We start from the raw sequence: 144,179 nt of genomic DNA, 5'->3' as shown, positions 1-144,179 counted from the left end.
TTCGTTTCCTTCAGATAAATACCCAGAAGTAGAATTGCTGGATCATATGGTAGTTCTATTTTTAATCTTTTGAGGAACCTCCATACTGTTTTGCATAGTGCCTGCACCAATTTACGTTCCCACCAACAGTGCACAGGGGTTCCCTTTTCTCCACACCTTCGCCACCATTTTTTATCTCTTGTCTTTCTGATGATAGCCATTCTAACAGGGGTGAGGTGATATCTCGTGGTTTTGATTTGCATTTCCCTGATAATTAGTGATGTCGAGCACTTTTTCAGGTACCTGTTGGCCATCTGTATGTCTTCTTTGCAAAAATGTCTATTCAGATTCTCTGCCCATTTTTAAACCAGATTGTTTAGGTTTTTGCCACTGAGTTGTATGAGTTCTTTATATATTTTGGATATTAACCCCTTATCAGATATATGATTTGCAAATATTTTCTCCCATTCTGGCAGGTTGCCTTTTCAGTTTGTTGATGGTTCCCTTTGCTGTGCAGAAACTTTACAGTTTGATGCAGTCCCTCTTGTTTATTTTTGTTTTCATTGACTTTGCTTTTGGTATCAAATCCAAAAAATCATCACCAAGACCAATGTCAAGGAGGTTATCACTCATGTTTTCTTCTAGGAGTTTTATGGTTTCAGCTCCTACGTGCAAGTCTTTGTTTCCTTTTTTTTTTTTTTTTTTACAAATCAAAATGTATAATGAGCAATTGGCTGTATAGTATCTAAAAAGAAAGTAACGTAGGGGAAGCAGACTACTATGTCCTTCCACCCACTGTGTGTGCAAGAATTTGGGAGAGAGAAGAAGGTCTGCAGATGTGTGACAGCATTAAGGAGTAGGCTGAGGGAAGCCAGATCCAGGCAGCTGAGAGCAATTAGCCTTTGGAGTCCCTGGAGCTGGAGGAGGGCTCCAGCTTCCTGTTTACCACCCCACCCCCCAGGGGGCACTGCCCCCATGCCCCCAAGCCAGGAGGTGGCTAAGGACAGGGGAGGGACCGGAGAAGGATGGGAGGTGGGGCCTCCTTTGCCCTCACCTGTTGGGGGAAGAGAGACCACAATGTACTTCTGGACACTACTAGGACCAGAGTGAGCAGTGCTGGGAGGTGCGGCTGTGGCGGTGGAGACCAGCTTGACAATGGGCTGCACACTGGGGCTGATGGTGGTGATGGGAGAGGTGGTAGAGCCTGAGCCAGGGGCTGAGGTGCTGAGGGACAGGACCTGTTGGGTGGATGAGTCGCTGGAGGATGATGACATTACAGTAAACTTGGGTGGAGGAGGGGAAAGCTGAGGTGGGGCAGCGGTTCATGCAGACACCAGTGTCTGGACCGGCAACACCACGGAGCCAGGAACCTTCAGCAAGCCAGGGGTCAGAGGGCCACGCTGAGGGGCCTGCAGGAGAGTCAACATGGGTCAATCCTGTTGACCTACTGAGCCTGCAGAGCAGCCTGGGCCGGCTTTGACCACATGGGAGCAGAGGTGGGGCCCGAGGGACCCAAATTCTGCCCCATAGTTATTCTGATTGTCAGGCGGTGGACGCAGCATTGCCAGAACCGGGGCACAGTGTTTCAGGAGCAGACTCTGCACGTGGTCAGCTCGGATGTGGTCGATATTGCTCAGCAGAGGGCCATCCAGGACACTGCAGATCCACTTCCCCTGCTCCTGTAGCCACAGCAGAATCAGAGTCTTAATTACGTTGTGTCCCAGCTCTTCCAGGCCTGTGATGGAGCCATAATGAGTTGTCCACAGAGTCTTCTCAGTCCACCCAGCTCTCCATGAAGGTCTTGGTGATCCAGGACTGCATGTTGTTTGTGGTTGTGCTAAAATGCTTGCAGATCTGGGCCACCAGGTAGGCGGCAAAGTCCTGGATGGCACAGTGATTGTCCATATTTGACATCAGGCACAGCTGCCTGCTATCGATGCAGGTCATCAGAGATGGAATCAATTCATGAATGTATTTTTCTAGCTACAGTGCAGGGTTATCCATCAGGGCCTTCACCATGTGCATCAGATAGATGAGCAGAGCCATGTTGTTCCACATCACGCTCATATTCCCTTTTTCCTTCTTCTGTGGCAGTTACAATTTTTACTTCAGTCCTGAGAAAAAGTTCAGGTTTTGAAAACAAGATTGTGCTCCTTTTCCAAACCCCATGCTTTGAAAAGCATTTATAAATCCCCGTCTCAAACTCTGTACTCTAAGACTGCTGTTGAGATATACATCTGTTTCCTAGTTCATATAACCTTGGGTTATATAGTGTGTGTATATATATACATATATAATATACCTGATGCCAGATTTTTCATAAATACTCCATCTGTAAATACTGGTTCCTCTGAGCTGTTTTCAATAATTAGTGCAATGTATTAAAATCAAGTGTTAGGAAATGTCATGGTCTCACCTACAACAACTTTTTACTTTGGAATTGAACTACTATTAAATTGTATCTAACTCTGGGGTACAGTTTAATTATACTCAGTGCTTCTTAAGCCTTCATAAAATAATCTTTCCAACCTTAAGGAAAAAAAAGCGCAGACAGGAGCAGGGGCACCGAGGTCACTAACTCTGACCATTCACTGACAAACACAATAACAACCTCCCCTTCCCTGCGACCCAGGCTTCCCCCGGGCCCGCCCCCGCCGCCCCAGCTCCCACCTTGGCAGGCGCCCTCTGTCCCCACACCCTGCCTTCTGCCCCAGGCTGGGAGCCACAACCACAGTACCCCCTTCTAGGCCACATTGGTGCCAAATCCTGAGATTCTATGATGATCTTGCTTCACCATGACTACAAATATGGAGAAGCTGGTTCAGCACAGAGTGGGGACCCAGCAGGTGGCTGAGGTACCACGTACACCTATCTCTCAGCCAGAATCTCCAGGGAGGACCAGCCCCTCTGCGCGCATCCAGATAATCTCCCTGACTCTGAGGTAGCCTCACGTCAGTGCATTTAGATGCGACAGACCAGCAGACAGGACAGAAGATCCAGATAGTCACCGCAGTGGACGCCTCTGTCTCCCCCAAGCAGCAGTTCACCCTGACCAGCCCAGATGGAGCTGGAACTGAGAAGGTGATCCTGGCTTTCCTGGAGCCATCCAGTGCCAAGCAGCTCATATTCACCCCTGGATAAAGCAAGTCATGGATCACATCTGGAAACTTAGGAGTTCTGTAACAGTCTGGCCAAGCTGGCTGTAGACACCTGTGAGTATGCACACCTTAAAGCTACAGTTCTCTTTAACCCCAGTCATCCAAGTGTGACCAACACAAACCAGATTGAAAAACTCCAAGAAAAGGCACAGATGGAGTTGCAATTTCAGAAAACCTACTTGGAAGACACCTACTGATTGGCCCAGATTCTTGTCTGCCTGCTGGCACTCAGGCTGATGAGCTCCAGCATAACAGAAGAACTTTTTTTACTGGTCTCATTGGCAATGTTTCCACAGACAGCATAATCCCCTATATCCTCAAAATGGAGACAGCAGAGTAGAATGGCCAGATCACCGGAGCCAGTCTATAGTGCACACCACATACCTGCTGAGGAGCAGAAGAATCCTCCCAGGACCACTCAGATATAGAAAAAATGAAGTAGTGGTATTTTGGTATGTGCAAATATTGCCAGTATGTTAGCCAATTCCTAACTGGTTTCTTCTTATCTGTTAATCCCAGACAATAGCAACTAAAAGACTAAGAGGATCCTTTCCTGCCATAAGAAATGTTTAAGGCCTTTTGATGAGGCAGCAGGTTTTGGAAAAAGCTTTTAACTCAGTTTGCATTTAAAAATTCTCAAAGGGCAAAAAACAGAAACGAAGTTTTATAATGTCAGAGACTAGTATTAAAAAAAACTAAAAGAAAATTCTTGAAAAACAAAAAAGGCTTAGATTCCATGGTAAATTCTAATTCACTAAAAAAAAAAAAAACTTAAGATAGACATTTACAAAGAATTTGTGTCATTAACATTCCATTTAATGCTCAGTTTAACTTGTCACCTAAGAAGTTTTATGAACAGTGTTTTTAAGAACACAGTAAAGTAAGTAGATAGGATGACAGAATTCAAGCCAATAGTCTCCCAACCTCTTCCAAAGAATAAAACCACAAAGGATTACTACGCCCTTTTGCCTTGTACTTATTACAATAATTTGCATTAATATGGTACGTGATGGTTTTTCTCATTATATTCAAGAAAGCAGCTAATTGCCTATTAACAACAGTTGTCCTTTAAAAAAAAATTAAAGCTTAGCAAAAATAAAACTGTTCAGAAAGATCTGATTCTTAAATTTCTAGAAGTAATTAGATAACCTGTGCTTTTATTTACTTATTATGTGTTAACTATAATATAGTCCAAAATGTAGATACTTTTTCAGAGGTGTTGGCCCACCTAAAATTATTTCTACTCACCAGATTTTCACTTACCTATGCCATTATGCTTAAGAATTTGGTGGAAATCAAAATCAGAACTACATGTTGAAATAGGAATGTATGTAAAATTAACACTAAAACTGTTACATGCCTACTGCTTAGTTTTCTGATTTTTTTTTTTTTTTTTTTGGTGAGGAAGATCAGCCCTGAGCTAACATCCATGCCAATCCTCCTCTTTTTGCTGAGGAAGACTGGCCCTGGGCTAACATCTATTGCCAATCCTCCTCCTTTTTTTCCGTTTTTCTCCCCAAAGCCCCAGTAGATAGTTGTATGTCATAGTTGCACATCCTTCTAGTTGCTGTATGTGGGACACCGCCTCAGCATGGCTGGACAAGCAGTGCTTCGGTGCGTGCCCGGGATCCAAACCCAGGCCACCAGTAGCGAAGCTCGAGCACTTAACCGCTAAGCCCTGGGGCCGGCCCCCCGCTTAGTTTTAAAGACAGGAATTACCTATACCCACATAATGCTCTTAATTCACCTGGCAATAATTGCTATTATGTTGCCCTTCTTTTATATGTAAAAAAAAAAAATCTAAAGTTGACTACCACTAATTGGGCAAGAAAAGGAAAATTTTAGCAATTTCTACAGATTATTATTTTTAATTGAAATTTTTATTGAGATAATTTTAAATTCACATGTGGTTGTAGGACATAATACAGAGATTCCTTATACACTTTGCTCAGTTTACCCCAGTGGTAACATTTTGCAAAACTATACTATAATATCACATTAAGGATATTGACACTGATAACAATCTACCAATCTTGATAAGATTTGCTCAGTTTTACTTGTACTTATCTGTTGTGTGTGTGTGTGTACTAAGTTCTATATTATTACCTGTATAGGATTATGTATCCACCACCACAGTCATGATAAACCACAAAGACCTAAACATAAGAGCTAACGCTATAAAACTCTTAGAGGAAAAGACAAGTGTAAATCTTTGTGACCTTGGACTAGGCAATGGTTTCTTAGATATGACACCAAAAGCACAAGCAACAGGAAAATAAAACAAGATAAATTGGACTTTATCAAAATTAAAAACTTTTTTCCTTCATTGTACACCATTAAGAAAGTGAAAAGACAACCCACAGAATGGGAGAAAATTTTTACAAATCATATATCTGATAAGAGATTTTTTTTTTTTTTGTGAGGAAGATCAGCCCTGAGCTAACATCCGTGCTAATCCTCCTCTTTTTGCTGAGGAAGACTGGCTCTGAGCTAACATCTATTGCCAATCCTCCTCCTTGTTTTCCCCAAAGCCCCAGTAGATAGTTGTATGTCATAGTTGCACATCCTTCTAGTTGCTGTATGTGGGACACGGCCTCAGCATGGCCGGAGAAGCAGTGCGTCAGTGCGCACCCGGGATCCGAACCCGGGCTGCCAGTAGTGAAGCGCATGCACTTAACCACTAAGCCATGGGGCCGGCCCCCGATAAGAGATTTTTATCTAAAACATATAAAGAACTTAGCTCTTAGAACTCAATAATAGAAACTAATAACCCAATTTTTTTAAATAGGCAAATTATCTCAACATTCTCCAAAAAAATATACAAATGGCCAATAAACACATGAAAAAATGATCGATATCACTAGCTTACCAGAGAAATGCAAGTCAAAATTACAATGAGATACCACTTCACACCCACTAGGACAGATAGAATCAAAAAGAAAGACAATAACAAGTGTTGGTGAGGACGGAGAGAAATTTGAACGCTCATGTTCTGCTAGTGGAGAGGTAAAATGGTGCAGCTACTTTGAAAAGCAGTCTGACAGTTTCTCAAATCCCTCAACGTAGAGCTACCATATGACCCAGCAGTTCTACTCTTAGGTATATATCCAAGAGAAATGAAAACATATGCCCACAGAAAAAATTTTACACAAAAATGTTCATGGCAGCATTATTTATAATAGCCAAAAAGCAGAAAGGATCTAAATATCTATCTAAATATCTATCAACACATGAATGGGTAAATAAAATGTGGCAGGGCCAGCCCCGTGGCTTAGCGGTTAAGTGCACCCACTCCGCTACTGGCGGCCTGGGTTCGGATCCCGGGCACGCACCGACGCACTGCTTCTCCAGCCATGCTGAGGCGGTGTCCCACATAAAGCAACTAGAAGGATGTGCAGCTATGACATACAACTATCTAATGGGGCTTTGGGGAAAAAAAGGAGGAGGATTGGCAATAGATGTTAGCTCAGAGCCAGTCTGCCTCAGCAAAAAGAGGAGGATTAGCACGGATGTTAGCTCAGGGCTGTTCCTCCTCACAAAAAAATAAATAAATAAAAAATAAAGGAGCTGAAGCAATTTAATGGAGAAAAAAAAAATCTTAAAAATAAATAAATAAATAAATAAATAAAAATAAAATGTGGCGTATCCATGTAATAGCATATTTTTTGGCAATAAAAAAAATGAAGTATGCATATGCACTATATCATAGATGAACCTTGAAATCATTATGCTAAGTGAAAGAAGCTAGTCACAAAAGACCACATATTGCATGATTCCGTTTATATGAAATATACAAAATAGGCAAATCTATAGAGACAGAAAATAGATTTGTAGTTGCCCAGAGCTGGGGGTGGTGGGCAGAAATGGAGAATGACTTCTAGTAATTATGGGATTTCTTTTTGGAGTGATGAAAATGCTCTAAAATTGATTGTGAGAATGGTTGCAAATATCTGTGAATATACTAAACACCATTTACCTACACACTTTAAATGGGTGAATTTATGGTATGTGAATTATAACTCAATAAAGCTGTTTTTTATTTTTTAAAGGTTAGAAAAAAATGTAAATCACAAGGATCCTTCATGTCACATTTTTATTACCATTGCCACCTTCTTCCCACCCCTCCCTATTCCCATTTCTATTCAGTGGTAATCACTAACCTGCCTTCCATTTCTAAAATTTTGTTATTTCAGAAATAATACACTATGTAACCTTTTGGGATTGACTTTTTTCACTCAACATAATTCCCTGGAGATTCATCCAAGTCGTTGCCTATAACAATAGTTCATTCCTTTTTATTTATTACCATTGGTATGGATGTACCATAATTTGTTTAACCATCTGGGATGTTTCATTCCAGTTCTTGGCTACTACAATAAAACTATGAACATTCATATACAAGTTTTTGTGTAAAGATAGGTTTTCATTTCTCTGGGGGAAAACATGCCCAAGAGAGCAATAGCTGGGTTAAATGGTAATCACATATTTAGTTTTTTAAGAAACTGCCTAACTGTTTTCCAGAGTGGTTATATCATTTTGCATTCCCACCAGCAATGTGTGAGTGGTCCAGTTTCCCCTCATTCTCACCAGAACTCGATGTTGTCATTATTTTTTATTTTAGTCATTCTGATAGGTGTGTAGTAAGATCTCATTGTGGTTTTAATTTGCGTTTTCTTGATGGCTAATCCTGTTAAACATCTTCTCGTGTGCTTCTCTGCTATCTGTTTATCCTCTTCAGTGAAATGTCTGTGCATGTCTTTTCTCATTTTGTATTCAAATTGTTTTTTACTGTTGAGTTTTGATGTTCTTTATATATTCGAGATACTAGTACTTTGTTAGATAGGTGTTGTATTAGTTTCCTGGGGCTGCTTTAACAAATTACCACAGAGTATCTTAAAACAGAGATTTATTCTTTCACAGTTCTAGTGGCTAGAAGTCCAAAATCAAAGTATTGGCAGGGTTGCATTCCCTCTGGAAGAAAAGTCATTTTTTGCCTCTTCCAGTTTCTAGTGGCTGTTAATGTTCCCAGGCTTGTGGCCACATCTCTCTCTCTCTGCTCAGGCGTCACGTCACCTTCTCTGTGTGTTTGTCTGGTGGCTGCATCACTTCACTCTCTGCCTCCCTCTTCCCATCACCTTCTCTTCTCTGTGTATTTGTCAAATCTCCCTCTGCCTTTCTCTTACAAGGATACTTGTGACAGCATTTAGAACCCACCTGGATAACCCAAAATAACCCCCTTATCTCAGAATTTTTAGCTTAATTACATCTACAAAGACTCCTTTTCCAAATAAAATAACATTTACAAGTTCCAGGGATCAAGACTTGATATTTTTAAACAGCCATTATTCAGCCTACTGCAGGTGGTTTGCAAACATTTTCTCCCAGTCAGTAGCTTGTCTTTTTATTCTCTTAACATGATCTTTCACAGAGCAAAAGTTTTTCATTTTGATGAGATACAACTTATCTGTTTTTTCTTTGATGGATCATGCTTTTGGTGTCCGGTGTATTACTTTTTTTAAGATGAGCTATTTGAGAAGCAAATAGGTGAGACCCATCTGTTTCAGCACGGGCTAAAGACACATGTCTGCAATCCAAGAGAGTTATTACAGGAGTAAATACAGGCTGGAATAGAAGTTAAAGCAAATTTATTTGTCGTCCTTTATGTGTGAAGGTGGCAAGTGGGCATAATAACACAGATAAAGCTGTATTTTAAAATGCAAAAGACACTTAACTAAAGGGATGTGAATACAGCCAATCTGCCTTAGTATTATAGTAGCAAAGGAGTTTAAGTCAAACTGAACCTTGAGGAACAAACTAACAGGGTACTTCTAGATCGGATCATGAACCTGAGAAAAAATATAGCTAAAAGAAACATTATTGCAACAATTGATGAAATTTTAATATAGTTTGTAGATTAGGTAATAGTGTTGTATCAATGTAAAATTTTCTGACTTGGATCATTGTGCTGAGGCTATGATAATAAGAGAATGTCCATTTATTTCAGTAGTAGGGGCATTGTGTCTCCAATTTACTTTTAAATGGAATAGATCTGTTCCCAGGTAGAGACAGAAAAGTCGATCACTCTCCAGAAGGTTTGACCTTGGTGGTCAAGGGGGTGGGTGGCCAAAGGACTAGAATTGGTCACTTACCGAAGTGGTTCTCAAACTTGGCTCTATGTTAGAATCACCTGGAAGCTTTTAAAAATCCCTAGTGCCTCTCAAGATATCTGGGGGTGGGTACTAAATAATAATTTTTAAACTCCCCAGGTGATTCCAACGTGCACCAAGTTTAAGAATCACTGTCTTAGAGTTTTGCTGCTCAAAATGTGCTCCATAGACCAGCAACATTGGCAACACCTGGGAGCTTGTTAGAAATGCAGAATCTCAGGCCCAACCTCAAATCTACTGAATCAGAATCTGCATTTTAGCAAGATCTCCAGGTGATTTACGTGCACATAAAGTCTGGTGCCTATCAGAATCACCTGGAGAACTAATAAAGACGAGACAGGCCCAGGCTCATTGAGGAAGGATAAGGCCTGTGCTTCTGTGTTTTTACCAAGTTCCCCAGTGAAAGAGTTTCAATATCTGACCATCCCAATCTGTCTCTTAGGTAAAGCAAAACTTACCTTCCCTCAGCACACATTTCCATTCTCCTTATCTGACAGAGTTAGCTAACCACTGTTAAAAGGAATAATCCACTATTTAATGTTATGCAACTGGAGCAATTTAATAGTATAATCTACAAGTGTCTGGAGTTAACCATATTTTACTTTTATTATAACTCCATACTAAATCATGACCAAAATCTGATGCTATTAATAAACACTGCATTTATATTTGAGCACAATAATATTTAAAATTAGTGTGTGGGCATCTCTCGACTATTCTAGAAACCATATTCTAGTTGTCCTACCTCCTTTGCCATTTGCCTCTTTCTCAATTGTCAGCCCCTCTCTTACTCTGGTACATAGCAACATCTTAAGGCAAAACTTACCTTCTCTCAGTGCACATTTCCATTCTGGTCTTTCAGCAGTTGTACGGCTAAGGAAGATCCTGTTTATTTGAAAAAAGTTGTCCAAAAAAGAAATTATAAAATAACATTAAATGGACTTAAGATTTCCAAGGATAAACCACAATGTAGATACTTGAGAATATTTTGTATAATAGAAACGAATGTTGAATAAACATGCATCTAATAAAAATGTATAGAATTGAGTGATTATGATTCAGGAAGTTAAAAAATGAAAAGAAAAACTGTATCAGAGTTTCAATGTTTGTGCACTTACTATTAATTTCACTTAACAAATATTGGAGTGAGACGGTATTGAAAGAAAAAAGCAACTGAAACTTCAGTTTCAGGACTTCTCATGAAGTTTCAAAATAATCTGACTCTCCATTGTCTCTATCTTTCCCTTGAACTAGAATAATTAGCCATATAGCTCTGTGACGGGTGGTTAAATTAGGTGAGGTAGGGTGGTTAATAAGGTGAGCCAGGAACATGTGGGGGAAAAGGACAAGAAATCACTCCAAGAAACTGTGAGACTTTCAATAAATCACTTAACCTCCAAAATCTCTAACTTGAAGGAGATTGAACCAAACAAACTGATTTTATTCCAACTTTAACCTTCTTATTATTCCTTTAATGTTTATAACTGATTTACTGATCTATAAATGCTTACTAGTTCATTATATCATCCCACAATACAAAATCAAACTTAGAAATAAAATAGCATAACATTAGTGATTTGTGTTTATAACATAAAGCTTTAATGAAAATGGCACATCTCTGATATGTGCGTATCCCCTCCTCTGTGGCATGCCAATGACAATCGTAACAAATTGACAATGACATTATTTCCTGAGTACAATACTAACTCAGAATCTTCCTCAACACAAAGTTCAGACAGCCATTGCTTCTTTCATTCATTCATACAACAAATATTTATTCTGTGTCTCATCTGGGATCCAATACAAAACAAGATAGACACAACCCCTGTCCTCATAGAACTTACAAATTTTAGGAAAGATAGACATTAAAACAAGTCGTTATGGCATGATTAAATGTGGCGTGAAAGATGAAATCATTTTTCTATACTTGGTTTAGGATTCAGACTCTTCTTAATCTAAAAGTGTAAGGAACTATGTCATGGAATTTACATAGTCCCCCATATAAGGACTTCCACTCACATTAGCCATTCCTGTGAAAGGGAGGTTTGAAATATTCATTATAGCTGAGCAGATTGCTGCTCCAACAATATAGAGATTCTATTATTAAGAGAGAAGAGAAGAAGGGATATCAGGTGGGTAAGAGCAGTCTCTGCCTTAGTGTTTAAAAATAACATTTGTTCTGTGAATGAATGAAATACTAAAGTCACTCCATTGCTTCAATTCCCTCAACTAATAACATTCATTTTCTAACTCTTGCTTGACAATACTCATTTCCTTATTATCTTAGGTCATTAGCTTTCTTAGTTATTAAATAATGGTTACATAACTTTCCACAGGTCTATACGTTGTTTTCCCAGCTAGATTAAGTCTTATGTGTACCTTTTCCTCTGTATTTATAGAATACTATAAATGTGCTATAAATTATTTCACTTAATAGGTGTGTCAGTCCATTCAGGCTGCCATAACAAAATACCACATTCTAGGTGGCTTATAAACAACAGAAATTTATTTCTCACAGTTCTAAAGCTGGGAAGTCCAGGATCACGGTGCTGGCAGATTTGGTGCTTAGTGAGGGCTTTTCGGTTCATAGATGGTGACTTTTCACTGTCACTGACTTTTCACTCCCTCACGTGGTGGAAGGAGCTAGGGAGCTGTGTGGGGTCTCTTTTATAAGAGCATAATCCCATTCATAAGGGCTCCACCTTCATGACCTAAGCACTTCCCAAAGGTCCCACCTCCTAATACCACCACATTGGGCATTAGGATTTCAAGATATTAATTTTGAGGAAACACAAACATTCAAGCCATAGCAGTAAGTAACTCCCAATATTTAAAGGAACAACATACTTCAGAAAAGAGATAAAGGGAATAACCACTTTCTATTGTGATGACTAATTACTACGTCTCAAATTATTTTAAGTGTGCTCCTACTATGGGTTTTTTAAAGTATATCAACAGTGAAAATAAGAATCAGAAAGCTCTAGATAAATCTAGCCAATCATAATCCCATTAAACATATTTTAAGAAAGTGAAATTTGCATACACAACAAAGTGAAGGGATGGAAAAAGATATTCCATGCTCACAGAAATCAAAAGAAAGTGAGGGTAGCTATACTTATATCAGACAAAATAGACTTTAAGCATAGACTGTAACAAGAGACAAAAAGGTCATTATATAATGATAAAGGGGTCAATTCATCAAGAGGATATAACAATTGTAAATACATGTGTACCCAACAATTGGAGCTCCTAAATATATGCAGCAAATACTAACAGATTGAAGGGAGTAATAGACAACAATACAATTACAGTAGGAGACTTCAATACCACACTTTCAACGATGGATAGATTATCCAGATGGAAAGTCAATAAGGAAACATAGGACTTGAACTGTACTTTAGACCAAATGGACCTAACTGACATATACAGAACATTCCACCCAACAGCAGCAGAACATACAGTTTTCTCAAATACACATGGAACATTCTCTAGCATAGATCATATCTTAGGTCACAAAACAAGTCTTAGAAAATTTACAAAGATTGAAGTCATACCAAGTACCTTTTCCAACCACAACAGTATGAAACTAGAAATCAATCATAGGAGGAAAACTAGAAAATTCACAAATATGTAAAAATTAAACAACACACTCCTGAACAACCAATGAATCAAAGATGAAATTAAAAGGGAAATCAAAAATATCTTGAAGCATATGAAAATGGAAACACAACATATGAAAACTTATGGGATGCAGCAAAAGCAGTGCTAAGAGGGAAATTTATAGCAATAAATGCCTACATTTTTTTAAAAAAAGAAAGATATCAAATAATTAACTTTATACCTCAAGGAACTAGAAAAAGAAGAACATACTAGCCCAAAGTCACTCTGAAATGTACAAAAGTTACTCATGCTTTGGCCCTGGTGATATTTTCCTTCTGTGGTGGATCAGAGCCCCCAAGCTCAGCCATGTCTATTCTTCAAGGACCTATAACAAAGACCTGATCTGAAGTCTGACCATTTTCAAAAGGAGAAGGGGCAAGGCATCTTCAAAAAAGTCAGAACCTTCAAGACCTTGCTCAACGCGAGCTACATAACTTGTATGGGCCAATGCAAAATGAAAATGTGAGGCTCCTTGTTCACAATGCAAGACAAACGTGCCATTAAATGTACTAAAATATAAAGCTTTTCCCTTTCTTCCATAGTATCTCTCTCATCTTGTCATTGTGTTTTTTCATATGACATTTAATGTTGTTCTAAGTAAAGGAAAATTTAAAATTTCAAGCATTAGCATGAATTTTACCATTCATCCTTATATTGTGCAATGCTAGTTTTAAATGCAAATATAAGAGCATTTAACTTGTATGTGCAGAATCACTGAAATCACATAATTCATATTTCATAGCTCTTAACATGCATATGTATTCTTATCAGAACAGTAGAAATGCCACATAAGGCTAACCGAACTGTTTTTATTTCATTTCTTTATATGCACACACTCTACCAACACTTTCTACCTTCAGCTTACTAATGAGTAGAGATGGACTGAAAAGAAAAGGAATTATGTGTTGTCCTATCTTTCTTTTTCCTTCTATGTCATCATTTTTAGTGTAAATGCTTAGAAAATACAGTTGGAAAACATAATAACTCTCCTCAATTGTTCACGTTTCATAGAACACCACTGCCATTCTACATTCAAAGCAAGTTCTGGTTCAAATGGGAAGCATGGCCTCTTGGCTGTTAGCATCCCTGTATACCCAATCATAGAGGTCCTGATATGGAACCTGAGCACAGAATTCCAGTAGACTCACAACGTATTGTCAAAAGAAAATTCAGAGAGCTTTACTTTATGTGAATGTTTTATTGAGAAACACAAATCAGGAGACTTCAAACTGAAAATGATTAGAAGTTCAGCTTTCAGCAGTTAGAGATCAGTTCATAAAGCATGAATGAAGGGGTTTATGTTTTTTATTGTGATTGATTACTAGAAACTTACATTTTCTAAGAGTAGTAAAACTGCTAGGCTTACTTGATTGCAGCTAATTGGCTAGGAAGCTGTGGGTCACGCTAAGATGAAGAAAGCTTAAGTTTTGCTTGAGGTCATAGTCAGCATTTTGGGGAAATCAGGACAGTTTTAAGTTTTGGTTATGAGACTACAAGTGTTTGGTCGAGGTATATTCAAACTGTGGCCTCCATTTTGGTTTTTCTTTAACAATTCTCCCCTTTTGTTCATTCTCTCAGTTGAACTGAGAGTGTAACCAACTATTTACTGTTACTCTTGGTCACCACGTTGTTTCTCTTTTCATGGTCCTTTGAAGATCAAAAACCAGGATTTCGGTGGATTCTTCTGATGATTCAACTTCATGTAGTTTTTGTTGTTCAGTTCTCATAGAGATCATCTTACGAGTCAGTGGCTGCTGAAAAGCATTTAAGACTCTTGAGAGAATACAGTGCATAATGGGTATTATCAACATGACTAATATGAGGATATACCAAGTGTTTGAAAAATACCCCCAAGCCGAGGTGCCAATTCACCCAAACTTAACCAATTAACCAGATTCAAGTTTTAATTTTCCAAGCCAATCCGCATTTTTCTGGAGAATATGTAATTGGGTTTCAATTTTTCCTAAGTTATTTACACAGGCACAACATAATGTATTGGTAATAACACATATTCCTTCTTGTTCAGCTAGTAAATAGTCTAAAACTATGTGATTGTCTAATATAACTCTGGCTAAAAAGTTTATAGATTTTCATTGTAATTGTAGAGATTTTGCAGTAGATAAGGTCTCTTCTAATGAGGTTTAAGTGCAGTCTTTCATTGGTGTCTTTTCCAATAAACTAAGTTTCTAGGTTTTAATATTTGGGACACATTGTCTTCTTTTGGAAATGGATCACAGAAAGCTTTTTGGACTTTGTGGAAATACACCTTGGATATTGCATTAGTGTCTTACAGTTTTGAACCATATCATGATTATTTAGGACAGGATAAATATGAGGATGTCTCATTTCAAGAGGCAGTATTGCACATGAGCTTCCATCTAAGTAGGCTTCCATATGGTCTGAGCAATCAGGTATTCAATAAGACGTATTTCTATAGAAACAAAAGAAAAGCAGAGGTTAATAGTTGGAGCAAATTATAAACATAGTTTCTGAGTCTAAAGAGCAGTCAGTAGAGAAAATTTCTAGACTTGGGCTCAAAGCATCTTTAGATGGTGGAATGAGGATGGCAGTTTCAATTTGATGGATTTTCCTCATTTGCAGCTTGAATGTCTGATGATGTCAGGGTGTTCTGCTGCACTCTCTGAGTGGCTTTCTGTTATGAGAGGTTCAGGGATTCGATCGGAGATGTAAAAGAAACTTTCCACTCCAAACAAATGGACCGAAGGTATATTTTATTATATACAGGAAGATAAAGGCGATAGTCCACAAACAGATCCAAATAGGTCAAATAATAAAAGGGAAAAACACCAGCTCGACTGGAAAGGGAAAACATCCACACCTGCTGAGATAGCAGCAGATTCAAATAGGCATATAATGAGAGGGAAAAACATCAGATCGACTAGAAAGGGAAAACATCCACGTCAACTGAAGGGAAATGACACACATCAACCAGAAAGAGAAACACCAGGTTGACCAAAAAGAGAACACATCAGATCAGTTACTCACAACATCCACGCCCCACTGGCGGAAGAGTCCCTTCAATTGACACGGCTGGGCAGGAATCACATGTCCTGGGCAAGGCGTCCCTTCCACAGGTGGAACTTTCACCAGGCCTCAGTTTCCAGCAGTTTTTATAGCATCAGTAATTTCCAGAGTAAGCAGTTACAGAGTTTGCAGAGCAAGCATTTAGTGTTCCCATGCACAAATGGTTATCAGTGGCATACGTGCACTGAGCCCCCTGGTTATCCTCCCAGCCCAGCAGCTGTGTATGTGCATTGTTCTTTCCGGTTATCATCCCAGCCTGGCACAGATGGCCAGTCCATCCCATGCTATGACGCCCAAAGAGCCTTGAAATGTTACAACTTGCAACTCTCTCCATGGGAGAATGGTCAGTTCCCACCACAGAGAAAGCAGCTTTATATTTCTTTGTGTGCTGGTGGCTACAGGTCAATGGTATGGCCAAACATGGCTGTACTCATGTCAAGACACCTTCATAGAAGCAGGCATGAAGATTGTGCATCTATTATCTGTTGTGGTGATATCGCTAAAGTTCATATCAAATTGTCCCCCTTTAGCTAGTTAGGGTGTGGGGATGATGAATAAATGAAAAGCAATAGGATATTTTGGAGTATATGTGGAAGCCATTTGGTATAAAACTAATTCAACCTGACCTTGTTTTTCCAAAAGGGCCTGACATGGCCAGCTGAGCATGCATTGTACATCTGTCCCAAAGACAAGAATGATGCCCTTAGAGATAGGGACATAACTTCCCCCCATATTGGCATTTCTTTAAGGATAAGCATCTCTTCTTGGAAACTAAGGATTAATTACCGACCTACTGTGCTCACCTTGTGACCACTTACCCGCTGACCACTAACCTCCTGTGCCAGCTAAGCATCTCGTCACAGTAGTAAGAGATATTCCTGTCATATGTGATGTATGCGCTTTGTTCCAAGATGGTATATAACCAGTCTATACACCCCACTTCTTTGGTGCCCTTCCTTCCCTGGGGAAGGAGGGCCCTGGGCTATAGTCCTCAAACTTGGCTCATAATGAACTCACCCCAATTTTGATTTATAGACTGATTATGCATTATTTGCTTTGACAAGGAAAAGGGCAGTTTTAGTTTTTAGTGATTCCAAGTCAGAAGGGTGGTAGAACATTGGAAATGTTACTTTGGAGAGTTGTAGCCAGATATTAGAGGAAACTAGAAGAATTCAGGATTCAGTCCAGTTTGCAAGTAGATAACAAAATCTCAAAGACAGTGAACAAGACTAGATTCTGATAATGGATACAATATAATTTTCTACTGAAATACAATTTTTCTCTCTATAACAACCCCATTTTCAACAAAGACAATCACAGTAATATTAATTTGTTTATAAAATAAGTCTAATCTCATTAAATGGTCCTGGTAATTTACATGAGTGCAGCAAGAATAGTGATTTATAGACATTTTAAAATATGATATTTCAATGGGCTTTACGGGCTCCATAAAGTTAACTTTAGTTTCTTAAAATTGTCTGGTGATAAAGAATCTCAGATTAGATTTTTAAAAGTCTCTTTAGGCTAAGAAGCATGAAAGTTCAGTGAGATTCAAAGTGAGTACACAAGTTCAAAGATAACATTGTTAAGAATTTCAAGATGGCAGCAGAGCATTAAACCAAGTGCGAAGCCCTTCTGAGCATGGGGCTCATAGCACAAAGTGAGCATGTCATGGAAGCCATTTAGTGAGCATCCTCAACACTATATGGCAATGGGGCAGCAAGAGACAGGGATGGACATACATATTGCATGTATCTTATCTGTTCATGTGTGTGCTCCATTGTCTCATCAGACTTCACTTACAAATCACAAGCTCAAACATAAATTATTAACCATTTTGATATGGCAACAGAGCATTAAACCAAGTGCAGGGCCATTCTGAGCACAGTTAGCATGCCCATGAAGCCAGCCCTGCTCTCACTTTCTATTTCATACCCTCTGGCCTTGAGCAATAAAAAAATCTCTCTGCTCCTTCCTTCTTGATGCTTCTGCACAAATGAGCCACACTACTCAGTGGTAGTAAACTGAGGACTAACAGAGGTGATCTGGTGGACAACACTTGGAGAACAAGTTGTTGGTTGGAGAAGGATGTTCTAATCTCTTCCCCTCAAGCCAAGAAGGCCTAAGGTGAGGCCTAGACTAGAGTGAGGATATAAATGTTAGTTACCTTAAGAAAAGAAATCTACATAATGAATTGAATGCTTAAATTCTAAGTAATTGTTTACGTTTCATTTACTCATTCTTTTATTGTCCCAGTGAATATGTACTGACTTACTTCAAATTGCTAAATAGATGCTGAAGATTTAACTATGAACACACACATATAGTTCTTACCCTTATGCAACTTGAATAAACAGGCAAAGAACGGCAAGTCAGTGCCACAACGAGTACCAAGGGTAAAGAGCACAGCACTAAGGAAGTACAAAGCAGGCTATTAGGTGGCTTTGGGGACAGATAAGGCCTTCTGGAAGAATTCGCCTCTACAATCAGACCTGCAGCGAGAATAAGAGTATGTCGGAACCAAGGAGAGGAAAGACCGTTCTTAACAAATAGAACAGCATGGGCAAAGCAGCAAGAAAGAAAAGAAGAGGAAAATTCAGAAGAGGTGGAACCAAGAACCATGGAGCTCTTTAAGGACCAAATCTTAAGGTGTTTGAACTTCATCTTAAATGCAGTGGGGATCCCTTTAAGAGTTTCATATTCAATCATATTTGCTTTGTCAAAACGTCACTCTACAAAGAATATAACAGAGAGCCAGCCCCGTGGCTTAGCGGTTAAGTGCGTGCGCTCCGCTACTGGCAGCCCGGTTTGGATCCTGGGGGCGCACCAACACACCGCTTCTCCGGCCATGCTGAGGCCGCGTCCCACATACAGCAACTAGAAGGATGTGCAACTATGACATACAACTATCTTCTCCGGCCATGCTGAGGCCGCGTCCCACATACAGCAACTAGAAGGATGTGCAACTATGACATACAACTATCTTCTGGGGCTTTGGGGGGAAAAAAGGAGGAGGATTGGCAATAGACGTTAGCGCAGAGCCAGTCTTCCTCAGCAAAAAGAGGAGGATTAGCATGGATGTTAGCTCAGGGCTGATCTTCCTCACAAAAAAAAATATAAGGGAGTGGAGCCTGCCATCAGAGTAGATACTGGAGCAGTTCATAGAAAGAGATTAAGTAGTTGACTGGATTAGGGGATCAGAAAATAGTGGGATTTGGACGTGAGAAATACTTCGAAAGTAGATTTGACAGGACTGGGTGAGTGAGTGCATGTGGAAAGGCTACCGGAGGAGAAAGATTCCATACGGAAGATTCCCCAGACTTCTCGGTGGGTAACTGGATGGATGCTGATGCCATTTCCTGAGGGTTAAAGAACCAGAGGTAGCTGGGCGAAAAGAACCTGAGGTTGAATATTTCAGATACCTGCAACTTCTCTGATACTATCCCGTTAACCCAAAATTTGCTCCCATTTTGGCTTTACTATCCCTAAAAGCTGCCTCCCTGCAGCAGGTTGACTGCTTGGGCAGGCAACCACCCAAGGAGAGTCTTCTCACAAGAGGGAGCCCCTGAGCACAACCTCGAAGATGAGAACCTGCAAGAGTAAAGAAACAGGAAGCTTTCGAACGCCCTAAAAGAAACCCCTCTTAAAGGTCTCGGAGCGGCTCCACCCCTAAAAGCCAACAACCCGGGGTAGAAAACCGCCGGCAGGTCCACAGGGGCTGACAACTGGCTCCGCCCTCTCAGCGAGGCGGGCGGTGGATGCCCGGATGCGGATCCTCGGAGAGAGAGCGTCACGTGACGCCGCCCGGCGGGGCGGGGCTCTACCTGCGTCGGCGGCTGCGCCGTCGCATCACGTGACCGCCTCCCATCCAGCCAATGGGTGAGCGCGGCGGAGCATTTCGAATGTGATCGCGGTAGTCGGCGGGCGACGGGAGACGGTGCCTGAGAGCTGCAGGGCACAGACGGCCGCACAGCCTCGCGGAGCCTTGGAATGTGAGGAGCAGCTGCGGCAGACGTGGAGGCCAAGGTACGGTTGTAGACGCATCTGTGGGAGGCGGGTCCCCGGGTCCTCTTCCGGCAGTCCCTCCCCCTCCCCGCATTCCCGGAGCCCCTTGGAGAAAGAGGAGGCCGCAGGTTTTTCCGGTCTGGAACAGCGGCGTCGTAACCCCGGTTCTTCTTCCCTCAGGGGTCTCTTTGTCGTCCCTAAGTTCGGTGGCCAAAAGCTCAGGCTGTGGAGTCGGACTGACCGGGTGCCTTTCTCTGCTCGGCCCCCCGACCTGCGCTTTCCGATGCTCCAGTTTCCTGTTCTGTTAAATAACTGGGGACCCAAACCTCCTGCCGTGCAGAATGGTGTGAGTTACGTGACGTGTAAGAGAGCATTTACAGTAGTTAGAAGCCAGGCTCAGCGTAAGGGCACGCGAAGCGGCAGCTAGTTTTTGTGCGGCGCGATCCCGTTGACGGCCTTCCCTTTGGCTTCCCCGGTTCCCCTGGAGCAGCCGGCACTGACCGGTGTCCAGCTGGCTGCCTCAGCCGCAGGAGTGATGAAAGAATCATGACAGAGAGCAAATATTCTAGGTTCTTTTGAATCCAGACCGCTTACCCCAGTACTATGGATTGAGACTGCCCTCCCGCGCTGTGACCTGTTTTCATTCGTTCTCTCCACCACACCCCCTGTTAACACCGTCGGCCTAGACAGGACTCAGAGCTTCCGATACTGCAAATTCCTTTTGTGATTTTAAGTTGATTAAATGAAAGTTTTTTAGCTAAGTCTTTGCTTTTAAAATATGTTAACTAAACTTCCCTAACTAAACTAACTTGATCAGTTACTTGATCTGTATGGCTCTCAAACATCTCGAGTTCGAACTTGAAAAACTCGGTTGTGGTACGTTGCTTTAGACAACCCACTTGACATTGGTGCTTTAAAAAAATTGTTGTGCTTGCTCTACTGGGAACATCCCAGTGTATATTGTATCTACATTGGCAGAAAGAAAATAATTTAAATGAGATCTACAATATCTATGTTTAAGATCCCAGACACTACATAGAGGAATGTGAGTAAGGCCTGGAGAAAATGCTCAAGAAAATGTAAGGTTCGGGAGGAGATGGAGGTATCCTTTGTAGTGAAAATTGTATACACAGATTGTTGTAGGAAACAAGAATTATTTTTTGCAATTTTAAGATCTGCCAAGTGCAATTTAGGGTAAAAGATGTTCATGAAAAGTAATTTGACATGCTTAGTAGCAGAATACTGAAGTGTATCTGATTTGCATCATTGAAAGATTTAGGTATACTTATATATTAATATATTCAATAGCATATACCACTGTCAAATGCATGTTTTGCTACTTTTAACTGTATGTATAACAGTCATTAATTAATGTCTTGTTTGCTGTATTCATGATTCACTGGGAGTTAGCAGACCTGAGTTTAAGAAATAACTTTGAGAAAACTGGCATGTTCTTTTGCCCCAGTACCTGCTTTTTCTAGCTCTATAATTGTTATAATAGACTATTAAAATTATATGTAGTGCTACATAATTTAACTAAACCACTGAAGATCACCTTGACTTTCTTAAGAGTGTGTGGATATCTTAAGTAATATTGGGTTAAAAGAGTGTGGGGGAGAGAGAGAGGTTAAAAGAGTGTGGGGGAGAGAGAGAGGTAATAAGTGACCTAATCTGATAAATTAATAATATAGAGAAGAACTGGAAAACAAAGCCCAGATATATGATTGCCTCTGAACTAATGCTGTGAGCCTAATAAACACTAAACGTTGGTCATAAACATTGTCTGTAGGAAATAAATAATAACATCAAAATATATTAAGCATTTCCCATAGTGCCTGGGATATAGTAAGTCCCAATGAGTATTTGTTAAAGAATAAATAAGTGCCATATTACAAGTCTTTGGGTTGAAAACCCATATTTATTACACCTTCCCTATAATGTACCTGAGGAGGCTAATATTATGCCAAAAATATTGAGATTTAAAATCTGCAAGATCTAGCTTATTACCAGATTAGCTATCTACTTTGAGCTAACTCAGCAGTTACTTAGTCTCTATTTAATCCATTCTTCATGAACATCCTGTGTTTTCAATCTTGTTTTATATTCGATGATATTCTCTCTTAGAAAGATTAAATATTTTTTTGTTGTTTTGAATTCCTAGGCAGAAAATGGCCAAGGAAAGGTGCCTGAAAAAGTCCTTTCAAGATAGTCTTGAAGACATCAAGAAACGAATGAAAGAGAAAAGGAATAAAAACTTGGCAGAGATTGGCAAACGAAAGTCTTTTATAGCTGCACCATGCCAACTAATCAGTAAGAGATTTTCTTGTTGTCCTTTGGCATCACTCTTTAAGTTTAGATTTAATAACTAATAAAATTTCTTTTCTCTTTTTTAGCCAACACTTCTACACTGCTAAAAAACTACCAAGACAACAACAGAATGTTAGTTTTAGCTTTGGAAAATGAAAAATCCAAAGTGAGAGAAGCCCAAGATATTATCCTACAGCTGAGAAAAGAATGTTACTACCTCACATGTCAGTTATATACATTGAAAGAAAAGCTTACTTCACAACAAACAGAAGAATTTGCTCAGGTATTTTCATTACAAAGGCTGAATTTCTTAGGAAAAAATATTAAAGCCATGAATTAGTAGTTTAGATCAATTATGTTATTTAAATTACTGATAGCTTGTTATTTGTGAATTAATCATAACATCTGTCCAGTGCTCTAGCACAGCTGTTGTGTGCGGCCAGTTAAGAAAGCTTCAAGCATATAGGTGATTGAGGCTTGTGCTTGTATAACTTGGTTCTGCAGGTAGCAAGACGAGGTACAGAAAAAATAGTTCAGCCTTTTGCACTGTATTCCACTTCCTTTGAATGTTCAACTAAGTGAGTCAAAGATGGGGCAACCAAACTAAAGGTCTAAAAGTGGTAGGGGAAGAGGACTAGTCCAGAAGGTTTTATCAGTGCTATAAATGTTAGCTTTTCTATGTAGTTTTGCTACATCCAGTGGGGTTTTATGAGAACTACCTTAATTTGGAGAGTGGGAAGTATTTGCATGCCTTTTGGAGAATCACTTTTACCTACTAGTTGGCTAAATAAGGAAGACTATATATTAACTCCCAAACGAGAAATATCCTGAACGTTTTGCTGTCAACATTTTTAATCTGATTCTGTTTATGTCCAAGGTTGTATAGAGGGCCAACGAAACTATAATAGACGTGGAGAAAGCTCGATTTACGATATTCTTTGTGTCTCATTGAACGTTAATCCTGAGAAGAGTAGTGATGAGCTAGTTTCTCCTTTCCTTTTCCCAGAAGCCACTGCCAGGCAAGCTACATGGGGCAGGGAAAGAGAAAAGCAGTAGTGAGTGTCAGGTGTTAACAGAACAGTTTACTTTCTTCCTGGGTGGCCATCTGTTTGCTGTGCCAGTGAACACAGTTGTGTTGGCACTTAGGCCAGGAGACCAGAGCAGAAAGCCAGACCATAGTAATTAGGGTAGGGGTATGGACTTGAGGAAGGGATTCAAGTCACCTCTCCATTGACAGGAGGGGTCAGTGAAAGAGTTCTTGCTTCCCTGCAACTAAGGTGATTCCATATTTTTTCTATGTATGCTATATAGAATGTATATTCATGTGTGTTTATATATATACACACATACATACATATATACACATAAATGCAATATATACATATACAGTGTAATAGAGAATTGTCTTTTTATAAAGATTGGATATGATTTCTTTACCTTTATGTGAGGGTTAGATTGCTTTTAAAAATTTTTTTCCTTCAGAATGTAATCTTTCCTAATTTTTTTCTTTTCCTTTTTTGGTCAACTGGTGAGGAAAAAAATCCCTCCAAAGACTTTTGAATCTTCCTCTTCCCTTTCCAAAGTTTTTGCTGAAATTACACATTGAATAGTGTGAAATGAGTACCCAATAAGATAATCACAAAAACGGTAGGGAAAAAATTCTCTTATTGCAGGCCTTTTGACATTTATCAATGATTTTTGAGTATTTATTAAAACATATTGTTAGTTGCTGGGCAAAAGTGTTCTTAGCATTTAAAACGTCAGAGTTGGTTTTCTGCCATATACTTGTTACATGTGTCACTCGTTCTCAGCCATCATTCTACACTCGTGCTTCCATGTTTATCAAGTCAATAGAGCATTGATGGAGAAGCTTAAAATGCTTTAAGAAGAAGATTTTTCTTGCCTACCAATAGTTAGTTTATAAGGATTAATCAGAATGTAATATCTAAAAGCTATTTGTTCCCTAAATTTTGTAACAGATCTTTTTAATAATTTGTTTTTGAATTACATCATTCTGTAGTTAAATATTCTCCTTTATTTACCTTTATTATTTCTTTAGTGATAATACTAGTTTTATAACATTAGCTATATTGATAATAAATTTAAAACTTCTAGTGGTTTTGTTTCTGATGAACAGTTTTAACCTATTCATTATAATGTCAGCAAATTATATGTGCATCACATTTCAAAAAACAACTGAACTGAGTTAGAATGACTTCTAAGGAATTAGGCTGGAACTCTCATCTTCCTAATACAGATCTACAGATCTGCCTGTGTCTCTACTTGTGTTCTCCCTCTTCCTCCTGTTGCAGTGGCAGAAGTGTCCCTGCTCCTGTCAAAGGCCAAGCCCTCCCCTTGTCCATCACATTCCCTTCTTCACCTCTCCTGCAGGATTTTGCTCCTGAAAGTTTTCACTCTCCTCCAACATGTATCTCCCTCTCTACTGAATCATTCTAGCTGTCATACAAATGTGCTTTAGTATCTCTTATCTTAAGAGGAAAAGAAAATGAATGACACCTCTCCTGATCTCACATCCCTCCATCTCCTCATTTCTCTGCTTCACAGCAGAACTTTTCCAGAGAGACCAGTGCACCTACCGTCTTCACTTCCTCAGCTTCCATGCACATTTTTGTTGTTGTTGTTGTTTATTGCAGTAACATTGGTTTATAACATTGTATAAATTTCAGGTGTACATCATTATACTTCTATTTCTGCATAGATTACATCATGTTCACCACCCAAATACTAACGACAACCCATCACCACACACATGTGCCGAATTACCCCTTTCGCCCTCCTCCCTCCCCCCTCCCCCATTCACATTTGAACTCACTCTTATCTGGCTTTTATCTCCACCATTCTATTGCCACTGTGCCAAGTTCCCCAAAACCTCTGTGTTACTGAATTCAGTATTCATATCTCTTTCTTCTTGGCCTTGAAGTAACATATAACACAGGAATTACTCCTTGTTTGAAATACTTTGATCTCTTAGCTTTCTTACCATCATACTCTCCTAGTTTTCTTTCTACCTTGCTGACTGTTCCATGTCAGTCTTTTTTGTTGGCTGCTTCTTTACTTGTCAGTGTCAATTGTCCTAGACCCAATCTCATCTTATCCCCGGCAATAGCTTTAAATTCTGTCTATCTGCTGGTGACTTCCAAATTTATAGCTCAGGATCTACACATACACACACACACCCACGGCTACTACTTGATATATCCTCTTAAACATTTGTAAAGGATCTCAACCATATTTTGTACAAAGCACAACTCTTTATTTTCCCCCTCCCAAAGGTATTGTGTACTTCTGCCTCCCTCTGTCTCACTCATCTCAATAAAACATCCTACCCATTTGCTCAAGTCAAAACCATAAGAGGTTTCCCTCTCCCTCATTGTCCCCACTTCCACCTGTGTTCAATCTGAGCACACTTTGTCATCTCAAGACCTTCCTCTGGGCTTCACCTCCATAGCCATAGGACTCCAGTCCGAGCTCATATGTCTTGCTTGATTTACTGTGATGACTGCCTACCTCCTTGGCCCCTTTCAATCCATGTTTCACACAGTGGCTGGAATGCTCTTTTTAAAACTTAGTCATTTTGCTTCCCTGGTTAATGTTTAAGTGACTTCCCATCACATGTAGACTAAAATCCAAATTCATGGCTCTCAAGGCCCTACATTATCTGGCCTCTGCATGCACATCTCCTGTTCTTCTCAGTGACTATGTTCCAGCCACAATGGCCTTTCTTTTCTGAACACAGCAAGGTTTTTCTTACATCATGACTTATGTGTTTGCTGTTTCCACTGCTTTCTCTTCCACCTGCTCTTTCAATGGCTGCTCCTTTGCATTCTTTAGATTTCAGATGAAAGTCACTCCATCTAAAAGAGCCCTCCAACCTCAGTTACTCTCTGGCACTTCACCCTGCGTATTTCCTCCATAGCACTTATCACTATCTGAAATTATTTATATCTCTCTTTCCTTTCTTTTTTAAATTTTCTCTCCCTACACTAGAATGTAAGCTCTTTTTTAAATTTTCTCTCCCTACACTAGAATGTAGAGCAGGACTTAATCTATTTTTTAGCCGCTATAGACCCAGTTCCCAGAACAGTGCCTGGCACCATAGTAGACTGTCAATATGTAAGTATTTATTGTTGAATAATGAATGCTTTGTCATGAAGGTTTCAGTTGTAACAGTGTTTTCTTTGTTTTAATACATTAACAGAACCAAGAAGTATGTCTCTCTGGAATGGATTCCAATAGTGACAACAACTCTGGGGATTTATTTGTGAAGGATTTACCGTTAGTATCAAACTCATTCTTCTGATTATTAATACCAAGAAAGATTTAATTATATGATCCATTTATGAAAGGAAAATTGCATCATATTGACTTTTGTATATTGACTCTGATGTTCTCTCTACTGAGAATATATTTAAGAAAATTTGATACGTTGAAATTCTGTTATATATAACCAAGCCAAAGATTTCTTATATTTAGTTACTTTTTGTGTGTGTGTGTGAGGAAGATCAGCCCTGAGCTAACATCCATGCTAATCCTCCTCTTTTTTTTTTTTTTTTTGCTGAGGAAGACCGGCTCTGAGCTAACATCCACTGCCAATCCTCCTCCATTTTTTCCCCAAAGCCCCAGTAGATAGTTCTGTGTCATAGTTGCACATCCTTCTAGTTGCTGTATGTGGGACGTGGCCTCAGCATGGCCAGAGAAGCGGTGCGTCAGTGCACACCCGGGATCCGAACCCGGGCCGCCAGTAGCGGAGCACGCACACTTAACTGCTAAGCCACGGGGCCGGCCCTATTTAGTTACTTTTTTGATGTCTAGGAATAAGAAGCTTCTCTGGAATTTTTAAACTATTCCCTTCAGTTATATTTTTCTTGCATCATGTTTTTATTCTAAGAAGGATTGGCTATTCAATGATAGTATTTTGCCAGTACTCAAATAGTCTGGTTTAGAAAAGGAATATAATAAAACATTATATTTAACACAGCTGTCACACTGTCTGTCTAATCCAATTCATTCTTAAATGCAATCAGACCCCATATACCCTCTTCCCCTTCTCTTGGATCAAGTGTACTTTATTTGTTTGCTTATGAATTACTGAGATATAATTACATAGAGTAAAATGCACAGATCTTAATTACACAGTTTGATGAGTTTGACCAACACTAGTCAAAACTATGGAACTGTTGTCCCTACCTGTGGAACCAAAATCTCCATTAAGATATAGAGCCTAGCCCTCACTCTGGCCCAGGGTTTCTCAGTCTTAGCACTATTGAAATTTTGGGCCAGATTATGCTTTGTTGTGGAGGGCTGTCCTAAGCATTGTGGGATATTTCACAGCATTCTTGGCCTCTACCTACTAAATGCCAGTAACACCCCCCCTCCCAGTTTTGAGAACCAAAAATGTCTCTAGACATTGCCAAATATCCCCTGCGGGGGGTGGGGAGGCATAATTGTCCCCAGGTAAGAACTACTCCCATAAACCATTCCCTCGTGTCTCCTCGCAAAAGTAATCACTAATATGATTTCTATCCCCATATTAATTTTAATCATGAGTAGTTTTAACACTGTTGAACTTTAAGATCTGACGGAATATTTTCGTAATTGGCAAAACGTAAGATGAGATAATTGAGTTTTTATACAATTTCTAAAATTGTTGTTACCTGGTTACCATAACACTGTTACCTAAACCTGTATTTAATTTTTGATGGCTAGAGGGGAAAATTCTCTATAGAAAATAAAGAATAAAATTATAATTAGAATGAAACAGCCAGTGATAGTATTAAAGCATAAAGAAAATTTCTTCTTCCATGAACCAAAAAGGGACAAGATTTTTAAAGAAAATGAACAGTGTTAACTTCAGAGGAGTCAGTAGTTAGGCACCATAAAAGCATGTACTACCAAAAAAATCACTGCTCAGCTAATGATAAAGCAGGCTCCTAATGGGTTGAGTGATCAAACTGCATTTCTTTAATATAGTTTATAAGTCAATTCTGATTGGCTGTTTCTCCAGTGAAATGAAATTATGTTATGGCATGTTTTCAGGAGGAACTGTCCAATTTGATATGTTAGTTCTTCCAGTGGGAGTTGAAATGTCTGTCGGTCATAACAAATCAGCCTCCACGTATTCAGCATGAATGTTTTTGGTTTCCTTTGGTTCAGAACAGATGTACTGATTTAGAATGGAATTATCAAATGATATAAAAGCAAAGGAAAAAACTTAATTTTAAGAAATCTTAAATTTGTTTTTATTACACAGTTGTTAAATAAATTTCTCTTTTTCATTGGTATTTTCTAAGGCAAGTTCCTCTTCAGGAAACTCACCTTCCAGGACAAGGAGAATCGTTCCAAATAGAAGGTAATTCAAGTGAAAATCTAAAAATATTATTAAGGGCAAGATGAGATCTTTGAGAACAAGTAACATAATTAAATTTCTCTAATTTTTTTTTTTTAATTTTTAAAATTTGCTCATCTGGTATTTTTCTGTTCAAAGCAAATCTGTTTATTTTACACAAAATAACGTTTTCAACTACATCCATTTATTTTGCCAAATTTGTAATCAGAAACCTATAACTGGCTGCAATTCACTGAGCCCTACTATGTGTCAAGCTCTGTATTATGCATTTTATGTACATTATCTTACGTACTCTCATAACAACCCTGGAATATAGGTACAATCAGTCCCATTTTATGTGGACTCAAAGAAGTAAAGTTATCTCACAAGAAGTAGCCCAGATGGTAAGAGCTAGCATTTAAACTCAAAGCTGACCTCTAAAGCCATGGCCTTCTTTCATTTTTAAATTGATATGTCCCTGTTCTCAAATACCAGTCCTCTCTTGAACTAAGCATTAAAGAAGGGATGGCATTTGCATAAGCAGAACAAAGTGTCCTCACTTTTCCTAATAATACAGATTATATTTCTTTTCTGAAAGGCTTTCCAGTTATCCCAGTCTTACTCATTTTTCAAAGAACAACTTAGCTCCCACTTTCTTGGTGTATTTGTCCTACTTTGGAATATGAGATTCTCTTCCTCTTAATCCTATACACACAGATACATGTAGACTACTAGTTTTTCTTTAAACCGTTAAACCAGGGGGCACATAAAACCCAAGGTGGAATATTTTTGAAGGTTATATAAGATTTTTTCACAGTCAGATATAAGCCATCAGTTGATCATTGCCAAATAATTAGATAATAATATTAAATTCCCCAGATTTTTATTTACTTACAGTAAATGTGGGGAAAATACAGAATGACTTTTCATTCATTGCATTTTTAACTTTGAATTCTAAGATTCTTGAAATTTAAATTTCCATAAAGTGAAACTGTTTTTCTCATTTATTTTTTGAATTCTCAGAGCAAATACCTACCATTCCTCCAGACAGACTGAGACTTGATTTGGATTCAGGTGAAGATAAGTCTACTGATAATGTCTTACCTAGAACTGTATCTCTCCGTCGCAGTTTAAAGAAACGTTTTAACAATCTGTGTCAATTCAATACCTTGGATGATTTTGAACTCAGTCATTTGTCAGAGCAGTCTTTTGAATTAGAAAGAATTAGATTTGTAGACCCACTAATAAGTATGCACATACCTGAAAATGTAGAACAAAATGTTTCTCAGTGGAACAAGGATCAAATTAACTTATCACCAAAGCTCACTCACCCAGGAAGATCTACTAAAACAAAAGAAGACGTTTTAGAGTATAAATCTGAACAAACTGAAAGTAAGCATAGAGATGCACAAGGAAGAAGAAGAAAAGAGAAAAGAAAAGCTAACAGAAGGAGAAAATCAAAATCTATATCAAAGTATAAATGGAGCAAAAGTGAAAATAAAAAAACTGTTTCCAAAAAAAAGTTGGATGAATCTTTCACTTCCAATGATGCTTACAATTTTAATTTGGAAGAGGGTGTTCATCTCACTCCTTTCCGACAAAAAATGAGCAGTGATTCTAAAAGAGAAGAAACCAAAAACAGTGAATCTGAAGTGAGCATTTGTGAATCAGCTGGTTCTGAATCAAGTGGTTCAGGAGATGATTCTGATGACCTCTATTTGCCCACTTGCAAGTCCAGTCAAGATCTCACCAACGAATCAGATAGGGGCCCAGTCACCAGGCCTCGATCTAAAAGAGCACCAAAATATACGGATGAAAAAGAGACGGAGGGTTCTAAGCCAACAGAAATTCCTCCTAGTAAGTGATCTCCTTGTTTGCCTACATTTTTAATGTTTATGATAAATGATCGCTCCTGATGCTTATGTACTATACTTAACCATCTGTTTCTCTGGGGGAGCTTAGAGACTTACCATCTGTCTCTTTAGGGGAAGTTGCAATCTGATTAAATAGTGGGGGGCTGGGGGTGGAAATCACAGTTGGGTTGCTCTGACCTGCTTTAAGCTAATTTAAATCCTCTTTTAAGAACAAATACTACTTGTTATGGAGAGAGCATTTTTACTTTCAGGAAATGAAGCCTTCCAAAGTGAGGAAAAGACATTTTTGTGGAGTTAGGTTGAATTAAAATATCTTTTCTACATTCACCTGAAAATCCTCTTGAAAATGAAATCAAACTTGAATCCAGTGACCTGTCATTTTAATGGCTTTGCTTTATATTCAATTTGGCAGGAACCATGATTTACAATAATTTTCTAGTTAGTGGAGGTGGCCTAATAAGACCAAAAACTTTTTCCTCAATTCATGGGCTTAGTATTCTTTTGTAAGACATTTGTAAGACATCTAAAACTGTGGCTTAGAAAATCTTGCTTTTATTAGTTAGATCAAAAGTAGGCATGATTCAAATATCAATGATACGGCCTGTACCTGCCCACCAAGATTCTCATCTGGGAATTGTAGTTAGTATAGTAAAAGTAACCTACACAGTCAGGTTGTATCATTCTCAAAATATTGTCATGCTGTTTCATTTGATCTTCAGAACAATTCTATGAGGTGTAGGTGTCATCATACTTGTTTTGTTTATAAGGAAACTAAAGCCTAAAAAAGTTAAATGACCTTTTCAAGGTCAACCAGTTAGGGGGTGGTAGCATGCAAATATCTTTTTAAAAAATATGCTGAAATGATGTTAGAGTAAATTAAACAAGATTGGCAAAATGTTGATAATTATTGAAGCTGGGAAACTGGGAGTTCATTATACTGTTATCTCCATCTTTGTGTACACTTGAAAATTTCTATAAGTTTTTAAAAGAAAGAAAATACACTCTAAAATGGCGTTACTCAGAGTTTGGTCCCCAGACCATCAGCAATACCTGGAAACTTCTTAGAAATGCAGAATCTCAGGCCGTACCCCACACCCTTGAATCAGAATCTGCATCTTTTTAACAAGTTCCTCCAGGGGATTTGTATGTACATTAAAGTTTGAGAAGCATTGTTCCAGAATATAGCAACTGATCTGATATTTTTGCTTAATCTTATTTTCCAAACTGAAAGTTGGAATAATTAGTATAGTATAATATGCTTATATGAGGACAGAATATTTGAAACCCAGATAACCCTGGACAATATGATTGCTAAATATGAAGTCATTTTACAATTACAATTTAGTTTTTCCTGGGAAACGATTTACTTTTTAAAGCTATTTGAAGAGATCATTTGTCTTGCAGTGTCCTTGCTATGTGCTGGCTACCTGTCTCCCAATATGGATGTAACCTCAATGTAGAGTAACTTGGATGCTTATGATATGCAAAACATTTTAGCCTACTAGCCTTACTAGAGGGAACCCCTTTTCTCCTGGTTTACACAGAGGCTATGATTTAGAATTCTCATTTATTTAATAGAATGAGTTTAAGTCAGTCTTGAGCTTTGTAAGACTACAGGAAGCCACTTGATGATAAACGTTGGTATTGAGAGAGATAGAGGCCTTGATGATTCTAAAGAGCAAGGTGTGACTAAAATGAAATTCCATAGTTTAAGTTAATTCATTATGCCCAAGCTATCCTAGAAGAATTTTAATTTTTTTTAATTTTTAAGAATTTTTTGTGTGTGTGTGAGGAAGATCAGCCCTGTGCTAACATCTGCCAATCCTCCTCTTTTTTTTCTGAGGAAGACTGGTCCTGGGCTAACATCCATGCCCATCTTCCTCCACTTTATATAGGACGCCGCCACAGCATGGCTTGACAAGCGGTGCATAGGTGCACGTCCAGGATCTGAACTGGCGAAGCCCGGGCCGCCGCAGTGGAGCACACGCACTTAACCACTTGCGCCACCAGGCTGGCCCCTAAGAATTTTAACTTTAGTCAACTGTTATGTCAGTTCTTCACATCTACAATAATTAATATTTCAATGTTATCTGCAATGAAAAAATGAACAGGTTACAAAATTTATATGATAAAATGCTGGATTTTGTATACATTTAGGATATGTAATTGCATACAGTTTTAGTTCCTGTGATTTTTTTTTTTTTTTTGGAACCATATTCAGTAAAAATTGTTTTTGTAGGTGTACTACCTGAACCTCACCAGTCACCTCATTGTGGCCTGAAGGATATCACCAATGTCCCCTTGGATCCTGTAGTGAAAATCAGAAAACTTTCTCTTTCCCCAAAAAAGAATAAAGAAAGCCCCGCAGTATCTCTGCCTAAGCGTAGGTGCACAGCCAGCGTGAACTACAAGGAACCCACACTCGCTTCGTAAGTATTTGATTTGTGGGAACTCACTTTTAATGATACATGTTGGGAGAGTAAGGTTATGGAGCTTTGTTCAAGAGTGAGTCTTATTTGAAATATAAAATTTTGATAAAAAACTGAAGTGGGAATATTAACACTGGCATATTTTACAATGAGTTTATACTAAGAGTAAGTTAGTATTGGGATGCTTATAATTATGCCTAAGAGCTCTTTTTACCCTTATAGGAAACTGAGAAGAGGGGACCCTTTTACAGATTTGTGCTTCTTGAATTCGCCTATTTTCAAGCAGAAAAAGGATGCCAGACACAGTTCTAAAAAAAGAAGTATGAAGAAAATACAATGAAGCGTTTGTTGGATGCTGTTTAAATTCATCTTACACCCCTTTCTGTTGCTCAAGCGAGAATCTGAAAGATAGTACACAAGTGGGTTGAACTATTGCCATGGAATATTCTCTTGACAGGACTCTAGATCATGAACATTTCTTCGAAACTAAACTTCAAATGTGATTTTTTTCTTAAACCTTTAATAAATTTGGTTTTTTCCTTTAAATATGGATAACTAGACTTAAGCACTATAATAGTTTAGATTTTTTAATACTGCATAAAACCCTTAATTTTAGTCAAAATGTATCTTATGCCAACATTGTGAAAATTAATAATGATTATTCAAATTAAGATGTTTTGATTATAAGCTTCTGGCATCTTTATTTTTCCCTTAAGTGGGGAATACTAGAATGAATGATTTTTGAAGACAGTCTGAGGATTTTTTGAAACTCCTTATATAATATTTGAATAAAACAAATTCTTGACATTCACAGTAGGGTATATCCTAAGTTGTTTGTGGATCCTTTATATCATTGTTAAATTTAATTTTTCTGGTGAAGTGTGTATGAGATCACGATTAGAGAATTGATGGCTGCTTTGGCTCAGGGACTAGGTAAGTGACTAGCTCTGAACCCCAAGCTCTAGGTGTATGTTCAACGTGATACTTAAGCAAAATCACAGATTATTATGTCATAGACTTTCAGGATAGTTCCTTATTTAGTCAAAAATCTCAAACGTTAAATGTGTGAATGCCAAGGGCTTTTTTGTATTTTTGATCGACCTATGAGAAGGAACTAGTTCAGTTCTAAAAGTTTGAAGCCTATACTTGTATATACTTCTTTAAACTTTAAAGCACTGTAGGTTATCCATTTTTAAAGAGCAATAAAGTTTGTATAAGACAGTGCTTGTGTTCTTCTTCTAGTCTTTAAATATTAAAGATAGAATATCTCTGATCATCTTACTTTCTATCCTTCACTATTCTCATCCTTGCACGTTTCTCTCCCTCCACCTTGGTTTCCCCAATAGTCATTGCCATGAAACTCTCAGCTCCCCTACCGTACTCTCAACCTAACACTTCTGTCTTTCAACTTTTCATTGTGGAATCTCCAGGTCCATGATCAACAAATTCTGTTTTACTGGGTGACCTCAATTTTCAATCCTGACCTCAAATTTTCTTGACTGCATCTCCATATCTTTCTGCATTCCATATCAATCACACCCAAAAACGTTTTCATCAGCCAAAATTTTCTATCCCTGATAGAATCACGGATTCATATGTCCTACTCTCCCATCACAGTCTCTTATTTTTCCAAGTTGTTTGTTCAACCATTTCCCTTACAGCTGTTCTTTAAATTCAAAGAAACTCTAGAATAGCTGTCGTAACTTAATTAAGATTAAATACAATTTACAATTTAATTTCTCAGTCACACTATCCACCTTTCAAGTGCTCGACAGCCACATGTGGCTAGTGGTTACCATATCGGGGACAATGCAGATATAGAGCATTTCCATGACCACAGAAAGTTCTGTTGGACAATGCTGCTTGAGGTTAACAGTGGGCAAACTAGCCCATGGGCAAAATTCAGCCCTCTGCCTGCTTTTGTGTGATCTGCAAGCTAAAAATGGTTTTTATGTTGTTAAATGGTTGAAAAAAACCAAACACTTGCTATCAATTTTGATGATAGAAAACACTAACTTTGAACCCCAATAAAGTACTTACATAATATCCTTGATTTTGCCTCTTTGGCCTGCAAAGCCTAAAATATTTATTCTCTGGCCCTTTACCGAAAAAGTTTGCCAACTCCTGCTCTAGACCATCGACTGCCTTTACTTTTACTTATAGATCTTTCTCTTCTGACATTTTCTGATCTAGCTTTGATCTTCACCTTCCCTTCATCTCTAAAATCAATCATTATTCTAAATTTGGTGTTTTGTACTTTTATAGTTTTTGTACTTTTAATATTTCTGTATTCCTGTAGCATTTATCCATGGACTGTTAAGAATTGTTTTGTATTTTAACCTTCTACATGAATGTTATGTTGTACATATCTTTTTGCAGCTGACTTTTAACACTGTTTTTGAGATTTATCTGTGTTGGCAGATGTAGATTATTTTCGTCGTTGTACAGTATTTTCTTATATAAATAAACCAGACTTAATCTTCTCTTCAGAGAAGTTGCTTCCACTTTTTCATTACTACAAATTAGTGCTACAGTGAATATTCTACATCCTTGTTCACATGTGAGTAAGTTTCCATGGAGTTGATACCAAGAAGGGGAGTTGCTTTCTAAAGTGGTTGTACCAGTTCTCCTGATGCAAGGGGTATATCACTCTCCTAACGGCAATTTGTAAGTTCCAGTTTCCACACACACTGTCACTTGGTGTTATTGGACATTAAAATTAGCTAAGCCAATGAGTGTGAAATGATTTCTCTTTGTTTTAATTACTTATGAGATTTTATCTCATTGAGTTAATTGTGAGAATTCAAATGTTTATTGGTCATTCTCATTCCTTCTATATGAATTGCTTATTGTATCTTTTGCTCACTTTTCTACTAGAGTGTTTTTTTCTTAATAAAGGGTATGGGTTCTTTATGTATTCTAGATACTATTTATTTACATGGATTATAACTATCTTCAGTTTCTTCCCTTTTTTTTTTTTTTAACCTTGTTTATGTCTTGATGTTCAGGAGTTTTAACTATTAGTGTCCTCCATCACCTTTTCCCTTAAGGTTTTTGTCTAAAATTTGTACAGTTTTGCTTTTCACTTAGGTCTTTAAACCATATGGCATTTTGAGAAGTAGGGATCTAATTTTATTTTTTTCCATGAGAATAGCCAGTTGTCCCAGCACTATTCATTGATTAACCTATCCTTTCCCCACTGATGAATACTGCCATCTTTATCTGTACCAAACTTCTTTCCATTGGTTTGTCTAGCTTCAGGCTAGGGACTGTATAGTCATAATTTTTTTTTTCTTTTGGTGGTAAAATATAATTAAAGCTTATCATTTTGGACATTTTTAAGTGTATAAATCATTAGCATCAAGTACATTCACATTGTTGTATAATCATCACCATTATCTATCTCTAGAACTTTTTCATCGTCCCAAACTGAATCTCTGTACCCATTAAACAATAACTCCCCCATTTAGGGGCCGGCCTGGTGGCATAGCGGTTAAGTGTGCACACACTGCTTCAGCAGCCCAGGGTGCGCAGGTTCGGTTCCTGGGCGCGCACCGACGCACTGCTTGTCAAGCCATGCTGTGGCGGCATCCCACGTATAAAGTAGAGGAAGATGGGCACAGATGTTAGCCCAGGGCCTATCTTCCTTAGCAAAAAGAGGAGGGTTGGCAATGGATGTTAGCTCAGGGCTGATCTTCCTCACAAAAAAAATAAATAACTCCCTATTTACCTCTCCCCTCCTCCCCCTCATAACCATTATTCTACTTTCTCTATGAATTTGACTATTCCAGGTACCTCATATAAATGGAATCATACAATATTTGTCCTTTTGTCTGGCTTATTTCAATTAACATAATGTCTTCAAGGTTCACCCATGTCATAGCATGTATCAGAATTTAATTCCTTTTTAAGGCTGAATAATATTCTGTTGTATACATACATATATGCCACATTCTGTTTATCCATTCATCAATCAATAGACATTTGGATTGTTTCTACCTTTTGGTTATTGGGAATAATACTGCAATGAATGTGGATGTACAAATATCTGTTTGAGTTCCTGCTTTTAATTCTTTTGGATATATACCCAGAAGTGGAATTGCTAGATCATATAGTAATTCTATGTCTAACATTTTGAGGAACCACCATACTGTTTTCCAGAGCAGCTGCACCATTTTCCATTTCCACCAGCAATGCACAAGTGTTCCAATTTCTCTACATCCTTGCTAACACTTGTTTTCTGTTTTTTGATAATAGCTATCCTAAGGAGTGTGCAGTGGTACCTCATTGTGGTATTGACTTGCATTTCCCTAATGATTAGTGACGTTGAGCATCTTTTCATGTACTTATTGTCCTTTTGTATACCTTCTTTGGAGAAATGTCTATTTAAGTCCTATGCCCATTTTCGAATTGGGTTGTTTTTCTTTTTGTTGAGTTTTAGTAATTCCTTATATATTCTGGATATTAATCCCTTATCAGATACGTGATTTGCAAACATTTTCCCCCATTATGTGGGTTGCCTTTTTACTCTGTTGGAGTGTCCTTTGATGCACAAAAGTTTTCAATTTTAAGTCCAATTTATCTATTTTTCCTTTTGTTGCCTATGCTTTTGATTGTCATATCCAAGAAATCATTGCCAAATCCAATGTCATGAAGCTTTTCTCCTATGTTTTCTTGGAAGTCACATTTTTTTAAAATACATAGATGCAATTGCTTTACTAATATTTTGTTTAGGATTTTTTATATGATCATAAGTAAAATTTGCCTATACCCTTTCCCATTTACATCTTTATTTTTGGTAGCAAGGCTATACGAGCCTCATAAAATTAGTTGAGAATCTTTTCTCTTTTTGCTCTATGGAACAAAATTTTACCTATTGAAGGTTTGGTAGAACATGCCATGAAAACCATTTTATCCTGTGCTTGTTGGGGGAAATTTTTGTCTTAGTTTTTTAATGATTATAAGTCTAACAGTTTTTCTAATTCTTCTTGATTCTCTTTAGTTAAATTATTTTTTTCTCGGGAACTGTATATTTCATGTTTTACTTAATGGCATAAGTTATTTATTGTATTTTTAAAAGTTTTTCAAATCCTGTACTATCTGCAGTTGTTATGTTTTTATTGCCTATTTGTGCCTGCTGTCTTTTGTACTTGATCCATTTTGCTAGGTCTTGTTAATCTTTGTTAATATTTTCAGAGGACCAGCTTTTCTTGATTCTCAATTTTTTCTTCATTTTCTACTTTTTAAATTTCTGCTGTTATGTTCTTTGTTCACATTCTTTGAGTTTACACTGTCATTTTTCTAACTTTTAACATAGCTCCTTGATGGTCTAGCCTTCCTTACTAATTTAATAAGTTTTTAAAGACATACATTTTTGCCTCTCTCTTTAGTTTCACTGCACTATTTCTTTAGTGATTTATATATATATATATGTTTCCTTAAGTTTAATTTCAAGTATTTTTTACCTTTCATTGTGTTTTTTGACCTATTAGTTATTTAAAATTATGTTTTTCATACCTAATTGGAGATTTCTGTTGTCAGTATTGTTATCGATTTTTGTAATATATCAAAAAATATGATTTGTATGATGTTGATTCTTTGGCATTTGTTAAGTCTTTTGTGACCTAGTAAGTACTTAAATTTTGCAAATGTTAAACAGTGAGTGCTTGAGAAAAATATAAATTCTCTAATTGTCAAGTGCAATGTTGTATACATTTTCAAATTTTTTATATTTTTACCAATTTTGCCTGATTGTTTTATCATTTACTAAAAGAAGTATAATAACATCTTCCACAATATTTCTGGATTTGTCAATTTTATTTTCCTAGTGAATTGTTCCTTTTATCACTGTTGTATTTACTCTATTTTTCCCTTATAATGCTTTTTGTCTTGAAGTCTTATATAGCTAAGGCGACTTATAGATGGTTATATATGGCTAATGTTTACCTGAATATAGTTAATGTTAGCCTGGTATATCATTTTTCTTTTAAAGTTTTTTAAACCTTCCTATGTTAATACGTTTTAGATGTATGTCTTCAAACAGCATATTCCTAGATTTTTTCAGTCCCAATTGAATTGACATCTTCTATCTAGCAAATTCAATCCATTTACATTTATTGTGATAACTGCTATAGTTTATTTCTATCAAATATTTTTGTGCTATCTACTCTGCCTTCTTCTTTCTTTTTTAGTGTTTACCACTAGATTGATGGTGTTGTTTTTATTTCTGTTTTTTAAGTGGTTATCCTTAAATGGCTTAACTTATATACTTAACTTTCCAAAGTCCAAGTTTCAGAAATATATCTTTTATAGTCATTTTGATGAAGGTCAAATTCTCAGTCTTTTTTCTAAAAATGAATTTAATTTTGCCCTCACTCTTAACGGTTGAGTATAGGTTGACAGTCACTTCCCCTAGCATTTAATTTGCTTATGGTCTTGATTTTGCTGTTGAGAAGTTCTGTCAGTCTAATTTTTGCTCATATTTTGTTAATTTATCCTAAGCATTTCATATTCTTATTGTAAATGTATTTTTAAAATTCATTTTCACTTGTTTGCTGCTAGTTTGTGGAAATGCAATTGATTTTCATATACAGAACTTGCTAAATGCACTCACTAGTTCTAGTGCCTTTCTTGTATATTTCTTAGAATTTTTTATGTACATGATCTTATAGTCTACAAATACAGTCACCTATGTCTTTCTAATTTGTATGCCTTTTCTTGCCTTATTGTGCTGACTAGAGCCTCCACTCTAACGTTGAGAAGTGATGAGAGCAGACAACCTTGCCTTGATCTCAACCTTGGAAGCCTGTGGTCTTTCAGCATTACTTTGATGCCGGCTATAGGTTTTCATTGATAACCTTTATCATACTGAGGAAGTTCCTTTTATTCTTTGTTTGCTGGAATTTTTTTTTCTTTTAAATTATGAATGGGTGTTGAATTTTGTCAAATGCTTTATCTGTATCTATTGACATGAATATATTTTTTCTCCTTTATTCTGTTCATATAGTTAATTACATTAATGGATTTCCAATTCTAAGCCAACCTTGAGTTAATGGGATAAATCCCACTTTGTTATGATCTATTCTCCTTTTTATATTTTGCTGAATTCCATTTGCTAATATTTTGTTAAAGATCTTTGCATCTATGTTTGTGAGTGTTATTGGTCTATAATTTTCTTATAATATTTTTTTCTGGCCTTGGTATTAGGGTAATAATATTGGCCTCATTAAATGAGTTCAGAAGTCTTCCCACCTCTGTTTTCTGGGAGTTCGTGTAGCATTGATATTACTTTTTTCTTAAATGTTTGACAGACTAGTGAAGCCATCCGTGCCTTGACTTTTCTTTGAAGAAAAGTTTTTCATTATGAATTCAGTTTCTTTAACTGATATAGGGATCTTTAGGTTTTATATTTCTTCTTTAGTCAGTTTTGCTAAGTTGTGTCACACAAAGTATTTGGTCATTTCATCTAAGTTATCACATACATTGGCAGGATGTTTGTTTACAAAATTCCCTTATCCTTTTAACATCTTGCACGTTAAGAGCTCTAGTTATGTCCTCTCTTTCATTCCTGATACTGATGATTTGTGCTTTCTCTTTTTTCTTGTGCAGTCTGGCTAGAAGTTTATCAGTTTTTCAAAGAATTGGTTATTAATTTCATTGATTTCTCTCTTTTTTGTTCATTCATTTGCTGTTTGGTTAATTTGTACTCTTTCGTATGCTTCCTTTTACTTTGGATTTAATTGGCTTTTTTTCTACCTTCTTAAGGTAGGCTGAAATAAGACCTTTTATTTTAATGTGTGTGTTTTAATGCTATAATTTTTCCCTCAAGCACTGTAATGGCTGCATCCCACAAATTTTGATATGTTGTGTTTTCACTTTCATTCAGTTCAAGGTATTTTCTAATTTTGCTTGTGACTTTTAGTCTTTTTTCCCTCTATGCTTCATTTTGGATAGCTTCTATTGCTGTATCTTCAAGTTTACTTATATTTTCTTCTGCTTTATCAAATTGTTTATTGATCCCAACCAGTGAATTTTTCAGGTTAGCTATTGTATTTTTTTCACCTCTAGAAACTCCATTTGATTCTTTTTTTTATATACATCTTCTACTTTTCTCATTGTACTCATGTTTTTTTTTTAATCCTTGAGCCTATTTATAATGTTTTCTAAAACTGTTCTAACATCCTTGTCTGCTAATTCCATTATCTCTGTCATTTCTGGATTGATTTTTATTGGTCAATTTTTCTTTTAGTTATGTATCACACTTTCCTGCTTTATCTTGTAATTTTTTTATTGGATACTGTACATTGGGAATTTAACATTTTTAAAAGCTATATTTTGTTGTATTCCTTTAAAGAGTTGTGAATTTTGTTTTGTTGGGCAATTAGGTTTCTTGGAGATCAGCTTGATCCTTTTTAGACTTGGTTTTGGGGTTAAGTCTAGGGTAGCTTTCACTCTTGGGCTCATTTAGCCCCCGTACTAAGATGTGAAGCATCTAAGGTCTCCACTGAATGTCCCATGTATTCAACAAGGTCTGTCCACTCTGGCTGCTGGGTGCATGAATGATTCCCAGCCCTGTGTAAGCTCTGAGAGTTTTTTGGCTTACTATTCCCTATAATTGTTCTTTACCCCACAGCTGTTCTTTCCCTGGCTTCATGAAGTGTCACCCAACCCATATGCAGATTAGTATCCAACTAAGTCTCAGCAACACCTCAGCAGAATTTTGGAGCTATTTCTCTACATAGCTCTTTCCTCTCCAATACTCAGCTAGCAAATTCTAGCTTCCCTGAAACTTCAATATCTGTCTGCTCAACTCAGCGATCATACTGGACTCTCTTTGGATCCCCTCTCCTTTGCTACAATTCTGAAACTGCCTACTGAAGAAATATGGGATGAACATAGGGCTCTCTCTGCTTGTTTTCCTTCTCTCTGGGAAGGGGGCTGTAATACCTATTGCCCAATTAAAACAGTTGATTAATATACTAAGTCCAATTTTCTCACTTACGGTGGGTTACACCACAGTAGTTATGCTTTCATGGGCAGAAGTGGAAATCAGTAATTTATCCTGCTTGGGATCCACTGATTACAAATATTCATGCCTTTTATTGATTCTAACAAAATTCTTAGTTCATTGAATATTGCCTTTTCCTCATTCTCTCCTTATGCAACTTCTAATAATTATTGGACTTTTATTTAAGTAATATTCAGCACCAACTGTGCCAGGCACTGTTCTAAGCATTGCAGATACCTCAGTGAGCAAAACAAATATTCTGCCCTAATGGAATTCACATTGTTTACAGCCTATCCTCTCACTCTTAACTCCTTTTTCATATTTCCCACCTCTTTAGCTGTGCTCTTTCTGTAGCATTTCATCAGTTCTATATTCCAGGTCACTCATTCTGTCCTTGGCTATATCATAGCCTATTTAACCTGTCACTTCATGTTTTGTTCTCTATTTTTAACAATGATAAGCACTCCTTTTCTCTCAGAGTATTGGTGTGTTTTCTCACATTAGGTGTCTAAACCTGATATTTGTTTGTTGTGTCTGCTGACTTTGACTATGGCTTGTTTGCTCACGTTTCCTAATTTTTTGTGAGCTCATCACGGAACTTACTTTTTCTTCCGAGGGAAATTTGTGGACTAGGTGGTGGGGACATCCATGCAGACTGATTTTGTGTTTGCTTCCACGAGGAGCCCTGGAGATACCATCTGCCTAAAAACCAGTTTTTATTTTATATTACACTTGGGGGTTTGTTTAGGGATTCCTTGATCAGGTAGGAAATGTGAACTTGAAGCCTAAACCTGGTTGAGGTACAGTCAAAGGGCTTCAAATTCTTAGGAAACCTTTTAGTCCATGTTTTCACTAATATGTGCAGACCTATATAGGTTCTGGCTTTATCTATCTATGTGTGTGTGTGTGTGGGGGTGGGTAACAGCCTGGTCCACTTGATCCACAGATATTCAAACCTAAGCCCCTTAAATACAGAGATAGCAACTTTCACAGACTAACCCAAGAATCAGACCTGGGGCCGGCCCCGTGGCTTAGCGGTTAAGTGCGCGCGCTCCGCTGTTGGCGGCCCGGGTTCGGATCCCGGGCGCGCACCAACGCACCGCTTCTCCAGCCACGCTGAGGCCGCGTCGCACATACAGCAACTAGAAGGATGCGCAGCTATGACATAAAACTATCTACTGGGGCTTTGGGGGGAAAATAAATAAATAAATAAAATTATAAAAAAAAAAAAAATCAGTACCTGTGTTGACTCCCCTGTTTTTTTAATTTCCTGTTGGTTATGTCACTTCAAGATTGCCTTTTCTCCCTTATAAACTCAGCTATGTCCTCAAATTTATTGCATTTTATCCAGCATTTCCAGGTGTTTTTAGGGGCCAAGGTTTTTAAGTTATCTTACTCTTTGACATTGTGTAACCAGAAGACTACAGTCCATTGCCAATTTTTTTTTAAACCACAAAATTTGATGTTTAACAGCCATTTCCTATTTCCCTTAAAATAATATCCAGTATTCTTAATATGGCCTATTAAGGCCCTATACCATCTCACACCATCCTATTTTCTCCCTACCACTCCCTTCCTTTTGGATTCTCTCAGGTCTTTGATTTCTTTAGTGCCTCAGAGGTTTCTCAGCCTGTACTGTTTCACCTGCCATCCTCCAAATTTTGCCCTAGTCAATGCCCATTCATCTTTCAGCACAGGTTAAAAGTCACTTCCTTGGGGAAGCTTTCCCTAAGCTCTCACTTACCAGATTGTGCCCTTTTATAGTCTCATAGCACTATACTAATGGAAGCTCCAGAATTTCCCTATAGACAGGGCCCTGTGGTGGTGATTTTTTGAGATTGGGGGAGGAAACAAGGGGGTGCCTAGGAAACTTATCTTGAAGCTACATTTGCTTAACAAGTATCTTTTTAATTTAACACGTATGTTAATTGAAGCCAACCTTAGTGCCACCACTGTAAGCTCTAACTTGTAGCTCTCTTGACATGTGATTACTTGTTCAATGTCTAACCTCTCCATGAAAATGTAGTTGCAACTTTGATCATTTTTTACCGACACACGCTCTAAGTTTCAGTAGCTGTCATGGGCCTACTATTAAAGCCCAGGCTAATATAGCATTGTACGTCCATTGTAATTCAATAAAAAAACAAAAACAAAAACAGCCTCCTTAGCAAGGTGTCTCATGACCCTACCCGATCTGATCCCCACAACCCATCATCAACCTTCACCCCAACCTCACATCAATCTCTCACCTCTGAACTCACAGATGTTACCTTGTCACATGGTTTACATTTCTCATCCAGTCACAGATTTTAGTCTTAAAAACTGGCAACTCATCTTTGTATCCTTGTCATTTTATAAATAGTCGATGCTCAATAAACGCAGAATGAGATAAGAATTCATAGTGAATAGCAAAGAACGTAAAAGAAATTGAAACTATAGTTATAGATCCAGACACTTCATGAGGCAACAAACTAGGACAACTACTCTTCAGATGTCGATGTAACACTGCACACTGGTTAAGAACACTGACTCTGGATCAAGAATCCCCGCATTTACTTCTTAGGAAAATTGCCCTTCTCCATCTCAGCGTTTTCATTAAGTTGTTGCCAGGATTCAATGAGTTAATACATGTAAAATGCTTAGAAGAGTGCCTGACACCTACTCAGTGCTCCACATGTGGTAGATTCCTGGGTAAGGAAATTACTTGATTATATGAATCCACGTAGCATGAGCAGATTCACTATCTGCACTGAGTTCTATCTGCTAGTTCAAACCCACTTAGTAGCAGTGTAGATAACAAAATTACATTATATTAACAATATCTGAAAACTGTTTTAGGTAAAAAGCCTAATTTGTAAATTTCTAGTATTAGCTTAAAACCTTTTACAATGTTTCACACTTATTTCAAAGGATCTTCCCATACATTATTTAAACACATCCTCACCACAGCTTTGAGTGAAAAGGTGTATGTCTAATGAGGGAATAGACACAGGATGAATTGGCATCCACAGAATGATACACTGTGTTTCATCCATGTAAAGTGTTGGAAAGTAGCATTTGTGCAAGAAGGTACATGTAATAAAATAAAAAACAAAACAGAGAGGTATCTAAAACTTATTCCAGTTTGGCATTTATTGAAAAGATGGAGAAATGTGGCCTGGATGGGGATTATTAAGTGAGTTCACACACAGCTGCATGATCACACCCAAGGGATTTTGATCTTTGGCATCTTGGAGGTTGGAGGTTCTATCTAGCATCCTAATGAAAAGTGTCATACTCTCCACCATTTTGTTTAATATTTTTATCAATAACAGGGAAATGAGAAAAATATTATCAAATTTATAAATGCAAAACCTAGAAGGAATAGATAACAGTGAATATTGGAACTGGAATCAAAGGAACTTCACAGGTTAACACAAATAAACACAGAAGGAATTTCCTGTAAAATTAAGCCCACATCTACTTTGTGACCTGACAATTCTACTCTTAGGTATTTATACAAGAGAAATGAAAGCATGTGTTCACAAAAAGACCTCTACAAGAACATTTATAGCAGCCTTATTGTAAAAGCCAAAAACTGGAAACTGCCCAAATGCCCACTAAAGATGAGTGGATAGGGCCGGCCCCGTGGCTTAGCGGTTAAGTGCGTGCGCTCCGCTGCCGGCGGCCCGGGTTCGGATCCCGGGTGCGCACTGAGGCACCACTCCTCCAGCCATGCTGAGGCCGCGTCCCACATACAGCAACTAGAAGGATGTGCAGCTATGACAGACAACTATGTACTGGGGCTTTGGGGGAAAAATAAATAAATAAATAAAACCTAAAAAAAAAAAAAAAAAAAAGATGAGTGGATAAACAAATGGTGGAGTAGTCCGACAATAGAATACTACTCAGCAATAAAAAGGAATGAACTACTGATACTGACTACAACACGGATGAACCAGACCCAAAAGAGTACATACTGTATGATTCCATTTCTACGAAATCAAAGAACAGACAAAACTATCTACAGTAATAGAAATCAGAAGCGGTTGCCTGGTGATGGGGCAGGAATTGACTGGAAAGGGGCATGAGAGAACTTTCCTTGGGTGATGGAAATGTTCTATCTTCTTTAGGGTAGTGATTATATTAGTGTATACAACTGTCAAAAGTCATCAAACTGAACATCTAAGAGCTGTGCATTTTATTGTACTGTTAATTATACTGCGAATTTTAAAAATGATTAAAAAATATGAGGGATGTTGAGTTGTACACAAAACTACAAACATACAACTGGGTTTGGGTGTGTTGAAGAGTAGGAGCAATGCTGGCACACTTAATAGCACTCAATGGAAAAAAGATTTGAATTAGAAACTGATCACAAACTTAGTATGAAACAAGTGTGTATGCTATTCAACTATTTAAAAAAACAGCCAACATCAACCAAACTAAGGACTTTTTACAACCCTTTGCCTATTCTGCTGTTGGACGGCCCTATTGCACAAAAAGGCAGATTCTCTGTTCTTAGATATTTTTAAGCATATATTAGATATTCATCTATTAACTGTTGGAAATGGAGGTTAATAGGGAGGAAAAAACAGAGACCAATGAATTTTAGGAAGAGTCCAAGAACCATGTGAACTTGTACCATCGTGAGATGGTACTTAGCTTCCAACAAATTCTCCAAGGGATTTCTTTTAAAGAACTTCACACCTACATAAAGTAAAACTGATACCTTTCCCTTCAGCTCAGAAAATTACACGCACACACACAAATTACACATGTTGTTTCTCATCTTTTGAAATTAATTCTGCCAAGGTTGTGTTGGACTTCCCAATAACAAGAGGGAGCAGGAAGGTTGACTTTTGTTTTCCTTGCTTTTCTCTGCTTGTTGAAATTATACTGCTTTTTAATAAACCCAAAGAAAATCTCCAGCTTTGTCACTGTTAGCTTCCTTTTTCCACAAAAAAGTAAAGATGCTCCCATAAATAAACCAAAGCATAAATATACATAAATTACCTTAGAGGGCTTTTCATGATGCTCAGGGGTGTTCTCTCACCTCCTCTCAGCACCTGCTGTTTACTTTGTTGAAGCTCTTCCTCCAAAGAATACCTGGAAACCTTCTTCGACTTGCTTTTTGTTTTTCTCCCTCTTTAAGTTCATTTTCATCTCATCGCCTAACCAGGACATTACTAACACTATTTTTGCCCTGCCAATCTCCATCAGCACTTATACCACTAGCACTGATGAGCCTGGAGGAGAAAGTAAATACTACCACGAAGAGCCTAAGACTCAAGTAGAGACACTGATTTCAGTCCCTGCCACCACTCTCCCTGCCCCCAAACACCACCCTCTACACACACCTTTCTTCTGCCAGGAAAAAACGTTTGAATAGCCAAGAAATCTAAACATGTTTCAAGATGGTGAAAAAAAGTCAACTTAATTACTACCTCTTAAATAAGAACTTGCGGCCATCATGACCTTCGATATTCCAGAATAGCTGGCCTCTTTTCTTTGGGGTTTTTACTTTGCCAAGAGGAAAATGCTAGTTAAGGGCCAGAGAACAGTTCAACTTAATATGGAAAAGGCCAAAAGCTGCCACCAGTAACCCTTCCTTGTGCAGCTCTTAGAATCTCTTCCAAATAAACACTGAGGGTTGGTCTGAAGAATATCAGCTTAAAGGAGTGACACATTATTAACCTGTCCACAGTACTTCTGTCTGATCCTGTTTCTACTTCTTAGGTTCCATAATTATAAATTTTACTTCCAAGTAATATGAAAATCTCAAAGTCTTCTTTTCACTATTTTCTTCTAATGAATACAACCAATTTTTAAATATGGTGAATAACCAAAAAAAATTTATAGTGATTTTTGACTACGGATATATACGGTGGGGTGGGACGGAGACTTATTTTCCATTCCAGATGTTTACTCTCCTGTAGAAGGTATCCATCACCCTCTGGCTTCCCTCTGCCCCCGCTCTCATTCCTCCCCTGGGAGAGACTGACCTAAATGATGAGTCAGAGTAAAGATCTGGCCTGAGTTGTTCTGCTCCTCCCTGCCCTGCACCTCTTCGGAATTGGCCTGCCTTCAGAAAGGACCTTGCTCTTGGCCGTGCACTACAAGCTCAATGGTAAAGGCCCTGCCCTTGGAGGGGGAAGTAAGCAGTTGTGCAGAGCTGCTGGTGACTGGCAAGCCCATCACATTCTGGGGTTCAGTGTTAGAAAGCCCATTTTCCACAGATACATAAGCCACACTCTCCAGTATCCATTTTATTATTAATAAAGATATTTTGGCCATCATAGGCTTCATTCTTTTGACTTCTCAGTTGGTTCAGAATTCAGAAAGGAAGAGGAGTGCCCTCTGGGGAGTCCCGTCATACCCCAAAAGGACTACAGTATTCTTCCCTACAGTCAGCATTCTGAGTAACAAGAGGCTTATATGAGAGATGTCTAAAAATCTGCTGTATTTTTATCTGTCTCTCTCCTCATTCATCTATTTCACAGACACAAAGTAGAAAAACTGGAAAAAAAAACGCTTTTAATTTCTAAACCAATAACTCTCTTGTTAGCTGGATTTTTTTTCTTTGTTTAATGAGTGACAGCAGGCAAGATGCGGTGGACTACTCAAGAGACACAGACACGATAAGAGTCTCTCCTCTTGAAAAATCTCTCACTGATGGACTGTGACTTTTTATAAAACTTCCCATGAATGCAATAATTCTAAAAATCTTCAACAAAATACTTAAGAGCTAAGAATTAAGGGTATAGTCGATGGTCATCCATCAGATTGTACGTTTGCCCTGTTAAACTTAATCTGCTAGAAGAAGAAAACACACCACCCAATTGAGAGCTTTTTAAAATATAATTTAAAACTATTTTTGTACCAGTACAATATATTAATTTTACAAATGTAAAATTTTATCAGCTGTTAAAGCATTTGCAAAAACCACACATCCTACTTCAGCTTTATTGCACAATATCTATAAGAAAATATTAATTTTTAAATTAGAAAACATAAAAATGCTTTCAATATAGAAGAGACAATCTGATTTTAAAGACAATACTCTATAAGAATGTCTACCCAGAAAATAACAAACTTTCACAGGATACCAGGCTGGACAGATGCTTCGGCAGATCCGGTACAAAGCACTGCTTAAAACCAGTCCAAGATACTTAATCCAAACTGTATCATCATTCTTCATTAGAAATCTAGATGCCACTCAAGGTGGTTTCTTATACTTACAAAAGTTGAGGCATTTTTCAGCGTGAGCATTCTGAATATTTCTTACATATTAAAAACAATACTTCCAACTTAATAGCCATTTGCAGGTGTTTTTCCTTCATGCAGATTATCTCTGGCAACTGTTTTTAATGACTATTAAATGATCATTTTAGTTCATTTACGCTGATAGAAAACATCAAGTTAAATACACTTTTAAAACCTAGTCCTTTACAAAAATCAGTTTATAAATTTGTATCATAAAAATTAGTGTCGAGACCACCAAGATGGTCTTCATTTGTTTTATATTAGTTGGTTCTCCCAGAGTTGGGATGGCAGATGTCCCACTTTTCTATGTAGTGTTAATCAGAAAATAAACCCAAGCACTAAGCTGGAATCCCAAGACAGGTCACTAAGGTTGTATGATGGATTTTAGTGGGATATTACCCTGGGTCTATATACCAAAGGAGATGTTAATACTGACAGCAAACCTTGGTGGTAATTTAATTCACCTCAAACAATGAATATAATCCGGAGATGCAAAAGGAAAAAATGTTCATATAAACATATCAGTGGGGTTGTGTGTATCATGGAACAAGAAAAAAAAAATCCTTATTTATCAGAACAAGGATTCACCAAATTGGATACACATACAGATTATACATCTTTTCCTGTTAAAGCATGTTGATTCAATCTCAAGTGTTTTCAAATTTATGCCTTTGTGGCCGGGAAATTGCCTTTTGTTGAACTTACGTCCTGCATAAGCAAAGTCAAATATAATATTACACATTTGTGTAGAGAAAATAATTATTAAAATAGTGGTTATGCACTCACAAGTTTGTTGTAGGTAGACAGAATTATCAAAAACCCAGATGCTTATAAAAAAGTTTGCATTATTTAGAATTTCTTCCTTAGGAATCAAAGCAGTTGCTTTTCTGGAACTGCATTTTTCAGAACTGCTCAAAGCACCTCATCTAGATGAGTGTTTTTTAAAAATATATAGAAAAAGTCTACAATGAGACTTCAAACATCACATATTTCACCTTTTACGGGCTTTTTATCATGTATTCCTTCCTTAAAGTCCTTCAGAATAAAATAAAAATAAACTCTCACATTCCATTAGAAAAAAATGGAAACATTCACGGTCTGAAAATTTTCTGCATTCCCCCAAATCTTGGTACTATGTGCAATTTCCTCATATACAGGCTTTGAGGAAACCCCTGATCATCTATTATTGAATATTCAGCTATTGGACATGCCATAGAAAATTTACATTAATAGTAGTAAATAGATTAAAATCTATTCCATAAAATAAAAATGTTCTATGACTTCAATTTAAATACATATCTGAAAAGCTAAAAGGAGGTTTTTTGTTTGTTTTTCAAAAGTGCTAATTATTACATTTACAATTATCTTCAATACATTACGTCCAATTCTTTGTAAAACTAAACCACCTTGCTGTAGGCACACTGCTTGATGAGTTTCTAAGAGGGAAAAAATCACTTGTCAATTAATCCAGCTTCCTTAATTTTACTGAAGAAGAACTTCTCCAGGATATTGGCACATTTGTAGTATTCACTCTCAGGGGGGTTGTACTCTTTGCAATTAGTAAAGACTCGCTGTAAGTCTGCCATGAATAATTTCTTAGACACGTAGTACCTATTCTTGAGGCGTTCGCTCATGGTTTTCAGATCTGCACAGGAAAAAAAAATATTAGCAATCTTTGACTCCTTTTAAACAGCAGCTGACAAAAGTGAGATTGGGAAAGAAATCTATGTCATCGGTTTGATTACATTTTCACCATCCCAATGCCTTTGTTTAAGAGGAATTCATATAATCAAGGAAAACGGTTCTTAAATCTTATGTTCTTTCTTTTGTGAGGGTTTCTTGTGTAAAATCACAGCATTTTAACATTGAAGGGATCATTATTAGTCATCTGGCTCAATCCCCTATTCAGCACAAGGGAGCTAAGTAGATTAGCGGCGATAAGTATGGTGAACTAAGTACTGTTAGCTATTCATTCAGAATTACACAGAAGAGCCTCTATCTACACAGAGTAGAGCAGGTGGAACACGTGTATTGAATCATTTCATTACTTAAATAAAAACAATCAGACTGAGTTTGTTTCACTAAATTCACAGTTGTTTTGGTGTTGTAGAGACAAAACTAAAGTAGAAAAACTGATCATAAATACATTTGCAAATACACCAGCGACCTTGCATGTAAAACAGTTCAAATAAATTTAGTTTCATGCTCCATCAATGAAATAAGAATGACAAACTTTACTTAATAATCTATTTTCTAAAGCAAGTAAGCCTTGTGAGACTATTGTAAAAAGAATATTTTCCCAATATATATCTACTTGCTTTAAATTGTGTTAGTTTACAAATGAAAATAGTACTTCATCTAAACTTATAAGAATACAATGTGGCTTCTTTAATCCTCACTCTCAGGACCATTTAAAGAATTCCATGCAGATTAGAAGATACTAACATTTGTCTACTTTTAGGTTCCTAGTTGTATCTAAATCTGGTTCTATCATTAAAAATTATATGCAACTACGCGTGGCAAAATAAGTCAAAACTGCTGAAGAAATACTTCTGACTACCAACAACCCAAATTCCCAGTATATTACCAACTTTTCCAGAATGAAAGAAACTTACAACCAAATACATTGGGATTATCATTTAATAAGATAAATAAATTTATGTGCAACGTCCCAAAATGGGGAGAAATTCATTTACATCAAAATCCTAAATCTACCGCAAAACACCAAAGAAAAAAATGAGCAATATCTACTTTTGCCTATTTCCTTTGATTAAAGCCTATCTTGGTTAGAGATATGTCATCACATCTGTGAATTCAACTTTCAATTTCTTTCTTCTCTAACTGAAACAGTTTCAAAGGAGAGAAAAATTGAAAAGTGTTAAGCTACACAAAGACTCAGCAAATACCCCACTAAATGTCTCACCTGAGCGTTACTGAACAGATGAAGATGTCCTCTCATTTAATGAAGAGAGTGCAGTGAAACTCTGCCTCCCTAGGTAAAATTAGATGTTTACCTTCCTCCCACCTAAATGCCTACCACTTAAGGTAATGCTGCCCAATATAATGTTTATAATGGTTTAGAAAGAAGAGACATGTAACTAAAAAAAGAAAAGGAAAGCAACAAAAAGAATGAAATGACACAAAAAATTTATCCAAAATTTTTCAAACTATTTTTTGGAAGGAGGGTGTAAGAAGAGATGGGGAGAGCCTGAAATATAGCAGAAACAAAACAAAAATCATAGAAGTATTTGGACCTCTCTGAATGATCACAATCAATTCTGCCTATTCCTTGCTATATTTCTTTTCTATTCTAAAGTTATAAATAACATCTTTCTTTCTTTAGCCTTCTTAGATTCTTTCAGTTGACCAAATGGCAGGGTTAAAAAAGAAGGTGATTAAACATCAGTGATACAATTATGGAAACACCATTAAATTATTCTCTTTTCATCCCTCCACCCCCCACCAACTTGAGAATTCCGGGTAAACAGGAAAACCCTGCCTAGCAATCCACATGTGGTAGGAAGACAAGCTTGGGCCCAACTACTCAGAAGATGTTCTGAATGTGAGTCCCTAAATGAAACAGGTTAGATCTCATTCACATGGGAGAAAAGAGTTTTTTAGGGCATGGGGGAAACAGAAGAAATGTTTTTAGAAAACGCCAAGAAGGCAATAATGGGGAAAAGTAAAATTATTGATTTGTCAGTCTTGTCCTCAAAAACATAACCATCTTAGGGGCAAGGCTACACATTTCACCCAGCGCCTGAAGGCATCCCAAGAAAAATATTATTGCTCCACTAAAGAGCACCCTTTACTGTTTTAACTAACTTTGTCTAGCACACACCTCAGCCTACCACTGGCCTTGCTCAGTGGGGTCAGTTTTCCCCTCATGAGCATTCAACTACGCACACAGGTGGTATCCAACTAGAGAGGCTCACACCCTTCTCAGGCTGGACCAAGCAAAAAAACTTCCAGAAAGCCCGCTATGAGCAGGCTATGACAGAGGGACCTGCTAGCCCTACCATTGCAGGTCTTCAGAGTGCATGTGGACAGGGGCTGAAAGAGGATTATTCTCCCCAAACTCATACAATCCGCATGAGGGTTTCACAAAAGGAGTTGAGATGGCACAGGAGATGAGGATGCAAAAGTCAGTTAACTTAATTTGGAAATGGACATAAAGGGTTTTAACATATTTTTCACATCATGAAAAATATTGATTCCCAAATCTCCCTTCCATTCAGAATTCTAGACTCAGTCAACCCTCACTTTGGTTTTCATGTACTGAAATACACAGAAGCCAGGCAGAGAGAAGAGGGAAAGAAAAGCATATGGATGGATGTCCACTTTAAGGAGTAATAGATTACTGAAATCATTACTACAACTGTATAAAACATTCGTGTGAAAATTAATGCCATAGAAAACATCTACAAATAACCCTGTGTATCAGGGAGCTAATGGATCCCTTTCATTCTTCCTTGCACATTTTAATACTTAGCACCAGGAATAGACTACAGGTAGAAAAGGGACAGAAGACATAGACTTTCTCCAAAACTACGGGTACTCTGATTAAAAAGAAAACATTTCAGCTAGTTTTATGTCATCTGCACTATTCCAAATTAGTTTAATTTGTGGCTTCTCCATTGATTCAATTAATCATTCATTTAATTGACTCAATTAATCATGGTGCAGATACAGCAGCAAATTCCACAGTTCTACATTTCTAAAGGCATTTTTTGTTTGTTTGGCTTTGCATGTGGGACAAAGCTTAAAATAGGACCATAAACAGTGACATTAACAGTATCCAACAAGGGCATGGAAAATCAAGAACTGCAGGAACTAGAATTTCTCCCTCTGAAAGTACAGCAGTCAAGCAGCTTACTCTAACTTCTCTTGTATCGCCTTCAAAAATTCTCAAACAGACTCAAAATATATCAAGAAGACAACCTGATGTTTTTCCATTTGCAACCAAACAGGTAGAACATAAGCAAGGTTATGTGCAAACAGCCAGCTTTCATATGTAGTGCTGTCTGCAGTTCCCGACCTGGGCCTTCTGCACCTAGTGTTGTTGGTGTGTGGGCTCTAAAAGACAGCTGCAGAATGTCTCCAATGAACACAGCCACCCACTTCTCCTTTATCATTCTGCTCTGACATCACTGGCCCTCCACGGGTGCACGGAATCCCACCGCCCATCATACACATCCTACCCTACAACAGAAGAGTACAAACCAACCTCAGCAACCCTTTGTCCCCCACACCACCATCCAGAGAGTTTTAAATCTATACTTAGAAAATGTTAATGGCATTACCCATGGGGAACCTTATAACTTCATAATATCCCGGAGCTTCAGTTCTCTTCACAGGTTCCATGAAGGGCCAAGCGCTTTGATGGCTCTTGGGTAAAGAAAAAAGTAAGGTATCTAATATGGAAATTCCACGTGGGAAATCATTTCAAAATATTTGCATGAGGTGAATGAAGAGAAACCACGCACCTTCACCTGCTGGAGGATGCTCTTGAGCGTGCTGTACAGCTGGTCAGGGTCTTTGGGCTCTTTACTTGAAAGGAAAAGAGTGAACAACAAGGAACAATGATTAGTTTTTTACTCTCTTGTCAGCTAATTCCTATTCAGCTCATTGTTACAAAAACCTAAAATTAGAACCATTCCAGAATTTTTAAGGAAAACTGAAACCCAACAAGTGTTGTATGGGTGCCCATTTTCTCTAAGTTGCTTGGAGGGAAAAAAAATCACTTCCATTAATATCTCTCGCCCATCACACTTACCTTTTCTCTTTTCCACTCGGTTTCCAGCCTGTCTCTCCTATACGTCAACGAAATTAAACACCAAATGAGAACTACTTTTGGTCAAGAGAATAACATAATTAATACTTATCAAAAATGCAATAAAAGACAACCATGCCTCAATAAAAGTCTATTTCTGGGAAGAGACTGAAATTAACTGCTTGTTAGTTATTTCCTTTTACAGCTAACAATATGCAACACTTCCAAGACTGACGACACTGTTTTATATGTTAGCGTTGGGAACTCCAACTGTTCAGAGAAATAAAAAGTAAATATATCCAGTACTGTGGGCATGTATATATTTTAAGCTCTAAGTCACATTTTTTGCTAATCACCATATGAAAGAGTTAAGCTGTTATTTTAGGTTAGAACAAACTCTGATCTAGTCTCTATTTAGTTTGGCGAAGACCCTGCTTGTAATGCGAGATGGTTTAGTGCAGTAGAAAGAAAACACAGCCTGGAGTCCAATAGACCTGGATTTGATTTCTTACTCTCTCCTTAAAAGTGAATTTACCCTAGATAAGTTACTTAACGTTTTGCCTCTATAGTTTATCCATCTATAAAACAGAACTCTAAAAATTAGGTGATGTTATCCCTTCTGAGATTAGTTGATGTATGTAAAAAAACCAGAAAAATGCCTGGTACAAGTAGGCATTCAATGATATGGCAGTTATTAAGCCATTAACAGGGATAATACAGGGAAGTAAAATTTCTGGGTCTGGCAGTGAAAGTCAGATCTGCTATAGAGTAGACTTTATAATGAAGAAATATACCTTGCCCAAATAATGTCTTAGTTTTTCTGGAGCATTTTAGCTCATTTGACTTTGTTTTGTTTATTAAATCTTCAGTATATCAGAAAATCCTGGATTTGAACTGAATGAAACTGCTGATATTCGATAGCTTCTGATCTACAAAAACAGCTATTTTCCATGTTTCATCCAATACAACTCACCTCTAACATACTTGCAGATAAGAACCCTTGGGAAAACTACTGTAACATAGGGAACCTGAAACAAATTATATGCTTTCCAATCATCTTTCTTAGAAGTTTGGGAAAACTAATTTAGCCAAGCACAGCTCTCTGCAGGTTACACCCATGACAGCAATAAGACACGGTGCAGACAGCAAGATGTTTACAGATCAGAACTGGGCTGCTTCCACTGCTGACAGTTACTGGATGTGTGCCAACTAAGGTTAACCTCTAAGGACTTAACCATTCTGAGACTCAATTTCTCCATTTGTAAAAGCAGAATTCCCCTACCTTCAAGGTCACATATGAGTGGTGCCTAACACTGTGCTACAAATAGCAGGCTCTCAATAAATGATGAATATTGATAACTAGAGCAAGGGGTCATCTAAGCTCTCTTTGGTTTGCATTGGGAAGTAGAGAAAAGATATAAAAGGAAAGCATTTGCTGCCTTCTTAAAAGACTAGAAACAACACAAACAGAGACAGGCAGGGCAAAAAGTTTTCCACAACACTGCACTCTGGTAATTGTTTCAAACACATCTCAGGGCATCATCAAAAGATTTTGCTTTTAAAAGAAGATCTATACATACTAATTCCAGGAATGCTTTCTATCGGAATCTGTCGAACTCCGTCTTTAAAACATGAAAGTCCAGGGTAGACTTTTCGAATCTGCGCCTGTTTTCTTTCTATCAGCTTTTTAATTATCTGTAAAGCACAGGAAGAAAGTGTGTTTAAGGACAGAAGTCTGTGGCTACAGTTTAAGTCAGTCAACCTAAGGAGTCGTTTTCCTAACAAAATAAAGTCTTTAGGAAATAAAAAGGGGAGAAAAGGGTGAATGTTGTTTGACAGGTAAGCCATGAGAACATACTATTACCCCATGCCCATGTAGCATCATTCACACAACCCTCTGAATACGTGTCCCCTGCCATCCAGAAAAGCCAATACTGAGAGTACACACTGCCCTAAGGGCCCACTGTCCTCTTGAGCATTAGAGCCAACTATTTTGTCCTGCTTTTCCGCCGAGCCTCTGCCAGAGCTACGGTAAAGCAGCCCCGAGCATCTGCTCCCAAGTCAGGCGTCAGAACCTCTTCACATCCCGGGACTAGGAACTGTTCCCATGGGACTGAGGGGCAGATGAACAGGCTCAGACAGTCCCCACAGCCTGGGAGGATGGCCTTACTATTATTGGAATTTTTCAAGGTTTGAGCCCCAACCTACATTGTTTGCATCAACCAAGCTGCTCTAAAGAGAGTTGTCTGTGAGGCCACACAACCACGATGTGAGGGAATTTTGAGAAGTGTTTGTTTTGTAAAATAATTCCTAATGTACTCAGGTTACTATCTCCAAAACAGTGTAGTTTTCTCTTTAAAAAAAAAAGAAGAAAAAAACTTAAAAATCACCATCCTGAAATTAACCATATCATAACTGAATTTTGGAAAAGAAAAACCAAAACAACAACAGTCATTAATTGAACTTAAAAAAGAAAACAAAAAATTCCAGTTCCTAACTGCTGGATCTCAAACATATTGCTGGTAACTGCTGCAGCATGAATTCATAACCCTAACAATTAAACAAAGAACTTCATAAAATGAATGGACTAGTGAAAGTATATTCCTGTAAATCTAGTTCAGTGCTGTCCAATAGAAATATAATGCAAACTACTCATGTAGTTTTAAATTTTCCAGTAGCTACATTTTTTAAAAAAGTACAACAGGTTACATTGACTTTAACAATATATTTTTATTTTAATCTAATATATCCCAAATACTATCATTGCAGCATAAAATCAACAGAAAAAATTACGAGATCTTTTACATTCTTTTATTCATACTGGTCTTCAAAATTAGAGTGTATTTTATATTTATAGCACATCTCAATTTCAACTAGTCACATATCAAGTGCTCAATAGCCACATGTCGCTAGTGGCTGCCACTCTGGACAGGGCAGATCTAGATGGATGCTCTCTCTCCGTTTATTTATAAGTCAAAGTCTTTTTTAAAAAGAATCCCAATGGCAATCTCTTAAATGGACACCTTCAGAAAATGTAATTTCAATTATAATTTGAAAAGTTTTTTCTCTTTACCAAGGATACTCTCAAATGTGATACCTGACCAGGTGGCTTCCATACTCCTCATGTAGCACCATGAAGGTGGTGGGCTCTGAGTGAGTGACTGGTAGTGAGAGTGGGAGGCTTCCTAACCTCTCTGTGCCCCAAGGATCACTTTGGGCAAAGAGGACATTTTACTTCTGTTCCAGTCTCTTATCTTCATCACCCTAGAAAATGTCTTCACTTCCCCACCAAGTCATCATCTTCCTCTCCTCAAATCCATCTCCCATTCACTGTCAGTTTCAGTCTTTCCAAACAGAAAATTTGGGGGGCCTACCCCATCTTTAATATGTTACCAAGTCTTAGCATGTCTTCCTACAAAAAATCACATTGCTTTGCTTCACCCTTACTTTGGCTCCTCCAAACCCAGGCCTTTGTAGTCTCACACGTGGATTAAGATTTAAGAATTATCCCTGCCTCCCAGCCCGCACACAAATGCACACACACACACACACACACTCAATTCTGCCTGCTACTTGCCTATTTACACTTTCTCAAATAGTAGCTTTCATCACCCATAGACCTATGGTCCTAGTTGTTCATGCGCACATGAATCTGTTTATGGTGGACTCTGAATCTTTACTCATGCTGATTCCATTACCAGGCTGTCCAGTTCAAAACACATCTCCCATAAAGCCACCTCAGATGATGCTAGGCCACTAGGGTTCCTAACTTTCCCTTGGAGTTAACACACACAAAGTACAACTCCCACTCTCTGCTCCACCTGGCCAACTGTACTAGGGTTCTCTCTCCATCTCTGCTAACCACAACTACAACTTACTCTGCTCTTGTATGCTTTTAGGGGCTAGGAAAGTCCTCCATATATTTACAGTTTGTTTGCTACCACCATTAGTCCCTACCTTCCTCAAGGGAGTTTTCAAAGTTGGAATAAATGATACTTGTGAAAATCATTTGAATTCTGTGGAAGCAGATACTATGTGAATCTAAATATATTATTATGGCGACTTCTGATCTTTTTTAAAAGAACTAGGTTAACAGCTCCAAGCCAGCATCATCCACTTTACGGTGTATGTTAGAGAAGGCTGGAGGCAAAGAGGGAAGGTGAGGAGAGATGGAGAAGAGAGCCAAGAGGAGGGGAGAAAGAGGAAGGGGGAGGGAGCACTGTTTTCCAAAAAGTTGACTGCTTTTGTTAGCTCTGTGCTTATGGCTTTCCCCTTTACGTGGGAAGAGCCAACAGATCTGGACTACGTGAATTTGCAGACCCTGCCAGGGGAATCCTTTTCTCAGCTTATACTGTGGAGATGAACTGGTGCTGCTGGAAGGAGGAATGAAAGAGCAGCTGACTGCACCGTGATGGCTTTAGTTGGCCAGCAGCCCCTAAGGCTGAACAATGAGCTGCTGAATTCAGACCTGCTCATTAAGCCCCAAAGAGAACAATGAAGAAAGCTAGCTCTTCAGGGAGAGACAGAGAGAGAGGAGCCTGCTGTGCTTTTATTAACTCTCCAAGTACCCTATTTGGAATTCTCTCTCAGGCTGACATCTTTGACCAAGAAACAACAAAGGTTGTTTTTATTTCCTAATTTAAAAAATGCCTTTTGCTCACATTCACGGGAAGCGTGAGAACAAGTCTGAGCCAATTTAAGTAAAAGGAAAATACTTATTGAGCACCTACTATGCACCAGACACTGTGTAAAGAGCTTTATGTCTGTTACGTTAGTGATGGCTGACAACTAAGAACTGGGAGTAAGAGACACTACTAGAAACCAGAAAACAAAGACGGGTTTAAGACAAATGGCTTTTTTAGTTACTTGCTAGAAAAAAGTGCACTAGCATTACTAACAGAAGTATAAAGTGGAATTGATGTGGGATGACACAGCCGCAAACTCCCAGTTCTTGAACTCCAGTAGGTTAGGAGAGCAAAGAGGTGATCCTGGGCTTAACACACAAAGTTCATTCATTCAATAAATGGCCTCTGTGCACTCCCCAATTGTGCTCTTTCTATGGGATTTTTTTCTTAGTGAAATGTAAAATTGCTATATAGTCAAATCTATCAACTTTTCCCTTTACTTCTTCTCTATTAGTTTATATAAATAAGACTACACCCCAAAATCAGATAACAAATCACTTCATACCTAGAAGTATAAGCCTTCAGAATTTGCAATGCAAAAGGAGAGATTAATACGCACTAAGATAAATGTCTACGTAAGATGATAAAATAATTTAAATTCAAATAGTTGGATCAAAATAATGCTAGAGAAGTTCAAAGGAGGAAGTAGAACAGAGCTGAAGTGGTTCAGATTGTGTGTGTGTTGAGAGAGGGAGGTAGGTCATGGAGGAAGACATCAAGCAAGAGGGTTAAGGCGTCAGGAATGGCCTTTGGAGAATAGTTTAAAAGGGAAAAAAAGAGGTAAGTTTGGTAAGGGCGATTGAGGCAGAATATAAAAGGTCTTGAAGATGAAGTTAAGATATGTCATCATACTTGACAAGTTTTGTATTTTACACCAATTTAACAAGTGTTGACCCTCTCAGGAATGGTGACCTAGAGTGGAGACAGATCAAGGACACTTTTGAAGAAGAAATCTATACAAACCATAGCAAATTGAGATTATGATACCCAGTAGACCCATACACACAATAACCCAGAGCCCAAAGATATGCAACTCACCCCAACTAAGACTGGCCTATATAGAAGTCTCATGCTTACCTCCTTCTGCTTCTTAATGATGACAGAAAATTCTGTGTATGGGATCCGTGGATTTAGCTCACATCCCATTAAAGTGGCTCCTTCATAATCCTTGATGTAGCCAACATATTTGGTTTTAGGTATTTTAATTTCTTTTGAGAAACCCTGCAAAGCAAATAAATTAATTCGTATGGGCATTGTGCATCAAATATCTATTGAGTGCTAACTATGTGCTAGGCACTGTGCTAGATACTAAGACATGCTTCTTTCAAGTTCTCATCACGTTATTATGGGAAACATTAGTGTGAAACCCTTCCATGAAGTTCAAAAACATCAAAAATAAAACAGTGAAAACAGGAAGGAAGACAACACAAAAAAATAATCCTAGTAACACAAATAACGCTAAAAAGTTTTTAACAGAAACAGCTATTAAGTAAAAGTAAGGTTCACTTTTGCCTTAAATTGCACAACTTTTCCCAAAGGAGGGAGGGGGCCCCAGGATTCTCAACAAATCAAAAGCTAATGTTGATCTAAATTCTGAAAGAAAAGCATAAAATCAAAAAATATAGCAATTAGAACCTTGATGCTGAGGAAATGAAACCCCTACTTTATAGACCATCACAGTGTGTGGTTGTTTCAGTGACATTCATGCTTTGCAGTATATTCATTCATACACTTTAAGCCGTAATAACACAGTGCTACAAGGTATATATTCGTATATTTATAACATAAACATAATTTTCCTTACAGTGCCTATTTCAGTTCTTTGTGGAAAATTACTTGGACTTCAGAACTATCACCAGCAGGTTCCTGCCTCCCCTTTCAGCAAAAACTTATTTTCCAAGCAATTATTGCCATCATCCTCAAAGAGGACTACAGACAAGTCATTTAAGAACCGCGGCTGAGATTTCACACTTTGCACTGTAGTTACGGCCCAGGAAAGCCGACGCTCGAGCCCTCAGTAAAACAATCCCACTGAGTTCTCCCAAGTGAGTTTTATTATGAAAGTCACAGAAACATCCCAAAGAATGAGAAGAAAATAAATATGAGATTAATTATCTGACCTCAGAGGAGGGAAAGTTTTCTAGTCATATATGACATATATAAAAAAAGAAATTCACAGATTTTATGTAATAAAATCTTTAAAATTCTGTACAATAAAAACAAAGCCATAAGCAATGTTGGAACAAATGACAAACAGGGGGTAAAAATTATAAAATGAAAGGTTAATATCCTTATATTCAAAGAGTTCTCGGGGCCGGCCCCATGACGTATCGGTTAAGTGCGTGCGCTCCGCTGCTGGCAGCCCGGGGTTCGGATCCCAGGCACACACCGATGCACCGCTTGTCAGGCCGTGCTGTGGCGCTGTCCCACATAAAGTGGAAGAAGATGGGCACGGATGTTAGCCCAGGGCCGGTCTTCCTTAGCAAAAAGAGAGGATTGGCACGGATGTTAGCTCAGGGCTGATCATCCTCACCAAAAAAAAAAAAAAAAAAAAGAGTTCTCATAAATCAATGTAAAAATGAATATTTTAATAGAAAAAGAGGCAAAATACAATGAATCGGCAATTCAAAAAAAGAAGAAGAAATACAAAGGATCAAAGAACAAGGAAAAACAGGTCAAACCTCACAATGATCAAATAAATGCAAACACACACAATGTGTCACCCAGGAAAGGAGTTAAAACATATTTTTCAATTATCAAACCCTTTCCAGAGCCCCTTTATATATTACTGACAAGAACAGAAATTATTAAAGCATTTGGCAACACATAACAAAAACCTTAACTATGTCTGGAAGCAACTCTACTTTTAGAGATTTATTCTAAGCAAATTACCATAGATGAGAGCAACACACATACTCACACACATACACTGACACATGTACACTTACATACAAGAAACTCCTAAGTGTCCCAAAATGTGGTATTGGTTTAATAAATTATTTTCTATTTATACAACAAAATTTCAGAGAACCATCAGAAATCATATGAAAAAATAATCAGAATACATTAAGTGAAAAAGGCAAGTAATTAAATTAGATACAACATAAGCCGATTTTTATATTTATACACACACACATGAACTCACACACAGAAAAAATATTAGAAGGGTATATATCAAAACATTATCGGTAAACTTTTTTGGGTGGTAGAATTACAAGCAACTTTTCTGTTCTTCTTTCTGCCTTACTACATTTTCCAAAATTTCTACCATAACTATACATTACTTTTGTAGTCAGAAAAGTAAATTTAAAATGTTTAGGAACTATAAAGCACTATTAAAAAAATATGCAGCCAAAAACTAATATTCAAAAAGCAGAGTTAAAAACTTCTGATAAGAAAGGACTAAGATGGCAGCCAAGCTCCCAGCCTGCTGTGTGCTGTAGAACCAGGATTGTCTGGAGCCCTTCGTAAACTTCAGAATTTCCTCTCTGCTGTTATCAATGGGGACCTTCCAGAGACTGAATCTATTTCTCCCATTCACAGAGAACTCTACTCACCCAGCACGGGGAATTTCTCCTTAGCCTGGGGATACCATATTTTAGAATGTCAGGATGCAATATTATACTTCACTTATAGATGATATTCATTCATTCACTCAACAAGTATTTATTTAGCACTTACAGTGTGCTGGTGATACCCTCTACTCCAATCTGAAGCTTACTTCTGGCTTAAAGCTTACAAATAAATGTGTGTCCTTATAAATATAAACACCAGGGGAAAAATTTACTTGGATGAAGAGTACCTGAGTGCATACTAAGGAAAGAAAAGACAGAACAGTGTCACACAGTGAAAAACCTACCTGTTTCTTGAAATATCCAATTGCATATTCATCTGCATATGTGAGGAAGTTCAGGATGTCATGTTTTATATGATATTCTTTCAAATGATTCATCAGGTGCGTTCCATAGCCCTATGTGGAAGTTAGTATACAGACAAATATATTAGCTTCCGGAGAAAAGAAATTCCTACAAATTCGCTGGGTAATGTTGGCAAATTTAGCAGTTGGTACTTTGATATATTTTACCAATATGATACTAACACCCTTACTTGCATTTCCGAACTTTGAAAATGAGCTACAAAACCAAAAAATTCAAAATCCTAGAATGGAGATACAATCGTCATCTGAAAATACAAGTTTCTGCTTCTTTGAGAATAACACACTGAGGCTACAAGCTGCTAGTTCAAGCCTAAAGATTACTCGCTGAATATTAACAGAGAAGTTTTGGGAGTAAATATTGATTATGAATTTCTGCTTATCTTTAAAGTATTCGAGAACCTGAGACGAGAAAAGCAATGTAAAGTGCTAATCTTCACGAGATTATTAACTAACCCAAGTGCTTCCCGTAAACTACAAATCAGCAATCCTTCTAAAGAACTGTATCATCACATACATAGGATTTTCAACTTGGTTGGAATAAATTCATGATTGAAATATGAAAAAAAAAAAATCCAAGTACCAGGTTTTTCAGTGATGTGCAAAGCTTAGAGAAAAATCTATAAATTTAAAGTGATTGTTTTAGAACCTCATAAAAAGAGGTAAAAGTAAATCCAAGCATCCAGAAACAAATATCTTCACATAAATATTTTAGAATTTGTTGACACACTTTTCTAAAGAACTCAAATGTGCTTACAGGTATGATCTCATGGAATTGTAGCACCTCAAGAAGAAAAGGATCTTTGAATGGTCTAACTTGGTCTAACTCTCTATTCCATGTGAGGGTAGAAGTCTTTTGCCATCTATCCTGAAAAGCTAAGCTGCTAGAACACCTCCAATACAGGTGATCACTTGGTCCTTAGATAGACCAATTCATTGTCAGGCATTGTTATGGGTGGGAAGCTCTACCCAATGTTCACCTGAGATCTGACCCCTTGTTATTTCTACTTACTGACCTTAATTCTACTCCTAGAGTAACAAAGACTCATTCCTGCTCTTTTTTTATTTTTTTTTTTGTGAGGAAGATCAGCCCTGAGCTAACATCCATGCCAATCCTCCTCTTTTCACTGAGGAAGACCAGCCCTGAGGTAACATCTATTGCCAATCCTCTTCCTTTTTTTTTTCCCTTTTTCTCTCCAAATCCCCAGTAGATAGTTGTATGTCATAGTTGCACATCCTTCTAGTTGCTGTATGTGGGACGACACCTCAGCATGGCGGACAAGTGGTGTGTTGGTGCACGCCCAGGATCCGAACCCGGGCCGCCAGTAGCGGAACCCATGCACTTAACTGCTAAGCCACAGGGCCAGCCCCCATTCCCACTCTTAACAACTCTTCAAGCCCTTAAAAATTACACATTCTCACTCACGCCCATCCCTACCTCCCAAGTCCCAAACCAAACATCAACGAGGCTTCAATCATTCCTCATAACGGCATGATCGGAAGACCCCTCATCAATCTAATCACTCCTTTCAGGACTTTCTCCCATATAACAATGCCCTTCTAAAGCATGGAGCCCAGGACCAAGTGTAATAATAATCAGGGGATGGTCTGTCTAGTAAATAGGAGAACAGTATTACCATCTCCCTCTTCTGGAAAGTACTCTTCCACTGATGTTCCCCAAGGACATTTTAGCTTTTCCCAAACTTATCACAATATTGACACATTGTGAGTTTGAATAAAACTCAGACAAAAAGACAAATGAAATATCTCTCTCCTTGAACAAAAGAGAGTAAAATGAGGATGATAAACATATCAACATATAATTAGAGTACAGAGCTGTGCTGTTCAATATTATAGCCACTAGTCACATGTGGCTTTTGAGCTACTGAAATGTCACTAGTACAAATTGAGGTGTACTAGAAGTGTAAAATACACAGCAGGAAAAAAATTTCTCATTAATAACATTTTATACGTATTACATGTTGAAATTATAATATTTTGAACATATTAGGTTTAATAAAAAAATCAAAATAATTTCACCTGTTTCTTTTTTACTTTTAATATGGCTATTAGAAATTTTTAAATTACATATGTGGCTTGCATTTGCGGCTCACAATGTATTTCTATTGCACAGCATTGGTACAGAGTGATGTATCTGTACTTATAATACAGAAAAAGGCTGTAGGATAATTAAGCGGGAGAAGGAGGAGGGTGTAGAAGAAAAAGAGAATGTTTAAGGTAGGCCTTAAAAGAGTTTGTCAAATGGAAAACAATGTAAGAATATGGATTGGAAATCTAAATGTGAGGAAAAATAAAACCTATCCATAAGTTTTATAAAAAGATATAGGAAAGAAGGTTTATAACCTAGGGGTACAAAAAGGCTTCTTAAAGAAAATATAAAATGCAAAAGCATACGGGCCGGCCCCGTGGCTTAGCGGTTAAGTGCGCGCACTCTGCTGTTGGGGGCCTGGGTTCGGATCCCGGGCGTGCACAGATGCACCGCTTCTCCGGCCATGCTGAGGCCGTGTCCCACATACAGCAACTAGAAAGATGTGCAGTTATGACATACAACTATCTACTGGGGCTTTGGGGGAAAAATAAATAAATAAAATTATAAAAAAAAAAAAAGAAATGAGTTGTTTAAAAAAAAAATGCAAAAGCATAAAGCAAAGGACTGATTACTAAGTAGACTACTTCAAATTTTAAAACTTCTTAAAGATATCATAAGCAATTTAAGATACCATAAACAAAAGACAAATGACAAATTGGGAGGGTAGAGTTGTAACATATATTATAAAGATTTAATATCAAGAACCATAAATATCTTCTAAAGGATCAATACAAAAAAAGAGAGACAGCCTAAAAAAAATTGTCAAAGGATAGGAATAAGCAATAAATATAACCAATAAAAAAGATGTTTGACCTCAATAGTAATCAGAACACTCCATCAGGAGATGCAATATTTCACTCAACAGTATGCAAATATGTTTAAGGTTGATAGTACACAGTGCCAGTAAGGATAGGGGAAATGGTTCTCTTCAACACTACTGGTGAAAATGTAAATGGTAAACCCACTGAAAAGGGCAATCTGGAAATAATTTTTTAAATTTAGACTGGTCGTATTCATTCATGCAGCAATTCCACTTCTCAGTGTTTAGAAAAATATTTCCAAATAGAGCACTGTTTGTGATAGAAAATAACTGGAATTAAACATAAACGTCTTCAATGGGGAATGATTATATAAATTATAATGCATCTACATTATGAAATACTATATAAAAAGAAAAAAATACCTCTGTATCAGCACTGTCTAATGGAAGTTTCTGCAGTGATGGAAATGTTCTTTACCTACGCTATCCAATATGGCAGCCATTAGTCACATGTGGCCATTGAGTACTTGAGTGACTAAGGAACTGAATTTTAAATTTTATTTAATTTTAATTGATCTAAATATAAATTTAAATAACCATATATATGCACTGAAGTTGAAAGATCCCTAAGACATAACTGATGGTTTTTTTTAAAATTAGGTACAGTATGAATTCTATTTACGTAAACAACAATAAAACACACAGTCACCTCTTACATACAGGTATATTTCTATGTACGTAAATCAGTAGAGAAGCACCTGGAAGGATCTGTGTATGACCTATTAATTAAAAATTATTTTTAAAGAAAAATGAAAAAAACTGCAAAAAAAAGAAGAGTTGGCTAGTTGGAGGGAACTGCATGTACGGAATAGAAATGTCTGGGAATTAGTAAGAAATGCATTTTCTGATGAACCTCACTTTAACATAGATTTGGTTGATAGAAGCAAGCTAGGCTTTTGTTGTCTACACCATCTTGTAAGGAGTTAATAGAACTATAAATTTTCTCCCCTTCACCCACAATCCAATGATTTTACTCAAGAAGAACAATAACGGTTCTTTTGTAAATAGCTTCTCAAAACCTGCATAAGATATTTTTCACCAGTGGCCACTAATTTGTCACCTCTCCAAAGAAATTTTCCAGATTCCAATTGCTTGTGAGTAGGGGCTGTGACTTTTAACTTGGATCCTCTCTGTGTCTAGCACTGCCAATGGCCACAGTGATAGCTTAAATATTTCCTTGGTTAAAGAGACATTAACAATGTTAAGCTATTATATGCAAATGTTTAGATTTTCACCCCAGAACTATTTCCATTGTTTGTATGCCTTTATTTTTAACCGTCACCAAAAGGATTCTTTTCCAAATCCATCTGGTAACTTCAGTGTTTGTTTAAATATTTCTTATGGTAAATAAATATTAACTATGTAACTTCAAAGTTGCATACGACATCAAATCTAAATAGTTCTTAGACGACACGATATTCTAAAACCAGGTCAGGAGCTTCAAGTAAATTCTCAAATGTTACCTTGTTATGTGCTTTGAGCAAGATAAATTCACACACAAACCTTATTTAAAGCATTCACGGGAATTTGTATGTAAGCTTAATTCTCCAAAATAAGTCGATGCAAATTTTAAAAAGTATCATTTAACCAAGATTTTTAACATATTAAATAAAAATTTAAAACCTCCACTTATGAACTTGCTGTTTTCACAAATAAGCACCAGCACTGGCTGCCATGAAATTCATTCATTCTATTTAGTTTTGAAAGACTAATCTTCATATTCTAAGACTACAGTTTCAAGTCACTTACAAAAAGCAGCTTTTTTCTAGTTCCTCCTACTGAGTTTGTAATGTTTGGCCACCTTTCTTCAAGTTTTTAGAAAATTACATGGTTTGGGAAAAAAATAAATCGCCCTTCTGGGAAGTAATAAGACAAAGCATCCAATTCATATTAAATACCTTTAGTTTCCCTCTGGTATCCCTAAAAATGTCCAAGTCAACCTTAACCAACCTTTCCAAACAAGGTGCTTGGTGTAGCTTTCTTTGAAAACAAAAATTACGCAATCTTTTTCTGAAATTATAAACCAAGGACATATTTTCCAGCTCCTCTCCCCATGAAAAGCCAAATAAAATTTTCCTTTTAAATCAGTTCCTAAACTCTGGACACTTGGAATTGTTTCTCACTTTGGCTAGGGGGAAATTAAAAAGTGATAAGCAAAGCAACAGCACCATCTAAAGACACACAGTCAGAATTCCTTGAAAAAGAGCCAGAGATCAGTTTCAAGCAAATTTGGGCTCTCACCTTCCCCAGTCAGAATGATGAATGCAAGACTGATGAATTTTGTTTGCCCTTTAATGCTCAGCACTATGAGTCGAAGACAAAAAGCCCCATTTGTGCTTTGTGGGAATGAACTGCAGTGGCTATAATTGGCACTGTGACCAGAGCTAAGCTCGTCATGAAAGCAGAAGTACCCACAGCACTGGCTACAAGCCCTCGGGCACAGAACGATTCCTTCCAGTGACTTATTTTTGGTTTTTGTAAATGGCGTTGCTTCTTTGTAGCTGAAGAAAGCAACAATGTCCTTAGGTGTGCACTGTCCAATACAGGAGCCTCTGGCCACATGTGCCCAGCGAGCACTTGATATGTGGCTAATCCAAATGGAGATGCGCTATAAGTGTAAAATATACACTTGATTTCAGCGACTTAGTACAAAACAAAGAAGGTAAAATGTCCCGTTAGTAATTTTTCGTGACGTTGAGTACCTGTTGCAATGACAATACTTTAGATAGACTGAGTAAAATAAAATGTATATTTAAAATTAATTTAACCTGTTTCCTTTTTTTTAACGTAGCTACTAGAAAATTTAAAATCACATACGGTGCTCACATTTGTACGTCACATTATATTTCATTGGACAACGTTGCCTTAGACCTTCCAATAATTTTTCTCAGCAGCCATCTAATCCTGAGTGGCTTATCTTTCCACCATTTGCCATATTTTTGCATGATATTCTTTAGGGCTCCCAGAATACCAAATGAATAATAGTCTAAAGACACATTTCCTGGTTCCATTTTCCTAAAAGCAACAGAGTAGAACACAACATAATCTAGATCAGAGGTCTTTCTGCCAATTGAGAGTCTAGTTTATTCCAGCCAGGCTAAGTTGTCAATAACACAGCCTAGTTCCTGGGAAGGAAGGGACCTATGCCAAGGACAATTGGGAAGGTAAGTTAGCCACACACACACAAATACACACACACCAAAAAACTCACATTCCAAACCCTGCATGAATTCTTCTGAAACTTAGTCAAAAATTTATTCAAATGTTTCAGACTACTCTTATAGAATTTCCTTAGTTCTTGTCTCCCTTTAGGGACAAGGTCCTAAGAAATCTTTCTGAAGTGTAAGCCACCTAAATCATCTTCCTAATCCACATCACACCACATCCTTTCTCGTGGTTCAGTGTTACCAGTTGTGTGTGTGTGTATGTGTGCAGGTGTAAATTAACAACAAACACTGAGATTTATTCTCAAACATCCCTTCACTTGCCATATATAATGACTATCCTTGAGTTGCATTTGGGGCTGTGTGGTGTCCCTGTACCTTGCCCCAAGGCCCAACAAAGCCTTGGTAGAACTTGACCTGTTGGCATGTGGAACCATTTACTCTCCTCGCACACATACACATACACTCTAAGTGAGAGGATTCTTCTCAGAAAGTCTTGAACTCCACTTTGAACCTTCTCTGGACAGGGCACAGAGAGACTTTCCCCAGCTATGCAGCTTTAGTGAGAAGCACCACATTCTGCTTATCTTCTATGACCTTGGGTTACCCTTACCTTGACTTGCTCATTTGAGGTTACAGCACAGAAAACAATCTCTGTGAATCCTTGGGATGGGAACATACGGAAACAGATACCACCAATAACACGGCCATCTTTAATTAAAGCAAGAGTTTTGTGTTTCCTGAAACAATAAGATTATGTCAAAGTTTTACCTATCTTAGTTACATAAATATACTTTTTGGGGTGTTCCTTATTAACCAAACAGGAGAGGGGAGGTGTTTTTCTTGAGTTTCTATGGAAACCTCTTTTATCTAGCCACTACCTCGCTAGACCATTCCTTAGTGTGGTCTTTTTAGAGCAAGCTTGCCTGGACAAGACTTCATCAGAGCTTGCATCAGAACAAAATGCCAGCCACCTAAGAAGGGTCTGAGGGTTACAAATAAAGAACAGGGTATGTGTGGGGGTGCTCACTGGTACTGGAACAGGGGTATACCCAATGCCAAGGGACCCAGAATGGGGGGTCAGAGGGATACATAAAGTCAGGGACAAACGTGGCATATGCTTCTAAAGAGTTTAGTCTTACTCAAAAATATTATACAAACATTATGGAAAAGAATACAAAATCCACATGTACAATTTTGCCAAAACCCGCATTATACAGTCCTGTTAGACTTTTTCTCTGCCTAAAATGTCACTCTAAATTGTCACATGTGTGGGTCATAGTCCATACAGGCTCTTGGGCTATAAATGTTAAAATACATTCAATTACAGAAGTTTAATTTTTTGGTTTGGGATTTTTTCTTTTTCAAAGCAATGATTTTCAAAGTTAACCTGTCTGGTATCCCAATAATTTTCTCAGTGCTTACAGACACGGGCAGCAAGGATACCAAGTTAAGATACCAAAATCAAGAATGTCTTGACTATCAAAAAAGTGGGACATCTTCTAAATGTTTATGTTCTTTCATTGCTGTAATGAATGAAGCAGAGGATAGTCACAAGCAACTTAAAATATAAAGCTTCATTATTATTAACAAAAAATTTATGAATTGTTGAAAAATTAATTTTAATGTTTTAGCCATGGCAATTATCTTGACGTAGCTCTGGAGCCACAGTGTGACAAGAGGCAGCAGGATCCGGTGGGTGACCATGGCTGACTTTCACTCTCTGAGTATAGTTCCTCTTTCATTTAAAAAGGAATAAGAAGAAGAAAGAGCAAAGCACCACTTACGGGTCAAAGACAAGCCGTGTGATGTACTCTTTGGGCATCCGGGGCAGCTGATGGGAGAACACGTTCTGTAGACCGACCAGCCACATCAGAATCTTCTTGTTGGGTTTCTGGTTCAGGGAATTGCCAACCACGTGAAATTCAATCACACCCCTGCGCTCTTCCAGCCTCGCTGCCTCGTCCCTGGCTGAATGTGCTGACAGAAAATTGGTCTGGGATGCAAGAGACAAAAAAATTACACAGAGCTCTTTTCTTGAGACGGTGGGGACAGGATATATGAACGCGTCTCTTCTGTACTCTAATAAAATACACATTTGGGGATTTTCAGGGTCTCAAACAACACACACAAATTATGAAAATAAAACAGAAGAGGCAGGTAAAGCATTTTGAGAGATCAGAGTATCATACATATACACGGATATCTGGTGTAGATTAGGAGTCACCTAACTTTTCTGTAAAGGGCCAGATAGTAAACATTTTAGACTTTGCAAGTCATAAGCTCTCTGTGGCAACTAGTCAATGCTGTTGTGGTGTGAAAGAAGCCACACACCATATATAATTGAAAGGGTGTAGTAGTGTTCTGATAAAACTTTATTTAAAAAAGGGGAGGGGAGACTGGATTTGGCCTGTGGGCTATAGTTTGCCAACCCTTGGTTTAGAGGAAGCCCATCTGGCTGAGCTTTATAGGACCCTCGGGATGATAGATCCCAAATTCTCCTTATAGGCCCAATAATGGCAGTCACACTTATATTGTTAGCACCTCTTTTGGAGGGCAGGTTTCTTTCCAGAGGAATATCTGTTGACCTACTCTCAATCATAACTGGCAGCACAACCTTGTGCCAGCACTTCATGCTCCCCATCCTCTTTAATCCACCCAGTGGTGTGCAGGTAAATGTTCAACAAACAGCTCCCTGAAGAAGAAAAGCCCTAATTGGTAGTACCTGCTCCATTTCATTAGTCTACAGCCAGCTGCCCAGGTGACCAGGTGCCATTGTGGTCAATTTCAAGCTACTTTTTAACAACCAGCTCACAGAATTCTTTAAAATTTAACAATCACCTTGTGCATGCCAGTATAAGTCAACTCAAGCACACTACTAAATCAATCCAACAAATTTTGAAATGTGTGACTGCATCCACATTTTGTAGCTGAACAAACTGAGCTAAACTAATCTATAAAGTTACTAAATCCCTGAAAGACAAGGATACAAAAGGTACTACAGTCTTAAGTCCCCAGGACTGGACATCTAGAAGGAAATGGAAAGGACAATTTTATAATGAGATCTTTCTCTTACAACATTCCAGTTCTCTGAGTTATCCTCAATATCATAAAATAAATATCTAAGGAAACATGACAAATTAAAAATTGATACTTTTGTCTAGCAGGGCCACACTAAAAAAATTTAAAAATATGTTTTGCAAAATAAACTCCAAGCCATTTCTTCATTTCCTGAAAGCTGTCAAAAATGTCTAAAACTGCCCTGCCCCTGGATGCGATGCAATGAGATGACAGCAGTACTTTTACCAAAAACACTTTAGCTGAATCTAATCATGACTAAACAGGCAGATCCAAATAGAGGGACGTGATGCAAAACTAGCGACCAGGACTCTTCAACAATGGTACTGCCAGGAAAGACCAAAAAAGAACTGGGGAACTGTTCTAGATTAAAGGAGACTAAGGAGATGAAGAGATAAGAACTAAACGCCAAGCATGATCCCTGACTGATCCTTTCACCAGAAGAACACATGCTATAAAGGACATAATTTGGATATATGGGGAATTTGGATATGGGCTGTATATTAGACCAGGGGTCAGCAAACTTTTCTATAAAGGGCCAATTAACAAATATTTTAGGCTGTGAGGGCCATACAGCCCTGTCTTAATTATTCAAATCTGCTCTTACAGTACAAGGGAGACATAGACAATATGTTTCAATAAAACTTTATCTGTAAAAACCGCCATTGGGCCGGATTTGGCCTGCTGGCTGTAGCTTGGCAACACATATATTAGACAATATTGTAACCTAGCTAAATTTTCCGACAATGATAACAACATTGTGGGAATGTAAAAGAATAGTCTTACTCTTAGGAGATACAGGCAAAAATAGTGTTTTGACATCTGTATTTAATTTTGAAATGGTTCCAAATGGTTCATAGGAGAGAGAGACAGACAGAGGGAAAGTGAATGTAGCATAACATTAACAATTTGTGAATCTAAATAAAGAATCTATGGATCTTTATCATGGAATTTTTGCAACATTTACGAGGATGTAAATTTTTAAGATAAAAAGTTGAGGAAGGAGGAATGCCTTCAACTGTGAGATTATTAGTATGTTTCCTTGTGATGTGATATTCATCAAAGGGAATCACCTCTCCATCAGCTTTTCTTGCCCTCCCCACCCTGACCATCAGTTTAAATGCAAACCAGGGTAGTATAACACGCTATCTCTCAGCAATACCATCTCCATTTCTGACAGCTGGAGTGCCGAGGAGAGCAGAAGGGGTCTACCAGCTGGCTGCCCTGGTGTACCCTGCTGACCTCTGGTCCGAGCATCGCTGCAGGGTCCGTGATGGTAGACATGACCTCGTTGATTAATTCCATTGGAATATCACCCATAACTCGGGGTTTCTTGGCCTCCTCCAGAACATGAGAGTCATTCATTTTCCTCTTTTCTCCTGTGATAATCAAAATAAAAGGGAAAACAATGGGTGATTTAAAACACAAAGCTAATAGATAACACATTCCAACTACTTTTCTAATAACACTGATGGGTCTGGAAGTCAACTCTCCATTTACCAGGGGAAGAGGTGGCAGTGGAAGATGGGAAAGAGAAGGGAGGAGGTCACAATAACTTCCAACCACAGATCTGTTCTGAATGTTTTCTATTTTCTATGATAATTTTTTACTTTGATATATGAGTTATTAATGCATGTGTTTCTTCACTTGCAAATACAAGAGGTAATTCTAATTATCATTGCTTATAAATCTCTAATTTAGTTCCCTTGTGGTCATAAAACATGGTCCATATGATAGCACAATGTCAAAATTGTTTGAAACTTGCTTTGTGGCCTAAAATGTGACCCACTATTTGTAAACGTGTAGCGTCTTCTTGGAAAGAATGTGTATTTTCTGATTTTTAGGAGTAATGATCTCTATAAATCCATTAGATTAAGCTTGTTGATCATGTTTTCAGGGCTTCCATATGTTTACTGATAGTTTTGTCCGCCTGATCTATGAATTACTCAGAGATGTTTCTTCAAGCCTTCAACTGTTGGTTGATTTGATGATTTCTCCTTGTAGTTCTGTTCTCTCTCTTTCATATATATGTACGTATGCGTATATATATATGTGTGTGTGTGTGTGTATATATGTGTGTATGTACATTATGTATATATGTCTATTTATATTTGAAATATACTAGTGAACTGTTTTATTTTGCAAGTTAATTTAATTTTTTCATTATAAAATGACCCTCTTTACTTCTCACAATGTTTTTCTGCCTTAAAATGATGCCTCACAAGTAAGCAGGGCCACCGGCCTACGAAGTAGAAGCATTCTCAACATGTCACATACTGGAAGAGGCCAGGCAAAGGCAGAGAACTTTCTCCCACTTTCCTCATTAGATTACATTGTGGTTTCTCCTTTCTACTATCATTTGGTTTTTCTGTCATAACGTATTGTATTTATCTTAACAATTAAAATTTTAAAAATTTTTAGATGTTCAAATCTAAGTTATTCCTTAGGTGTGAATCCCACTAAGCATATTTCCATATAGCATACTCACTATCTTTAGTTAAAAAGGAGCAGAGCAATGTAAAGTATCTTGTCCATACGAGATGCTGCCATAAATATTATTTGTTACTTACTAAATGGCATTTGTTGGGTTCTTGTTTTTATAACTCTTTTTTAGTTGTTGTTAGTGGAGGTGAGTTAGAACATTTTCAGTCATTTGACCAAGAAGCCTTCAGATTCCATGATTCCCCAAGAGTAATGCTGTGAACTATTTACTCTGTAGCTGAGGTTTATACTTAATATGCCCCAAATTTGACAGACTGCTAATAAATGTTATGATAAGAAAGCATCTGAGGCTGCATCCAAGCTCACTGCTAAAGAGTTTCTGGATTGATTAGTGAAGTCTCCCTTGGAAGAGGGAGAGAAAATGGTGGCACACATGCTAAATATTTGGTACTCATATAAAATCCTCTTCCCTCCTTCTTTCATGCCACTTCTTTAATGTCAAACTTTGGTCATATCCAAGATTTGTTTGGTCAAGCCCGTGGACCTTCAAAACATTTTATAACTGTGAAATGCTCCTAGGATTAAGAGATGTTTTTGCCCATATGACAGATTACATTAATGGCCAAATTCTTTACCCTCCTGGTATCCATATTCTTTGCCACGTCACTTTGCAATTCTTCCTACAAAAGGAGTAGAGTACATTTCTCCATCCTTTGACTCTGAGTTTGACCACATGATTTTCTTTGGATGACAAAATGAGGCAGAAGTGCTGGTATAACAGTTCTGAGCCTAGGCTTCAAGAAACTGTACATTTCTGCTCGCTCTCTGGTGCTTCTGCCATCCTCATATGAACATGCTCTGTCCCAGGAAAAGGAAAAGAAGCCCACTGGTCCCAGGAGGGGGATGAGAAATATATGGAGCAGAGATGCTGCAGCTTAAGTGTTCTGGCCAAGCCAAACCCAGAACAGAGCTCCCAGTCAATGGGCAGATGCATGAGCAAGCCCAGCCAAGATTGAGTGAGGCTGATTGAGGTCAGCAAACTGCGAGGCAATACACAGGATGAGGAGCTATGATCATAAATGATCACAGTTTTGTCTTAAGACTTTGCATTTCGGGTTGGTTTGTTACACAGCAATAACTAAGCAGTACAGCTCAAAGTAATTTCCAGCCATTAAAGTCCTGGACATGTACATTCTATAGTTGGTCTAAGTCTATCTTTGGTACTCCTCAGATAATGGAGCTCCTAGGGCAAGTCACAGCCCTCTATTATGCCCCCTTAAGAGCTTACCTGGGTTTGCCTCAAGCCCAGAAGAGGCTTTGCAAGAAGGACTGGTGCTCCCTCCATTTGGCTGCTCAAGGGAAGATGAGTTTGAATTGTATGAAATCGTCCCAGCCACAGGAGGTGGATTGATAACTGCCCCAAGAAAAGGAAAAGAAGGTATAAGATGACTTCCTTCTCAGACAATAAGAAACCAAGAGCACGAGACCATCCCGTTCCATCTTTTAAAAAGATGAGATATTTTATTTACTTAATAAAATAAATAAATGTGAGACCATCTTTAAAATAAATGCCACAAGGCGAATGTAAGCATCAAGATAATAAAGACAGTAATGGATTATAACCCACTGAATAGCATAAGGATATCTGAGTCCATATTGATAAAATAATAAATGAACAAGTAAATAAGTAAGTGGGGATAAGGTAAAGCTCTTCCTTACAGGAGAATGCCACCAGATAAATAAGGAAGGAATGATAGAAGTTAGGAAAAAAAAAAACATTTGGCAGCCAGCCTATAATAATTGCTTCAGGGAAGAATCATCTGTACAGGCTAAACCTTGTGAGTATAATTTTGATGAAGACAGGATAGTCTCAAAGTGTCTCCCCACAAAAGTACTTTTTTATTACACAAGGAAAAATGGTAACACTGTAGTGGAGAAACCTTGTAAACAACACCTTAAACTAAGTAATCAAATTTAATACCAACAATAAAGGGAGAGGCCAACATTATGTGCCTCCTGATGTGATGCAAAAATTGCTACAAACCACATGATTGAGATAAGAGGTAAAAATGGAAAACAGCCTATAGATTAGATAATAATATTGCATGGAGGTTAAAATTCCTTCCTTTGATAACCATACTGTTGTTAAGTAAGAGAACGTCCTTGTTCTTGCAAGACACCCACTTAAGTCAGTAAAGGGGCATGATGTTTGCAACTTTCAAACAGTTTAGGAAGAAGAATATAAAGAGAGAAAGAGAAAGAGAGAGAGAGGGGGATGATAAAGCAAGTATGGCAAAATGTGAACAACTGGGGAATCCGGGTAAAGAATATACAGTATGTAGGATTCCTTTGTCCTATTCTTGTAACTTTTCTGTAAGTTTATTTCCAAGCAAAAAGCTGTTTTCTTTTAGAGCCACTTTTAGAAAATAGGATGTTGCTCTGCTAGTTGTGCTGCTTTATAGCTGCTGAGGTGAGAGTTGATGACGGATACAAACATTCTCAGTGACACTGGTCACATAGAGAACATATGGCAGTGCAGACACATGCCCAAGGAGAATGTCGTCTAAGTTTCAAGGCAGCCACAATCCAGTCTGCAGCGGGCATTCCCAGCAGCCAAGAAAGTGATGGAAAAAGTAAACTGAGCAACAGAGAGATATCAATTCATAGCACTCCTAACTGAATGGCAATTGGTATGTAAAGAATCAGGATATACTAAAGCGCCAGGCTATAGGGTTTTCATTCCAGCAAACGGCTTCCAAATTTCAAAGGACACTAGAGAGATTCTCCACAAAGAGGAAGCTCTGGTGATTCCGAAGACATCTGAGTATCTTGCAAAACTTCAGAGCCATCATTATGAATGTCATTTATCACAGTTGCATAGACGTGCAGACATGCCAATTAAGTAGATGATTACATTCTTCTTCTCCCCCAGAGAACACACTGCAATTATAGTAGAACAGAAAACAGCCCGCTTCTGATGGCTTCAGGTTAATACTGAAGAGCACAGTCCAGTTTAACTGGGTTGCAACCTTAGCAACAGAAATAAACATGAAATTCCCAGAGGCTCAGAGACAACCTCTGCCTTCTCTAGCCTGTGCTACTACAGATAATGAGCCGGAAGTTGAACAGACTGGAAAGCATTCTGAGCAGGTGAGAGTCAAGGGGAGTTTTCACATAGAGAGAAATCCTCTCCAGAAGACCCTCCAGCAAAGAACTAAGTTGACCCTGTTGAATAGCTTTGGTGTCCCCTTCTCTGAAAGAGGAAACCATATTCTTCACTCATTCCTTCCACAAGCATTTGCTTGCACCTCTGCAAGCACACAGAAGCAGTGCAACGTAGTGGTTAGAACTCTGGCTCTTAACGTAGTATCGTAGCTAGGAATTAGACCCGGGTATGAAACCCAGTTCCGTTATTTATAAGCTCTGATCTTGGATACCTTGTTGCTCCTCTCTGAGTTTCTATTTCTCATCTATATAAAGGAGATAACAATTTCAACTTCTCAGGGTTCTCACTAAGGCTTAAAAATATGAAGCAAACTTCACAGGCAAGCACTTATTGGAAGTATCAGCTACTGTTATTGTGCAAAACTGGGTCTCTGACCATCCAGGAGTCATACTCATAGGAGAGAGAAGACATACAGAAAAAATGGGGCTAGGAGAGCCTTAGGTAGGTGTTGTAGGACACAGTAGTTCTCAAATATTGCTGCACATCAGAATCACTTTTAGAAGTCTCGATGTCCAGGCCACACCTTAGGCCAATTACATCACACTCTCTTGGGAAGGGACTCAGAAATCAGTACTATTTTAAATCACCGTGCAGCCAAGTTTAAGAACCAAGGATAGGATATATTCAAGGTTCTGTAAAAGTCTGGAAGGAAGGAGATCCAGTCCTTGCTGGAGGGCATGGGAGGAATTAGGAAAAAGCCTGTGGGAAAGATGTCATTTGAAAGCAAGGTAAGACAACAATATGGTGAACAGCACAGGGAGAGGGAGAGCAATACAGAGGATATGCCCAGTCACCACAGAGAACATGTCCAGTGTATTCTGACAGCTCAAGTCTCGAGAGAGCATGTAATATGCACAGAAAAGCCCCAAAGCACTACAGGTGTTGGATGAGAGAAATATGAAATTATATTCTACGACTTGCGGTCAAAAAAAAAAAAAAAAGGCACACACAGATGTTTTGACACGTTTTTAGTAATAAGAATTCAAACAAAAAGGGTTTGAACCAAACCAAAATACCTCATTCCCTAAGAACTCTGTTTTGTAAGGATTTAATTATATTTACATCCAAACTGGGGCTCTAGATGAAAAAAAAATTTTTAATCACCTTCTCAAATATATTGTGCTGAGTGAAAGAAGCCAGACTCAAAAGCCAGGTACTATGATTCCATTTATATGATGTTCTAGAAAAGGCAAAACTATAGGAACAAAAAACAAATCAGTGGTTGCCAGGGCTGGGGGTATGGCGATGAATAGACTACAAAGGGATACAAAGGAATTTTCTGGAGTGATGCAACTGTTGTATATGTTGATAGTAGTGGTGGTTACACAACTGTATGTGTTTGTCAGAACTCACAGAACCATATACTAAAAAGGATGACTTTTACTGTACGTAAAATTTTTTTTGGAAAAAATAGCAAGAATGAACTTACCTTTGCTGGCGGTGATACTCATGAGCCTCCATATTACACACTGAGCTAGAGCCCTACTAAAAACTCTGACATCAAAATTCTGCATTCTGTCTTTCTCCAGGGCACATATAAATTACCATCTGGCATCTCTTACCAAACTTCTCCGGGTCTTCCTAGTGTCAAAGGCAGGAATTCAGATCCTCTCTCTGACATCAGTGTTATTCTTCCTTCCTCACAAAATGCCAGTTAATGCCACTGGTGACTCAGGCAATGGCAAGGATGCCCTGGCCCCACTGGGAAGTACTTCACATCCTGAGACTCAAGACTGCTCTCTTCCACTCACATCCTACCATTACCCATGATAACGACTTGATGCACAGAACAGACATCATAGATTAAGAAACCAGACTGAGACTAGATGCTTGGGCATATCTGGCCATTGACCGAGATGGCTCTTTAAAAAGAGCAAGCATTGGACTCCAGAGCTGAGCTGCCTGTTATCTTACACTTCCCATAAAACTGTAATGTGCAAGCCAAGTAAATCCAACAGTAGGCACAATCGTTGTTCTTTTAACTGTTTGATTTGCACCCGCTCTCCTCATTGATAGAGATGCAGATGCAAGATTTGCCAACGTGTTTACCTTTTTTGCTGGCTCTGGTCTTCAATTTCTCGATGAAACACACAAATAAATGCAGAGTGAGCTGCAACTAACATTTTCTGGTTGTTCTCTGATTCATGCAAAAAGAAATTTACCTGTTTGGATTCCTAGCTGGCTGCTTCTGGAAGAGGCTGAGAGAAAATCCTGATCCCAGATGGGAGAGTTTTGACTATAAACTTCTTCTTCTAACATAGACAGAAACCTAGACACAAGAAAAAAAGCAAAAGTAGGCTCAAACACTGATGTATAACTAGAGGGACAAAAGCCCTGACCATCTATGGCAATCACCTGGACATCAGCATCTCAGCTCCAACTCAGACATATGCTAGTGGATTATGACTCAAAGGATGATGTAGTTGGGCAGCCCTGGTATATTCAAATACAGAAATGCATTTCTACAAATTTATTCTCTTTTGCCTCTGCAGAGATTAACACAACATAGACACAGATTATCACATCAGTGGCAATGCATCCCAGAGCAAGATTTCAGTCCTCCATGTAGCTGTCAATGTTACTGTCATTACCATCACAAAAGTTGCTAATATTTATGGTGTGCTTGCTATGTGCCTGCACTGTTCTAAGAACTGCTGACTGAATCCTCACATCAACCTAATGAGTTACATATTTTATTTTTATTTATCACACATATATAGCTTTTACTATAATAGACATTGGTGTAGGTGGTTGATGTATATCTTCATAATAACCCTATGAGATAGGATCCATTATTATACCAATTTTACAGATGAAAAAACTTAAGACACAGAGAGGTTAAATAACTGGTACAAATTTCCACAACTAGTAAATTGCAGGGCCAAGATTAGAACCAGTGATTAATTACTATACTTCCTGTCATATTATAAACCAAATAGATCTCAAGTTTGGGGGTCCATAGAAATCACCCGATACCCTAACCCCACCTAGGCTTACTGAATCAGTCTATGAGAATGGGCCCGGGGTAACCCAATTTTGATAAGTCCCTTAGATGATTCTTATGTACAAGAAAATTGAAGAACTATGATTAAATACCAACACAAATCTATACTTCTGGTACTAGAATATCTTCCTGCAAGCTTCTTTTTAAGGCACATTAATTCTAGTGGAGGGGTATAGAATAACAGCTAAGAGCTTGGGCTCCAGAATCCATTTGCCAAGCTCACCACTTATTATTTGTGTGGCTTTGGAACAAATTCTTAACTTTCCTCTTCCTCAGTTTCTTCTTTTACAAGAAACTGTTCCTGCATAAGGTGGTAGTGAGGAATAAGCTAATGTGATGCTTAAAATGGTGCCTTACCCCTAGTAAGTGCTCCATTCATTCATTCGACAAATACTGATTGAATGCCTACCTTGTGCCAGGCACTGTGTTAGGTGCCGGAAGGACAGAGTGAACAAAACAACCACCTTGCCCTCATGAAGTAATGATGCAATAAAGGATAGCTATGATAAGTCCGCTAGCCCTTCTCTGAAATTTTGAAACCCAAAAGCCCTTAAAGAAAGATTTTCCATAACCCATTTGACAACAAAATCTGACCTGAACATACATAAGGCTATTTATTGTCTTTATAATTACAAATGTATTTGATTTGGGGGAATTGCTCCCACACCCAGAGCTATGGTATATAGCACATGTGTAATATTACGCTTATACAATTTTTTAAATTTTGAATTGTGAAACATATCTAGTACCAAGGTTTTGCATAAGTGATCAAGGATCTGTATCACCATCATCCTCACTATTACTGAAAGTACCACTATTCTTCTCATTTATCAAATCCTGCAAGATTTTAGGTGGTTTCAGTGGAGGGAGAGCTTGGTTTTTTGGAAGTGAAAACAGGTGGGAAAAGGTCCTGGAGGTCTTCTGACTTGCTGCTCATAGTCAGAAGATTTAAGAACAAGGTACTATTTGAGTGTATACTTACCCGCACTCGATAGTTAATTCATGGTTTATAGAAATGGCATGAGTCACTTCTTCTTGCTAAAAAGCCATCAACTTATGTTTTAAAACACTTTCGTATGTTTCTCACCAAACACAGAAAGACTGACAGCAACAGGAGGTAAAACCTCCACAATCACATTCTGATCGTGCTGATGAGAGAGGTTTGTGATGCATTTCCCCTCTTCCTAAGCAGACCCTGCCTGACCCTTACACAGCCCTCAAGATTTCCCCAACTGCCCTTCATCATGGAAGTAAAACTTCCTTTTCTAGGCTCCTTCTTTATCAGTAATTATATGATCAGAACACTCTTCACAAAGCCCTGCAGAGACTCACCAAAGAATGCCATTAATAATTTAGGAAAAGAATTACTTGTGTGTGTGTGTGTGTGTGTATTACATATGCTTATACATATATACAGTTATTTCATTATAATAAAGAACAGTCTCATATAACGACATGAGAAAGTGCTTGTTTATATATATAGGATACAAAATTGCATGTTGAATAAAAGAACACAATACATGGAGAAAAACAGAAATATCTAAAAACACTAAAGGCAGTTCAGAGTGGCAGGGCTATGGGTGGTCTTTTGCTTCTTTGTTCTCTCTCAACCGTATTTTCATCGACATGTGCATTTATAACTTTTAGAATGAAATATAGATACTAAACCTTTTTAAAAACAACCTTGTAAGTAGGTGGATGAAGGAGAAGGCACAAGTTAAAGCCAAGTGGAAGAAAGGACAACACACGAAGAGCAGGCAGACAAGGATGTAAGCCACGAAAACGCATCTGAGCATCACGGCGACCTCACCAGGTGGTGTGAGGCGGGCTGCAGCTCTCCCGTTGAGACAGCGCCCAAGACTCAAACAGCACCTCAGGCCTCGGCAGATGTGATTCTGCTGCCAAATCTGTTAAGTATAAATCCCTAAGAGCCTCAAATGTTGTCATAGTCAATGAAAAGGGACTTAACAGGAGAAGTGGGTGGTAGTTTTACCCTACCATTAGTAATACAGTAGAAAAGAAAGCAGCATTGATTCTTCAGCTCAACAGCATAAGCATGCCAGAACTACGGGTTGAAGGAACAAAACACACTATAATTAGCAAATATCTGCAAGCAGTAAAATGAATTTGCTATGGAAAAAAATTGTTACTATGCAAGGTAATTAAAATTTCTCTTTTAGCACCATAAAAGGTGTGTGTGTATGAGGGAGGAGGGTCCTCTTTGTCCCCTGGCTTAGAGACAGAATGACAACTATAATCTGGAAACATAGAATGCTGCTTATGTGGCAAATGTAATAGAGAAATAAGTGAGAAAATTGCTTTAGTCTCTAAGGAAAAGAGCTTAGACCAGTTAAAAGGCAGCTACTGAAATAATGAGCCTGCCTGGAGTTCACAACCCATTTAGGAGCAACACTCAAACTGCAGTTTAAGTGCTTCTGAATCTTCTTCCCTGGAATACCAAAATGTTCACGTCACACCTCAGTCTCATGTGCTGACTGCCTTAAGAAAATACTGAAAATCAGGACGCTAGGATTTATGTGCCAATATTGGGTGTTTAGCTAAAGCTCATTAGAATTATCCATGACATCCTCTACCTAAGGTTTAAGATTTGTGTTAAACTGCAAAGAAATTTTCTGTCAATTTCTTTCAGAAAAGAATTTTTGTTGTTGTTTTGGACCAAACTTATTTTTAAAAATTAAAATTATCTTTCCTGAGACACAAATTGGGTAATCCAGTAATAGTAATAAGAATAAAAATCTAGTTTCTCAAAACAGGTTTTCATCAATCTTTGGTCAAAGAATATAACACCTGCTCTCTTAAACTCTATTCTCTATATCAGCAGTTCTCAACGGCATGGGGAAGGAAGGTTCTGTCACACCTAGACAGCCTTTTCAAATTTTAACGTCTACCTCCCTCACCAAGCGCTCCTCTAGGCAGCATGCCTACTACAAAATGAACTGTCTCATTCAAGTCTTGCTGTCATTGCTCCATGGTAAGTCATCAACTGCATCCTCAGCCCCTCTTACCAGCAGCCAGCCTCTTAGGTTAAATTTTTGGTTCTTGGCATTGAAAATGCACTTCCAAGGCCAATGGTGCAGCCCTGCAACTTCCTATTTCTTTGATACATTTCCTTCATTTGAAAAATATTTAAATGGTTATGTGTTGGCGGTCTGGCAGGTGCAAGCAGCAAAGTGCACAAGAATATGTATATTCCACAAGAAACTGAGTATAGAGGTACAAAGATCATTCTGAAGGAGGCCTCCCTCTCTATTCCTGTCCAGCCCAGTTCTTGGGGTCGAGCGTACAAGAGTGAGGGGGCAGGCCTACTACAGCTGAGGCAGGAGGGATTCACCAGTCTTAGAAAAGGTTGGAGATCTAGGATGGAAAACACCAGCCACTTGAGTTCTCTTGTCCCACTTCTGGGTAGATGGAAACTGCTTCTACACACTCTCCCCCATCCTCCTCTGGCTTCCTGGCAGCTGAAGACACAAAACAAAGCACTACCCCATTCTGTGAGACTCAGAGACAATGACCCCGGTGCGATGAGGTGGTGCTAAGGGAGCCATGAGTGCAGTCAACACAAAGTCAAGCTAACAATAGATGGCTTGGAAAATACCCAAGAAAACTCCCAAAGGGAGCTGAGAAGGAGGCAGTCCCTTCTCCCTCCTCTATCATTCCTGATCTTGTTACTGATGCTGGCTTTGGCATGGATCTATTAACCTCAAGCCTTGGCATCAAACAAAGACCCTCAGGAGCGCTCCCTTACTTTGGGAAATGGGTGAGGATTAGAGTTCGTTTCTCGAGTGGTAGTTTGTCTTTTTCCTGTCTTGCTTGTTCCAGGAGTTGTCGCCTCATAACGGTGAAGACGGAGCGAAGCAGTGTTCTCCCAAACACCTTGGTGGTTTCATACCGAGGTAGACTGTCACAGAACTGTGGCACGTTGCAATAACACAGCCACCTGCAACAAGAGGAGACAAGCACCATCAATATCCCTTAAACCCCCAGATCATCTGGAACATCTAATTACGGTTACTCTCATACTATTAACCACAGCAGAAGAAACTGGGTCTGCAATGACAAGCAACAGTATCCCTACCAGCTAGCACAACTTGAGAATTAGATTAGCTCACCCTTACACAACCACTTGGGTCCAATTCTAGTAAAATCATTCCATTCTGCGGCATCAGGCCATGAGTCCTGCAGTCAGAAAGCCCTGGGATCAGATTCCTGCTTTGCCACTTAACTGGCTGCAGGACAATGGAAATTTAATTATGTTCTTAAGTCTACATTTCCCCACCTGCAAAATGGGGGCAACAACAAGACCTACTTCATTGGATTGTTATAAGCATTATATGAGATACTGCGTGGACAGGGCATAGTGCGATTCGAGTTTCTGGCACATAAACAGTAGTTTAAAGAAAAGGAGAAATTAAAAGGGCAGCTGAGGAAGTCCCTTTTGCGAAAGAATCAGATTTCCACCATCTAGTCCTCTGAGTAAAATCTAAGGTTTCTTTAAAATGCCTACGCAGCACTCACATACCCCCGAAGCTTTGGTGGGAAGATAAAGATCTTCAAGACTGTTCAAAACTCAGTCAAAACGCAGGAAGTAATAAGCTTCCACCATCTGTCGCTTAGGTACGTTTCTCAATGACTCACACTCAAAGTCAAAAATGTGCTTTGGCATTGCACGAGGTTGGAAGAGTGCCCAGGCCCAGAGGGAAACCAGGGGATTTCTTGAGATCTGACCACAGCTCTGGGGCACGCTGCCTATGTAGGGCATATAATTGAGAAAGCTCTTCCAGCCAAGAGAACCTAGAAAATGAAAGTCTATTCAAAATCAACCCGTTTTCTTTCTGGTCTCCCAGAGATGCAAGGTCTGAAATTCCCAGGCTCCGACAACACGAATTTACAGTGGGGTCACAGAGGGCGGCACCAGACCAGGGAAGCGTCAGAGGCTTCAGTGCACAGATCCTTATTCCTTGGGAGCAGATCCAAAATCATCCTCTTCCAGGACACGAGTGCTTTCCAAAAATAAAACCTCTCCTCCCTGTGTGCCTTCCTCGTCTCCTTTAAGGCGGGGAAAGTGCTCTCATGTGCCCATACTGCTAGAGGAAGCTCCTGAGGAACTTTCAACCCCTTAATAAACAGTGGAATAATGCTAATTTACTCATGCTTATTTTTTTTTTTTTTTTTTTTTTTTTTGCTGAGGAAGACTCGTCCTGAGCTAACATCTGTTGCTAACCTTCTTCTCCCTTTGCTGGAAGAAGATTAGCCCTGAGCTAACATGCGTGCCAGTCTTCCTCTATTTTGCACGTAGGTCGCCGCTATAGCATGGCTGACCAGTGATAGATGTCTGTGCCTGGGATCCGAACCCGCGAACCCGGGCCGCCAAAGCGGAGTGCGCCAAACTTAACTACTACCCACAGGCCGGCCCCTTATTGACTTATTTTTTATCTTTTTTTGTATTACTGCATATATCCCCTCTGTGTGTGGTGGTGGTGGTGCTATTTCATCTTTTGGGAAGTAAACCTTCATTAGTGTTAGTTCATCTGCCTAGATTCAAAATTAACCTGAAAACCCTGCTACTATTTCTATTCTTCTCTCAACTTTTCTGTCCTAATAATTTACACCCAAATGCCATTTTATGATTACAGTACCCAAACGGGCATCTTAAGTGCTGTGTTGTATCTTGTCAAGTCAGAAACAGTGATCTTGGTAGCAGAAAAAGCTAGGTAGTGCATTTATTTTGTAATTCATAAGGCACTTCATATAGAAATTCATCATCATCAAGGCCAGTCTTTACTGGATGTTAGTCTGCGGCTACTTAATGAAGTTAAAAGAATATGTGGAGCCGAAGGGAGGCCAGCTCCTAAGTGACTAATTATTAATATTTTTAATTATAGTAAGGTTTTATTCACAGTAGTAGTCTTTTAGTATTTATAGAGACTATAACACCTCCCCAAATAACAGAAGGTGTCATTACAAAGACGGAATAGTGAAATTGTTTTGTGGAATGAAACACTGTGAAGTTTATTTTGCATTAACTTAAAATGAACATAAGTTCATGCAAAAATTTTCTTTGTTGTTTATGACAGCAAATTTTTACTTCTTTCTTCTAATGAAGTTTCTTTTTTTAAATTAATTACTTATTTTTCCCAAGTAATTATGAAATTACAAATGTAAGAGTTAAATAGTCACAAACCTTAATAATCAGTTCTATTTCATGAGACTTAGGCTATCACAAGACAATTTGTAAGTCTTAATATTAAAAATATGTCCTGGGCCTGGCCCGGTGGTGTAGCAGTTAAGTTAGCATGCTCCGCTTCGCGGCCCGGGGTTCACGGGTTCAGATCCCCAGCGCAGATCAATGCACTGCTGTCAAGCCATGCTGTGGCGGCATCCCATATAGAGGAAGATGAGCACGGATGTTAGCCCAGGGCCAGTCTTCCTCAGCAAAAAGAGGAAGATTGGCAACGGATGTTAGCTCAGGGTTAATTTTCCTCACAAAAAAAAATGTCCAATCTTTTGCAATGGAAGATTTAAGGATTTAAGGATTTAGACCAGTATTGTCTATGATGATGGGAATATTCTATTTTCTGTGCTGATATAGTAGCCACCAGCCACATGTAACTACTGAACACTTGAAATGTGGCTAGTACAACTGACAAGCTTAATTTGTAATGTTATTTAATTTTAATCAATTTAAAATTTATTCTTAAATGGAAACAGTGTGAAATATTTTTCCACTAAATACAATGTTATTGTTTTGATAGGACTCCATTTAGCTTTAACTATTTAAAATTTAGGGACTGAATTGAGATGTGCCATAAGTATAAAATACACACTGGATTTGGATGACTTACTACAATAAAAAGAACGTAAAAATACATCATTAATAATTTTTCATATTGATTCCACAGTGAAATGATAATATTTTTATATATTAGGTCAAATAAAACATTATAAATGTCCTGTGTCTATTTACTTTTTTAAATGTAGCTACTATTAGAGTCCAGACTAGAAGATGGGTCTCCTGTCCCCTAGTTCACTGTTCTTTCCAGGCTTCCTGAAAAATATCGTCCTAGACCCATGCCTAATTATGAATGCTCAGTAAGCACGGTCACAGGCTATACTTCATAGAACAATGGTTACATAAAACTGTTTCACCAAAATCAACTTAGTTTTATCTAACTTGCCCTGTGTTCTTACAAAACATCTTCCCATTACAAGGGTGACCTCTAACTTTCAGAAGTTCTGCATGACTCAGAATCTAAGACTAATTATTTGCCACTTTCCTTTAGCAGATTCTGTTGGTCAGATGTATTTTAAGAAGTCATATTCTTCTCACACTTTATTTTCAAGTTATTTCTCTGTGGAATTATATTAGGGCACCATCACGAAATTCAAGGAACTTTAAAAAATTTGTCCAGATTTTTTTTCTAAAATCACAGTGACTTCTGGGGGACATATATAATGTATACTTAATATATACTTACATTAATTATTAAGTACATATGTTAACATTAATATGTTTTCAATATATAAAATATTTACATTTTCCTTTACTCAACAGAGACTATAAGTAATTTAAGCAGTTCTACTGTTCAATCTGTGTTTAATTTTTTTTGGGTAAATTTTCACAGGTTAGCTCTGTAATGAACACAATGATTTTCTGAGTCCAGTCTTTTCCACAGAGAATGCTATTTCACCCCATTTTCATGCTGATGTGTGCCCTAGAAGTTTTCGGCCCCTTTGTTCTAATTGCTACAACTGCTGTAAATTATATGCTGAACCGGTATTACAGGTCCTGAGGTTCACTTACATATCAAGATATAAGCCTAGTGGTGCCTGCAGCCTGTAATATTACCCATCTTTGAGAAGATTAGTATCAGCGAGACACCATGTTGTAGTGTTGTGTGGTTTTTATAAACTCCAAAGTGCTCATGACAGTGAGGTTTTACTCTGAAACAATGATTGATTCTCATCATTTTCAAGGTTGTTTCTCTCTACTTCCCTTTCTTTGTCAACATGGTGTCATGAGGGGAAGGCGGGGGAGGTGAGTGTTGTCTACCTTCATTTCCTTATTTATTATTAACAGAGGCTCTTGGTCTCTGTTCCACCTAGAAATCAGCAGGTTTCAGAACTCATCGGGGCGTATTCATTTCAGTCTCTCAGCCGGTTTCTCTCCACCATTGTCAGACACCCCTCTTCCACCTGCAGCTGCTGCCTCAGGATGCTGAGCCAGAAAGAACTCTGCTGCTATCTTTCTATTCCCTGTTATCTTAATTTCTAAACGGATATTCAAGTAATTACACTCTCGTTCCATTGTACATGCTCTAGCTTAAGAGTCCTACGTTGGCAGTGACTGAGTTTTAGAGAACGTGTGTGGGAGGAAAACGATGACTAGCATCTTCCCCAGCGCTTGTTCTGTGTGCCAGACACTACGCACAAACCACCTCATGGAACACTCACAACACTCATGAGACTTGGACAGAGGCAAAAACTGAAGGTCAAGGAGGTGAGGCGACTGGTCTAAAGTGCACAGAACTAGGGAGGGATAGAGCCATGATTCAAACGCATCGCCCTTACCAAAGCTCAATTTCTATTTTTATTACTCCTTAAGTATTTGTAAGTGCTACCCATTTCTCGGTAATTCCCAAGTGCTACATGGTATTTTTATTCTGTTTTCTAAAATATAGTAATACCTCTCACGCTGCTTCACATTTAATTCTTCTCCTTGATGAAACAATTTTTCCTCTGCTAAGACTGGCAAATACTTTAAGGGGTTTGGTTCTGACAAATATTCAGCTTCGTCAATTGTTCACAGATGGGGCAAAAAGATATATATTTTTGAGAGATTTATTATCTCAACTCATTATAAACAACAATTACAATAATATAGGAACTACTGTTAATGTAAAACTCTGACATGAAGGTGTAGAAATGAAAATACAATTTAAAAAATGGATTTTGAAGAATTCTGCATTTCTATATAAGTTGATTATTAAGGGAAAATACTTTATCTCAAATTGTGTATATTGTAAAATGGGGGAGGAGACGGAAAGGGGCTATTTCTCATGAAATCAGGTCAGTGATCAGAGAGGAAAGCTTATCTTAAACTATACCCATTCCTATACGTCATCTGCTGTTACAGAAAATAACCTGGGTACAACTGGTCTTTATAGCCTATCAACAAAACACTGCCTACTTTAAATCAGGATATTATATACATATATTAAAGCTCCGTAATGCCCCCTGAAACAAGCTTGATGTGCCTATCAAATATAAATGTGGAAAAGTTATAAAAAAGGTGAATAGAATGGATAATCCAAGTTGCTCTCTTACTTAAATGAAGATAAATGTAGGTCATTCTATTTTGTATGGCCCATGTTTAAGATTTTTAAAGTTAATTCCATTATTCTGCAGTTCATAAGCAATAAAAGTAAAGTCCCACTTTAGAAAAAAATATATCTGCAATCTAATAATATCTGCAGAGTTCGATGTCCACCAATAGGGAAATGGTTAAGTAAATTACGGTACAACAACTCAATGGGCTATAATGTAACCAGTAAAATGTTTGATATGATGTTAAGTAGGGAGACAAAAAGGATGCAAATTCTGTATTTTCTTTCATTCTAACTAATGCAAAATATTTATTTGAAGAAGCCAAGACCTTATAGAAGGTCTTATGTATAACGATATTAGTTCCATCATGGTGCTGGGACTAGGGTAACCTTTCCTTCTTTAAAAAAATTCTTTAACATTACTATATTCATGGTCATTGCATTTTTTTTTAATGAGTGAGGTCTCTATATAATAATTACAAAGGCATAGTATAGTTATCTAGATCAGCAATCCTTAACAGAGCTATAACGCAAGCTACATATGTAATTTAAAATTTTCCTGTAGTCACATTTAAAAGGTAAAAAGAAACAGGTGAAATTAACTTGAATATATTTTTTATCATTTCAACATGTAATCAATATAAAAACTATTAATGAAATATTTCACATTCTTTTTTTTTGTACAGTCTTAGAAATCTGAATTCATACTAGCTACATTTCAAGTGCTCAAAAGCCACATGTGGCTAGCAACTACTGTATTGGATAGTACAGGTCTAGATAGTTTGGATCCTTCACCCCCAAAACATCATAATATTAACGAAAAGTAGAAGTCTGGGGAGTTAAATTATAGAGACTTTCTCTCTGAATTGATGGAGTCACAATGATAACTGGGCAACCCTCTGCTTCCAGAGACAAGTAGCAATTTTATGTCTGCAACTGTGCTCTAGGGGACCAAAGGGAAAGAACGGGTCATCTGATTACCTTGTGTAGTTCTCTTTGTATCCAGAAATATCGTCATTGGGAGATCGCAGTCGTCGTTGAGATGGTGCCTCCAGATGCCAATAGTTGATGCGGTTTAAGAACATCTTTGCCAACTCAACTATTGTTTGCTGTTCTTTGGATGGCAGGTGACTAAACTTGTACTGTACAAAGTTATTCACACCCTTAAAAGGAGGAAAAGCGATTTATTCATGCAGCTACGTGATCACACTAATTCTGAACACCCACACCGTCAGCACCATTGTTGGTTTTTAGCAAAAGAACAGACATTTCTCTATTCACAAAAATCTCTTCCTTGTCCCTATTTGAAAACAAGAATGCCCAGAGGGAATCATGCCTTAGATCACAATGGATGAAAAGTGACAAGACAGAGAGGCTGTGAGTTGCAATTCTATGCCTGCTGCAATCCTGAAGCATTAAAGAGACAAATCAAAATCATGGACTGAAAAGGTCAAAACCCCTTAAACAATAAAATATGACTATTTTGCAGAATAATTCTTGCTGTAGTATCAACACAGTAGGTCATGTATAATGAAGTTCTTGGATAAATATTATGTTTTTACATTACCAAAATTTTAATCAAAAGGCAGCTGGCGTGCCTTCCATTGAACTTAAACCATTAGAATTTAAACTCTTTACTATCACTCTATCAATTCAGCAAGTTTACCAAAAAGAAAAAATTTCTTATTCAAAATTATGAGCTTTTAAAAGAAATCTGTGAATTAATTTAATCTTTCTGCAGAACACTCTCATCTAATCTAATTTCAAATAATAGAACAATGAATTCTTATTTAACAGGGTTTGGAGACAAACTAAAATTTCTTCTACTGAAAACTGACTGATAAAAATACATTTATTTGTATTTGTAAAGACTCTGATATCATGTCTTCCGTAATCATTCTCATCAAGAAATTTAGTCAAGAGTATCAGAGATTTATTTAGCCAAACAATGATAAGCTAAAAAGTGATGCTGATGAGAGATACTGACAACACCTACCAGAAAAAGTCTATATGTGTCAACAGATTCCCGTGTAAATTGGTTTCTTTCCAGGAATCATAATGTAGCAGGAAGTCAATTTCTGGATACAAAATCTCATTTCTTTTTTGTGTTTTTTTGCTTGACTTACAATGTTTTTCACATTGCTACTGAATTCCCTCACCTCAATAGGCTTTTTCAGACAGTGCCAAACAAAAGGACAAAGACTTTATTTTAAAACATCAACACCAAGAAAAAGCACATTTCATGTGTTCTTACGAACTACATGCTCTACTTAATTTTTTTCTTCCTCAAACACACAGTGAATTCTGAATATACAGCAACCCTAAAAGACAAAACAGCTAAATCACTTATTAAACTAAGTATTCACTTCTGATCTGAAACAATTTCTACAAACTTGTGACCATCTCTAAGCCAGGGATGGAGGAAGGAAGGAAGATTAGAAGGTTTGTTCAGCCTTAAAGCAATAACAAAGGGCTTCTCTTTTTACCTGTTCAATACTAGGCTTTTCAAATGGGGGTTTCTTCTCCAAAGAGCCTTCAACCACAGGTTTTCCTCTTTGTAAAATAGACTTTCTCAAGAGCTACAAAGAAATCATTAAAAGAAAAAAAAATCAATCATTGTCTCTCTCTCTCTCTCTCTTTCTCTCTCTCTCACACACACACACACAGCCTTTGAAGAGAAGTCACCATATTCTATTTATCTCTACTACATGTAAATAAATCCTTAAATCAATAAAATGGGTGACTACCAGGTAACCCAAGTTTGCCTTCATACCCATGACCAGAGCTCTGAGAACTAGACACCTTTCTGCTCTGGGCAGCCTGGAGCACCCAGAGTGGCTACCAGACACCTCTATGCAACTCACTTTCCCTTCTCCCTCCTGTTTCTGGCTTCCACTGACCCAGAGGCTTAGTATGCATCATGCACACTTTGCACATGCCCATCTAGGCCACTGCAGGTGTGCTGATGCTCTGGAGGGTCTTATTTAAACCCCTAAAAGGCCGAGGTCCATTCTGCACAAATGAGGCCGGGCAGAGGGACTGTCTGTAGCAGCTGTAAGTCATATGCATAATCAAGGGCCCAGGCTCTTTGGGAAGGAATTCTGCAGGGCTCTCAATTGGCAACTTTCACTGTTACGGTCTTTTTTCATTTCCTCTCCATCTGCAGAATGCAGGCCAAGTGTTCTGGCATCTCAATGCCCACAAAACAAAACACTGCTCTTAATCCCTGCCACTGGAATTTAAAGCCCTCAAAGAGCAAATATGAGAGAGAAAAGTGAACACAGAGCCACTAATCCAGACAATTTGAAAATAAATCTGACATTGAAATTCTTTACCTTCAACATTTGCTTGGATCTTCTTTACATGTGGGCCAGTTATGATACACGACCACGTATTTATTTAAGTTACATCTTCCCTCCTTTCTCCACTTATTGCCTCTTCAATAGAAACAAAATATGGCATCCATCCTCCGAGGAGTTAATGGAAATGGAAGAACCCCCAAGACTGAAGATCGTCATGTGTCCCCACTGGGCTGCGTCTTACAAGGGCCTCAATTCCCTCTAGGTGCGCCACATACATTATTAACACGTGGCGTTGGCTGACCTTTCAATGTATTACGCCCATCTTTACAAAAATAAATGCTGAAGTCACCGTATGCATTTCTAAGGATATATAAAGATTGATCATAAAATTTAAATACAAATAATTCTGGCTGCCTACTTTTTTTGCCCAGTTAAAATTAGACCATTTGGCAACTGGACCCATTGGGGGTTTCAATTTGGACATAAACTGCTGGACTGGGGAGATGTTGAATCTCAGTTTCTTCATCTACAAAAGGATGGAGCTGGGATAAGAGGGCATATAAAAAACTTTTAATAACAGCAGCAAGCATTTGCATCCTTACCTTTGCCAGGCACTCTTTATAGTTCTTTATACGTATTACCTCATTTAATACTCAACAACCTTTTGAGGTAGGTAATGTTATTGTCTGTATCGTACAGAGAAGGAAATCCGGGGGGGGTCACATTTAGTAAGGATTTAAACTCATATAACCGGGCTCCAGGGTCACATTAACAGGATAAAATGAGCTTTAGGAAACAGCTTTTCATTGAGTTTATTTTCAACATCTAAGACTGAAGTTTTTTAAATGCTACTAAAGTGTATAATATATTTTAATTTAATTATTGACACATGAGACACAGGAACTGCCTTTCAAAAGCTAAGGAAAGGATGATTTATAACCCACTTGCCCAAGGAATAATTTTGACGGGGAGGGAGTGGGGAGAAGGCTGAATATTTTGGATTTTGTTCCCACAAGGAAATATATTAGCACTGTTAAAGATGAGGAAGGTAAGAAACAGAGAGAGAAAATGTACCTCAAAGCAGAGCAATGCTTTCTGGCCTGTTTGGTTGGTTATAAACAGAATCAAGAGGAGGCTGACAGGATGGAAACCTTGACACCACCTTCACATCCAACAGGGTGGTGGGGGACTGCCAGGGAACTTAGTTCCCAGACAAATAATAGCTGCAGTCATGCAGACGTTGTTTTTCTTCAGCTAAGATCTTTTTCCAGAGAAGATCTAAACAGTATGAACCAGCCAGGGTTCAATTGAGATGACTCAGGCCTCACAGCCATGTCAACAAGTTGTCACCTGGAGTAGCCTAGTGCCTGCTAACGGTTGTTCGTAATTCAGTCGTTCGTTCTCTCTCTCTTTCTCTCTCTCTCTCCTCACTCCTCTCTCTCCTCACTCCTCTCTCTCTTTCTCCCCCCCACCATTAACCTTTTTAGAGTTAATATCCTCACATGACCCCGAAATTTAAAAATATAATTCTCCCTCCCAGTCCTGTCTCCTACATACCCAGAACCCCCATTAGTACAATAAAAGACAAAAGTTAATAAAAGAGGAGAAGAGAAAATTATGTAGCAAATAAATTCAGACCAAAAAAAAAAAAAATCTATAGGAATTGGGCGCAAAATTTGCACTGAGATTCCTATTAGCCAAAGCAAAAGAGGAAACTCAATGGAAAAGCTGATCCGCCCTCGTCATGTAAAACAGAGGCAAACTTTTCCTGGCTGTAAGCTCTGAGCTTTCTGTTTTGAGTTTGTTTTTTGTGTTTGTTTTTAAAGATCCTTCTAAGGGTTACACAATACATCATCAATAGCGCCCTCAAGTAGCAGGTCTATTTATTTTTTTGTGTGTATGAGGAAAATCAGCCCTCAGCTAACATCTGCCAATCCTCCTCTTTTTGCTGAGGAAGACTGGCCCTGGGCTAACATCCGTGCCCATCTTCCTCTACTTTATATGGGACGCCGCCACAGCATGGCTTGCCAAGCCGTGCATCGGTGCGCGCCTGGGATCCGAACCGGTGAACCCCGGGCCGCTGCAGCGGAGCACGTGCACTTAACCGCTTGAGCCACCAGGCCGGCCCCAGCAAGTTTATTTTTTTGTAAAATTATTCCTTCAGTCAGCCTCCTTTATGAATCTATTTTTGGCAACCTGAAGTTTTCTATCGGTTCCACCACCAGTTTCCCTCTCACATCTGTCAGTCCTGACTGCAATCAGAAGCTCGGGGAGACGTGTATCCATGGAAAGGGAATGGATACGACCCAAACGGAGCTGAGGAGAGCCAGAAAGAGGCAGCTATGGGAAGCAGTAACAACAATCAGTGCCTGGTGTCAATGAGGCACAGAGAGCAGCAGCAAGATGGCAAGACAAACCTGGAAATTCCTGATCCCTCCCCCTGAAGCCTAAGACTCAAGGCCTTAGCGCCACCCCTTCAACCAATTCCCCTCCCACCTCCCTTTGCTCATTGGGCTCCACCACGCTGGCCTCCTAGCTGTTCCCACATCACACTGAGCTCACTCAGTGCACAGCCTAGATGCCTGTTCTTTCCACTGTCTGGAAGGCTCTTCCCCCAGCCCTTTTCAGGGATGGCTCCTCTCCTCGCACTCGGGTTTCTGCTCAACTGTCATCTCTTCAGAGAGGCCTTTCCTACCTGCCCTTCCTTATGATCCTGTCCCCTACCCACCACCATCCCTGCCATTCTGATTCCACTTACCCTACTTAGTTCTCTTCACAGCACTTATCACCACCTGCAAATATATTATTTACTCGTTGATTGTCCGCCTCTTCTACTGAATCGTAAACTCCACGAGGGCAAGGACTTTGTTTTGCCCACTAATCTAAGCCTCATGCCTACATGAGTGCCATGCACAGAGCAGGTGTGCAATAAGTATTTGCTGGATGAATGAATGGTTGGGTGGATGGAAAGACATCTATTAGCGTAAGCAAATAAAGATATTAAACTTTGCACACAAGTATGAAGGCTCTCAAGGAGAGTGATGTGTTCAACATTATGGTGGATCATTTTAGAGAATCCTTCATGAAGAAACGCATGCTTCAGCAAACCCTGAGGGCCAAACATATCATGAGCTGAGAGCCTTCCCACCCACGACCTGGTGTACAGAAACTGAGCACATTTGAACAAGGAGAGAAAGAAGAAAAGCCTTTAAAATGTTAAAATCTCACCTTGAATAGGTAGAAATAAACTTGTTTGGTATCTGCATCTTCTTCCTTGTGGACACAGGTAAAGAGATATTCCACATCCAACACTATTCCCAAGAGTCTGTTCATTTCCTCCTCTGACACATTCTCCAGATGGGAAACATGGGCAGCTTAAGACAAAGATCGAAGGAACATATGAGAGAGGTTAGTTGGAAACCGCAAACATTCTTAATTTTCTAATGGAAGGTTCTCTCTCATCAACCTTCCGGAACACCAATCCGGAATTTATAATGGACTGCATTATAAATAGAGGAAATTTCTGAACCCCTATAAGATCTAAGTCTTCTCACAAAATTGACTTATAATTAAGAGACTGCTACCTCGTTGAGCCTTAGTCTCCCCATCCAACACCAAAAATGGGCCAGCAACTAATGTATTCTAATAAAATATAGTTTAAAATCTGGAACTTATTAGCACTAAGTCTGGTCATGTTAGTGTTAAATTCTTATATGTTTCCACTTAAGCAAACTCTCCACCATGCCAAGAGGGTTATGTGGTCCTAGATGTGGATCTAGAATTTGTGGGTCTGTGGTTCAAGAGAGCACAAAACCAAGCTCCCTAAAGGTTTAGTTCTAAGTCCTGTGAATAGCTCAATTGGCCAAGAGTACAACAATTAGGGTAAAGACTAAATGAAGCTCTTTCCCTCAGCCTTTCTGACGGAGATACACTGAAACCTCACTGTCTCTGCAGCAAATACCAAGGACTACTGGAGCTTGAGATTCAACGTCCTCCATGATCAAGCCCCCAAATCCACTTTTCCTACCTTTGTCTATCGTCTTACTCTAGTTAAGTGACCTATCCATTGACCTCCTCCTCTCCCATGCCCCTGTCCTCTCTTCTACCCAAATCCAGTCCATTTCTCAAGGCTATTGCATTTAATTCTCAAAGAATCCCATGAAGTAGGTATTAGCTACCCCATTTTACAGTTGAGGAAACTGAGGCTCAGAGAGATTGAATGCTGTTTCATCTGATGTCACTCAGGCCAACAAGGCAGAGTCATGGTCTGAAAGTGAAGAATGTTTGACCCAAATTCTAAAGCACCCACAAACATATTATTTTGATGATGAGCTGATTCACTTCAAGTCCTTCCTCACTTAAAAGGGCTCTCTAGGTAGGCCATGCAATAACTACCCACTAGCCCAAGAGCTCCCCTGGGCTGGGACCATGCATCTCATTTCCGTATCCCTAGCACTTATCACTATGCTTGCTGCATAATGGGTGCCAGCACTTCAAGAATGATCCTTTTAGCTGTAGCTCTTGGTGTGCTGGCTTAAAAATACTTGGACACAGAAGTGCTGGAGGTGGTCTTTAAAGAAAGACTACAATATGTAGAAGAGCGATTGGCTTTTCCTTGCCTTTTTGAAGGGAGATAGAATGAAAGATTACTGAGGAATACTTGCTAAGGTGTCGGGCAGGGGTCAGTCTGCCCCAGAGACCACGCTGCTCTTGTCTTTAAGTCATGAAGCTCCATCAGGAGCCTGGGGTAGAGAATGCTACTGGTACCCTACCCATTTCTCCTTCCCTTGCCACTTCAGGGCACACCTCCTGGCTTTCAACTTCCAGTAGCTCCATTTCCCTACCTAAGGCCTTCTGCAGTCACTATAATCTGCTCTGCCACCAACATGTGCCTCAAGAGCAGCCTTTAAGCAAAGACTAAAGAAGTCAGCATGTAAATACCCCAGTTCCCTAACCCCTCAGGTGGCATAACTCTAAGGTAAGTGTTCTGCACTGGTTCCCACATCTTCCCCCACAGAATGAAGCACCAGTTGCCCACAGTGGGAGCTGGCTAGTAACTCACCCTTCATTGGTCACCTTTTCCTCCTTGTCTCACTTTTCCACTCCACTACCTTCATCCCAAATAAACTACTTGCATTCAAATCCTTGTCTTGAAGTTTGCTTCTGAGATATCTGATCAAAAGCAAACTAAGATATCTGGATCAAAAGCATTTTCAGAGGGTGAATACCAAGAGGGTAGGCCTTCCAAATGGCCACGCATAAGCCATATTAAATGGGTTAAAATTAGAGGGGCAGAGGTACCCACCTTTCACTTCTTTCTAATGCAGAAAAGTAATGGAAAGGCAGAGTGATGGGCCCAAGGTCGTGGGCCATTGGTGATGAGTGTGCATGTACACACACCTACAAGTGCATGCGTGTGCACCCCTATAGACCCTTTTCAAAAGGTAAGAGGGGAGGAAGGAAATCTGGTGATCAGTCTGCCTTAGGCATTGTGGAATAAATCTAGTGGATACATCTAAACTTGACAACACTAAAACTGTATTATTACATTATCAAATAGAAAAGGAGTAACTGACTGAACTATTTTCAAGAACATAACTTACATCATAAAAAAATTACAAATACATGTGTCTGTGTGTAAACACAAAAATTAATATTCAGATCTATTACTTTCTCCTTGGCTACACAATATATGGCTTCATCACTTTCTAAAAGATGCCCGAAATCAGCCTTCCTTTCAAGCAGAATGTTTGCCAGGTCATCTTTTTTTCTGAAGACTGCAAAATTTTCCTCGAGGTCAGCCTGAAGCCTTTGGGAGACAGGCCTCATTCTGGAGACAACTAGGTCAAAATTTTTATGTCAGTTATTTACAGAAACAATTTTATTTAAGACTATTTTTACTTTGTAATGTTTTAACCTCTTTCCAGTGATGAGCTATGAAAGCAATCCACCCACAATATAATATAGATTCCTTTAGATTCTCCATTATATGAAACAGTCTAAGGTGCTAACATAGAGTGGGTTTAACTCATGGAAGTACATGCCATGATTTATTTCTTAAACCAATGGTTCACTTTCTTTAAACCACAAAACACTTTACCCAAATGAATTCTTAATCAGAATTAGAAAGAGCAGCTCTAGTTGAAACAGAGGCAGAATCTCCTATTTTCAGAAGGGTGGTGACGTATCCCTTCCCCTTGTTGGGGCTCCACAGTTTGAAAACCACTGTTTGGAACCATCTTCTAGCATATTCTGAAGAGTAGACTAGATAAAAATTAAAATGCTTAAGAAGTAAGACCTGAGGAGGTTCATTTCCTTCTAATTCATTTCTGCCCATAATGAAATCCATGATCTCTCCTGAAAACTCTGTGTGTAACTCGAAGTACAAAAGGACTGAGGAGCTGGAGATGGAGGGAAATGTCAATGAAGCAGCACATTTCCCAGAAGGCAGGAAGAGAGAGGCTCTTCTGGACAAATGGAGGTAACTTTTACAGCAGAAGAGGGCATAGCTCTTCCTTTAAGAATGAAGAAAAGGTAGGTCTGGGGTAGAAGGGGGTATACTGAGGCAGAAGGATGATTTTGTAGGAAAAAGCGTTAAGCTTCGTAGAATGAATGACGGAGTGCGGGAAGATCAGATGAAAGTAGAGGGAGTGGACCATCTGCTTGAGGAGGGAAAAGAGAAGGTACAGGCAAGTTGCTGTGAAAGAGAAGCTTCCTTGTAATAAGAAAGCTAGACAAGGACAGTTATGACTACACTATAAATACTAGTCGTCTGGACCCGCCATGTTCTCAGACTCTCCCACTAGGGGCCCCTTTTGACCAAAACTTCTTTTCCGTCTCTGAGCAACTAGCGCTCAGCTCTTCCCTCTCACTAAATCCACCTCACCAGCTAACCCTTCCTCGGGCTAAAATGTTCCCCACACCCCACCTCACAGCCTCCCCATCCCAGCAACAAGGCTGCACCACCATCACAGCAAACTTGACTATAGGATTAAAATCCTCATGGCCCTCCTCAAAATGGCGAATCCCTCTTGCCAGCCCTGTTTCTGCCAATGAGCCCATCATTCATTCCTTCATGGTTCTTCACCTCCCGCCAGATTCAGCTGAGCTTCCTCACTTTCTCTCAGAGTTATAAGTTTCCCCCATTCCTACCTTTGTGGTCATTGTGATCTCAAGCCCAAAGTACCAAAATAGCAGCCCCCAGACTGTTCTCTCTGCTCCCAGGATAGTCTTCCTAAAACACCACTTTCCTCAAACAACCCCATCTCTACCAAAACCAAAGACTGCTCCTGACTCTTGGGGCTGTTGACCAGAATTAGATAGGACTTACTCAGGAGCCCACAATCAACCCCAACCCATGCCAACACCCAGGTGCACTTCACTCTAACTGTAAAGCTAAACTATTTACTATACTGATAATCAACTCATATTTAACCAAAAAGGGTCACTCAATATTGAAAGAAACCCCTCTGTTAATCTTTTCTAAAGAAGCCTTTTTGAGGCAAATGGATTCCCTTCGATTACCTAAAAATATGTTTTCTTAAAGAGATGTGCCTCTGTTATTTACAAGTCTGGAAGCTTATTATTAAAAACTGAACTAAAATAAAAATCTGTAAACTACAATGCACAAATCTATAGCAATTAATCTCTCACAGAACTCATAATAACACTGAGTCATTGTTATTTAAAGCTCTGTTATTTAAAGTTCCCTAATTCCCACCCCCCCATAAAGTCTGCATCAATGTACACTATATCAGTAGTGGGAGAGAATACCCTCTTCCCCCACTCTTGCCTACAGTGAAGAATCATTCTCAATAGTTCAATCAATCTTTCAAAAAATTAATCAGGGTCACCCACCGTTCTGATTTGCACTCACTGGAATGCCCTTGGAGTTGTTTATTTTTCATGTTACGGGCCATTTGCATTTGTTGAATAGGACAGCCTATTCATGTCCTCCGCCTACTTTTTTAGGATGTTGGTCTTCTTCTTCTTGCCTTGAAAGAGCTTTATGTTTGTCATATTCACTGCAAATGCTCCTGGATATCGTTGGGGGTTTTTGGTTGGTTGGTTGGTTGGTTTGGTTTGGTTGTATAGAAATTTTAAATTTTTTAGGAAGTCAAATCTACGTTTAGCATTTCTTTACGGTCTTCCTTGCAAAAGTCTTTCCCACATAACCCAAAGATGACAAAATGTATTTTCTTCCAGCTCTTTAACAGGATTGTTTTTAAAATTTAAAACATCTCTCTAGGGCTGGCCCCGTGGCTTGGTGGTTAAGTGAGCGCGCTCCACTGCTGGCGACCCGGGTTTGGATCCCGGGCTCGCACCGGCGCGCTGCTTCTCCGGCCATGCTGAGGCCGCGTCCCACATACAGCAACTAGAAGGATGTGCAGCTGTGACACACAACTATCTACTGGGGCTTTGGGGGAAAAAAATAAATAAATAAAATCTTTAAAAAAAAAAATAAATAAAAAATAAAACATCTCTCTACCAAAATGTCAACATCATACAAGACCAAAAAAGGGCCGGCCCCATGGTGTAGCTGTTAAGTGAGCGCGCTCCGCTGCTGGCGGCCCGGGGTTCAGATCCCAGGCGAGCACCGACGCACCGCTTGTCAAGCCATGCTGTGGCGGCATCCCATATAAAGTTGAGGAACATGGGCACAGATGTTAGCCCAGGGCCAGTCCTCCCCAGCAAAAAGAGGAGGATTGGCATGGATGTTAGCTCAGGGCTGATCTTCCTCACACACACACAAAAAAAAGACCAAAAAAAAAGGCTGAGGAACTGTTCCAGATGAAAGGAGGATAAAGAGACTTGCTGTGATATTGTGACTTATAATAAGAAATATATATTTGGTCTTCTTCCCCTTTCCTGGCACAGTGCTCCTCTGGAATTTCTTAGGTAACAAGAGCAATAAAGGTGAAAGGAGTGTTTTTTGTTATTCATAATAAGTCCCTTTCAACCACACCTGAGTTTAGGTTAATAAGGTGACTTTTGGAAAGCCTCTAAGGATGGGGGCTGGTTGCCAGGGAAACCCAATAAGTAATTAGAGGGTTGGAATTTTCAGTCCCACCTCCTCTACCTAAGGGAGGAGAGAGGGTCTAGAGATTGAGCTAATCACTAATAGCCAATGATTTAATCAATCATGCTTACGTAATGAAGCCTCTGTAAAAACACTAACTGAAGGAGTTCAGAGAGCTTCTGGGTTGGTGACCATATAGAAGCGCTGGAAGGGCGACACGCTTGGAGAGGGCATAGCAGCTCCGTGCTCTTTCCCCCATACCCTGCCACATGCATCTCTTCCATCTGGCTGTTCCTGAGTTGCATCCTTTTATAATAAACAAGTCATCTAGTAAGTAAAATGTTTTCCTGAGGTCCGTGGGAACCTCCAATTTATAGCTGGTCAGTCAGAAGCACAGGTAATAAATCAGACTTGCGATTGGCATCTGAAGTGGAGGGAAGGAGGAGGACTGAGCCTTTAACCCGTGGAGTCTGCACTAACTACAGGCAGTTAATGTCAGAATTGAGTTAAATTGTAGGCCACCCTGTCGGTGTCCACTGCAGAGCTGGAGAATTGCTTGGTGTGGAAAAACCCACACACATTTGGTGTCAGCAGTATTCTGGAAATGTTGACTGTGAGTAGAGTAGACAAACTGTTTTCCTTTCACATGACAGCTAAATACATATGTGATGCTACACTGGATGCTTAACAAGAGGAAAATATGCTATAAAGGACATTTTTGGGCTAAGTGATACAACTGGAATACAAACAGTAGATTGGATAAAAATATTACATTAATGTTAAAATGTATTGAAGTTGGTAACTGAACTGAGGTTATGTAAAAGAATATGCTTATTTTTAGAAAATATATACTTAAGTATTTAGGGGCAAAAGGCTATGATGTATGTGCAACTTATTCTCATATGGTCCAGGAAAAAAAAGTATACAAACACACACACACACACACACACACACACACATATGAATCTGTCTGTCTGTATATATATGAGAGCAATCACAAAGCAGATACGGCAAAATGTTACCAATAGGTAAATCTGGGCAAAAGATAGATGGGAAGTTCTTCGTTACTATTCGCATGACTTTTCTGTAAGTTTGAAATTATTTCCAAATAAAAAGTTTTTAATAAATCTTTCCTCCACCTGGAATTTGATAATCAAATGCAATGGACCCTGCTTTCATTTCAAATAGTCTCCTAGGAGCCTGGTACAAAGCATTGATATAATTATCCAAGAACGGCCAACGCCTGACTTGTGGGAAAAGCTCACCCCTCCTGGTCGCCCACAGCTTCCTCTAATGTCCATTGTGTGTGGAGGGCAGAGGGAAGCTGAGGGAAGGTGTGAGTCAGGACAGGGGGAGGGTCTGCTGTCTTTACATCTCTCCAGGAGGGTGTACCCTGGCACCTCTCAGTGCTGTGTCAGACTTGCAAATACCCAGGGTGCCACAGCGCAACCCGCCAAATGCCTGCTGCCAAGAATCATGGTGCAGCTGTTGCCTGGCTGGGAACAGGAAGTGCACTGTCACCATGTGCTGTGACCCTCGCTAAGCCCTGGCTCCATGTATCACTGGCCTGAACTTCTCTTGAGGACAGTCTGCCAGTCCTCACATGCCCCGCAGTGGGAACAGGCAGCAGCTGGGCAGGCAGCTAACATGTCTCTGCTCCTTTGGACTGGAAAGAAAGCAAATGGCTCAGCATCCGGAGGATTTGTAAGCTGTTCAAATACATTTTTTGTTCATGGGAATTTGAGGTCAAGGCTAGAAGAGGTAAAACGAATTCCCTCACTGAAACCTTTTGAATTGACTATGTGCAAAAGGCTTCTAATTTAAAAGTGGTTTCATCTTTTGTAATCTCAGATCTGGAATGGAGAAAAGGAAAAGCTTAAGATTAAGAGCCCGTCAGATGAGTTCAGTCCAATAGAAACAGAATGCGAGCCACATAGGTACACTTAAATATTCTAGTAGACACTTTAAAAGAGGTAAAAAAAAGTGAAATTAATTTTAATAATACATTTTATTTAACATAACATATACCAGATTATTCATTTCAACATGTACACAATACAAAAAATTATTAATATTTTACATTCTTTTATCATACTAAGTCTTCAAAACCAGTGTGCCTGTTACACTTGCAGCACACTTCAATTCAAGCTGGCCACATTTCAAGTGCTCAGTAGCCACATGTGGCTAGTGCCTACTGTGTTGGACAGAGCAAGCACAAATTATAAACTTTGAAAGCTCCCCTGCAAATAAATGCAACCAGCCATCTTTTGAGTATTACTGAATTCAATGAATATTTACCAATAAAGGAATAAACCCAATTATGCCCAAGGAACTAAATATATTAGGAACTAGAGAAAAAGTCAGTCCTTAATCTCAGTCTAGAACAGAAAACCAACAAGGGTACAGAAAATTATAGTTATACAACAAGGAACATTGCAATAGAGCTCCAAAAAGGCTTTTATTCTCTCTACCGAGTTCTAGAGGTGAGCAGGGTTCCTCTGGCAGAAAATGAAGAAAAGACATTGCAGGTGGTGTGAGCCTCTGTACCTAAGGTGGGAGAGTGTGTGAAGGACCTTCAGAGAACATGGAACAGCCTCGTGGCCAAAAGGCAACACAGGCGCTTGGGAGAAAGGCTAGATGGTGGAGGCCTGACTGATCCCGCAGCTCAGCTCAAGTCAGGCTGCATTTTGAGAAATGGGAAGTTCAGAGGGTTAAGCAGGAGAATGTGATGAGATTAGATCACTACTTTCCTGGGAAGCCATACGCAAGAATGGAGAGGGACTCCAGGTGCTGGTGCAGATACAACCAAACAAAAGACAATAAGCCCGAATTCGGGCAGTGCTAGAGGGAGGCACATGGAGAGAAAATCACCAGGACTTCATGACCAAAGGAAGGTGGGGAAAATAACTTCAGTCAAGTAAGCAGGAAAAATATTACCAGGTTCATCCCCTTAACCTCTACTGTACCAGACTCACAGCTCCAGACAACTCTGAAAGTTGTGTGTAAAAGGCAGCATCAGAAAAACAGAGGACACCCAGCCAAGAGGAATATGCTGACTTGACTCAAGTGGCTGTGCCAGTGTGCTGGCTGGGCCCCATATTTATGTCACTTGGCATCTGCACAGTACATGTGTAAATGGGAACAGGTGGGTGATTAAGTGTTAGAGGTCTACGTAAATGTGGTAAGGCCAGAGAAAATGAGTCAGCTCAGATGACTGCCTATGATTTAAATGTTTGAAAAAAGTCCATGAGAAAAATACCGTAGTCCCTTCACACTTCATACTATTCAAGAAACAAACTCTGGTATAATTGTTAATGCTAGCTTTTTACTTTCCTTGGAAAGTTTTTATTATAATTAAGCAGGTAAGCAGAGGTAACCAGAGTAATAAAGAATTGCCACTATTGTAACGTTTAAATATATATATGTGTGTGTGTACATATAATATATATACTAAATATACATATATCAGAAAAAGCCGATGGCATTGAAAAATAACCAAAAACTTTCTACATAACTGCAAAAAACTCTCACTAATCAAATCTAATAATCAGCATGTTCTGGCACAGTTCAGAAAAATGGACTGCAAAATGACAACAAAAATTCCAATTGTGTTTTGATAACAATAGTGTGTTTCCTCCTTTCCTGGTCATAGAAGCAGGTTTCTATTTAAACAAACAGTCCCCACATAAGGAATTTTTATTAATACTAAAATAAGGAGAAATGTTTGGGCCAAATGAAGTGCTTGGTTAGAACCCTTCCTCAAATTTTTGTAAACTAAATTTGATTGTACCAATCTCAAATATCAAATAATTTCAGAGAATAGACTAAAATGTTCTAAGCCAGCACTATGCGATAGAAATATAACATGAGCCACATGTGCATTTTATGTCTAAAAATCAGGGGAAATTAATTGTAATAATAGTACATTTTATCACAATATATCTAAACTATTTCAGCATGTAATCAATATGAATGAGATATCTCACTCTTTTTTCATACTTAGCTTTCAAAATCTAGCAAGTACTTTACACTTACAGCACATCTCAATTTGGAGTAGCTACATTTCAAGTGCTCATTAGCCACATGTAGTGAGTGGCTATAATATTGGACAGCAGGTCTAGAGTAAACATTTCATTTGGTGGATGAAGATACTGACCTGCAGAGGTTAAGGAACTTGGTAAACTGTTGAGCCAGGCCTAGAATTCGTATTTCCTAACTCCCAATTGAATGCTCTTTACACTTGATCAGGCCATCAGCCCTGTGTTTTATACCCAGGAGACACAGAAGAGTATCAAATTACGGCAGGCTAAGGATGCATGGGATGGAAGTTAACTGTCAGGAGACCACATGAAACCAGAGCTCACTGTCAAAAGAACACGGATGGCTGAGCCAAAAGATGCCCAACAGTAAATCAATAGAATAGATATCATCTCAATCGATAAGCCTGAATGTTTTATTTTGACAAGCCCAGGACCATTACATATTGACACGTATGATTACTGGTGACTACATTAACCATGCTCAGAACAGTGACTTGTGAAAATAGAACAACATACACAAACTGAAACGTATTTGAGAATCCAGGCTTGACAGAATTCCTTAGACCCCAACCTCTACTTCGTTGTTAATAATTAAGAAGGAATCTGCATGGATAAGAAAAGATATCTGGAACTTGCTTAAAATATGCTGACAAGGGGCCGGCCCCGTGGCTTAGCGGTTAAGTGCGCAGCGCTCCACTACTGGCAGCCTGGGGTTCGGATCCCGGGCACACACCGAGGCACCGCTTCTCCGGCCATGCTGAGGCCGCATCCCATGTACAGCAACTAGAAGGATGTGCAACTATGACATACAACTATCTACTGGGGCTTTGGGGAAAACAAGGAGGAGGATTGGCAATAGATGTTAGCTCAGAACCAGTCTTCCTCAGCAAAAAGAGGAGGATTAGCATGGATGTTAGCTCAGGGCTGATCTTCCTCACAAAAAAAAAATTTTTTAAAAATATGCTGACAAAAGGGGAGGGGGGGAATTGGAAAATGTTAATAATTTTTAAAGGCAGGTGATGGGCACAAGGAGGTTTATTAAAATATTCTTTCTGCCTTTACATATGTCTAAAATTTTCCATTAAAAAAAGTTTTTAAAAAGTTGGGGTTGGGGGAGGGAGGAAGTGTAATCTTGGAAGAAGGTTTTCTAGATCCCTGATACTAAGACCAATAAATAAACTAGGGCATTCTGGCAATAATTCCAAGAATACTTGAAAAGCTGCAGACAGTTCAGTTTTAAGAAAGTAGAGGGAAGAGGGATAGATAGTAAAGAGGGAGAAAGGAAGGAGAAGGGTAAAAATATTTTTAACACACCTATAACCCCAATACTCTGAGAAAATCACTGTCAGCAATTCAATATACATTTTTCCAGATTTTTTCCTGTTCATATATATTAAAATATACGTCATATTTTCTAAACGAATACAATGAGATAATACTCCTGATGCTGCACTTGAGTCAGCATCCACGCATTTGAGAATGACCACCTTCCATGCAGTTCTCTGAGGGTGAAATGCTGATGGTGGGGCACATGACAGGCACTTTGCCAATGAGGTTCCCTCCTCTGGGGATTTAAATCCTGAACCAATACTCACAAGGACCAAGGTAGCTGAAACTGAATCATCCAGTGGCAGTGTCCAGACAGAAGGTCCACAAACTCCAGCAGCTGAAATCCCCAGACCAAACCGAAACTGGGTTTCCCTTTGTTCCCAACTTCTGGGAGCTACCACTACCCTTCCTACCAACACTGTTTTCTTATTTAAATTAGACAGAATTCATGTCTGTTGTTTGACATGAAAGAACTCTGAGAGTATTGTAATACGACCACTAACAACAAGAAGAGCTAATAATAATGCATTAATTTGCCAGGCACTGTTCTAAAATTGTACATGCACTATCTCATTTAATCTTCACAACAATCCTAGGAGGTAGATACCATTATTTTAGATACTCCGTTTTAGAACTGAGAAAACCGAGGTCCGGGCAGATTAAATAATATGCTCCAACTCACAGCTACTGGGTGTAGAGCCAGGATTTGACCTCGAGCTGGCAGATCCTGTCATTTAGTCCTAAGCTATAAAACTTCCAATTAAGCTCCTTTATGACTGCTTTTTTCATTAATAATATGTTAAAATATCTTTCCATGTTAGAAAATATATCTTTATTTAATAGCCAGATTGAATTTTATAATACAGATTTTCATAATTCAATCAATTATCTCCTACCTCGGGATATTTAGGTTTAGTTTTTTAATATCATGAATCAGACTATAATAACTGCCCTCTTGGTTTAATTTCAAGGCACATCTTAATCTATAGGTAGGTTAAATTTCTGGGATGGATTTGCCAGGTCAAAGGATATGTACTTTTTTTTCCCATTCTTGATTATGTATTCTCAAATAACAGTATTTGTTTTCAACTTGTTAAGAAACATAAAGGGAACAAAGTTGGCTTCTCTTTGTAAAAGGCTATTTCTGCCTTTGGGCATTCATGTGTGTTTACACGCTCAGAATGGAGACAATCTGCTCAGCTAAGAAAGAAGACTCTGTTTTTAAATGTTAATTGATGTACGATAATCGGATTTCTCCATCAATAGCAAATACAGTTCAAGTTCAGTGCTTACGGAGTTCTTGAGCCCAGCTTTTTATTGCATCCTATTTTCTGAGGCAATTCTAAAGGGCATTTGCTCAGGGATCAATTGTGAAAAAGTTACCAAGAAAGATGTTTCTGTAACTTTTGGAATCTTTCCTTTGCACTGGCTGCTTCAAAAATCAAGATTTACATTATCTTAGACACCAGTTAAATCAACACAATGACGAAATTATTAGTGTGTTTATTTCTTCTGTGAGATCAATGTTCTCTCTTTCCTTTTTCAGAAGGTTACTCCAGTGCAGTAACTTCCTGGGAAGATCACACTATCTACTTTTTTGCTCTGCAAGTAGTGAAATACTCCCCAACTGAGTATAAAATAGAACTTCAGACTCGACCTAATGCCATGCTAACCTTGAAGGCCAATGCTGCACCATTTGATATCAGCAGGAAGCTTGAGGGAAAGATGTCAAAAAGAAGCCACCCACTTATAAATGGTCAGGTGGAAAAAGCCACCTAGAGAGAATATTGCTACATCCTTGCAACACTGGACAGTAAACTGGACAGAGAGACATTCTTTGGAAGACTGGAAAACTGAAGGCTGAAAAGTAACTATAATATTCCAAGAACTTTTATGAACTGGAATTTTAATATCTAGGGAAAACTACCCATTAATTTTTATCTACTCAAACAAAATACAATTTAAAAAAATTTTTACCCTAAAACTAGTATCAGGACAAGAATATATTAACACAGTCCCGTTGAGTAACTCTGGCAGTGTCTATCCTGCCATACTGACAATGATTATCTTGTGGGGACAGATAAGCAAGTTGAAAGGGAAACACAAGTAAACATTTACCAAACACAACTCCAATGAAGAAAGAGCTACCAGATACAGGAAACGAAAGAATATGAAGATAAAATGAAGAACTTCCAGAAAGTTCAGGGAATCCGAAAATAAAATAACAATAATAATTCGAGGAAGAACCAGTTGGTTGAGGTTTCAACCCTGGGAGTCAGAGACCCTCAGCCCCACCATAACACATCAGAACATGCTATTCTAACGAGCTCCGTTGTCATGTTTCAGCTTATTCGGCAATCCCCTAGTTGAACCCAGCTCTTGGGAAAAGGGGGTAGAGACTGATAGGAGTCAGTGCAAACAGTGCAGGGTTCGTCTCTCACATGAAGCCCTCCCCAGTAAAGTCACGAGACTAAAGAGACTCTTTTGTTGTTGCCTCATATAGAGGTAAATAGTGTCCAAGTTTGGTTAACCCATGGAATTCAGTACGTTAGAACTTTCAGACAACAATGATGTTAAGAGTTTCCTGGAAGATTTAGGAACTTACCTAGGGCATGGCTACAACTCCGGCAGGACTCTGTTAGACTGACAATTATTTGCTGCAGATCGGCTCTCGGGGGAGTGGGAGAAGGGTTGGGGTTTTTCCAGCCATTACATTTACAAGACTCCTCAGCCTAAAAAAGGAATAGAGAGATAAAACTATGTAACAGGCAGCAATGGATTGAACGTTTTATGTGAGAACAATACATACTAGTTATATGACAGCTACCCTCCTTGCTCCTGACTTTATAATTTTCTATAAATGCACAAGAAACAAAAACAGAGAAAAGGCAAAGAGGGTGTTTGATTCTGGCATTTTGTTTTTTGTTGTTTTTTGGTTTGCTCCCTGCTGGCTGGAATCTCAGTACCGCAGCTCAAACAGGAGACCCATACACTTCGGTACCACTGTCCCAAGCAAATGTCCATGGAGTGACCAGATCCAAGGGAGTCCATCCAGAAAGTCTCTCAAAGGGACAAGCCAGACTCCTGAGGTCCCTGGAACCCAGCTGGGCCCCAGGCCACAGCTGAGACTGGCAGGCTCCAAGGCTCCACCTGCAACTCTGCCCTATGGACCAGAAGGGAAATCCGCGGACCTGAAGAAGTTAGCAATCTTAGGGACACGAGGAGGGGCACACCCAGCTGAAGCCACACTTGCAGGCTCCTCCAAGTCCTTTGTGGGCTCTCAGCTTTAGAAATGGACGGGGCCTTACCAGGTAGTCTGAGACTCCTACCTATGTATATTACTTCCCAGGTTTCTGGTACTAGAATACTGTTATTTTAGCAACACTTGATAGAAATCTTCCTTAACTTTTTCCACAAACTCTTCACACTTTCCTCCTTTCTTAGAGAACAGTGAATACAATTTAGCCTTTTTGCGGTGACTTGGGTTATGAGGTGGAGGACAAGCATGGAAAGATATCAATTATTTTCAATTACTCTGGCAAGCTACCACATTATGTACTTCAGGGGTCATAGGTGTAAAAGGCTAGCATAATTATAATTCTACTGCCCATTCCCTGCCATCCTTTACTACTCCGTCGCTCTTGTCATTTATTTACTATTTCATCTGTTGTGGCTGGGAAACCAGAAAATTAATTGTCAGAATAACATGTAACACAAGCTGATTCATTCTGGATCAGAGCCTTCTATGTACACTGTACAATATGGTAGCCACCAGCCACATGTGGCTGTGAGTACTTGAAATGTGGCTAGTCCAAACTGAAATGTACTATAGATGTAAAATATAGACCAGGGTTAGAAGACTAGTGAAAAAATAAAATATCTGATTAATAATTTTCACATTAATTACATGTTGAAACGTTAATATTTTAGATACATGGTGTTAAATAAAAGATATTAAAATTCATTTGACCTGTTTCTTTTTACTTTTTTAACGTGGCTACAGCTACATTTAAAATTACACATGTGGTTCACATTATACTTCTAGCGGACAACACTGGTCTATAAAACAAATTGCATAGATTTTTGTGCTTGGGCTTTGTGTTAGATCTTTGTTCCCTCAGAGGTCTTTTCTCCCTGCTTTGGATTTTTTCCCCACTGTATACCAGATGGCTAAAGTTAGTAGGACTCTGATTGGTAGAAAATTCCAGAATAGCTGTTGCCTGACCTCTTACATAAAATTCTCCAAGACAGGGATAGTTTCTGAAGTGTGTGTATGTGTAAGAGAGTAAGAAAAGAAAGAATAAATAATTGGCAAGGCAAGAGAGGTCAAGGTGGAAGAAGGAAAATCTGCTTTTGAAGATAAATCCTTTCAAGTGAGCCTGTGAATCTGGCAAGTCCAACCTGACCACTTCTCACATTTCTTCGCAATGAGAATGGAGAAGGCAGGACCAAAAGAAGGCCCTTACATCAGAACCCCAACAGCACAACCCCCAACAAGTAGCTCAAGTCACTTTCTTTTGTTTGGCCAGGCATCAGGCAGGACCTGACTGTTACCTCCACAGCTCTGTTACTAAGCTGAACTGGGCCCTGAAATTCTCTTCAATGAGCCATCCACCTCTGCAGAGATTGGAACCGTCTCAGAGGCCACGTTCTTGAGGGGGACTCGCATGAGAACTTGCACCCAAGAAAGCATCCCTACAATCTTTGTAGGGATGGAAGAAACCACCCCCATCGTGGACTACTCCTCTCCTAGTAGTGTTGGAGCCACTTCAAGGGACTCCCACAACCTCCGGCTTTTCTGAGCAGTTAGTCTGACCCAGCTGCCCTTTCTGAAAAGGCCTTTAGTTAGAAAAAGAAAAATGATGACAAAACAGTCCCAACAAATCAATTAAGTACGGCAGGCCAAACCAAAAAGGAAAAAACAGTAATGGCCAGAAACTTCTGAGTTTGGAGAACTGCATTCTAAGCCAAAGAACCACTATGCATATTGAGTCATTCATTCAACAGCGTGCACTGAGGGCCTACTATGTACCAGGTACTTTTGCTAGATATGTGAGCAACAAACAAAGATCCTGCCCTCGGGGAGCTGACATCAGGGTAGGAGGGGATGGGGCAAACAGGCAACATAAATAAGTAAATTATATGGTATATTTAAAGTGATAGTGCTACGGAAAGAAAGATGAAGAGATGAGTAAAGGGCAGTTGGGGGAAGGAGGGAGAGAATGTGCTATTTTAACTAGGCCTTTTTGGGAGGGTGGCATTAAATCAAAGACTTGAAGAAGCAGAGGGAATTGACCATTAGATATCTGGTAGAAGAGCATCCCAGGCAGAGGGAACAGCCAGTGCAAAGGCAAGAGAATGCCTGGCTTGCTCAACAAAGAGCAAAGGCCAGCATGGCTAGAGCACAGCGATAAAGGAAAGAGTTGCAGAAGTCGAGATAAGTTGGGAGTGGGAGGAATCCTATAAGGCCTTGCAGACAATTATAGGGACTTTAGCTTGGTTACTTGGATCTATTCTCTCCCTCTCAAACAGGATCCTCCGGGCTTGAAACAGGGATAGGGATAGAATGAAAGGACATGAGGCAGATAGTTTCCAAACTCATTTCTTCTCTCTTTCACTTTTTCCTTTCGTCATTAGGATAAAGCATCCTCACTTTCTTTTTTCTTAGCAGCAGTCTTTGAGGCTAAAAAAAAAAAAATCCATCCATTTTCCTGTCACTAATTTACATGAGCAAATCATCCTACTTCCTTTTTTTTTTTAACTTCTAGTCCAGGATCAACTATGCATTCTACACAAGGAAGCACAATAATTACTTAAACAATCCAGAATGTATAAATCTCTTTGATATCTGGATGGAACAGAACATTAACACCTTAACCAAAGCCCACCAAGAGAACACAGGATTCTCTTTGAAATGTCATAAAGATGCCAAGTTGTCTAGTCAAGGGTTTCATTACTTAAGGTGGAAGATTTACTTTAGGGTTAGAGGTCAGATAGGTAATGAGTGAAGGTCAAAACTCCACAGAATCATGTAATTTGGGAGTCTGTCCTCATTTGCCTTGGTAACCACTGTAGCTTTTGACAGACGTGACACATTTCTCATCTGGTGCATTAGCAACCAGAGCCTAAGTCTCCTCCTGTGGCAGGTTGTCTACGGCAGGAAGTAAAACTGGCAGGAACTCCGTGTGGAACAGAATTCAACCAACCATAGCCAGCATCTGTCACTCCAGATTCTCAGAGAGACAGTGACCCAGTTAAGCATGAAGTTCCTTCATTACAAGGAAGCTTGAGAAAGCAACTTGCTCTGAATCAGTCCAAAAGCATTGCTAGCCTGTACACTCCCCCTCTACAAGAAGAGCCATCAACCTTGACAAAACACCATTTTGTGGTTCAAAGGTATGAGTCCACAGGTAAGAGATCTCTCAGTACTGTGCTAGGGGTTGATGACCAGGGAACCACACATCGCTTCTCACACAAGACAGTGTTAGGACTGGATTATCTCAGAAGACAATGCTAATGGGGAATGTTTTCTCTGCATTTGGAGGGTGGGTGGGAAGAACGCATAGGGAGGACGGAGAAGAAGAGACAAACCCCGAATATTTCCTACTCTCTCATGCACTCTCTACTGATTTATTCTTCAGACACTGAGCACCTGCTACATGTCAATCACAGGACTGGAGACTGAGGACACAAGAAATTTCTGCAGAAATTAAGATCTGATCTAAAAGGGAGGGATACTTGTAATGGATTCATTAAAAAATAACATGCTAACAGGGGCATGTGAGGGAGATCCATACTCTCCAGGGAAGAGCAGTTCCTTTCAGAAGGAAATAGCATGTGCGTGCTTCTGAACACATCTCATACCACTTGCCTCACACACAGTTAAATATGTAGGTGCTTGCTTCCTCTAAACATTTGCATGCAGTATGAGACCAGTGATGCTCACCTAAAGCAGAGTGACAGAGGAGAAAAAAGGGGGGGTTAGCTCCTTCTCTGTGTCAGAATTTTCTAGAATTTTTGTGAGGGGGATAGAAGAACATATGTAGTTTAAAATTCTAAAATTATCACTATAAACAACTATATTACAAATAAAATTACCATTGCTTTTTTAAGTCATAGTATTTATCTTAAAAACTCAACCTAAATTAAAAACAAAATGTTGAGAACCATTGGCCTAGAACAGATAGTACTTTGGGATCGAATCAAATAGGTGATGCATACCTATTCCTTCTGAAGCTCTGCTTAGCAAATAGATTCCTGGAAATTTTCCCAGATAACCTTGTGGAAAGAGACTGGATCTTCCTGCAGCAAAGCCTAAGAACTAGAATGTTCTTTCAAGATATACTGCCTTCCTCAGACTCTGGAGCAGTAAAGTGGCCAGGGATAGAGAAAAGGGGCTGGAGGATAAGGGAGACATAAGGTTGAGGCCATCCTCCATCACAAAAGAGACTGGCGGGAGACTCTGGGAGCGGGGTCCTTTCTGAGCACTCCTGCAAGGGCTCGTTCCCTTCCTCCACTGTCCCTCAGCACTCTGCCCTCAACCAACCCGCAGAAGCAACGGGAGAAGAAATGGAGGCAGTCATAGCCAGCACAACGTTTCATCTTAGGCTGAAGCTGGCAGAAAGGCCAGAGGCGACAGGATACAGCATCAATGCTGTGGTCAAGTGGAAAGGACTTGCAGTTACATGAACACGGTTTCAAATTTTAGCTCTAGCATTTACGAACTGCGTGAAGCCTGGGCAAATCATTTAACCCCTCCAAGCTTCCCAATATATAAACTGGGTATAAAAATATCTGTCTCACAAGACTGTTGGGGGCATTAAGTAATTAATGCGGGTAGGTGCTGAATAAATAAAAGTGGTGATAAAGATGATGATGGCACTGATAACAATAATATGCCAGAACTGCCCTGTTAGGTGAAGGGTGAGCTGTGGACAAGGGCTTTATAAGTCATGATGAACTATGACAGTTAATACTTTAAAGCAAGGACTTGAAGAGGATACAACCACTGAAAGTAGCTTGAGGATACCCCTAGCCCCAATCACTATGAAATAGGCCACAGCACTTACTGAACAAATGATTGGACAATTTGCAAATGAAAAGTTACGCTCCTTACAGAATAAATTGGCTCCGTTTCCACTATTGGTGATAGAAATGGGAAGTCACTCAAAAGGCTAAGTGATCTTGGTGCAGATTTTTATAACAAAGCAGAAGTGAAGAGAAAGACATAGCCAGGTTATATATACACAATCACCCAGTGAGAACAAAATATATCAAAATTTATGGGATATGGTCAAGGCAACACTTAAAGGAAAACATATACCCTTAAATGCATTTATGGGAAAAACAGCAAGATTAAAATTAAATGAACCGATCATTCAACTCAATAATTTAGGAAAAGAGTAACAAACTTAAGGAAAATAGAAAAAAGCATTTAAGGTACAAAAAAAAAAATTAAAGAACTAGATGACAAAATCATATACCTAACCAGTATATTCAATGGTTGGTTTTTGAAAGATCATTAAAATAAAAAAAATCTTGGCAAGTCTAATCAAGGGGAAAAAAAATCACATGCAAAAAAAAAGAGTGAAAAGGAAACAAAACTACAGATTTACATTATAACTATAAATAAGTACTCTGTAGACCTTATACCAATAAATTTGAAAAATTAGATGGAACAGATGACTTCCTAGGAAAATTATCAAAACCGATTTAATAAGTAGTAAAGTTTTCTAACAACCCTAGAAGAAATGAAAAGGTCGTCAAAGATCTCCTAAAAAGAGGAGGTCCAGGTCCAGAGGCTTTTATAGGAAAGTTCTAGTTAACTCTCAAGGATTGGATCAGCACGGTCCAACATAAATATATTGTGAACTACATATAAAATTTTTAAAATTCTTATAGCCAAATTTTTAAAAGTAAAAGAAATAGGTGAAATTAACTTTAATAATATATTTATTTAATACATGTCCAAAATATTATTATTTCAACATGTAATCAGTAGAGAAAATTATTAAGGCATTTTACATAGTTTTTACACTGTCTTCAAAATCCAAGGGATATATCACACTTTACAGCACATTTCAGTTCAGACTAGCCATGTTTCAGATATTCCACAGCCATTTGTGGCTAGTGGCTACCATATCAGACAGCAGGAGACCAGATCATTCCTTTGTATTGCAAATTGTTCCAGAGCATTAGAAAAAAATGAAAAACTCACATGTCATCTTATGAATCCAGTATAACCCTGACACTAAAACAGAATACACAGAGCAAAACACACCAAAAAAGTCATTAGCCCCAATCTCACAAAAACAAAAGCAAAAATTGAAATAAAATATTGGTAAATCAAATCCAACAGTACACAATTAAAATCATGCATCTTGACTGGTACATAATAACTAAGTAAAGTTTATTACAGGAATGCAAAGGTAGATAATTTTTAAAAATTATTTAATTACATTAACAAATTAACGGAAGAAAAAATAATTATAATTGATGCCAAAAGCTTTTCATAAAATTCAACATTAATTTCTAATTTAAAAAAAGTAGCGGGCCGGCCCGGTGGCTTAGCGGTTAAGTGCATGCGCTCCGCTGCTGGCGGCCCGGGTTCGGATCCCGGGCGTGCACCGACGCACCGCTTCTCCGGCCATGCTGAGGCCGCGTCCCACATACAGCAACTAGAAGGATGTGCAGCTATGACATACAACTATCTGCTGGGGCTTTGGGGGAAAAAATAAATAAATAAAATCTTTAAAAAAAAAAAAAAGTAGCAAATTTGGTATAGAAGGAAATTTTTTTTAACTTGAAAAAAAACATTACACTACATAGAGAGACACAAAAATCATGCCTATTAAACTTACAAAAAAAAAGGAAGCCCTCAATATGTCCACTGTTCAACATTGTACTAGAAGTACACAAAAAGTATAAAAATTGGCAATTCTTAGACATTATCAAAACTAACAAAGAAATCAATAAATTGGCTGGATATAAGATCAACATATATAACTCAGAAGCTTTTCTCTATATCAGCAATAACCACTTAGAAAATGTAATAGGAAAAAAACATTCTAACAGCAAGAGTCATAAAATACTTAAAACAAATTTTCAAGGAGGTAAGTAAGACCTATAAACAGAAAACTACAGCTTTCTATTAAAGACTGAATAAATGAAGAAATATGCATTGTTCTTGATAGGAAGACTCAATATTGTAAAGACAGCAATTCTCAAATTAATCTATAAATTTTATAAATAACATCAGTTAAGAGTACACTTAGAACACACACATCAAAGTATTAATATCCAGACTACATAAAAATCATCTATAAAACAAGAAAATGGTACCTTCTGATAGAAAAAAAATGGCAAATGCAGATGATTCCAAGAAAAATGAATGCTAATGGCAAATAAACCTATACAAAATGGTCAAAGTAACTAGTAATCGAGAAATGAAAAATTAAAAGCTCTTTTATATATATATATATATGAAAGGTTGACATTGATAATATCTAAAGTTGGCCAAGATGTGAGGAAACATGTGCCCTCCTCCATGGGAGGAGACACTAGTACAGCCTTTCAGAAGCCAAATTGAAATACTCATGCCCTTTGGCCTAACTGCACTACTTTCTAGAATGCTCTCCTATAGAAATACTCACGTGCTCAAGACACTTGTATACCATTTACTAGAGAAAAAGAAAAATATATGTCATCTAAAATTTGATCAATAAGAAAAGAATTTATTAAATTATGCACATTGGTACCACAGTCTATTATGCCACCCTTATCAAGAATAAGGCTAACTATTTGTACTGACATGAAACTTCTCTAGGTCCTAGTGAATGACAGAAAAAGCAAAGTATAGAACAATACATAGCATAATCTGGTGTATGTTTTTTAAAAACAAATGAATATGCAATTTAAATATATATGTATGCAATATATAGAGGAACTAGATAAGATACATCATTTTGGGGGTGATGTAGGGGAGGGGAAGGGACATTCACATTGTACTTTATATTCTTCTCTGTGCTATTCATATCCATAGGTTGCTTGCTAATTTTCTTTAACATTGATTCATGTGAGGGGAAAACATAATTCCAGAAAAATTCCAACGACAGTAACAGAGGCTCAGTATAAATAGTTGAGGGGAGGAAGGGTGGGACACCATATCCTTATGACCAACCACATTTAAGAACTGAAGGATCCAAAATTTTTCTCCCTGTGAGGCTGCTTATAAAAACCCCCTCCTCTCACTGAAGTTCAAGCTAAAAAGTAACAAGCTTGTAATTCTTGGAGAAGACAATACGGATTTTTAGAGATACAAATATTAACTTCATTATTGCAATAGCCTTAATCAGCCCCGAAAGACAAGTTTATGCCCCTTCTCGTCTTAATATGACAGAGAATAATGCCCGTGTTCAAGGGGCGCTAATGAATGGGTGGGTCACAAATCTCATAGAAGGGAGATTTGTAATTATTAAAGTCTTATATTCCCCCTACTCGACAAAAAATGTTACATCACAAATGTTAACCACACTTATTTAAGCCACTGTGACAAAAGTGCTTAATGAGTTCTGCCAACAATAAACACTGACGTTTAAAAATATCACTGACTAAAGGATCTTTCTTTCAAAACTGGTCAACTTTGCTTCCTTCACTGAGTCTTGGGATCCCAGTAGCTTTTACTGAGTAGATTTTTATTTCTTTTGTTCAGAACGACTGAGATATTTTCCAGATAAACAGGAAGTTCCCTGAAAACTAAGAGGACGATGAAGGGAGGGAGAAAGAAAGGAGAGCGGGAGGAAACATGGGACAAAACATTGAGAAATACAAGCTTTGTCAGCCACACAGCACTCCGACTGTACGGGCTAACACATGGCAGCCAGCCACAAGTCAGTGCCCAGGCTTCAAAAGGTGGCAGGTCCAAGTTGAGATGCTTAGTAAGTATAAAATACACACTGGATTTCTAAGACTTAGTATCAAAGACAGAAAAGAAGAATGTTAAAATATCTCACTAAGAATTATTTTATACTGATTATAATGATATTTTGGAATATTAAGTTAAAAAAACATTAAAATTAATAAAATTGAGTTGTTGGTTTTTCTCATTTTTTTTAACATCGTGCAATGGGTTGAATATTGTCCCCCAAAGTTCACGTCCATCAAGAACCTCAGAATGGGATCTTATTTGGAAATAGAGTTTTTGCAGATGAGATTACTTAAGGATCTTGAGATGAAATTATCCTGGACTTAGACTGGGCCCTAAAACCAGTAACTGGTGCTTTCATAGAGAAAAGAGAGGGAGATTTGGACACCGAGTCACCAACACACATGGAAGGCAGCCATGTGAAGACAGAGGCAGAGACTGCAGTGATGCATCAATAAACCAAGGAATGCCAAAGATTGCCAGGAGCCACCAGATGCCAGGAAGAGGCAAGGAAGGATTCTTTCCAGAGCCTTCAGAGAAAGTATGGCCCTGCCAATACCTTGATTTCAGACCTTTGGCCTCCAAAACTGTGAACAAAGGAACTTTCTGTTGCTTAACCCACCCTGTTTGTGATAATTTGTTATAGCAGCCCTAGAAAACTAATATATGTGGCTACTAGAAAAGGTTAAGTGACATATGTGGCTCACAATATATTTCTATTGGACATTGCTGCACTAAAGTTTAAAGGGGATTCACCCCCCAAAACCCAAGTCTTCATTATGGACCCTAACAGCTCACGCATAGAATAGTTGCAAAATTTCCTAAGTGGTTCTAAGCAGTTCAAGTTATGCCCCATTGAGATATCTGGAAATCCTTTGAGCTTTGTTCACTTGTTTCAGGATTTTTTTTTGGTAGGATATAAAAATTACTTCCTACATGTGTACATGCACCATGGGACACCTGGAAACCTAAGTGCACAAAAATTTTAATACCTGTGGGACTTATTGCCCAATTTACTAAAGAGGACACATTAAGTCCTTTAGAAAACATTCAATGCCATTATCCTTAACTGCCAGCAAAGCATTTTCTGCCAAGTTTTCCAAGCTGCTGCCACCATGCCCTCTGCCTTGGCCTTCATATCTCCCTCCCAGATGTTCAGGCCCAGCCACTGTTCTTCTAGATAAAAGGTCTCCCTTCAAAACACCTTTCTCGTATCTCTCTTTAATTAAGCAAGACAGCTGCTGTCTACAGGAACTCCCAAGGGGACTGGCCTTGCAGCTTTAACAAAGTACCCGCTGAAGGACAATCTTTTAGGAGTATGCTGCCAAGCCAATTACTGCAGCAGCTAGCAACCCAGGCCAAGGAGGGGAAGGCTACCCAGATGACTTCATCTCCCCCAAGAGAAGTCTCTGCAGACGTGGCAGAACTAGGAAAGAAGAAAAGGCCACTGCATTGGTTTCAACGGGCCTAGGAAAAAATGGTTTTGCCTCAATAGAATCCACGGTTACAGATCAAGAGAATGCAACCAACTTTTGTCATAGTATGCTGAAACGAGGATGGATGATGAGAAGGAAACTAAACTGGATAAACAAGAGATCATGACCCAGATGACAGATAGACAGGGGAGTAGGGCGCTTGCAGTTCACTGAGTGTTGATGAGCGAGGTGGGTGTGCAGATATTTGGGTCACAACCAGAGGAAAAAGAGAAAGACAGCCAAGCTATCTAGCAAGATTCAGTGATGCTTAAAATACTGGCAAGTCATATTTGCTGGATAACTTACATCAGTGACAGAGATGTCCCACAGCAAGAACACACTGAAGGGAAATTTATGGAGTAAAACTGTGAATACTTTTATTAAACACGTAAAATGAGAAAAGCACATGTATGCTTGTTCTTATCTCACCCTGTGTGAGGAAGCTATTAATTAATCTCATTATTCAGAAGAGAGCGCTGAGGCTCTAAGATGTTAAGAGACTTGCCTGAGAGTATTCAGTCTACCCTGTAGAAGCACTGGTGTGTTCAGGCAGATAACTGGTCCTGTGGTTGTGTGGGGACGTACTCACTCTATTTTACTACCTCTCTGTTCCAGGTTGGACAAAGGCAGAATGTTTAGAAGTCAAGGACCAAAATCACAAGGAGATACAACTTCATATTCACAACGATGGCTATAATCAAAAGAGCAGATAATAACAAATGTTGACAAGGATGTGGAGAAACGGGAAGCTGCACAGATTGCTGGAAGGAATGCAAAATGGTACAGCCACTTTAGAAAACAGTTTGGCAGTTTGTTAAAACGTTAAATATAGACCATTGGAATAGAATAGTGAGCCTCAAAATAAACCCTCACATATATGGTCAAATGACTTTTGACAAGGATGCCAAGACTATTCAATGGGGAAAGGACAGTCTTTTCAACAGATGATGCTGGAAAAACAGGATATTCACATGCAAAAGAATGAAGTTGCTGTAATTTACCTTACACTATATACAAAAATTAACTCCAAATAGATCAAAGACCTAAACATAAAACCTAAAACTATAAAACTCTTAAAGAAAACATAGGAGAAAAGCTTCATTATGTTGGATTTGGCAATGATTTCTTGGATATGACAACAAAAGCACAGGCAATAAAAGAAAAAATAGCTAAATTAGACAATCAAAATTTAAAACTTCTGTGCATCAAAGGACACAATCAACAGAGTGAAAAGGCAACCCATGGAATGGGAAAAAATATTTGCCACTCAAATATCTGATAAGAGGTTAATATCCAGAATATATAAAGAACTCCTACAACTCGACAACAACAAAAATAAACAACCCGTAAAAAAATGGGCAAAAGACTGGAACAGACATTTCTCCAAAGACATACAAACGGCCAGTAAGCACATGAAAAGATACACATCACTAATCATTATGGAAATGCAAATCAAAACCACAATGAGATACCACCTCACACCCACTAGGATGGCTATTATCAAAAATACAGAAAATAAGTGTTGACAAGGATGCAGAGCAGTGGGAATCTTTGTGCACTGCTGGTGGAAAGGTAAATTGGTGCAGCCACTATGGAGAACAGTATGACAGTTCTTCAAAAAATTAAAAATAGAATTACCATATGATCCAGCACTTTCTCTTTTTGGTATATACCCAAAAGAAATGAAAGCAGGAATTTAAGGAGATATTTGTATGCCCATGTTCACAGAAGCATTATTTATAATAGCCAAAAAGTGGAATAACTCAAGTGTCCATTGACAAGTGAATGAATAAACAAATTGTAGTATATGCAAACAATGGAATATCATTCAGCCTTAAAGAAAAGGAAATTCTGACACACTTCAACATGGATGAAACCTGAGGACATTGTGCTAATGAAATAATAACAAAAGGAGAAACAGTGTGTCATTCTACTCATATGAGGTACCTAGAGTAGTCAAATCAGAGACACAAAGTTGGATGGTGGCTGCCAGGAGTTGAGGGGAGGGAGGAATGGGAGTTACTGTTTAACAGGTATAAAGTTTCAGTTTTCCAAGATAAAAAGAGTTCTGTGGATAGACAGTGGTGATGATTACACAACAATATGAATTTCTTAACGCCACTGAACTGCACACTTTAAAATGATTAAGATGGTAAATTTTTTTGTGATGTGTATTTTACAACTTAAAAAAACAATTTTTTTAAAAGTTAAACATAAATTTCCCACATGATCTAGCAAACCCACTCCAAAGTATCTACCCAAGAGAAATGAAAATGTATCTACACAAAGACTTGCCCACAGATGTCCACGGCAACATTATTCATGTTAGCCAAAAGGAAGAAAGAATCCAAATGTCCATCAACTGGTGAATACATAAACAAAATGTGGCATATGCTTATACTGGAATATTATTTGGCAATAAAAAAGAATGAGATGCTGATATATGCTACAACATGGATGAACCTCAAAAACATTATGCTAAGAGTAAGAAGTTAATCAGAAAAGACTACATGTTGTATAATTCCATTTATATAATTGTCCATAAAAGGCAAATTTATAGAAATAGAAGGTAGATTCGTAGTCTGGGGCTGGGGGTGCTAATGAGATTGACTATAAATGGATGCAAGGATCTTTCTGCGGTGACGGAAACCTTCTAAAACTAGATTGTGATAACGATTATACAACTCAGTCAATTTCGTAAAAATCATTGAATTGTACACGTAAAACCAGAGAATTTTATGGTACACAAATTATACCTCAATAAGTTGTTTTTTAAAAAGGCAAGAACTGCTAGTAACTTTCACTTCAAACATAGGTCTTCTGCAAAGTTTCCCCAAAGAGCATCCCAAAATTGAGGCTTCTTTTCTCTTTACAAATTAAAGAGCTCAAGAAACTACATTTAAAATTTAAAAAAAAAAGAAGACCAGCACATGGGGATCTCCATCTCTGTCCTTTCCTGATCTACAAAAGTGAAAGAAGCTACAGTGCTTAGGTGACCAGACCTCCACTGTCAGAATTTGTCTCAGCAAAAGAGAAATAGCAAATGACAGGAATAAGTGAGTCATTAAGTAAGTTGCCCTGCTTTTAAAAGTAATGGCGAGTTTGAAACAATTAATACTTGCTAATAATAAGGCCGAGTTGCTGGTGTTCCGTTTGGGCTCCTTCACTCAACACCTTGGACTTGCTGACACCCAACTTTCTGGCATGTTCACAAATTCACTCGAGCCTAATTGGAATCTAAAGTGGATTTCTGTACAATGAATCTAATTCCCCTCCTTGACCGTGGTATAAAATGGAAGATACAGATCAGCAGAATGGGGGAGGGGGAACTACCAATTTCTGGGAATGATTACAAGGGAGTGAGGAGAGAGATGGGATGAGCAGGGTTGGGGTGAGAGGGTTTACATTGTCATCTGCTACCATTGTGAGGCTGTCTGAACTTTCCCCTTAATTGTGTGCATGTCTTTGAAAAACACTCTTTTAATCCTGTTTTAAAACACCACCACTACCACCTGGAGTCCGCTGTGATCAGCTGTGATCACAATAAGTTTTCTCTTTGGAAGTGACCTGCTTTAGAATCAGTTTGGATAATGCTCTTGTGATTTGGAGGAGTGCTTCTCAAACTTAATTCTGTTCATGAATCACCTGGATATCGTGGTAAAATGCAAATTGAGATTCAGCTGGTCTGGGGTGGGGCCTGAAGATTCTGCATTTGTAACAAGTTCCCAGGGGTCTGGCCTAGTGGCACAAGCGGTTAAGTGATCGAGCTCCACTTTGGCAGCCCGGGTTCGAGGGTTCGGATCCTGGGCATGCACAGACGCACCGCTTGTCAAGCCATGTTGTGGTGGCATCCCATATAAAGTAGAGGAAGATGCACACAGATGTTAGCTCAGGGCCAATCTTCCTAAGCAAAGAAAAAAAATGAGAAGGCCTTGGAGTCACCCTGCGGCCTGCTCTTAAAAAAATAAATAAATAAAAAGTTCCCAGGTGGGGACCACACTTTTTTTGTGTGTGTGTGTGGTGAGGAAGACTGGCCCTGAGCTAACATCTGTTGACAATCTTCCTCTTTTTGCTTGAGGAAGATTATCCCTCAGCTGAGATCTGTGCCAATCTTCCTCTACTTTGTATATGGGACAGCGCCACAGCATAGCTTGATGATCAGTGTGTAGGTCTGCGCCTGGGATCCGAACCCCGGGCCACTGAAGCAGAGCGGGCGAACTTAACCACTCCGCCACTGGGCCAGCCCCGGGACCACACTTTGAGTAGCAAAGATCTGAAGGGAAAAAAATGGTGTGATGGGAATGAGTGTCAATGCCTCTCTCTTCTCCCTGGGTTACCTTTAGCTTTCCACATACAGTTTAAATGTAAATGGATAAGTCATCCTTTCTGGGACATAAACTTTTTCTTTCTCCATTGTGTGACAAACCTTCCAGTTCACACAGTTGTACGGGGAAGGCCAGCAGACATCATTAAGCTATGACTTGAAACTGGGATTTTAAGAATCTGGGGACTTCCGGCACAAGTGGAAAAAAGAAAGCGCGAGTGCGGGAGAGAGCCTTCCCTCGGGGCATCAAATTTGCCTGGAATTGAATGTGAAAACAGAACTGGAAGGGGAGAAAAGATAACTGGTGAGGTAATTCAGCAGCAGAAGCATCTCTGAAGACCTTAATTAAGAGTGCCATTTTGGCCTGGAAAGCCACAAGGAACCACAAAAACAAATACTGAAGGAGCGGTCAAGAATACAGGAGGATGGAAATCACGTCATGAGGAGATAACCAGGGCAAAACAACCCAGGTATAAACACCCTCTTCAAATGCTTCTCTTCCAAGCTCCCCAAGATTATTCCAACATCAAATCACCAGAAAACCTCAGGGACATCCCTGTCTAGAAGAAATCCTTGTGCCTGTGCTGGAGACAAATACGGAACTGCCCTCTTCATGCTAAATAATCAGGTCTGACTGAATCAAAGGCCCAGGACCCTCCGGCATTGTCTCAGAAGGTGCTAAAATGACTCTAGTGCTACCAAATGGCCTAGGGGTGGGCCAAACCCTTCATTTCATCTGAGTCACCTCTCCAGGACTAAATCCAAAGATGCATCACCCTTGGAAGGGCCTAAAGAGATCCTGAGTGACACCAGGGCCAAGAAACTGGTGCCCCAGAACCCTAAATCCCAGACAATTCCTGAAATCTCTTTTAATACATGCTCACCCAATCTCAGACTTGATCAGTGAACTTGGCAAAGCAGTCAGCTCAGTCTTCAACACAGTGGAAAGATCTGTCAAACTGTCTGGCTGACATTGAGCAGCCCAGACAACCAGCTGACTGACAGAATTTTTCACTCTGAAGCATGTTGTTTTGGCACCAAGTCAACAGGGATGAGCAAAATAAACAGTGCCGTGTATGTTGCTTCCTTGGACAGCTCACATTCTCATGGTAGCAGTCATTATCTGGGCTGATGACTCGCAAATCCACATAACCAGCCCAACCTGCAAAGCAGAACTTCCAGCCCACATTCCCAACTGCCTACATCTGGCATCTCTGCCCAGTAAGTTTCACATTAAGGCTTGTCGTGAACTCCAACACCTCCTTTTCAACTATCCTATTCCCTTCATTGGTATTATCTTTCTCCCAGCTGCTGAGGCTCAGACATCTCCATTCAATGCCTTCTGATTCTTCTTTCAAAGTCTCTCCCAGATTTATACCTTCTCCATTCTCACTGCCAGGGCCCTAGGTCAGTCTCTTAAAAGCCAGTTAGAAGAAACAGCTTCCTCCCCACTTCCAATACAGTCCCACTCTCAACTCTCCATCTAACACCCACTAGGCACATCACTCTACTCTAAAATGCCATTTAATAATGTCAAGCACTTCTGTCTGATACTTTCCAAGGCAATGTTGGCCTACATCATCTTATTTTCCCCTCCCAATTACCCCGTAGGACAAGTAATTCAACGCTTCGAGAAGGCGTGTGGCTTGCCTGAGTTTCACCCTTGCTCCTGGCAAAGGAGCAAGGAGCCAAGATCAAAACCTAGAACTCCTCGCTGGCACTCTAAAATATCTTGTGTCTCCTCCTTCTTAAAGTTCAAAGACTCACTATTATTAAGTGGATTCAATTCAAAAGTTCCTACCTGAAATTCAAGACCTTCTATCAACTGATTTCTTCTTTGCCCAGCAGATCCTATTTCTACCATTTCTCTTTGTTTTTTCCTTTCTCCAATTTGGCTAGTCTCTTTACTGAGATCAGTAATTACTATTTAGCACTGCTTTTAACTGTAATAGTAGCTCCCATTTACTGAGCATTTAGAATGTTCCAGATACTATACCAAATCGCTAAATGGATTAACTCATTTTATCATCAAAACACTCGACTACTAAGAGACGTGCCTAATTTAACACATCCGAAAAAGAACTCTTGATCCTCCTCCACCCCAAACCTGCTTCTCCCACGGTCTTGCCTATCTTGATAAATGGAACTACCATCCTTTCAGTTGCTCAGGCCAACAACATAGACATGAGGTTCATTTCTGTCTTTTCTTCACATGCCAGCCCCCATAACAAATCAAGTCCTGTTGCCTCTACACTCATAATATATGCCTAAACCGTCTACTTCTCACCCCCTCCACTGCTACCAGACTTGTGCAAGTCCCCACCCACTTATCCATAGATTGCAGTAACTTCAACTGGTCCTCTTTTTCTACTCTTCCCCTTGTACACTTTATTCTCCTCAGAGCAGCCTAAGGGGATGCTTTAAAATGCAAATCTTATGTGAATCCACTGGAAATGGCCCAGATGTCCATCAACAGGCGATGGATAAACAAAATGTGGTACATCCACCCAGTGGCAATAAAAAGAAATTAATTACTGATACACACAACAACATGGATGAATCTTAAAAATACTATGATGAGTGAAAGAAGAACAGTACGTCCTTTGTGGCATCATTTAAACTAAATTCTAGAATAGCAAAACCAACTTACGGTGACACAAAGTAGATCAGCGGTTGCTTCTCGGGGAGAGGGATTTGAACGGCAAGGAGCAGGAGGGAACTTTCTGGGGTGATGAAAATGTTCTGTGTCTTGATATGCATTTGTCAAAAATGATCAGAACGGAGATCGGATCATCTCACCGTGTGAAAGTATACTTTGGCAATCTGGGTTCATTGTCTTCCATCTCATCTCCTACACTCGCCCCCCTGTCCACCCCCATCAGCCACAGTAGTGGCCCGGCCACCCCTGAACATGCCAAGCCATTTCTTGCCCCAGAGTCTTTGCACTCCCCACCTGGCACCCTCTTCCCTCACATCCCCCCATAGAGCAGGCTTCCTGTTATCATTCAGGCCCCAGACTCTGTACTCTCCGCACAGAGACCTTTCCGGGCACATATCTGAAGGAACTCCCCAGGCACTCTCATTTACTTCTCTGTTTTCATTCTCTGTGTGGCATTTACCAGTTTCTGTTCGTTTCTTGTTTACTGTCTGCTTCTGCTACCAGAAAGCAAACTCTGCCAGAGTAAGGACCCATCTGTCACTGGTACCCCCAGCATCTAAATCAACACCTGGCACTTTAAATAACAATTTGCTGAATGAATAGAAAAAGTTGACAACATCATTGTCTCCATTTTACAGCTATGAAATCTGAGGCTTGTAAAGGGTAAGTAATCTCCCCACAGTCACACAGCAAGAAAGCAGCACACCAGGATTTAAACCCAGGCTGTCTGTTGCCCAGGTCCATGTGCTAAATCACTCTGATGTCTTGCTCCCTTCAGTGTTGCTTCTCCGCTTTGTTTTATACTGTTCACTCCACCTGGGCTGGGCCTCTCTCCTACACTTCCACCTGCCCCCAGCTCATCACGGTTTCTCTCTGTCCTGACTTCACACTTGATTATTCACTTGAATTTTTCTTTCCCTCCATATCTGCCTCCCAGCAATCTGAGGGGCTCCTTGTGGCTTTCATTTCCTTCTGTCACTCACCACACACCTAGGACAGAGCCGGGCACAGGCACCTAACCAATCCTCATGGACGTGCTCCCTCTGAGGTGGGGTGAGTCAGGTAGTCCTGTGGGTAGGTGCAAATCCTGAGTTACATGGCTCACTTCGCTATTTCGAAGTATGCTGACCTTGGCTTCCTTGGCATTCTGCCATCCAGTTTCAACACCAGCTTGTTAGAGCTGATGCAAATTAGAGCTTCGGCCATCAGTCACCATGATCTTACTCAGGCCTCATCTCTGTACTTCTGGAATCTCCTCATACCACAGAAGCCTCATAGAAGGCTGCACAGGCCAAGAGCAAGCAATGAATGGGGACTGAATTAGGATGGTGTAGAATTAATGGAAGTATCCACACGTCTTGCCCTGAGGTCACTGAAGAGATTACTCAAAGCCTTCCCCTAAGGTTAGGTGGTGTATTATTCCAAGTGGATCATTAGAGGCATTATTTGCCCTTTTTCCCAAAATAAATGCACTCATTTCCTGATTAAAAAAATAATAAGCCCTGTGCCTGGGCCTCTGGATACAAACAGAAGAAAAAATTAAAGAAAGCCTACTGTAGCCTTTATTTTAAGTAGGCAGCAAAGCAACAAAAAATATAAACAGTAGTTAGAAAACATGCCTTTATAGGAGATTGATTTTTTTTTTCTAGTTGACTACATAATGTAGATTTTTAGAATATGTGGTAGGGCGTTTTTCTCACTTCATAGATTTTAACTTGTGGGTCTTACAATACTCACAATACCCTTGTGAGAATTTAATCCTAATTTGCAGGAGAGGAAACAGGTGTCAGAGAAACTCACATCATTCACTCAGAGAAAGATTAAAAGTGGGTGGACTTCTCCTTGCTCTGTCTTGGAACAGAAGTCCAGGCCATCAGACAAGAAATGTCATCAGGTCCGCCATGAGCCATGGGAACCGCACTTAGCTACGAGTCAGGAGATGCGATGCCAGCCCCGGCTCGGCGCTGCTCTGCTGCTGGCCACACGGCTTTGGGCAAGTTATTAAACCTCTCTGAGCCTCAGTTTCCTCATCTTTAAAAACATGATTTCCTTTCCTCCAATCTCACAAAGCCTGTGAATACGAAATTCACTGTGAACATGAAATTACCCACCTATTCAACAAATACGTACTGAGTACCTACTATGTGCAAGGCACGGTCCATGGACCTGGGATATGGAATGAACCAAAGTCTCTGCTTCATGGAGTTTCTATTGTCATAAAGGAAACAGACAGGAAATTATTATATATTTAATATACATTTATATATAATATATATTATATATATATACAATTTCCAAGTATTGACAAATGCAGTAAATGAAAGCAAAACAAGGTAAGATTATAGAGCAATGAGGTGCTGCTATTTTAGATGGGTGGCGGAGGGGGGTTGTCAGGAAGGCTCCTCTGAAAAGTTGGCATTTGAGAACAGACCAGAATGAAGTCTGCCAACTTGACAACAAGCTAAGCCAATACCTGGAGGAGAAAAGTGTACAATGCAGGGGGTAACAGCATGCCCAGTTAGATGCCAGAGATGAAAGCAATTCAAAATTATAGAGGATTCAATTCTATTTCAAGTATAACTAAGTGATGAACTGTCATAAGAAGTTTGGACAGGAGCAACCTGAGCAGAAATCTTCTAAGGCAGCCCATGGAAATAAACGTTAAATGAATAAGTAAACGGCAATAGGTCTAACATCCCTGTGTACAGGCATACACACACTCTTCCAGTAAAAAAGATGCAAATCCTATTGTGTTAAATATATCAATTATGGAAAAGATTAGAAATGGATGGTCCATATGATTCCATTAAATAATAAGCTTATCTTACATATTTAATTCGAGTTTTCAAGAACGAGTTCTTATGCAGAAACCGTGTGGGGCTGTGTAGTAATCTGTGTTCCTCACTCACTCCTGGGGAGAAGGTGGCCTTTAGTGGCCTCAGTACACAGTTCTGGAGAACATGGTAGATGAACTGGAACATTCTCTCTCCCACATCTCCATGGCCTAGGCCAATATCACAGAGGTGTCAATGCTCACTGAAGCTTTATGTATTGGGTTCTGGTCAGCCTTCTAGGAACCCTGCCACAGCTCTCAACATGTATGGTTCTGCATGGCTTGCAGAATACAATGTATAACTCTAGTCACCTTCCAGAACCAAGGATGGGTGACAAGAGGACTTCACATGGACATTTACCAGTAAGGACCCACCCATACAGACTCCAGGAGGGAAAGAACCGTCCAGGCTGGGCATTCCACCAGCTGTGACATCATAGGCCACCACCCTGCCCCCACCTCCCCATCATTCTGCCTCTCCTCCTCCATTCCAGCCCTTATCTACATCTGCTTGGCCTGGTACACCTCCCTGATTTCTTGTCCATATTCCCGCCCTCGTGGGCTCTTCCCAGTGTACCTGAATTTCAAATTCCCATCTTTTCTTTCAAAGGTCTAATTAAAATTCATTTTATGAAGTTGTCCACATCCAGAGACTTCCATCCTGAAAATGGTGGACAATTTTGAACTGGTTTTTTAGTTCAAAAACGTGTGTCTTTACAAGCTACTGCTGTATGCAACGACATGGATGCAGCTCACAGACATCATGTTGAGGGACAGAAGCCAGATGCAAAAGAGTTCATACCGTATGACTGAAGTTTAAGACAGGCAAAACTAATCTCTGGCAATAAAAGTCAGAATAAGGGTTACCAGGAGCGGGGAGGGGGCACATGGGAGCCCTCTGAGGTGCTGGAAACGCTCTACAGCTTTACCTGTGTGGCGGCTGCATGGATGCACACATACTAAAAATTCATCCAGCTATAAACTTACAATTTGAGCGCTTTACTGTCTGCATAATAAAATTGAAAGTTAAAAAAACTATTCTCCTCTGGATTGTGCTGAGATACTGTTATGTGCCCAGTCTTATATAGAGCTGTTTGGGGACTTTGAAACATCCAGGACAGTCAATTCCTTACCTCTCTGGCACATCTGGCACCTTCCTACAGCCTGCGTAAGCATCTCTTTCATCTTCCCTCAACAGGGAATTCTATTGGGGTAGCCCAGTGACCATTCTTGATTGTCAGCTTTAAAACAATCAAGGGCGTGCATCTGTCTACCCTGAGCCAGTAATAAAGAACGCTTATTTTGTTTGCTTTATGGCCCGCACAGTTTCAATGAACTAGAAAAGCCTTTGAACATACCTCTCAATAGGAGTACAATAAATGTCAAATGAGAGCAGTAGAATGCCCGAAACAAATGAAACCCTCTCTGTAAGCCATTTGGAAGAACAGCATCCCCTCCACCCCATGAGAAAGTTTGGGAAGAGGATGCAAAATGGTGTGCTAGAAAGAGAGTCTTCCTGGGCCAGCTCTTCCCTGAGCAACCACTGCAGCTTGAAGAAGTTGCTTAACCTCTTTGGGTCTCAGTTCCCTGCTAGTAAAATGATCTTCCCTACCTTCCTCTTACCCCAGGTAGAAGAATCAAATGACATGAGGCATAATACTTTGGCAAAACACAAACTGCTGACACCAATGGAAAGTTTTAAAAAATAAAATAAAATAGATGTCTGTGGAATGCCTGTGTTCCAAGAACTTTCACATACGCTAAGCTGTTTAATCTTCATTTAGTCAGTGAGGGGGCACCAAGACTCCCACTTCACCAATGGGGAAACTGAAACACAGGCAGTTAAGGGCGCCCAGTGTGGAGGGAGAAGGGGGAGGATTGAGTCTCCAGGTAGCCAGGTGCCTGCTATTCTGCCACAGGTGATTCTGTGTCTGAATCAGATTAGGAGTAGGAAACAAGTAAGAGTAGAAAACCATCAGGGCTGGCCCAGTGGTGTAGCAGTTAAGTTTGTGTTCTCCACTTCGGCGGCCCAGGGTTCGCATGTTTGGATCACAGGCGCGGACCCAAGCACCGCCTACGAAGCCATGCTGTGGCAGGCGTCCCACACATAAAGTAGAGGAAGAAGAGCACAGATGTTAGCCCAGGGCCAATCTTTCTCAGCAAAAAGAGGTGGACTGGCAACAGATGTTAGCTCAGGGCTAATCTTTCTCACCAAAAAAAAAAAAAAAAAAAAGAGGAGGAAACCATTGACAACTGTTCCTAAATAGCCACCTTGCTCTCATGGAGAGACAAACGAACTAAATCAGAAGCCACTGAGTCTTGGAAATCCAGTTTTATTGGTGTTGCACCGAGTATCCAGATCTTTCACCTGAGAAGCAGAAGTTCTGATTGTTCCAAGGTACGTCACAGGAAACTGTGTCTTTTACCCTCAACACTCTCTGTGGCTGGTCAGACCTGTGGATTTACCTGATAGACACAGAATTAAATCCTGCCAATGTGGACAGGTAATGAGGTTCAAATCTACTGTGTGGTAAAAATAAAACACCACCACCACCACCAGCGCTGCATCACAAAATGTTATTTGCAAGCACAAGTCTCCTAAAACAAGACTGTCCTCAGCAGATTTTGTTCTGTTTTGCCCTATAAAGTACTTTCTCAGTTACATAAAACTGCAAATTGCAATCTGAAGACTTTGCAGGCTTGAATTTCCATCTTTCCTGAAAGTTTATGAGGAAACAAAATTAAATTTGGTCATCTTTCTCTCGGGCTTTTTGTGTTGTGCTTGCCAAATGAAACATTTTTCCTGTGTGTGCTTGGCTCCGATACAGCCCTTCAGAGAAGTCACCACACGTAAAGTAATTGTATGCTACAATTTATGGCTATTATGTGGCTAAAGACTGATTTTTTTTAAACATTTTATCTATTCCCCCCTCTATGTTTCATGCTTTACTGTAACAATACTGCTTACCTAAAGTCTCCATAAAGATATTTTTTATTTGGTTTCTGTTTGCAAACCAACAATCAATTGATACGAAACATTACCTTAAAAAGGCACCCACAGCAGGAGGAAATTTTGGGGAGGGATGAAAGAATTATAAAACTGGACAGTGGCAATGGATGCACAACTGTATACATTTGCTGAAACCATCTGACTGCACACTTAGAGTTGGTGAGTCTTATGATTTATAAATTAAACCACAATAAAGCTGTTTAAAAGTATGCCCATGATTCACAAAGCGAGATTTTTCAGATTTCAAGTGTTATTCAAATGAACATTAAAAGCGTTAATTTTTCCTATGTTGCAAACGTGTTTATGGTATTACGGGACAATACAATTTTCCTCTAAAGCAGGGTTGCTCCACTTCAGCATTATTGTCATCTGGGGCCAGATGACTCTGTCGTGGAGGGCTGTCTTGTGCATTGCGGGAAGTTCAGCAACATCGCCAGGAGGGCTACCTCCCCGCAATTACAATGGCCAGAAATCTCTCCGGACATTGCCCAATACCCCCTGGAGGGCGAAACAGCTCCTGGGGGAGAGCCGCTGCTCTAGACGCTGACAGTTGAAAAGAAAGCTGTTCTCTGGCGGCGTGACTGACACACACAACAAAGGCGTGCGGGGCTCTCTCCAACTTTAAGGCTGGTTCCAGGGCCCCAATCACCAGCCCCCGCCCCCCCCCTGCCCCCACCAATAGGGGACACTTTTTCTCTTATGGTGGCACCTCTGCCTCTGCTCTCTGCATATTCTACAATCAGTGTTACTTGCAGATTATAAACCATTATTTTCTAAATTAAGACTAATTTTATAGCCCTGTGCCCATGTCACTCTCTAAGTATGGCATTCAGCCCAGAATCGTAGCAACTGGGTTCTCCATAAACGCTTGTGGCCACTGCCTCTAACAGACGATGAGGAAAGCATCAGGCAGCTCGGTTTCACCAGGGTTAACCCAGCACCGTCAGGTTCCAGGAACTCTGAGGGACCTTCTTTCTTTTAACTTCAGGGTTAGTTGAAGTCATGGTCTCCATTTTATAGATGAAGTCAGCGAGGCTCAGAGAAAAACTAAGTGACTTGTGCCCAAGATCCTACAAGTGGCAGAGCTGGGATTTGAGCCTCTGGAAGTCCCGTCTTCTTTCTCGATTTCCAAGTGAACAGTGTATCCCCTCCTGGGAGCTGCCGTGAGGGCTTACACGGCCAGACACCCTGCCGGGTGCCTCAGACAACATCAGCCCATTTGAAATCCTCACTCTTAAGCCGTGAGGGGGGTATTGTTATTCCTACTTTACAGACAAGGAAACGGAGGCCGAGGTGAAGTCCTTGTTCAAGGTCTCACAGCTGCATATCCTGAAATTTGAACTCAGGTTACTCTGAACTCTGAAGCACATGTTCTAGGCCACTATATCCTACCGCCTCCCCTCAAGTATAAATGGCCCGTTTCATCAGGAGAAGCCAGTCAATGGTTTTTGCTTTGATTTTTTAGTAGATACATTACACTATAATTCAAGGAGATGTGGATTTCGGCTATTCATACATTCACCTGCGGTTTCTTTTTTAACACTAAAAACCCAGTCCTATGACACCTGTGCGATACCTAGAAATACCCTATGTGAAAAAATCCCCTCTACCCAACTGTCAAGAAGTAGTCAGGCTAAAATTTCACTATGCTATCCTAACAGCTCATCATTTCCTCTGTTTTCTCTTCTCCAGCTCATTCACCCAGTCAATCACCACATCACTTAGAATCTATTCCGAGGCAAACACATATCAAAGAACCACACAATTAAAAATCGTGATGAAAGCATCAGGAAGGAAAGGTAAGTACAGAGCGGTTCAGAAAATCTATAATGAGAAGGCTGGCCAGGGGGTGAAGGAAATGCAGGGAATCTGAGATTTGCAGGACGAGTTGGGAGCTAATTTGAAAGTGAGGCGAGAAGAACTTTCAGTCCCAGTGAACAGTGTGTGCAAAGGCCCTGAGGTAGAAGGCAACCATGCATGCAAAGCCCTGAAAAGGAGCCAGAGATAGTAGTGGCCAGGCCATGCAGCGCTTTGCAGACCCCAGTGAAGAGAAATTAAGGGTCCTAAGCAGGGGCATAACACGGTCAGATCTACATTTTTAATGATCACTCTGGCAGCGTCACACAGCAGCAAAGTGACTCTGAAGCAACCTTTGCCAGAACACAGTTCAAAGAACTCTACCCTGGATCCTGCAAAACAAGTTTGTTTGTTTCTTTTTTTTTCTTCTCTCCAGGGTGTGGCGCACCACCCTGGCTGTGAACTAGCTCCCTTCTTTTTCTGCTTCATTTGTTAAGTTTAAAGGCCAGATCTTTTATCAGGTCTGGGTCCCCGTGTTCTCTCAATAGCCCCCAGTAAAGCATCTCATCTCTTTCCAGGTCCCTCCTCATTCCCTAACCTCTACTCTCTCCAACTTGCCAAGGGCCGGTTAGGGACAGAAGGTAGAAGAATCTGTCCTTTTGGGCTTTCTTATACGAACGGTAGAGACCAGTGAGAAAGAACCACAGATTCTGCTTTCTCGTACCCCCTCACCCCAATCAAGCACAGTTTAAAAAAAAAAAAAGGACATCTGAGATAATGTTACTCCCCAGGTTAAGACTCCTGGATTCTCCAATGCCCTCTTGGACAGACACACCCCCAACCTTGTGGCCCAGCCAATGGAGCTCCCACTCCTGCTGGCCCAGCTCCAAGCTTTCATAACTTTCAGTTTCTCCACTACAAGAAGCTTCACCTCACCCAGCCCTGCGCTGCCAAGAGTCCTTAGTTCCCACTGACACTTCCTCCAGGAAGCCATCCCCACCCCTCCATGCTGCAGCCCATGAACTGCCCTGCTCTGAGTTCTAACGCCACTCTAACAAAGCAATTTTTTTGAACGTCACTGGAATTGGTTCACTGCCCACCTTCCCAGGCCTGCAATACACGCATGTGTGCACATGTACACACGCATGGTCGGTAGCTCCAGATGGACAGATTCTGGGTGTCTTAGCCCCAGCATCCAGCACAACGCCTGGCACCTAGTTGGGACTCCTCTAAATACTTGCTGAATGAATGAGCAAATAAAAATAGGCACTTTCAGAGTCTCCCAGGAGCAGAAAGCAAGGCCTTTACTAAGAGAGATTTTTCCCTATAAGTTTACCTACAAGCTTGGTAGCGAATGTGAACATGAAACCCTCAAGTTCCAAACTTTAGAAAAGGTGCTACATCTCACTCATGGAAATATAAAAGGATCAAAAATATCATTGTAGGGCACACAGGCTCGTGGGTTTAGATAGGACTAAAACTTCAGGCAAGTTTTCAGCTATGAAGGCAACAGCAGGCAGCAGGGAGAGGTGCTCACGATGGGAACCCAACTAACAGCTGGGACACACACACAGCTGACACAGTTCCTCCAGGAGCCCACTCTGGCTGCCCAAGGCCAAGTCCACCACGTAACTGACCTTGGTCATGATTCTGAGCAGTTCTCCCTTCTGCCTACCACACTCAAGGTCTTGTCTCACCAGTCTAATGCCCTTCAGAACCAACTCCTGGCTTTTCACCTTTCTTAGAAGCACACTCTCCACTTTATCTTTTTTGCTTGTCTTCTTCAGAAACACCAGCCGTGTGGCATTATTGCCTCACAGTTTCAGTTTTCTTTGCTGAATTTAAAAGGGACTAATATATTGTCTGGTTCTGGACTAGGGTCTTGCTACTTGCAGTGGGGTCAGTGGACCAGCGCCACATCATCAAGAGTTTGTTAGAAATGCAGAATCTCAGCCCCACCCCAGACCTACTGATTTAGGGTCAGCATTTTCACCAGATCCCCCAGTGACTCCTACGCACATTAAATTCTGAGAAGCAATGGGCTAGATCCTACATTCATTCAACAAATATTTATTGAACCAGTGTGGGGTACACAGTGGGCATTCAATATACACATGAGGATGTGAACGGTGCTGAAAAAGGGGTTAAGCACAGACATTCCTTGCGGTTGAGAAGCTCCTGTAAATGCTAAAAACAGCATCACGGGGAACCGGGTTCTAGCAGGATTAATAATCTCTAGTCCAAAATTCAGAAGCGGCCACTGCCGCTGAGTTGTGTGAATCTGAAACCTAGGAACTTGACCGTGTTTGCAGCAGGCGGGAGGAATACATGGGAGGTGTGTGCCTGTGTCTCTTCCCCGCCTCAGCCACAGGCCTCGGGAGCTGACAAGGCCAAGTCCCCGCCCCCCTCAGCTGTCACCCTGTCAAAACAAAGCCGCTGCTGACAGCGCAGGGCCAGCCTGCCCCGCGGCCTCGGGCAATCCTCCCACCCCGGGAGCACGGCGCCCACATCTGGATCTGCAGCTGAGGGGCTACGGGATGCCGAGGGCTGGGACGGAGAGGGGATGGCAAGAAACGTGCGTCCTCAAACTGAGCAGTCGCGCCCGCCGTGCTGGGCTGTCATCTTGCCAAATCCTGTTTACACCCCGAGCAGCTGGGACAGCGTTTTAACTAAACAAGTAATAATACAATAATGACGGGGCTGTCACCGCGCGCCGCAGCGCCTCTGCCCTCAGCCGAGAGCGCCCGGAGCTCCAGGACCCTCGCGTCGGGCTGTGCCCCTCTTCCCACCCTGCGCGTTCCGCCCCTTCGATCTCCCAAAGCGCCGGGAGTCCGGGAGCCTATTCTACCCTCACTCCTCCCACCTAGCTCCTTCCAATGGGGCACGGGAGAGGACGGGCGAAGATCCCCAAAAAGATGTTTCCTCGGCCCCGGGGCGCTCGCCACACACTGAGCACTGCTCCGCTCCCTGGGAGGCGCCTCTGGCGGGCTCCTACAGAGCAACAAAGCCCCAGGGCAGCCCAGGAGCGCGGACGCAGAGGCAACTCCTTCCGAGAGGAGCAATGAAAGGTTCTCGGTCTTGGTGATTCCCCTTCTTCCAACCCAACAGGACTCTTGTCCGAGAAGCAGCTAATTGGGCGCGGGCGACAGCAGCACTTCCGCGGTGCAGCGGCCCCGGGCGGGAGGCAGGAGGCGGGGGCGGGAGGGGGAGGGGGCGGGGGGGCTCGCCGCCGGGCCCTAGACCCCCGCGGCGGTCCGGCGCGGCGAGCCCGTACCTTGCAGGCGGAGTACACTCCGAGTTTCTCCAGTTTCTTGGCCCGCGGAGCGGAGCGCAGTTGCGCCTTCTTCACGGCGATCCGGGCCGAGCCGCCGCCTCCCGGTCCTTCGGCCGTGCCCGCCGCCGCCACCGCCGTCGCCGGTCCGCAGGCGCCCGAGCCCCCGGCGGCGGCGGCGGCGGCGCACGGGGAGCCCTGCGGGGGCGCGGGCGGCGGCGCGGGGGCTGTGCGGGCAGCGCCCCGAGCCCGGCCCCGCCCCGCCGCCGGCCGGCCCGGCCCCGCCAGCCTCGGACATGCCGCCCCGGAGCGCGGCAGCAGGCGCCGAGTGTCAGGCGCCGCCGCCGCCAGGGTCTCCCGCTCGGGCTCCGGTCGCCGGGAGAGCGAGACCCTCCCCACGCCCTCCCGCCCCTGCGCCCACCCCCTCCCGCCCCCGCCCGCCCCGCGCGCCGCTCGCCCCGCGCGCTCCGGCCGCGGCCCGCGCGCTGACGGCGGTGGCGGCGGCGGCAGCTGCTCCCCCAGGAGGGAGGGGACTAGCGGCTCCGCGGCCGCCGCCGCCACTGCACACGCCCTCCCCCAGTGCTCCCCGGGGCTCCGCGCTGCGCCCTGGCCGCCGACATGTTCCTCGGGGCTGCGCACCGGGGGCGCCCCGGCCTCTGGCCCGCGGCCCGCGGGCTCTGCGCCCCCCACCCCCGCGCCTCGGCGCCCGGCGCTCGCCCGCCAGGGGGCGAGGCCACGCTCGGGGTGAGGGCGAGGGGGGATGCGGGTGGGGGTAGGGGGCCGGAGCCCAGGCACCTGCTGGCCGCCTCCGTCTCCGCAGGCCCCCCGGCCGACCCCCGCCCTGCCGAGCCCCCCCCGGGGGCGGGGGCGGTGGGGCGCGGGAGACTCCCAGTTATTTGTTCTTCGCCTCTATTCCACCCTCTCTCGGAACAGAGACAACTTCCTCCACCCTAGCGGGAGCCAGAGGAAAAAAAATATTTTTGAAAAGTACCCGTCCATGCTAATCCTTTTCTTTGTTGCTAATTCACCAAAATAAAAGCGTCATGTTTCCTATTTTTTTTAAACGCTTTTCTGTCCAACTTTTTTTTTTTAATTAAGAATGCTTTTCTTCCTATAGCAATTTCTGGATCTAATCTGCCAGCGGAAGGAAAAGACTGTGAATCAATATTTTCTGTAAATTTTGTTTGAAAGTGCTGGCTGTTAAAGGAACGGCTGTCTGAAAGCGCTGTCAGAATGAAAACTATGCGCAGTGGGAAAAGTTGGAATACAAAAAGTTGGTTAATACGGTTCATCTCTTCATGGTGGGATTCTAACCTTGCCTTTTTCTTTTCTATAATGTTCCATAGTTTTCAAAATTGATATCACCAGCATGCATATTAACCGTGAAAAAAATTTAAGCAGCATCCAAAAGAATGAGTGTTGATTTTGGCCTCAAACTTAAAAAAAACACACAGAAAAAACTCAACTCAGCATTTTCATCTATTGTTGAAACTGTTGAAAACTCGTTTTCATTGTTAATGACAATGAGGGTGGTGTTTAGTATTGTGGAGTGCATATTTCAGTTTTTCATTTGAAAGTTGTGCACCCTTGGTTGGCCTTTCTAAAGCAGTTTGCAAAAGCCCAGCGTTATTTTTCAGGACCCTTCACAAGTGCCCTGCTTTTGTAATATGAGTCATAATTTTTATGTAATATGGGTCATAATGTGCGTATTATCAAATTCTTTACATGCCGTGTAACTCTCGCCCAGCTCCAACCAGAGACGCCTTAAGGAATGTGCTTTTCCCTGGAAACATTCCCCTTCCCATCCCGTTTTTTTCAGTTAATTTGCTCTATCCTTTTTCTAGATTCTCTATGTTCTTTTGACTTTTAATGCAGAGTGATATGTTAAAATGATAAATAAAAAAGTTTGTAGATCTAAATAGTGACATTAGACTGCACAGAAGGCAATAGCCTCTTCCAACTTCCGCGCGGTGTGAAGGTCTGAAATGGCAGACTCATCAGGCTGCATCAGGACACTTACTTGCCTGCTGGCTCTTCTGAGGTGTTTTGCAGATTTTTTTTTGTGGTTCTCACCAAAGCAGGATGGGCTTCTTAAAGGCTGTGATGCCCTGGTCAAAGTCTAACATCATGATGTTAGCAAATATGTGCATTTGAGCATTTCACTGGATATAAATTTCCCTCAAATAGTAAAAAAAAAAAAAAAAAGAAAAGATAAATATTAATTCTAGTTAATGGTTCTCATGCTGAAAGTGTAGGGGTGCAGAGTCCTGATATCTGCAGCCTGCTTTGAGATGCAGAAATAAGATAGATTGATGCATCTGTGAATGGGCAAATAGGCAGATGAACAGATATATAATAAAGCAAGTAGAGCAAAATGTTAATAGTTGAATCTAGGTAGTGGGTATAGGAGTGTTCACTGTGCAGTTCTTTCAACTTTTCTGTATGTTTGAAATTTTCCATAATAAAATGTTGAGGAGGGAAATCCAGCTTTAATATTAATTCAGCCATCACCTCCCCCTCCCAAGCTGTCCCCAGAATTCAGGAGGCAGGCTATTTCCAGGATCTTTTGAAGCAGAAGAAAACAACCTCATTTCAATCCACCCTGAAAACCATCACTGTCTGAATGGTGAATGGCTTGTGACATCAACTGAACATTATTTTTCATTATTTTCCTGCTCTGAACACCCAGATGACATACTGCCTTAGGCGGAAGGCCCACATTTTCACGACCTATTCAAAGCGTTATGAGCACCAGGCAGGGACATTTCAAGGGCAAAGGATTCAGGAGGCTTGTTGCCTCTTCATAGTCAGGCTGTTGTGAATATTTATTTAGTAAGCTCCTGTGTGCAGAGCCCTTTTACAAAGTGGGTACCAATAAAATAAAAGGCAATGTTTTAGTTTACAAAGTATTTACAACTGTGAAAGGATTTCAATCTAAAATGGAACTGGAGGATATGAAATGGAGACTCACCCTCAGAAGAACAGAAGTTAAGAAGTGAGAGACTGATTTCCCATAAATGCCTGAATTACAGAAGATAAGACTTACCTCCTGACCAATGAACATCAGCCAAGAATCTCTCCCTAGCCTCAAGCCAATGAACTTACTGTTGGCTGGACTTCCCTCTCTTTGCACTCCTTGCCCAGAAATCCAGCCCACCCAAAACCTTTAATGGACTCGCCTGTAGCTTGCTACAGCATGCGTTTTCAGAATTGCAGTTCCTCAGCTATTACCAAATAAACTCAATTTCTGGTGGTTCAAGCTTGCCTCAGTTTACCTCTTTATTTAGGTTGGCATGACTTACTGAGGTAAGGAAGCCACAATTAGAAAATAAAGGGCTTGGGGAGTAGGAGTTGTAGGGGGCGGGTTGACCACTGGAGGTTACTTCTGGTATATTAATCCTATAGAGTGTTATGCAGCTGTTACAAAGAATAACTTTTATACAAATGTAATAGCCTAGACAGATCTCCAAGAAATACTGTTGAAGGAACCTTGTGCAGTATAATACCATTTATGTTAAAAACAAACTCACATTGACATATAAGCACAATTCTGTATTTGTTCAATGAGTGCATACAAAAGTGCAAAACCAAGAGGAAGATTTAGAAAGATACACAGTCAACTCATTAATGTAGTTTCTTTTCACTGGGCACCCTTGAGAATGAAACTTATTTTTCTCATTTATGTATTCCCAGTTCCTCACTCAAAAAAAGCTCTCAATAAATACCAGTAGTCATTTCTACCTGTAAACTTTATCTTCGATCTGTTCATATCTGTCTCCATGGCTGTCACCTCTCGGCCAGACTGCCAACAACAACTTCCTTCTGGTCTCTCTGCTTTTACTCTTGCTGTACCACAATCCCCTCTTCACAGTACAGAGTTTTACAACTGTAAATGCAAACCTGCTCCCACAATTCCCCTTGAAACCCTCCAATGGCCTCTCCTAACATTTAAACTACAGTCTCAATTCCCTAACCTGTTTGGCAAGGCTCACCTCCCCTGGCCCTTCTCCCTGGTGTGAGGTACACTCCAGCCAAACTCGGGAAGCTCTTGCCTGCCTCAGGAGCTTTGCATGTGCTGTATTGCCTGACACCCTCCCCCAGAAGGCATGGCTGGCCCCTATTCATCTAGTATCCCTTGCTCAAAGATGCCGTCCCACCTAAGAAAGGCAAGTTTTGTGACCATCTATTGTTACTCCAACGTCTACTACCTTTTTGCCATCTTCCTTCCTTCCAAGCCCACACAGCTTCTGTAATGCACCTGAACCCCACAGGTGGATTGAAATTGTCCCCACTGAGGGCTCAGACCCCAAGGGCTAAGTCTGGACCAGGCGGTATCAGAGCAGGTTTGCCCCACTGTGTGGCCAGTGGCTAACATCCTTCCTGGCACAGCCACCT

At 39.7% G+C, this 144,179-nt stretch overlaps 2 protein-coding genes and 1 pseudogene across 3 annotated transcripts; 1 reads left to right on the top strand and 2 right to left on the bottom strand.

Annotated features, from left to right (window-relative positions):
• Positions 1-828: 828 nt before the first annotated feature.
• LOC101395889 (transcription initiation factor TFIID subunit 6 pseudogene) lies at positions 829-2,046 on the bottom strand (annotated as a pseudogene).
• A 17,895-nt stretch (positions 2,047-19,941) lies between these two features.
• On the top strand, positions 19,942-35,453 carry SGO1 (shugoshin 1). Of its 2 annotated transcripts, none has more exons than XM_004419416.3 (8): positions 19,942-20,035; positions 22,176-22,324; positions 22,408-22,604; positions 26,541-26,617; positions 28,633-28,691; positions 29,691-30,524; positions 32,781-32,970; positions 33,193-35,453. In XM_004419416.3, the coding sequence occupies exons 2-8, from the start codon at positions 22,183-22,185 to the stop codon at positions 33,308-33,310; spliced, it is 1,617 nt and encodes a 538-aa protein (XP_004419473.1). In that variant the 5' UTR covers positions 19,942-20,035; positions 22,176-22,182; the 3' UTR covers positions 33,311-35,453. The 2 variants fall into 2 exon arrangements, with proteins under 2 accessions (XP_004419473.1, XP_087286732.1); XM_087430606.1 differs by lacking the exon at positions 19,942-20,035 and adding an exon at positions 20,131-20,358.
• A 13,345-nt stretch (positions 35,454-48,798) lies between these two features.
• On the bottom strand, positions 48,799-140,173 carry KAT2B (lysine acetyltransferase 2B). The gene is given in 20 exon segments (XM_087430605.1): positions 48,799-50,867; positions 54,526-54,610; positions 54,709-54,772; positions 54,999-55,035; positions 56,576-56,690; positions 60,758-60,901; positions 63,540-63,650; positions 70,322-70,448; positions 71,496-71,704; positions 74,029-74,165; positions 76,517-76,642; positions 80,617-80,723; positions 85,225-85,416; positions 91,784-91,965; positions 93,289-93,381; positions 97,333-97,478; positions 111,098-111,224; positions 139,788-140,005; positions 140,008-140,043; positions 140,046-140,173. Coding segments are annotated over 20 exon segments (2,487 nt in total). The 5' UTR covers positions 140,083-140,173; the 3' UTR covers positions 48,799-50,673.
• Positions 140,174-144,179: the final 4,006 nt, after the last annotated feature.

This window comes from Ceratotherium simum, chromosome 5, assembly GCF_057802395.1.
Source record: "Ceratotherium simum simum isolate JZ-2026a chromosome 5, ASM5780239v1, whole genome shotgun sequence".
Taxonomy (NCBI): Eukaryota; Metazoa; Chordata; class Mammalia; order Perissodactyla; family Rhinocerotidae; genus Ceratotherium; species Ceratotherium simum.
This window is presented reverse-complemented; position numbering and strand designations above follow the sequence as displayed.

Excerpts from the sequence above, each read along its gene's own strand:
- SGO1 (XM_004419416.3), top strand. The coding sequence starts at position 22,183 with ATGGCCAAGGAAAGGTGCCTGAAAAAGTCCTTTCAAGATAGTCTTGAA. Across the intron at positions 22,325-22,407 it reads TGCACCATGCCAACTAATCA|CCAACACTTCTACACTGCTA; the intron begins GTAAGAGATTTT and ends TCTCTTTTTTAG. Across the intron at positions 30,525-32,780 it reads GCCAACAGAAATTCCTCCTA|GTGTACTACCTGAACCTCAC; the intron begins GTAAGTGATCTC and ends TTGTTTTTGTAG.